Source organism: Giraffa tippelskirchi, chromosome 1 (assembly GCF_054371585.1).
Source record: "Giraffa tippelskirchi isolate mGirTip1 chromosome 1, T2T-mGirTip1v1.2.pri, whole genome shotgun sequence".
NCBI lineage: Eukaryota > Metazoa > Chordata > Mammalia > Artiodactyla > Giraffidae > Giraffa > Giraffa tippelskirchi.
In genome coordinates, this window is record NC_137275.1 from 195,833,508 (window position 1) to 195,977,686 (window position 144,179).

A 144,179-nucleotide genomic window follows, 5' to 3' on the forward strand; every position below is an offset into this window, starting at 1 on the left:
GGATCTTCCTGACCTAGGAATTGAAGCAGGGTTTCCTGCATTGCAGGTGGATTCTTTACCTGCTGAGCTACCAGTGAAGCCCATTACATACAAAACATGGGTGAATCTTACAAGCATAATACTGAAAGAAGCCAGATACAAGAAAATCCATACCATATGTTCACATTTGCATAAAATAGTATAAAAAGAAGCAAATCTAACCCACAGTAAATATTAGTTGACTTTGGAGGGAAGGAGTGGTATAATGATAAGGAGAGGGCAAGAGAGGGGTTGCTGACAGTGTTCTACAACCTAGGTAGTGTTTCCATGGGTGTGTTCAGTTTGTTGTAATTCATCAAGGTTTGGATTTTCCGTGTGATAGTATACTTCAGAAAAAACGTTTGTTGAAAGACAAAACAAACATTGATAAGCCTGCATTGCTATTTAAAAAGAGAGAAAGAGACGGGGAATTCTCTGGTGGTCAGTGATTGGGACTTGGCACCTTAACTGCCAAGGATGCAGGTTCAATTCCTTGTTGGGGAACTAAGATCCCACAAGCCATGCAGTGTGGCCAAAAAAGAAAAAGAGAGAGAAACATTTCTTTGGTCAACTTAGGAGGTAACTAGAACATCATCTCTTTAATCTGAATATCAGCAATTAAAGGGGAAATCTTAAGCAATGAATCACCTCTCTTGCGTAATTTTTCGGTGTAACTAAATAGCCCTAATTGATGGGGGGAAAGTTTTTCTTACAAATTATTCTCAATTAATAAATTAAGAATAAATGATAGAATTAGAAAATCACCAATGAGTAAACTGTAATGAAATAATCTAGTCAAAGATTTTTGTATTAGTTATCTCTTGTTGTGTAACAGATTACCCCCAAAATGTAGCAACTTAATACAACTATTTTTTATGTCACAGTTTCCATGGGTCTGGAATCTGAGAGAGAATTCAAGATAATGTGCACAGTTTTTTGAAACAATGTTGAAGTGACATACCGTCACCTCTGCTGGGTTCTGTTACTAGAAACAGTCATAAGTCCAGCCTACACTCAAGGAGAGAGTGTAAATTTACACAAGGATGTAAATACCAAGGAGGTTTAGCTCACTGGAAGCCTCATAGAGGATGCCTACCGTCATCATCAGCGGATGGAAACCACTGGATGAAAGGCTTCAGCATCAGAGGCACCACCACTTGAATTCACTCCTCAATCTATTTTAAAGGGGACAGCTAGCTATTGTTTGCCTTCTGTTGTGAAGCAATCTGAAGTACACAGCATCATCTCATGAAGTATCCTTTCCAACAAGAGTTGAGTCTAAATCTAATCAATCCTTTAGCAAACATTCAATTTACAAGTAATATGGATGACAGAAGAAAAAGTAAATTACATCGTGAAGATAAAAATCTAGATTGAGCAACCTTCTATAGGAGAATTGATCTATTTATTCAGTAAGTCAATTGCATGGGGAAAAAAATGAAATTCTCTAGAACCTCAAGAGAAGTAAAAACCGGTCTTCCTTTGTGGTTCAGCTGGTAAAAGAAGTAAAAACCAAACGCAATATTTAACCTTGCTTGGATACTGATTGAAACAAGTCAACTAGAAAGTATTAATTCTGACACAATAAGGGGACTTTGAACATAGACAGGATCAAGGAATTTTTGTTCATTTTTTTGGAATGATAATGGCATTGTGACTGTGAAAGAAAATGTCTACATTTTTTCTAAGTTGCAAGCCAAAACATATAAGGATGATAGACATGAGGCCTAAGGTTTGCTTCAAAATAGTTCAGTAGACACAGCAAACACAACAACAAAAGGAATAGATGAGACAAGTGTGATAAAATCTTGATGAATACTGAATCTCAATAATGGGTGTATACAGGTTCATTATGTAATTTTATTTATTTTTCAGTTCAGTTCAGTCCCTCAGTCATGTCCGACTCTTTGCGACCCCATGAATTGCAGCACGCCAGGCCTCTCTGTCCATCATCAACTCCCGGAGTCTACCCAAACCCATGTCCAAAACACTTTCATAATAAATATGGGAAGAAAAGATGTAACGACTAGATGGTTTAATAGCTGAGCTCTAGTTAGATTTTTAAGAATAGATTTGTAATATTATTTAGGTATCTATGACCTCAAAAAAAGGATGAAAATTCCCTAATTCATATTGTAAAAGTAGCATAACTTAAAAAAATATCTTTGTAACTGTTAGGGGAAGCGCACTGAGCGAAACCACCCACCCAGGCCAGGCACCATAGTAACCATTTGCATGAGGTGTTTTACAACAGGAGGTTCTGGTAAGGAACACGGAACTAATGAGCCTTCACCAACTGGAAGAGTTCGGGAAAGGTCAAAAGGAGACACCACATGTCCGACCACCTCCCAGAATCCTTCTCTCTGGCATCCATCTTGGCTGAACAAGGCGTGCATCACCAGAAAGGACTCTGAGTCAGAATGATTGGCCAAAGACAACCGGAAACTAATCCCATTACCATAAAACCCGAGACTGCAAGCCATGTGACAGAGCTGTTTTCCTGGGTTCCCTTACCCTGCTGCTCTCCATTCAGGTGCCCTTTCCCAATAAAATCTCTTGCTTTGTCAGCACGTGTGTCTCCTCAGACAATCCATTTCCAAGCGTTAGACAAGAGCCCAGTTTTGGGCCCTGGAAGGGGTCCCCCTTCCTACAAGAGAACTGTCACATGCATGAAGAAAAGTTTACAGTTTTAAGTGTACAGCTTGAGGAATTTTTGCACACTGAACTTAGTCACAAAGAAAAAAACAAAATATTATGAGTAGCCCAGAAACTAGACGGTACTCCTGATGAAGATCCCCTCTGTTCTGAACCAAAATATGATTTTAAAAAATAGTGCAAAAAAGCGCACTGCTATATATAAAGTAGGTTAACTAATAAGAACCTACTGTATAGTACAGGGAACTCTACTCAGTACTCTGTAATGGTCTATACAAGAAAAGAATCTTAAAAAAAAGTGAATATATGTATATATATAAACTGATTCACATTGCTGTACACCTGAAACTAACACAACATTGTAAATCAACTAAACTCCAACAAATCTTTTAAAAAATAGTGTAAAAATGAAAACTATAGAATAATTTTGGCTTCCCTGATGGCTCAGCAGTAAAGAATCTGCCTGCCAATGCAGGAGGTATAGGTTCAACCCATGGGTCAGGAAGACCCCTGAAGAAGGAAATGGCCATCCAATCCAATATTCTTGCCTGGGAAATCCCATGGATGGAGGAGCCTGGTGGGCTACAGTTCATGGGGTCACAAAAAAGAGTTGCACTTAGCGACTAAACACCAATACAGACAAATTTCACCTACATACAGGCAAATTTTCTAAGTAATATAATAGGAAATAGAATCCAAAAGTGTATTTTAATATCCATACACTCATATAAAAATATTATTAAAAATTTACTTGCTTACGATTATTTCTTATACTCCCTGAGTTCTTGCTAAAGTACATATTCTACTAGTAGTTTTTCAGTAAGAGATTGTGGATAGTAAGTGATTTTAGCTCTCATATGTTTTAAAATGTATTTATTTTTATCCCTACTATTTAAAAAGAGTTTAGCTGGTTAGATAATTCCAGATTTACTGTTTTTTCCTCAGGATTCTGAGTATATGACACCATCACCTTCTGACATCTTCTATTAATGAAATTTCCACTATTGATTTGTCATTTCTTTGTACGTTATCCATCTTCTCTCTTTTGCAGATAATATTTTCCTTTCTTGCTTAATGCTCTAATTTTGCTAGTGTTTCTAGTATAGATTTATTTTTATTTTCTTGCTAATCACTCAGTGAGATTTTTCAATTCAAGATTTCACATGCTTCTTCATTTCTGGAAAATTATGTTATTTATTTTCAAGCATCATTTCTTTTCCAGTCTCCCTATATTCTTCTGCAACTTACATTGGATATATTTCTGAACTTCTAATTCTACACTCTTACTTTTAACTTCTTTCATAGTCTTCTTTATCTTACTGTGCTATGAAGCTTCTCTCTAGTTCTATCTTCCAAGTTATTAATCCTCTCTCTTCAAATTATCTAGTATGCCACTGAGATAATTTATTGAGGGTTATCATTATTATTATTTTATTTTCAAAGACAATATTTTTCCCCAAGATTTCCAATTTGTTCATTTTCAAATTTTGTTCTTGCTTCATAAATTTTAGGTCCTTCCTCATGTTTTTGAGCAGTTAGCATGTTATTTTTAAGTTCTCAGAATGATCTCTATAACTTCAGTTGTCAATTCTTCCATTTGTTGAATTTACTATTACTATTTGTTGAATTTACTATTTTTATGATAATGGACTTCTTCATATGCTTAAAATATTTTTAAGAGCTATTCTTGCTTGGGAGTTCATCTTCATATGCACCCATCTTTTCATAAGATTTAAATTACCTCAGCCCTGGTCCAGATGGGTTTCACCAGTCCAAACCAGGCTTTATATTAGCAGACCAATTTAGATCTTTTACTCCATAATAAGGGTTTAATACTGAACCTTACATGCATATTTTATAGACTTAGTTCCTATTTTCCATGGGGTTGCTGCTTCTTTGCTTTTCATGTATAAATTCACTGCTCTCAAAAGGAAGGTCTGTATCCAAAATATTTTAATGAACTACATATTTCATTTAAGAAGGTGATAACTTTTTTGGGTAATCTACTTGAGGATAAATGACCAGAGACTTATGAACTAGAGGCGGGGAAAGAGGATGCGACATCTGCTGGCTCCCCACAAATCTCTTCTCGCTGTCGTACTTAATGTCTAAAAACGCATCCGAAATGCAGCGCTTCCACTTCACAAATCCCTTGTAAAATTTCCATTCCAGATCCCTTAGATCCATGAATTGTTTTGCTGAAAAGAATCATATTTTCAAAGAATCACACCATGGCCTTATTTAACCCTCGGTTACTTAGAGATGCTTCATGAACAGAATGAACCTTTGAGGAATTCAAGTCCCCTTCTCCCTTGTGTTTCTGAACTTTCTGAAGAAATCTGTTTCTGAAGTTTTGTAAACTAAGGGGGAACCTGTATTGTTCATCTCATCTAAAGCCATCCTCCACATGGGAAATAGGGTGGGCCTGGCTAACAGGGCTGGAGTGGACCCTGCAAGGCCATTGCAGGTTGAGGTGTCTCCTCTGGTGTGAATCGAGAGACCACGGAGCACAGAAGCCTACAGGGCATAGAAAAGGATCCTAATGTGTGGTTAGGATGAGTGGAAAGACTGATCACAGTACACTTGTTAGTGTCATTTCTCCCAAGACACTAGTGTAAGCCCTGAGTATAAAAGGGCAGTGGTTTAGCTAGAATCTGGTTGTTTTCCCTTCACTTTCAGGACCTGCTAGCTTAGGGCATCATTAGTAGTTTCAACCCCTTCATGGAGGCAATGAACCATGGAAAACTCAAGCCAACATATACTACATAGTCCCCTCCTCAGCAGCCATTGCCCTTTCCCTTCCCTTCAATTCTCTTCATGGCTAGTAAGGATGTGTTCATGGCTAAAACCAAAAAGAACAATAAAAAAGCAAGATCTTAGGTGCGGCTTGGGTGTAAAACCTGAGGCCAAAGAGCAAATAGGAGTGTAAGGAATATCAGGAGAACAGGAGAAAATGGGTCAAGTAAACAAGCAGGCGGGCTGGTCTGTTTCTTGTGGGTGACTCTAGCATCTTCCCTGTGTGGTGATATTTGAGCAGGTCACCTATGGCCGAGATACTGCCCCTGCCCCAGTCAGGTCCCCATCCCTGGGAAGGGTTTGAGTTTCCCCAGGTCTGCGAGATAGGAAGTCTGTATAAATATTTTACACATGACTGAAGTAGGAGACAGGGGCCAGGGACCGTTCTTTGATTCAGATGTGGCCATGGTGTTCAGCAGCCTGTCCTAGGGCCCAGTTGCCAAGGTTGAGGGAATTTGACAAGATCTCAGTAGGCCTGGAATAGCAGGAAGGGCAGGAATATTTGGTGAGGTCATTCAGTTCAGTTCAGTTGCTCAGTCATGTCCGACTCTTTGCGACCCCATGAACCGCAGCACTCCAGGCCTCCCTGTCCATCACCAACTCCCTGAGTCCACCCAAACCCATGTCCATTGAGTCAGTGATGCCATCCAGCCATCTCATCCTCTGTCGTCCCCTTCTTCTCCTGCCCTCCATCTTTCCCAGCGTCAAGGTCTTTTCAAATGAGTCAGCTCTTCGCATCAGGTGGCCAAAGTATTGGAGTTTCACTTCAATATCAGTCCTTCCAATGAACACCCAGGACTGATCTCCTTTAGGATGGACTAGTTGAATCTCCTTGCAGTCCAAGGGGCTCTCAAGAGGTGAGGTCATAGAATGCATGATATTGATTAGTGAAGAGCTTTATGTTGCGATCTGTGGTGGACACTACAGGTTGGTTCACTCTATACCGAGTATAATCCTTTTCAGCCTTCCTCTCCTCAGAAAGCAGGAAGCTAGGATCTCTATTGACCAGCATTCCTTGCAGCAATGGGTGGCTATTGGACACAGTTCTGGCCAAGAATATGTGGGGAGAGGTCACCTGAGAAGGGGTGTTCTGAGGAAGCATTGCTTTCCTATTAAATGAGGACAGAAGTAGCCAGTGTGGCTCTTTCTCTTAGTCCCCTTCCTCCCTGAATTGTATCCATAGCACCTGGAGGTACATACAACTTTGGCCATGAAGACAAAAACCACACACAAAAAGATGGGGAGCACGGGTTCTTGACAACACCAAAAAGCATTGCTCTTGCTGTTGTCTGCCTCCAGATGGAAAAATTAAAAAAAAAAAAAAACTCATTTGATTTTTTCTGTCATTTTTCGTAAAATCCATGTCTAACCTACATAGTCCTATAGGATTTATCCAGAGTAAGAGAAGCTCATGTGATAGGAGAAGAATAAAATGGCAGCACCCACACCCTTTTCCTCCCTCAGTTCTTGGAGCTAGTAAGGATGTGTTCTATAATATTCTTTGGTGTATCAGGAGTCTTAAAGTTCTCTTGGACTGAGAAAGATTTAGGGACTGGCTGACTGATACAATAATAGCAATACCAAGCAATATAGAACAGTAAAAGATGAATTGTTACAATTAAACCTAAGTAATTACTGGATATTCCTCATATGTATGCCTACTTGGCTTCATGCATATTCCTTGAATAGACAGGCCATGTCTCAGAGATTCTGCCTCCAAGATCTCAGGAAATGAGTTCATGGAGGCAGAAGAGAGATTTTAACACAGAGTCTGAAAGGGCATATGAGAGAACTCCAGAGGAAAGGACAATTTGGCCCTATGGGTGGCAAAGCTGTAAATGTTTCAGACCTATCAAACATTCAACACCTTCAGCACTTCTTTAGTAGGCATTTTGCAAATTCTTCTTATTGATTCTCAATACTTTCTATGCTTTTTAGTCTCTGGGCATACTTCACTTATGTACTTTTGTGGACTATCTAAGCCATTCCTACAATTTTCCTAATTTCCACTCTGCCTGGGCTCCATAGCATACTAAGTGTGACTCTGCAAAGGAATTTGAGACCTGAATTAGGCTCTGTCAAGACATCAATGCAGGGAATTACAGCAAAGATTCTTCCAGCATCTTGGACCAAACACGATCAGAGTAATCAATACAATTCTTTAAATGTGTTCCTTCAGACACTACTTTTAATATAACAATGAAGGTGCCAAAATATTTCCTGGTCTTGAGTCAAGAACTTACTTCAGAGGGTCTCAACTATTTTATCATTGATTTAACATATTTTTACAGCTACAGAGAATAACAAGATATTACTTTCCTTGCTAACATGATGAATATGGAAATCTTAAGAAGAAGACACCCTATCCTTGCTAAAACTAACCATTGTATGTTTTATAATATTTTAAACTTTCTCTATATGGTCTTTGGCTTTATATGCTGCTGCTAAGTCGCTTCAGTCGTATCCAACTCTGTGCGACCCCATAGACGGCAGCCCACCAGGCTCCCCCGTCCCCGGGATTCTCCAGGCAAGAACACTGGAGTGGGTTGCCATTTCCTTCTCCAGTGCATGAACAGGAAAAGTGAAAGTGAAGTTGCTCAGTCATGTCCGACTCTTAGCGACCCCATGGACTGTAGCCTACCAGGCTCCTCCATCCATGGGATTTTCCAGGCAAGAGTACTGGAGTGGGGTGCCATTGCCTTCTCCAGGCTTTATATGAGTGCATCCCTATTCAAAGCTCAGATACGGCTCACTTAGAGTTCATTCACTCCTAGCTCCCTCACACTCTCCATTAAAAAAAAAAAGAGGAAAGGAATGAAGGAAGAAAAAAAGAAAGGAAGAAAGAAAAAAGAAAGAATAAAAAAATCAGATATGAAGTTTCTTTCTGTTCTTTTGGTCCTGTTGATAGCCCCGATAGAGATGCAATAATAAGGAAAGGATAAACATTTGTGAAACAATATTTTTAAAAAGCTCCAATTGCAGTTGAGGTAAGATACTTAAGAAACAAAAACCATTGCTCCATAAATACTTGACTTATTCATCAACCTAGAAACGATAGTGAGTCCAAGTTTAATTGGCTCACTTTATAAATGTTTAAATGCTGTGCCTCAGTAGCACACCCTTTCAGGGGTGAATCTGAGATGTGGCCCTCAAAGTTTGGTTCCCCGTTCTCTATTTCCCCCATCACTATGGGCAGCGGGTGCATCAGCCCTAAACCTCAGAACTGCACGACTCCCTTGGGTCAAGGACTCTAGGAACCAAGGTACAATTTGCAGTCAGAGTCCACTCATTTTCTTCCACATGGCCTCATCTGTTTAGATTACCTGGATCGACGAGGAAGTATTTAGCGGTTTTATCTTCAAAGATAAACTTCTCTGGTGAGACACAGGGAATGCCCAGCCTACAGAGTATTTTGGTGCTCTGAGTCTTCTTCCGTATGGAGACCATTGACATGGATTTGGAGTGATCGATGAGAATCTCGTAAGGAAAAGTGTGCACGGGAGGAGGGATCCCGTAGTCAGAGATTCTCTGCTGGGATTTGGAGAGTTTCTCCACGGGGGAGAGGGACCTGGTAAGCAAGCTGCGGTGCAGGAGCTCAGCCATAGACTCCGGCTGCTCTTCTCTTCTCACCACCTTGCACGTGAAAACAGGTAGGGAATCATCTGCTCTCCCGTCAGTCCCCCCGGTGCCTTTCAGGAAATGCTTTTGACAGAGCATTCTCTGCGCTTCACCAGGTGGAATACAGTGCATTTTCAGGAGATTCAATTTCTTGTTCTCCTTACTAAAATTCTCAACTAATGCATATAATTCTGGCAGCTGTAGAAAAAAAAAAGTGAGGAATCGGGAGATTGATCAAAATGTCATTGTCTGGTAGACTCAAAAATCATAGAACAAATAGGACAACAATCCTACAAACAGAAACGTCTATCTTTGAAAGATAACTTTGCCTAAGTAACTAGACAAAATCAATAGTGGGTCGAATTTGTTGAATTCAGAAGGTTGACAGAGGATCAAATCTTAGATTGAGTCCCAAAAGGGTACTATTTTGACACATTGTTAAATCCTGTGAACAAAAACGAGCCCATTAGACTTGGATTCTAATGTCTTTAAGATCTTCCCAACTTTAAAATTCTATGAGTGACCAGGGAGAGAGACTGCTATGGGGGTTGGTGACCTCTGTTTCGAGTAAGGCTATATTTCTTTCGCTTTCCTGGTGGCTCAACAGTAAAGAATCCGCCTGCAATGAAGAAGACGGGGTTTGATGCCTGGGTTGGGGGAAATGGCAACCCACTCCAGTTTTCTTGCCTGAGAAATCGGTGGACAGAGGAGCTTGGCAGGCTACATTCCATGGGTTTGCAAAAGAGTCAGACACGACTGAGCAACTCAACAACAACATATTTCTTTGAAGGAAGAAAAGGAGCCGAGCTAATCTAAATATAGAAACCTCACCCTGCTGTCCAAAGGGCTCGAATGTCCAGGAATGCCATGCAAAGGAAGCTGTAATTGTCCTTATTCACTGGAATATTTTACCAAAGCATATGGGTTTGTGGAGTGTTTGACAATGGTTGTTGGCAGAAAAGACAGTAAGTGTTCTCTCAGAGTACCCTTCTCTATCTAAAATCCTGTATTGAAAAAAATAAAATCATGTTCCTAGAGTATCCTGCCTACTAATCCTGTTATTCCTAACAGGCTTCTGAGGCCTTTGATTAGAAGGCCAGCAAGGCTGAAGTGAGAGCCTGCTTTTGCGCAGCCGAGTTTCCCCTCTGTCCTGCTCAACTCTCTTGCAAGAGCAGCAGATGGGAAGGAGGCTAAAGTTGGCACAGGGCTCTTTCACAGGCATTGCCATCACCATGATGACGCCTGAGCACCCCTGCACGCAAGTGTCGCATTTTGCTGTGACAATAAAGGGTAAGAGATTTTTGTGTTCTCGATGGCCCCCCAGCCAATGCTGGGTAAACAGTAGTTGGGATTTGAACAATTCTTGAATGTCAAGTGTCCTGTACCCTTAAGTACCTACCGAGCATGTCAGAGATTCATCTTCCTCACTATCTTTTCTCGGATCCGTGTCTCTATTGAAGAACATTGTGCCTTGCCTTGAGTCTCTGATTCTTAAAAGATCAAAATAAGGGAAGACCAAAAGAAAGATGAAAAATCAGATAAACTGCAAAGAGAGAAACGTAACACTTTAAGTCTTCAGAAGTTTGTAAGACACCTCTAAATTTTATACTATTTAAATATTTCTTTTGTTGTCTCCTTACTTTCCTTATTCAGTCAAATTAATGATGTTTCAACCAAATCTTTTTTATGAAACACCTCAAATTTTTATGTGACATGTATTCTTAGGCATTTAATACTAGTTCAAAGAATTCTATATGGACTGTTCGATTTTCTTAGGTCTATATTTTTTGATCAACTTCAGTTCCTCTGAATATTAACTCACCTACCTCCTTATTTTTTATTCAGGAAAAAAAGGCTAACAACAATGAAAACAACAATAATTAATGTTTTGAAATAATTTGCTTTGGGCAACATATAAAGGAGGCACTTTACAGATGGGATTTTGTTTAACCCCTTTGTGAGAGACTAAAAATGGCCACAGAACATTTACAATTAACTCATGGATAAGAGGTGCCTAAGTATGCTCGGGGCTTCCCTAGTGGCTCAGAGAGTAAAGAATCTGCCTGCAATGTGGGAGACCTGGGTTCAATCCCTGAATTGGGAAGATCCCCTGGAGGAGGGCATGGCAACCCATTCCAGTATTCTTGCCTGGAATTTCCCCATGAACAAGGAGCCTGGAGGGCTATAGTCCATGGTGTCACAAAGAGTCCGACACAATTGAGTGACTAAGCACAGCAAAAGTCTGCTGGACTTTTGGCTCTGGGCTGGTCTTATGCTTGGCTCTGACTGGCAACACAAGTCAAGGCACTGAAGAACTTTTCAGTTTCACTGCACACTCTGGGAAGCCTGAGCCACCCTGTAAGGAGATACAGCTACCCTTCTGGAGAAACCATGTCAAGACCAGAGAGACCAGAGTCAAGACCCAGCACCAGCCCCTGGACATGTAAATGGGGCCATCTTGGATCATGATGGCCCCAGATGACCTCAGCTGCACCAGCAACTCTAGATGAATTCAGATGGACAAGAACCGCCAGCTGAGTCAGCCAACTCCAGAGTCATGGCACGTAATGAATTACAGTTGTTTCTAGATGCTGCGTTTTGAGTGAATTCTTACATAGCAATAAATACTAGATAAACTCCATGGTAGTTAAATTCTTGGTTTGAATTATTCCAGTGAACCTTGGTTGGTAGGTAGGGTATGTGAGAAAACATCTTCCTGGGCACACTTGTATGCTGACTGGTGGCTATGGTAACCGGGAGGAGTGTCAGAGACAAACCCAGAATGTTCGTTTGGTGTTTGGAGATGAAGCAAAAACAGTTAGGTGGGACTTCCTTCCCAAGCAAAGTGGGAAAATTCAGGATAAAGGTTCTTGAATATACATATATTTGAATATATATTCATTTGGGGATATTTATTATTTGAAGATATCTCTATTTATCTAAGATATAGATATACATCATAATTATTATTGTCATCATTATTGGCACTACTAAGTCCACTATATCAATATTTATAACTATATCTATACCTAAAGATAGATAGAGAGATATAAAACAAACAAAACACCAGGGAATTCCCTGGCAGTCCAGTGGTCAGGATTCCTTACCTTCACTGCTGATGCCCCAGGTTCAATCCCTGGTCAGGGAACTAAGATCCTGCAAGCTACAGCATGGCCAGATAGAATGCCTCCCCGCCCCCAAACAAAAACCAAAGCCAATGTAACACAACACACCCACCCACTTTCCTACATTTGGGCAGAGGCTTTACATACTCGTCAATCCCCAACCTGCTGAAATAAGACTTTCCTTTTGATAGGGAAAGCAAAGAAAACTATTTCTGGAAAGAAAACTATTTCTCAAACTTGCTTCACCTGAAACCTCTGCAGTTTTGTGGTCAGCCATGACTTGCCTTTCAGGACAGTCGTCCACCATGGGAGGGCTGCCTTCTCCCACTACCAACAGACAAAACATTCTCTCTCTTTTTAAAAATTTTATTTTTAATCAGAAGATAGTTACTTTACAATATTATGATGGCTTCTGCCATGTATCAACATGAATCAGCCATAGGTATACATGTGTCCCCCTCCCTCTGACACCTCCCTCCCAGCTTGTTCTTCATCCCATCCCTCTGGCTTATGGCAGAGTACCAGCTTTGGGTTCCCTGTATCACACAGCAAATTCCCGCTGGCTATCTATTTTACATATGGTAATGTATATGTTTTAATACTACTCTCTCAAGTCCTTCCCACCTCAGCCTCCCCCACTGTGGCTGTAAGTCTGTTCTTTACATCTGTGTCTCTTTTGCTGCCCTGCAAATAGGATCATCAGTACCATCATTCTAGACTCTCCATATATACGTGTTAGTATTTGACATTTGTCTTTCTCTTTCTGACTTACTTCACTCTGTATGATAGACTCTATGTTCATCTACCTCATTAGAACTGACTCAAATGCATTCTTTTTTTTTATAGCTGAGTAATATTTCAGTGTATATGAACCACAATTTCTTTATCCAGTCATCTGTAGATGGACATCTAGGTTACTTCCATGTCCTTGTTGCTGTTCAGTTGCTCAGTTTTGTCCAATTCTTTGTGACCCCATGGACTGCAGCACAACAGGCTTCCCTGTCCTTTACCATCTCCCGGAGTTTATTCAAACTCATGTCCATTGAGTTGGTGATGCCATCCAACCATCTCATCCTCTGTCGTCCCCTTCTCCTCCTGCCTTCAATCTTTCCCAGCATGGGGGTCTTTTCCAATGAGTTGGGTTGTCGCATCAGGTGGCCAAACTATTGGTGCTTCAGCTTCAGCATCAGTACTTCCAATGAATATTCAGGGTTGATTTCCTTTAGGATTGACTGGTTTGACCTCCTTGCTGTCCCAGGGACTCTGAAGAGTCTTCTTCAACACCACAGTTCAAACGCATCAGTTCTTTGGCACTCAGCCTTTTTTATGGCCCAACTCTCACATCCGTACATAACTACTGGAAAAACCAAAGCTTTAACTATATGGACCTTTGCCGGCAAAGTAACGTCTTTGTTTTTTAATACACTAAGTTCATCATAGCTTTTCTTTTTCTTTTCTTTTATTTCATGGCTGCATTCACCATCCACAGTGATTTTGGAGCTCCCCAAAATAAAGTCTGTGACTGTTTCCATTGTTTCTCCATCTATTTGCCATGAAGTGATGGGACCATGATCTTAGTTTTTTGAATGTTGAGTTTCAAGCCAGCTTTTTCACTCTCCTCATTTACCTTCATCAAGAGGCTCTTTAGTTCTTCGCTTTCTGCCATTAGGGTGGTGTCATCTACATATCTGAGGCTATTGATATTTCTCCCGGCAATCTTGATTCCAGCCTGAAACTCATCCAGCCCAGCATTTAGCATGCTGTACTCTGCATGTAAGTTAAATAAGCAGGGTGACAATATACAGCCTTGATGTACTCCTTTCCCGATTTTGAACCATTTTGTTGTTTCATGTATGGTTCTAACTATTGCTTCTTGACCTGCATACAAATTTCTCAGGAGACAGGTAAGGTAGTCTGGTATTCCCATCTCTTTAAGGATTTTCCACAGTTTGTTGTGATCCACACAGTCAGAGGCTCTAGTGTAGTCAATGAAGAAGTAGATGTTTTTCTGGAACTCTCTTGCTTTCTCTATGATCTATTGGCAATTTATCTCTGGCTTCTCTGCCTTTTCTAAATCTGATTTGTACATCTGGAAGGTCTTGGTTCACATATTGTTGAAGCCTAGCTTGGAGAATTTTGAGCATTACTTTGCTAGCATGTGAAATGATTGGAATTGTGCAGAAGTTTGAACATCCTTTGGCATTGCCCTTCTTTGGGATTGGAATGAAAACTGACCTTTTCCAGTCCTGTGGCCACTGCTGAGTTTTCCAAATTTGCTGGCATATTGAGTGCAGCACTTTCACAGCATCATCTTGTAGGGTTTGAAATAGCTCAGCTAGAATTCCATCACCTCCACTAGCTTTGTTCATAGTGATGCTTCCTAAGGCCCACTTGACTTCACATTCCAGGATGTCTGGCTCTAGGTGGGTGATCACACCATCGTGGTTATCTGGGTCATTAAGATCCTTTCTGTATAGTTCTTCTGTGTATTCTTGCCACTCTTCTTAATATCTTCTGCTTCTGCTAGGTCCATACCATTTCTGTCCTTTATTGTACCCATCTTTGCATGAAATATTCCCTTGGTATCTCTAATTTTGTTGAAAAGGTGTCTAGTCTTTCCCATTCTATTGTTTTCCTCTATCTCCTTGCATTGATCACTGAGGAAATCTTTCTTTCTTTTTTTTTTTTTTAATATTTATTATTTGGCTGCTTGTGGGAGGGGCACACAGAATCTTTGATCTTTGTTGTGGCATGTGGGAACTTTCAGTTGTGGCATATGGGATCTAGTTCCCTGACCAGGGATCGAACCCCAGCCCCTGCACTGGGAGTGCAGGGTCTTAGCCACTGGACCACCAGGGAAGTCCCAAGGAAATCTTTCTTATCTCTCCTTGCTTTTCTCTGGAACTCTGCATTCAGATGGGTATGTCTTTTCTTTTCTCCTTTGCTTTTTGCTTCTCTTCTTTTCTCAGTTACTTGTAAGGCCTCTTCAGACAACCATTTTGCTATTTTTTATTTCTTTTTCTTGGATGGTTTTGAACACCACCTCTTGTACAATGTTACAAACCTCCATCCATAGTTCTTCAGGCACTCTATCAGAACTAATCCCTTGAATCTATTTGTCACTTCCACTGTATAATCATTATGGATTTGATTTAGGTCATACTTGAATGGCCTAGTGGTTTTCCCTATGTTCTTCGATTTAAGTCCTAATTTCGCAATAAGGAGTTCATGATCTGAGCTAGTCAGCTTTCATTCTTATTTTTTCTGACTGTATAGATCTTCTCCATCTTCAACTACAAAGAATATAATCAATCTGATTTTGGTATTGACCATCTGGTGATGTCCATCTGCAGAGTTGTCTCTTGTGTTGTTGGAAGAGGGTGTTTGCTATGACCAGCGTGATGTTCTAGCTATTGTAAATAGCTAGCCATGTCCTAGCTATTTTAAATAGTTCTGCAATGAACACTGGGGTACACGTGTCTTTCTCAATTATGATTTCCTCAGGGTATATGCCCAGTAGTGGAATTTCTGGATCATATGGTAGTTTTATTCCTAGGTTTTTGAGAAATCTCCATAATGGTCCCCATAGTGGCTGTATCAATTTTCATTCCCACCAACAGTGCAAGAGAATTCCCTTTTATTCATACCCTCTCCCCCATTTATTGTTTGTAGACTTTTTGATGATGGCCATTCTGATGGATGTGAGATGATACTTCATTGTGATTTTTTAAATTAATTAATTTTTTATTGAATGATAATTGCTTTACAGAATTTTGCTGTTTTCTGTCAAACCTTAACATGAATCAGCCATAGGTATACATAAATCCCCTCCCCTCATTGTGATTTTGATTTCCATTTCTCTAATGATGAGCAATGCTGAGCATCTTTTCCTGTGTTTATTAGCCAACTGTATGTCTTCGTTGGAGAAATGTCTGTTTAGGTCTTCTGCCCACTTTTTGATTGGGTTGTTTGTTTTTCTGGTATTGAGCTGCATGAGCTGTTTGTGTATTTTGTAGATTAATCCTTTGTCTATTGTTTCATTTGCTATTATTTTCTCCCATTCTGAGGGTTGTCTTTTCACCTTGCTTATAATTTCCTTCATTGTGCAAGTTTTTAAGTTTAATTAGGTTTCATTTGTTTATTTTTGTTTTTATTTCTATTACTCTAGGAGGTGGGTCATAGAGGATCTTGCTGTGATTTATGTCAAAGAGTGTTCTGCCTATGTTTTCCTCTAAGAGTTTTATAGTTTCTGGTCTTACACTTAGGAATTTAATCCATTTTGAGTTTTTTTGTGTATGTTGCTAAGAAGTGTTCTAATATAATTCCTTTACACACAGTTGCCCAATTTTCCCAGCACCACTTACTGAAGACTGTCTTTTCTCCATTGTATATTTTTGCCTCCTTTGTCAAAGATAAGGTGCCCATAGGTCCATGGATTTATCTCCAGGCTTCTTGGATTGGAAGAATCAATATTGTGAAAATGACTATACTACCCAAAGCAATCTATAGGTTCAGTACAATTCCTATTAAACTATGAATGGTATTTTTCATGGAATTAGAACAAATAGTTTGACAATTTGTATGGAAACACAAAAGATCCTAAATAGCTAAAGCAATCTTAAGAAGAATGGAGCAGGAGGAATTAATCATCCTGACTTCAGGATATACTACAAAGCTACAGTCACCAAGACAGTATGATATGGGCACAAAAACAGAAACATAGACCAATGGAACAAGAAATTCTCTTACTGAACCTACTGTTGAGGATCTTGCCCTCTCATTGTAGGGTCAGGACTCAGAACACTACAACAGAATATTAGCCAATGATACTTTTATCTAGTTTAATGCTGACTTCACTAACATACTCAGACTATGAGCCAAGTCTGCGTATACTTGGGTTAGTCCTGTAATGCAACCCCCGGACAGAATTCCTAGAAAAGCCATGAAAATATAGCCAATGCCCTGTTACAGATTCATGCGACTGGAGGCAGCCCTTGTAAGGGTTCTCTAGCACTTCTATTTACCATCTGTTATACCCAGAAATTCCTACAGTTGATTCTGATTTTACCAAGATCAAGGGCATCTCACAGGAATTCCTCTGCATCTGCCATCATACCCAACTTCTCTCTGCTCATCCAATGGTAACTTTATCCATTCCACATTGGTGTATTTTATCCTCCTCATAACTCTTGAGCTCTTTCCTCTTCCTCCCATCCCTTCAAAGGGGAAACAACTTCTCTTTCTCATTCTTGTTTCTCTACTGTTCTCTTATGTTCAATTGCATGATCCCCAATGGCTCCTTTCTTTTTTTTTACAGACATATAAAATCTCTTCCATTTGGGAAAAAATACAATTTCTCTTGACTCTGATCCTACCTCCAACCTTCAAATTTTCTCTCTCCTTTACCTCTCTGTACTTGCTATTTATAATATTCTCATTATCTAATCTTCAGAATTTAGCTTCCACCTTGACTATTGAAACCAAAGTGAATTCTTGAAGGCAATAGTGACTTCTTCATCATCAGTGTTAATGTTGTTTTTAAAGTCTTCATTTCATCCATCTCAACTCTTAACTACCCCTTCGCTTTGAAATTGATTTTTAAAACTTTCCTGGTGGTCCAGTGGCTAAGACTCTATGCTCCCAATTCAGGGAACCCGGGTTTAATCCCTGATCAGAGAAGTAGATCTCACATGCCACAACTAAATATCCTGCATGTTGCAACTAAGAGCAGTCACAGCCAAATAAATAAATGAAAATCTTCCTTATTCTCCCCAAACTCCTTTTAATGATCTCAGTGTAAAATTTCTAATATGAAATCTGATTGATTTCAGATTTGGACTATTGTAGTCATCTTCTGGTTTCCTTGCCCTTATTCTTTATTTTTACTTTTTTATAACCTATCCTAAATCCCATCTTCCTCCATAAACTGTTTTTTAAAACTATTTGCATGCCATCTCTTTATAATGACCATGTTAATGTGTGTCTTTAACAAGATTACTTTACCATATTCACACAACTAAACATTCTTTTTTGTGCAGGGATCCTGACTGTGCTGTTGTGCCACCTGGTGGCGTTTATTGGAAGTTTGCCTCTAATACTTAACAACTTTTTCTTTCAATCTCTCTCCTTCCTTCTTTCCTTCCTTCCTTCCCTCCTCTCTTGACTGATTTTTTTGGCTTTAATTTACGGTATGCCTTAATTCAGCAAATACTTTACAGTGTGTCAGGTACTGGACTAGGTCTTAGGAAAGGCAAATGAAGGATTGTGTGTCCAAAAATAAGGAAAGATTTCTAAGACATTTACAAATATTTATTAAATCACCTGTTACGCCCCAGGCACTGTTTAAGCCCTTGGTATACATTGGCAAACAAATAAACAAAAAGTTTCTTCTTTTGTGAGGTTTACATATAGGGGAGACACACAGAAAATCGCATATATAATAAATGAATTAATAAATGGGAAAGCCATAAGTGCTATAAAGGAAACAAAATAGATCAGGGTCAAGGGGATTGGGAGTGCCAAGGGGCTGGGTGTAACTTTAACAGGGTCGTCAAGGGAGATAATTGAGGTATCATTTGAGCAAAGACTTGTAGGGGGTGTGAACCCTTAGGGTAACTGTGGGGAGAACCTTCCAGACAGAGCAGCCAGGGCAGAGGCCATATGCTTCTGCCTGGAGAAAGAGCAGGTTGCAAGACAAACAGGAGAGTGAGGAAGTGAGGGGAAGAAGGCAGAGAGGAGGGAGAGGAGGACTCTGTCTTCATGATCTTGGAAGTTGGCTTTCCTCAGAGGGAAGTCAGAAGCCGTTGCAGGTTCTGTGACAGCTTCTGACTTATATTTTTAAAAGAACACTCTGGCAGCCATGCAGAGAGACAAACTGTTAAAATGTTTTATTCATATAATGCTATTTGTCCAATGTGATTCCACACATTTAAAAAAGCTGTATGTGTGTTTTATGTAGGAGAGAAAATGTATTTGTATACTAAGTGAATATATCAATACACGCATAGATGTCAGTTCATAGCAAATCATCTGGAAGGACATACAAAATTTCAACAGAAGGGAGTGAGTAGGAAGGGGATGAAAGGCGAGCTTTTGCTCTTATTATCATCATGCATTTTGCTTGGATTTCTTTTTTTAATCGTAAGCGCGTGTCTCTCTTGTAACATCAAAACAATACCATTAGAAATGTGGCTGACTTCCTGGTTGAGGAGAAAGTGGTATATAATGGGAAAGATCACCCCATGTCTGTCTTCTTGTATATAGTTACTTATGTACTCAGTCATGTGACAAGGCCATTGTGAGGATACTGAAGCAATATCTGAAACAATTCCTACTCTAAGAATATTTTTTGAGGGACTTCCCTGGTGGTCCAGTGGCCAAGAATTGCCTTGCAGTGCAGAGGACATGGGTTCGATCCTTGGTCAGGGAACTAAGATCCCATATGCTACAGGACAACTAAGTCTGCCTGTGGCAACTACTGAGCCTGCACAATGAAGATCTTGCTGACACAGCTAAGATCTGACACAACTATGACCTTACACAACTAAGACCAGAGGCAAATAAGACTTTATGCAATTAAGGTGCAACATGGCCCAGTGGCTGTCAAGACTAGCCTCTTGGCCTGTGTTTGCAGGAAATTGGACATGGCCATTGACATTGCCATCTATTCTCCTAGGTACATGTATTATGAGTAGTACTGGTGAGTTTTGTTGCTTATGAATTATTTTCTAACTGCACCTCTCCAATAGAGTAGCCGCTAGCTCTGGGTGGCTCAAAGTGAAAAGTGAAGTCGTTCAGTCGTGTCTGACTCTTTGCGACCCCATGGATTGTAGCCCACCAGGCTCCTCCATCCATGGAATTTTCTAGGCAAGAGTACTGGAGTGGGTTGCCATTTCCTTTTCCAGGGGATCTTTCTGAATTGAACCCGGGTCTCCCGCATTGTGGGGGCAGATGCTTTACCATCTGAGCCACCAGGGAATCCCTATTGAGTGTTTAAAATGTAACTAGTCCAAACTGAGATGTTCTCTTGTATGAACAAAAGAACAAAAAAATCTCACTCATGAGTTGTATGTTGGTAACATGCTGAAAGTACACGACTTTAGATGTATTGGGTTAAGTAAAATATGCTAAAATTAATTTTGGTTGTATCTTTTTAAAAAATTTTCCCTGGCCACACCACACAGCATGTAGGCTATTAGTTCCCCAACCAGGAATTGAACCCATGCACCCTGCATTGGAAGTCTGAAGCCTTAACCACTGGATCATCAGGGATTTCCAATTTTGGCTGCTTCTTTTACTTTTTCTAATGTGCTACTAGAAAATTTAAACTCACAAAAGTGACTGTCATTCTTATTCTATTAGCACTGATCTAAAACATGATGCTGATTTGGCAATGAGCACAGGCAGGTGCTGTTAGGGAAACTAAAATGGAGGTAGTCTTGTTCAGGCTTCAGAAGTAGGAGAGCTGGCCTCTGACTGACTTTGACCTTGCCAGGACCCTGCCTGGACTATATGCCTGACTGCAAGCACACCAACTGTTACCAGCAAGTCAAGTGACATTTAAGATAAGAAAGGGAGTGGGTCTTGGAATTTCTTAAGCTACTGGGTACCTGGCCAGTTCCCTAGGGTTTAAGGAATCTTATGATTCACAAGGTGAAACAAACAGCATTGTAAATTTAAAGAAAAACCAGAGTGGCATTTTTTGCACACAAACTGATGCTATCAATTTGCAGTCTGGGATTATAAATGGGAGCCCCCAAAGCTGCAATTTGAATTCTTACCCATGGGGTTAACACACTGCCTGGCACCCTTTCCCAGTTGCGACTCCAGATTGCTGTCCTTCGGGACTTTCCAGCGCTGTGAAATGTGAACACCTGGGTGTCTATTTCAGTCAACAGCCCACTCCCTGAAATGGCTTTTCACTGAGTTTTCAGTGACAAAGAGAACAAAGAATTGCTGTAGCCTTATTCTTGGTGTATACATACAACATATATATCAACAGTTCACAGTTGCAACTGGAAATGCTTTGTCACATGGTATGGTGTTAATATTTGTATAATATTGAGAAATGCTTCACACTGAAAGAAGCAATGATTACTGAGAACAAAATGAATTTCTGTGAAATCATGACAATCTTACCTCTCCAGTTCATGAGGTGTGGTGCTATTTCACTGCTTTTTCCTCTGAAGCCCCCAAAGGCCCTGTGGTCTCCAGAGAGATCTCTGTGTTCCCTGCTGTGGGAACACTTCAAGCAAGGGAGCCTCCCTGGAAGCAGGCAAGAGCCCACAGGGGCCTGAGGATTCTGTAGACGTATGGGCTCCTACCTGATCTCTCACCAAAATGCCTAACGGACCTTCCTGTGTGCATTCCTTGGATTCCTCGGGCCTGGAGTCTGTCTGCCTGTCTGTCCCTAGAAACGACTTTCCTGGCGTAGTGACTGGCCCAGGGTCAGTGCTCAATAGTTATAGGTCTTCTGCTCAGGTTGTCTGGAGACTTGATTGATGAGGTAATCAACACATTTGCTTGATGAGGGAACACATTTTGCTCCTGTGGGTTATGTAACACAATGAGAATAGGGAGTGTGGAGCAATCAGATTCAGCACCTCTGAGAAGGATATGAATCTGTGGCAGCAGCCCAGAGCAGAGCATGGGGTGAGGACGGTGACCTCATGGAAGGCGTCTTGCAGCCCCGGCTGGTGCTGATGCTCAGAGACAGCGCTTCAGTCTTGAGAAGATATGGACGCTTTCTGATGGGTAGATTTTATGACTGTAAAATGACCTTATTATTGAAATTCTTGGGCTCCCCTCATAGCTCAGTCAGTTAAGAATCTGTCTGCAATGCAGGAGACCCGGGTTCGATTCCTGGGTCGGGAGGATTCCCTGGAGAAAGAAATGGCAACGCACTCTGGTATTCTTGCCTGGAGAATCCACAGACAGAGGAGCCTGGCAGGCTACAGTCCAAGGGGTTGCAAGGGTCGGACACAACTTAGCAACTAAACCACCACCACTGAAATTCTTGTAGGCAAAAGCAACATTATAGTAGAGAATGAAACTCAATTCCCCCATTGGAATAACAATTAATTAATTTTAAAAAATTAAATGAAAGATTATTTAAATTCTATAATGCTTTACAATTTTCAAAAGTTTCACATAAATGATTTCATGTAATTCCATAATAACCCTTTTAATTTCCTTCTTGCCCCTACCTTTCCTGTCCCCTCTTGCCTCTCCTCACTGGTAACTACTAGTTCATTTTCTGAACCTCTGAGTCCGTTTCTTGTTTTATTCACTGTTTGGTTTTTTTTGCCACTTGGCAGGCAATATCTTCATTTCCAGACCAGGGATTGAACCTGTGCCTGCTGCAGTGAATCTTAACCACTCGATCACCAGGGAATTCTCTGACTGGTTTGTTGTATTTTTTTAGTGAAATAGTTGCTTTTTAAAAACTTGAATTTTTCTTAGGCATACAATTATATTGCTAATTTAATACAAAGCTTCTTTTTTTCTTGAAGATTTTTTATGTGGATCATTTTAAAGTCTTTATTGAATTTTTACAATATTACTTCTTTTTACTGTTTTGATTTCTGGCGGTGAGACGTGGGATCTTAGCTTCCCAACCAGGGATCGAACCCATACTCCCTGCATTGAAAAGCGAAATCTCAACCACTGGACTGCCATGGAAGCCCCAAGGCTTCTTTACCTTTTCTATAATCAATAAGCCTGGTGTTTTATGAGCAGTTTTAGTTTACAATTGACTGGAAAGTACAGAGTATCCACACATGCCTCTCTCCATCATACACAGTTTCTCCTATCATTGACACCTTGTGTTATTGGGATGCATTCATTAAAATTGATGAACCAATAGTATACATTATATTACTTAAGTCCATAATTTCCATCAGGGTTCATTCTGTGCTGACTGTATCCTACGGGTGTTGACAAGTGTATGAAGACATGTACCCACTATTGTGTATCATACGGAACAGTTTCTCTGCCCTAAAAACCCCGTGCTCCAACTTTTTAACCTTCTAAAAGGGTTAGCCTTCCTGAAAGAGAATCGTGATGTAGACTTGCTCTTGCTGAAATTAAAGCTGTCAGTGGCTTCCCTGTGACCCACAAAGTTCAAGCTTGGAGCCCTTGGACTTCTCACCATCCAGCCTCACTTGCATCCGCCACTGCTCCTCTTTCAGGGGCTTCTACTCCTGCCACTGCTCTTTGACATTCCTCACACACGCCCCTCACCTCCCCACTCCCTGCCTGTTTATGTCGCTCTTCTCTCCACACGAAGGCCTGGGGCTTTCCCCCAGAGCTGCCTTCTCTCAAAGCCCATCGCAGGAGCCCTCCTGTGATATACTCTGTTCCCTTATGAGAGTCATCTCCCACTCTCAGAGCCTCCCTGACACTGTCCCTCTGTCTCCTCAATGGCATTTACAGGTTGACCTCACATTATTGCACTTGCCGGGTACTGCATTTTTTACAAATTGAAGGTTTGTGGCGACCTTGCGTTGTCAGATGATGGTTAGTATTAATATTCTAGCAATGTTATTTTTTAATCAAGTATGTACATTTGTTTACATATAATGCTACTGCACACTTAATAGACTATTGTATATTGTAAGCATAACTTTCATAAGCACTGGGAAACCAAAAAATTCTTGTGTCTCTCTTTATTGCGATGTTCAATTTTTGCTGGAATCTGGAACCCAATCCACCACATCTCTGAGGTCTGCCTGTATCATTTTCCATCTCATTTAGTTGTACTTGTCTTATTTTCCTCAATGCAGCATAGTGGGTAAGAGAATGTGCTCTGGATCGAGGCCTTTCTTGCTGGCCTCTGACCTCAGTATTGGGTGTACACATACATAACGTGGGGACAGTTTGCATGGTGTGAACCATCTGGAGTTATGTGAGGATAAAATAAGTTAATCCATGTGGTGCTGACAAGACAGCCTGGCCCCCAGGAAGAGCTCTCTGGTCATTAGCTGTTTGCTACTCCTCCGGTCTTCCTCCCACCACCCTCCTCCTGGAGGGCAAGCTCCCGGGGAGTCCAGGGCCTGTCACATTCATCTCTGTGTCCTCCACACATCAAGACAATAAAGCCTGAGAGCGAGGGCTCAATAGATGCTTAACAGTTACATAGCTGGAGCCCTGCAGTCCCACACCAAAAGCAAGTGTAAAAAACAAACTGACAAGACAGATCTCTGATCCTTAGAGCAATCTCCAGATGAACCGGCCCCGCCGTGCCCGAGCCCATTAGAGAGAACATGGCCATGAACATCTTTGCTGTGATGCTCGCAGTTGAGTTTGTTGTGGCCCTGAATCTCAGGGGATGGGGCAGGAGTCAGCTTCAGTGCTTCAGGAAAGGGCGATGGAGGATGTTAGTGTTTTCAGTAACGGGAAAGAATCAGTACCTGGTGTAGGGAAACCTCTGCCTGCTTCTGGTCCCCTTGGTGGAGGTGGCAGCACTTGAGCAAAGGCTAGAATCCCAAAGGCAGGAACCAGACTCCCAAAGATGGAAATGCAAAGAAGAGGGACACCGTTCTACTCAGCAACCTAAAGGAGGAGGGACCGCTTCCTTGGTGTATCTTGTAATTCCAACTGGGCCCACCCATCTTTGCACCTACAAACGGTTCTATTCTGCTTCCTCTGATACCAAAAAAAGCCAGACAGCAATAGTGGAACTTCTTGCCCTGCCTCTTCTCCAGGGAACTGGCAAAAAGACTAAATGGGATTTGGGGCCAGTCTGGAAAGACTGCCCTGGGGTCAGCACCCTTACCTGTGTGCTATCACAATAGCACGGTACACTTGCGGTGCTCCGACACCTGAAACATTAAAGCAGCACATACGAAGGAAGGCAGGATGCAGGGTGGCGAGCAGCAGGAGTAGGAGAGAGTGGGTTCGATCAGAGGCAGAACAATGCCATCCAAGGGAATGGCTGCAGAGAGCTGCCTGTGCTGACTGTTCCGAGCTCTGAGGACGGTCCCAGGGAACTGGGCCTGCTCAGGACCTTCACTGGTTGGATGAACAGTGGCCTTGAGGACTGACAGGCCTGCTAGGACAGGGGAGGAGGTGACATCTGGCAGCTTCAGATGGGAGCCCACATGACTGATTCATTTATTCCCATCATTCAGTTTGGGCCCAAGAGACAGCTTGTCCCTGTGAGCTGGTTCTGGAAAAGGGGAGAGAAAATTCCCTGCCATTTTTTTTTTTATCTCTTCCTTGTTCAGATTTTCATCTCTACTGAGGCTGTAATGCTCAAGTCTGCATTTGGGGAGAGGGAGGAGAAGGGATGCCAAGCATGGTGAGGGCAGAGCAGTCCAAGGGCATGGGTGGGGAAGGCAGGGTGTGCAGAGATGGACAGAGGGCTCCAAGGGAGGAGGGAGACTGTGTGGGCTCAGGCCTCACCCCTGGGGCCAGCTTCCCACGACCTCCTGGAGGCCTGAAAGTCCTGACCCGACTCGTAGCCATGGACACAGCTGCCATCTGTCCCCAGTCCTGCTCTTTTCCGCCCCTCTCTCCACCTCCCACTTCACCCACCCCCTCCTTGCCAAGCCCAGACTGGCTTCATTTTCCTTCCTCTGTGTTCTCACTTACCACTTGCTTTACAGTTCTCTCATTAGGTGGCCAACTCTATCATGAATCTGTGTGCCTGGGGCCAGGAGCTGGGCCTCATTCACCCTGTAGCCCCATGCCCAGCCCTGCACCTGGCACATGCCAGAGCTGAGGAAGTGCTGAGTAGATGAGTGTGGCTGCCCATTGTGACATATGGACAGCCTCAAGGTCACAGAATCAGCTGTGTGACACTGTCAGGGGATTACCTTCTTGCCTGAGGATAATGGGTGGAGGATGGAAGGTTTGTTTTTTTTCAGTGAGCTTTAAATAACTGAATTGTGAATAGAATTTCTAGTCAGTCAACTTTTTCCTTCTGTAGACACAGGCAAAGTGCAAAGGAGGTGTCAAAGCAGTTAAATAATAGGAGACAGACCCTTGCTCCCTGCATCTACCTAGAAGGTTGGGTTGGTCACACTAACTTAAGATGTGAGCCAAGATGCTGTGCAGCATCTGCTCTCACCCTGACATGGCTCCTTGCTCAGGAGATGGTTCCAGTCATCACTGAAAACTCCCCAAAGACCATTTCCGTAGAGAGGAACCTAATGGAGTATTCAGTGTTTTCTAGACACACAGAATCAGTAGAATAAGGACTTCCCTTGTGGTCCATTGGTTAAGCATCTGCCTCGCAATGCAGGGGACTCAGGTTCAATTCCTGGTCCGGGAACTAATATCCCACATGTCTCAGAGTAACTAAGCCTATGTGCCACAACTAAAGAGAAGACTGCGCACTGCAACAAAATGTTTGTGTGCTACAATGAAAGACCCCGTGTGCTGCAACTAAGACCTGACACAGCCTAAAAAGAAAAAAAGAACCAGTAGGATACACACACATGCACGGTTGGCTCTTATTATACTTGCGCTTTGCATCCACAGATTCAACCAACAGTGGATCAAAAATATTAGAAAAAAATTTCAGAAAGTTTCAAAACGCAAAACTTGAATATGATCTGTGAGGACATCTATTTACATAGTCTCTACATTGTATTTACAACTATTCACATAACATTTATACTGTGTTAGGTATTACAAGTAATCTCCGGATGATTTAAAATATATGGGAGGGTGCAATTAGGTTTTCTATACGGAACTTGAACATCTGAGGATTTTTGTATATGTGGAGGGTCCTGGAATTAACTCCCCGCAGATACAGACAGAGGTGTATAGAAAAGATGATTTATTATGTAGAATTGGCTCACACAGTCATGGAGGCCAAGAATCTTTGATCTGCAAGTTAGAGATTCAGAAAACCCAATGGTGTGATTCAGTCTGAGGCCAAGGGCCTGAGAACTAGAGGAGCTGATCATGTAAATCCCCATCCCAAAACAGGAGATGAAGTGAGATATCCCAGCTTAACAGTGAGGCAGGAAAAACGGTGGACAAAATGTTCCTTCTGGTGTCTTTTATTTCATTCGGGCCCTCACTAAATTGGGCGATGCCCACCCACATTGTGGAGGCAGACCTACTGATCCTGAAACACCCTCCCAGACACGCCCAGAAACGATGTTTAATCTCGGCAACTCCTGACCAGTCAATATGACACAAAGAACTGGCCATCACCATTGGGTAATTAAGTAGTCTGGCTAATCAGGAGTCATCGGCTTTTAAAAATTGTGGTGAAATAAATATAACATAAAATTTACTATTTTAACCATTTTTTAAGTCTAGTGGCATTAAGTACATTCATATTGTGCAGCCATCACGACTATCCGCCTCCAGAACTTTTTCATCTTCCCAAACTGAAACGGACCCCATTAAACAGTAATTCCCTGTTCTTCTCTCCTCTAGCTTCTACTTTCTGCTCCTACGAGTTTGATTCCTCTAGGTACCTCATATAAGTAAACCATACAATATTTGTCCTTTTGTGACAGGTTTATTTCGCTTAGCATGGGGTCTTCAAGTTTCATCCATGTTGTAGCATGAGTCAGAATTTCCTTACTTTTTAAGGCTGAATAATATTCCATTGTTACTGAATTTGGGTTTGGCTGATTCTAGGCACCAGTTAGGGCGAATCAGGCTTCAGGCTCACTTTGTTCTGTGGGGATGCAGCGGTAGCGTTGGTGGTGGTGTTAATGGTGACCATGAGTAACAGCAGACAAGGTGCAGTGAGACAGGCGTGGTCTCTGCAGTGACTCCAGTGGATTTTACGTGCCTAAGCTTACTGACTTTTTCTAATACAGACTTGATATGGCGTTGGCTGTCTTCCTCTAAGAGGAAAAATATCTGAATTTTTGTAGTATTTTTAAGATACAGAGAAGTTTGCTATATTGAGAGTAAAACACAACTCCCTGAAATAATCTAGGTTTTATCTCCTATAAATTGGCCTAATGCCAAGTATTTGCTGTTGTTCAGTTGCCAAGTCAAGTCTGCGACCCCATGGGCTGCAGCACACCAGGCTACCCTGTCCCTCACCATCTCCTGGAGTTTGCCCAAGTTCATGTCCATTGAGTCGATGAGTGGTCCTCCACTCTTCCCCAGCAGCATACTGGACAGCTTCCCAGCTAGGGGGCTCATTTCTCGGTGTCATATCTTTTTGCCTTTTTATACATTTCATGGGTTCTCACGGCTAGTATATTGGAGTGGCTTGCCATTCCTTCCTCCAGTGGATCACGTTTTGTCAGAATTCTCCCCTGTGACCTGTCTTGGGTAGCCCCACATGGCATGGCTCATAGCTTCTTTGAGTTATACAAGCCCCTTCACCATGAAAAGGCACTGATCCATGAAGGGGAGTGCCAAGTTGCTTTGTTTTAAATAATTGCTTGGACCTGGGGTATCTCCTCTCGGCCGCTCGCTGCTCCAGTGCCGCGCAGCCACCCCTCGCCGCCCTCACGGTAATCCAAGTCCATGCCCCCACCAGTGCTGAAGAAGCTGAAGTTGAACAGTTCTATGAAGACCTACAAGACCTTTTAGAACTAACACCCAAAAAAGATGTCCCTTTCATTATAGGGGACTGGAATACAAAAGTGGGAAGTCAGGAAACACCTGGGGTAACAGGCAAATTTGGCCTTGGAGTACAGAATGAAGCAGGGAAAAGGCTAATAGAGTTTTGCCAAGAGAATGCACTGGTCATAGCAAACACCCTCTTCCAACAACACAAGAGAAGACTCTACACATGGACATCACCAGATGGTCAACACCGAAATCAGATTGATTATATTCTTTGCAGCCAAAGATGGAGAAGCTCTATACAGTCAGCAAAAACAAGACCAGGAACTGATTATGGCTCAGATCATGAACTCCCTATTGCCAAATTCAGACTTAAATTGAAGAAAGTAGGGAAAAGCAACAGACCATTCAGGTATGACCTAAATCAAATCCCTTACGATTATACAGTGGAAGTGACAAATAGATTCAAGGGATTAGATCTGATAGACAGAGTGTCTGATGAACTATGGACAAAGGTTTGTGACATTGCACAGGAGGCAGTGATCAAGACCATCCCCAAGAAAAAGAAATGCAAAAATGCAAAATGGCTGTCTGAGGAGGCCTTACAAATAGCTGTGAAAAGAACAGTAGTGAAAAGCAAAGGAGAAAAGGAAAGATATACTATTTGAATGCAGGGTTCCAAAGAATAGCAAGGAGAGATAAGAAAGCCTTCTTGAGCGAACAATGCAAAGAAACAGAGGAAAACAATAGAATGGGAAACACTGGTTATCCTTTCAACAAAATTAGAGATATCAAGGGAACATTTCATGCAAAGATGGGCACAATAAAGGACAGAAATGGTATGGCCTTAGCAGAAGCAGAAGATATTAAGAAGAGGTGGCAAGAATACACAGAAGAACTACACAAAAAAAGATCTTCATGACCCAGAAAATCACGATGGTGTGATCATTTACCTAGAGCCAGACATCCTGGAATGTGAAGTCAAGTGGGCCTTAGGAAGCATCACTATGAACAAAACTAGTGGAGGTGATGGAATTCCAATTGAGCTATTTCAAATCCTAAAAGATGATGCTCTAAAAGTGCTGCACTCAATATGCCAGCAAATTTGGAAAACTCTGAAGTGGCCACAGGACTGGAAAAGGTCAGTGTTCATTCCAATCCCTAAGAAAGGCAATGCCAAAGAATGCTCAAACTGCTGCACAATTGCACTCATCTCACACACTAACAAAGTAATGTTCAAAATTCTTTAAGCCAGGCTTCACGAATATGTGAACCGTGAACTTTTAGATGTTCAAGCTGGATTTAGAAAAGGCAGAGGAACCAGAGATCAAATTGCCAACATCTGTTGGATCATCCAAAAAGCAAGAGAGTTCCAGAAAGACATCTACTTCTGCGTTATTGACTATGCCAAAGCCTTTGACTGTGTGGATCACAATAAACTGTGGAAAATTCTGAAAGAGATGGGAATACTAGACCATCTCACCTGCCTCCTGAGAAATCCGTATGTAGGTCAAGAAGCAACAATTAGAACTGGACACGGAACAACAGACTGGTTCCAAATTGCACAAGGATTACGTCAAGGCTGTCTATTGTCACCTTGCTTGTTTAACTTATATGCAGAGTACATCATGAGAAATGCTGGACTGGATGAAGCACAAGTTGGAATCAAGATTGCCGGGAGAAACATCAATAACCTCAGATTATGTAGATGATACCATCCTTATGGCAGAAAGTGAAGAACTAAAGAGCCTCTTGATGAAAGTGAAATAGGAGAGTGAAAAAGTTGGCTTAAAGTTCAACATTCAGAAAACTAAGATCATGGCATCTGGTCCCATCACTTCATGGCAATTAGATGGGGTAACAGTGGAAACAGTGACAAACTTTGTTTGGGATCCAAAATCACTGCAGATGGTGATTGCAGCCATGAAATTAAAAGACACTTACTCCTTAGAAGAAAAGCTATGATCAACCTAGACAGCATATTAAAAAACAGAGACATTACTTTGCCAACAAATATCTGTCTAGTCAAGGCTAGGTTTTTCCGGTAGTCATGTATGGATGTGAGTTGGACTATAAAAAAGCTGAGCACTGAAGAATTGATGAACTGTGGTATTGGAGAAGACTCTTGAGTGTCTCTTGGACAACAAGGAGATCAAGCCAGTCCATCCTAAAGGAGATCAGTCCTGAATATTCATTGGAAAGACTGATGCTGAACCTGAAACTCCAATACTTTGGCCACCTGATGCAAAGAACTGACTCATTGGAAAAGACCCCGATGCTGGGAAGGATTGAAGGCAGAGGAGAAGGGGATGAGAGATGGTTGGATGGCATCACTGACTCAATGGACATGAGTTTGAGTAAGCTCCAGGAGCTGGTGATGGACAGGGAGGCCTGGTGTGCTGTGGTCCATGGGGTCACAAAGAGTTGGACATGACTGAGTGACTGAACTGAACTGATAGCCCCCTAATTGGGGTTTACATTTCCATAAACTCTTTCTTTGACTGATAATCCATGGGCTTACCTTGTGGCTCCGTTGGCAAAGAATCTGCCTGCCAAAAATATACAATGGAAAAAAGACAATTTCTTTAACAAGTGGTGCTGAGAAAACTGGTCAACCACTTGTAAAAGAATGAAACCAGAACACTTTCTAACACTATACACAAAAATAAACTCAAAATGGATTAAAGATCTAAATTAAGACCAGAAACTATAAACTCCTATAGGAAAACATAGGCAAAACACTCTATCTAACATAAATCACAGCAAGATCCTCTATGACCCACCTCCCAGAGTAAAGGAAATAAAAGCAAAAATAAACAAATGGGACTTAATTAAACTTAAAAGCTTTTGCACAATGAAGGAAACTATAAGCAAGGTGAAAAGACAGCCTTCAGAATGGGAGAAAATAATAGCAAATGAAGCAACTGACAAAGAATTAATCTCAAAAATATACAAGCAGCTCATACAGCTCAATACCAGAAAAATAAAGGACCCAATCAAAAAATGGGCCAAAGAACTGAACAGACATTTCTCCAAAGAAGACATACAGATGGCTAACAAACACATGAAAAGATGCTCAGCATCACTCATTTTCAGAGAAATGCAAATCAAAACCACAGTGAGGTACCATCTCACGCCAGTCAGAATGGCTGCTATCAAAAAGTCTACAAACAATAAATGCTGGAGAGGGTGTGGAGAAAAGGCAACCCTCTTACACTGTTGGTGGGAATGCAATCTAGTACAGCTAATATAGAGAACAGTGTGGAGATTCCTTAAAAAACTGGAAATAGAACTGCCATATGATCCAGCAATCCCACTGCTGGGGATACACACCAAGAAAACCAGAATTGAAAGAGACATGTGTACCCCAATGTTCATCGCAGCACTGTTTGTAATAGCCAGGACATGGAAGCAACCTAGACATCCATCAGCAGACAAATGGATAAGGAAGCTGTGGTACATATACACAATGGAATATCACTCAGCCATTAAAAAGAATGCATTTGAATCAGTTCTAATGAGGTGGATGAAACTGGAGCCCATTATACAGAGTGAAGTAAGCCAGAAAGCAAAACACCAATACAGTATATTAATGAATATATATGGAATTTAGAAAGACAGTAATGACGACCCTACATGTGACGGTAGAGACACAGATAAAAAGAACAGAATTTTGGACTTTGTGGGAGAAGGCGAGGGTAGGATGATTTGAGAGAATAGCATTGAAACGTATATTACCATATGTGAAATAGATGGTTTGATGCATGTTCAATGTATCCATTGAAGAGTCCAAGTTCGATGCATGAAACAGGGCACTCAAAGTCGGTACACTGGGACAACCCAGAGGGATGGGATGGGAAAGGAGGTGGGAGGGGGGGTCTGGGATGGGGGACACATGTACACCCATGGCTGATTCATGTCAATGTATGGCAAAAACCACCACAATATTGTAAAGTAATTAGCCCCCAACTAAAATAAATAAATTTATTAAAAAAATAAAAAAAACTAAAATAAATAAATAAATGAAAAAAAAAAGAATCCACCTGCAATGCAGAAGACCTGGGTCTGACCCCTGGGTTGGGAAGATCCCCTGGAGAAGGGAAAGGCCTGTATTCTCCAGTAATACTCCAGTATTCTGGCCTGGAGAATTCCATGGACTGTATAGTACGTGGGGTCGCAAAGAGTTGGACATGACTGAGTCAGTTTCACTTTTTCACTTTTCCATGGGTGAGAGGGGCTAGGACTGTAATGCACTGAGCATGCACTCTAAGCTGATGCTGCTTGCCTGCAGTTAGCTCAGCAACTCACCCCAATTCTGAGCTTGTTCTAGAGAAGGGATACAGGCTGAGAGAAGTTAGTTAACCTGTGCTAGGTCTCAAGACTACAAAATGACAGAACCCATGATTTAATCCAGGTGTTATCTCACTCCTGACCTATGTGCACACCAGCCTCCCACAAACAGCACAAACTAAGCAGTATAGCATTTGTGTTTATTACACCCTGAAACCATCTCTCTGGACGGAGGCGTGTCTGTCTGAGGCACAAATGTGATGCTGGTAGTTAAAGATGGTAGTTAAAGAGCTTTGCAGGCAGTGAGTGTCCTTACAGCTGTTAGATGGCAGGGGAATTACCAGGCGCTTAACAACACAGGTTTCTGCATTTCTTGATCTCAGCCTCCAAAACAAGAAAGGCTGGTTTTTCAAGATATGTCTTGCTGAGTGAAATCTAGGAAGCTCTGGAAACCTAAGGGACATCTGATCTTGCAGGGATTTTTCTAACCCTATTCTACCCTTTCCTCTTTGAGGGAAAAAAAAGCCATTCTTGTGGGTCCAGAGACAGAAGGCAGGACTCACCCCATCATCTTTTGAATGAAATTCCTCAAGGGGTATTTTAGTCCCAGTGGCCTGAGCCCCACCGTTAACATCCTGTTATGGAAGACTGACTGGGCTTCTAAACCTGATCTTCTAACCAAGATCAACCATTGGCTCTGCCTCCCCGTGAAGCTCCCTCCATAGCGGCTGACGGCCTACGTGTCACACAGGGTGCTACCTAGTGACCACACAGGACACCCAGGGGCTGAAGCAGAGCTGGGATGAACAGGACGCAGAACAGACAGGACATGATATGGCTGTAGGAGTTATTCTGCCAAAGATAATAACCATGAGCTTGGGGCTAAGTGAATATCAAAGAAAATGACAGTGCTCCTATCTTCAAGAAACTTTCACTATAGTGCAAGCAACAAACCAAAACCCAGACACCAGCACAAACATTGCTAATGTGATTGGCCAAAAGTCACAAAATGATAGCTGTTGGGGTTGGTGTGTTAGTAGAATCCCTCCCACTTCACCTAAAGCCTTCCTCACGCCGGCCCCACCCTCAGATCCCATTTGGGGTTTTGCAGTAGCTTCCTCCTGTCTGCCCTCCTCATACAGCCTTCTCCAGCTCCACAGGGCAGCGAGGGCAACACTTCACAATGTAGTCGTTTTCATGACCCCCTTGGGAAAGCCTTAGCAGCTCCCAACACCCAGAGAACCTGGAGTCAGTCCCAGGTCCTGGGCCCACCTGCCCGTCTCCTGCACCTTGTGCCTCATAATCTCAGTGCTTCATTTCCTAACATGCTTTTAACCCTCTTTACTTTTTGTTCATTCCCTCCCCTTTCCCCTCTAAGACTCAGCTCAGGTGTCATAACCTCTTAGATACCTTTTTAGAAGTGTACCCACAACCTCGGTTCTTATCACGTGTGAAAAAGTGGAAGTGTTAGTTGCTCAGTCATGTCTCTTTGCAACCCCATGGACTCCAGCCTGCCAGGCTCCTCTGTCCATGGATTTCTACAGGCAAGAATACTGCAGTGGGTAGCTATTCCCTTCTCTAGGGATCCTCCTGACCTCGAACCCGGGTCACCTGCGTTGCAGACAGATTCTTCACTGTCTGAGCCATCCTTAGATACCTTTTTAGAAGTGCATCTGCAATCGGAGTTATCATGTGAGGTGTGACTTAACTGTGGGGGTCACGGGGTTGGAGTCAGATGCTGTGGCTTGTCCTGACTCGACTACCTACCATGTGACCTTAGGTCAACTATCAATATTTTATCCATGCTACACTTCAGTTTCTCATTTATGAAAAAGATAGTCATCAGACTTACTTTACTGGGCTGTTGTGAAGAGTATGCTAATCAGAACGGTTCCTGGCATGAAGCAAGTATGGAATAAATACTATCAGCCTTTACCTACTATTTTATTTACCCTATTCATTGGTGTCTGTCTCATTTGTCAATGCTGAGATCTTTGGGGTCAGAGCCTGTCTCTGGTTATCTGTGAAGTTTCGGGGATGGGAGAGACCAGGTGCTTACAAACATGCCTGAAGGTAACTGCTAAGCAGCTTTGTGTACGAGATGAACATAAAGTTCAAACGACAGAGCTGGAAAAAGCATCCCATATCAGGAGTAATACCACGTGAGAAAGTAAAGAACAAATCTGCATGGGAGATCGTAGGCAGCAGTTTGGATGAAGCGAATGACCCTTATAATGAAAAGGGGAGAAAGACAATGCAGGAGAGAGGATGAGGATGAGGACTCTGGAGCCCAGAGCAATCTGAAATGGTCTGTCAACAGGCTGCACAGGGAACCCAGCTACTGAAAGAGTGGATGCAACAGAACTGGGTAGGAAAAATCCTGGCGGCAGGGAGACTGGTTAGAAAAATGCAGGATTACTTACTAGTAGCAACAATGGCCCTACTCCCAAATCCTGCTGTCTTAAAAGAAAAGGCAACTTTATGATCACAAAGAGGCTACTTTTCTTTTTTTTTTATTGGCAATTCAATCTCTACATATATACAGTATTGCATAAATTATAAGTGGGTTGACAATTATAGTAACAATACAAATTCATAGGCATTTACATAAAGCTGCTGCTCTAGGTTTTGGTGCATTTTGTGCCAGGTACCTTAGTAAATATGACAAACATAAAGGAACTCGGCTACTTCAATTCCTAAGAACAGGCTTTCAAAAGCAGCAAATATGTCATCTCATAGAACACTTAATAAGTCAAATCCAGGAAAATCGATAACTAAAGGACAAAAGGAACACTGTTTGAGAAAGGGTGGCGATAAAAATGTTAGGCTAAAATATTAGGCTTAAACTTTCAGCAACTGGACTTAGGATCCAGAAAGTGTACACATGCTGGGAATTACAAGAAAAGATCCCTGTGTTCTGCTTTACAGTCACTACCACATTCCCAAAGAACAATTCTGGGTTGCTACGGTGTCCTCTTCCCTGCTAGTACGAACTACTGTTCCAAGTCCTAGTGAAACAAGATGGTAATTCACATAAGTGGGTTTTAAAATAAGACTCTTCTCACCCCAAATAAAACAAAGCTAAATATGCTCTCCAAATTACAAGGAAATCTAATCAAAATGCTGACCAGATAAAGAAGCCAGATCACCCATTTACCTCCACTGACTGCCTCAGAGCACAGAGCTGGCGTGGCACCTCCAAGAGAGATGTGGGTGGTCCCTGCTCTGCCCCAATCCAGCCTGCAGTGTGAGGGGGCAAAAGCCCATCAGCATCCCTGGGGTTTTATTCCCCAGGTAAAGAATTGAACGAGTGGGTTAGATGGCTTTTAAGAGAATTTTCTGCTTTTTTTTTTTGGCCTTGCCATGCAGCATTTTGGGATCTTATTTCCCTGATTAGGGATAAAACCCATGCCCCCTGCAGTGGAAGCATCGAATCTTAACCACTGGATCACCAGGGAAGTCCCTTAAAGAGACTTCAAGAGAAAGGATCTAAGTCAGCTTGAGATCTCACCTCTGGGCAGACACTTAAGAGTGGCAAAAGAAATGGACTTAAAAACAGGTGGATGAAGTATTTACCTTCTGATTTCATCACTGGGAACTGTTTGGCACCACAGTTCAAGGAAAGCTTTGTCCAGTATTTCAATCTAGTGGCTGAGGATGCTACAGGGTGATAAGCAAATGAGGCATCTGACACTAAAATTCTGGATTAAAAATGTAGGAACACTATGCCAAGCCTGGGTAGAAAACCAGTGCACCATCACACGACACCAGCAGTCTAGTCTTCTTGCCTCTGAATTTCAAGTCATCAATCTTGTTGGGAAGTGAAAGATCTACCAAAGCACAGCTGTTAAGAATACATTTTCTGAAATCTTCCCAGGAAGGCCACTTCCATGGAACCAGTTCTAACAGAAAGGATGCAGGAAGGAGAATTTAACTCTTTCTTTACAGACCAGAAAGATGACCCAAAGAGAGCAATGGATTCTCATTTTCTGTCCCGTATAAAGAAGAAAAGTATCAATTCTTCTGGAATCTAACACACTGGCTTCATTTTCAAATGCATCACTTTATTTTCCTTGGAAGGCAGCCATACATTACACACCTTAAGCATGTGACAGTCACATGGTTTCTTCAATATGCCCTAGAAGCTTCCACTGCTCTCCTGGGGCCTATAGCCAGAGCAGTCCTGAGGAGTCAAATGTTAAAGCTTTCTCCACAGCCACATGTTCCTTTGATGTTTGGGTTATTGAACACAAACTCACTGGATAATTTGTCTTCAACATAGTCCATTTCTGTTCCTAACAGTGTTAGCTGTGCTTTCTTCTCGATGAACACTCTGACGCCTGAGGGAGAAGAAAGCGTGAGTCACAGAACATGAGTCATGCCCACCCTGGAACCTGCTGATCCAAAGCACAACTGAATTTTAAACAGTGACCACTAACAGAAGTCAAACAAGACGCTTTTGAATCTGTCTCATTTCCTTTAAGGAATGCAGTGCTCAGTTTTCTGTCTGTCCCCTTTCCTACACAATAATTTATGTCAAAAACAACTGTATTAGGCTAGACAGCTGTACACAAGCAAATTCCATGACAGTTCTATGTAGAACTGAAATTTGTCACATGATGAAAATCTGTAGATTCTCAGTAAGAGTTCTGTAAAGATGCAGTCAATAAAATTAATGAAAATCCTGAAATGATACTCGTGCACACAAAAAACTGCCAACCCTTGAGAAACACAAAGGACTATGATACAATGGACTGATTTAATAAGACTAAATCAGAGTGATTAGACAAGTAGTTCTGTTTTTCTACTTATGGACTGGAAAACTGATAATAACATAACTTCCTAGTTACTATGTAGGTGGGGGTGTGTATCCTCATAAATACAAATGGATTAAGAAAGCTTTCTTCCTTACAAGAAACTGAGTCAGATAATAGATTACAGGATTAAGATACTTTTATGCATTGATTTTAAAAATAATATTTACTTATTTGACATAGATGCTTCACACCAAAGTGGTTGGTTCATTCAAGTGGCTGAAGTTTTATCATCTTAAAATCTTCAGGCACACAATGATAACCTTTCATAACTGAAACATGTAAGTTTATCCAATAATCTATCAACTGGTTACTAAGAGCACAGCTCTGGGGTAAACTGGATTGGGTTCATATGTTCACAAAGCCATTTCCTAGCTGTGTGACCTTATGCAAACATATTTAACCTCTTCTTAGTGCCTCAGTTTCTTCATCTGCTGAACGGGGGCAATACAGAACTATTCTCATTTAGTTGTTGTGTATAAAACAGTTAACATATGAAAGCTTGTCAAACCATGTCTCCCTCATAGTGAGCATTAGACACCATTTTACTATTAACATCATTACTCTTCAGGCTTCAGAAGGCTAAACATTTTAGGTGGAACAAAGTGCCCAGAAATTTAAAACTCACCATCTTGAATAACTTCTTCATCAGAGTCTCCTTTTGTCTTTGTATATTCTAAAGTGTAGGAAAGGCCATTACAACCCCTGGTTCGGACACCAACTTTCACACCAACCTGAAAAGGCATTGTAAAAGTAAACTTGGTTTTGAAGTAGCACAGATTAAACAATTATGTTAATAAAAGCCCTGACATTCATTTCTTCAAAAGCGAAAGATAAATATTAGATTTCTGCTATAAAATGTCCCTTTAGGAAGAATAAGCAGAATGAGAAACTAGCATTTAAAAATCTCAACTATCTACACATATCACTACAATGCTGGCAGGGATCTGAAAAAGAATAAAAGCCAATTATATACAAAGAAAAAATACAAAGGGAAAACTGGCCCCCAAAACTACAGTCATCACTACCATAAAAATGAGCTATGTGTTTCTTCCTGTTTTCTTTCAGTCTACGTCATATAAAATCTAAACTTTTTTTTTTTGTTACACCACACAGCTTGCAGGATCTTACTTCCTTGACCAGGGATTGAACCTGCCCCCTTGGCAGTGAAAGCCCAGGGTCCTAATCAGTGGACTTCCAGGGAATTCCCTAAGCATAGCTTTTATTAGGATTAGAAACAAAAAAGTTTATTCTCTGTTTTTTTCCACTTAAAACATTTCCCCATGTAATTAACTTGTATAATTATCATTTGCAATTAACGCCTTTATAATATTCCACTATACCTAAACCCAAGTTTACTACTTAATGATTACGATTAGCCATTTAGTCTGGGAATAACCATTTTTAATGGAAGAATTTTAATTCCAAAAAGGAATAATCACCTTTGCTTTTTTAAAGGAAAAAAATATCCAATGGCAGAGATGACTATCTAAGAAAACTGGACTTTCTCAAAAATGTTTTTGCTTCACCTCATCATGTGAGCTGCTCCCAGAGTTTCCCTGTAGTTTTCACCAAGGTTCATAGGCCATCACCTGGCAATCTCATTTTGCCTCTACATAACATGGGGCCGCAATTCTGTAAACATTCTCGACTACCAGAAAGCAAAAGATTGCAGTCAACACAGACACAAGAAATTTAAAAAGTGATCAAAGAGCACTTTTAGAATACTAATGTCTGCCTCTATGTAATTTTCTAACATTTTCCCAATTTCTATTCTGGAGTCCCATCCTCTTTTTCATGTGCGTATATAGCATTATTATCATTTCAGTAAGCTGATCTTGTTTCCCTGGAAAGCAGTAACATGTGCTTGCTCCAGTAAAGTAACTATAACGTGGGAAGACATGTGGTGAAGAGCGTGAGTTAGATGCTAAGCCCTCTGGGGCTTCTGATGAACCAAAGCATTCAGAGCACTCTCTTCTGTCTTCAAACAAGGAGAAAGTAGTCTTATTCACACCTTCAGAGTGACAGCTTTGAGAATCTGCGAGGAAATTTCACATACTCAACATGATAAATAATAAACTGCCTGACTGAAATTCTGGAGCACATGTCATAAATATTTAACTTAGCCTTTATCTTTACAATAGGAAGACTCAAAGTAGCAGGAAGTTCAACTGTCAGGAATAGATTCAGGGACTTTAGGTAACTGGAGTTTGGAAAAGGAACTGCTTACGCCACAAACAACACCTGATGAAGTGTCTGCTCAACCCTTTTCATGTCATGAACAAACCTTCCTCAACACAACAAAGCAAAATTGTGTCAACTGGTCAGTTTATGCTCTGGTCTTTAGTCTACCCAAATTGAGTTGGAACACTGATACACTTTAGATTTAATAATTCTTAGGACGAACATGCTAGAACTCCCATTACACTGTAACACTGATTGTGCAAAAGAACCCAGAACTACTCTGTTGTCTACTCACCAAATATTAATCGTCTTGGAAGTCATTTACATATCCCTTAGATAATTAATGATGCACTAAGATGATATGCATACCCCTTGTTGAACAATTCTACATCTAAGAATATAGTCTACATAGATGAACTAAGCTATGCCTACAGGTCTAGAGCAACGGGCACACTACAGACGGTAAATATTTGCTAAATAATATTTGTGGCAGCATCTAAAGAGAACAATCCAAAAGACCTTTAATATGAGAGTCTGGCTAAATAAACTTGTTCAGTGGAATATACTAGTATATGCAGCCATGAAAAAGAATGAGGACCTTTACATAAGGAGAGGGAAGGATCTTCAAGCTATATTATCAGGAGCAAAGCAAAGTGTTACCACAGCCTGCATGGTATGTTTTCACCTAGGTAGGAAAAGAGACACATGTGCAAATGTAACAAGCAAAGCCTAGGCTGGTGGTTCCCCTCAGGTTATTACTCTGGCAGAGGCCAGAGATGCTGCTAAACATCTTGCAATTCACTCTCAACAAAGAACTACCCAGTCCAAAACATCATCCGGTGCTGAGGCTGAGAAACCCTGGTCGAGGTATAAATAAAATACAGATGTCTCTGCAAGGACAAGAGGAGGCTGCCTGTTAGAAGGGAGAGTGAACAAAGAATGTGGGGTGCGAGAGTGACTTTCTTTTCATAAAGACTTATGTTATTTGCATTTAACAATTATGAGCATATTTTACTTTTTAATTAACCCCTAATTAATGAAACAATTATACCCCTAGTTACAATAACAATAAACCCCTAATTAATGAAAGTATAGTTTATCACAAGATAAACTTATTGTGAATACACAACTTCAATTTGTTAGTAAATACTTGTCTGATTGGTTTTACTTACATGTTCAGGCTTATCTTTAAGAAGTTGTTTTATCTTGTTTACTGCTGAAGGTGTCTAAAAAAGAAAACGTTATCAAGTTGTTAGTTACAAATTTTATGTTCCTCAAAGCCTTGTATTTCCTAGGTTTTAAGAACTCAGGACTAATCTTTAACAAATTTATGTGATGAATTTATGTTCCATTCTTGCCAAAGTACCTTTTGGATTTTATACAGGCATATGAACTCTACTCAAAGGCATTTTAAAATTTTTAATAAATACCTACTAGCAACATCCTCTTCATCCCTCCTTCCTCTATTCCAGTCAAGGAGGGCTCCCTGTCATAATCTCTATGGTACTATCTACTTACATCACAAACTTTTCTGGTCGGCATCTACTCTGTATTCCTACTTTATGCTCAGCAACAGGCACACTGCCTGACACACGAAGGCACTCAACACTCAATGAATGACATCAAGTACCGCACTGGGAGAGACAAGTTTCAGGCATTTTCCCTGTTGATCGTTATTAACGCTGTTGCTCATTCTGCTTACCCTAAACCTATTCAGAGCCACCAAACACATATCTAGAGGAAAAAGTAAGACAGAGCAGTGACACATCAAATAACATCGAGTGTGCCTCTCACGCCAGCCCCACCAAATGTTTACAGAGATTCTTAAAACAGCATCTCAGGTATCTATATGACCAGAACTAAGCTAGTCAATGATACAAAGGAGGACACACAAAAGAGTTTTCGGGGGAAATGCTGCCTAACTGAGCTTAGTTGTTCTCAAAATAAGAAAATGTCTTCATGTACTACATGTATAGATAAACTTCCTTGAGGAAAAAGCCTTTCCAGGGAGAAAGCCTGTCCCAGGGCATTCTTGGCCTACTTCTTAGCTGTGTCTTAGTCCATTACTTGACTTAAACAGGGATAAAAGTCCCTCTTCCTCAGGATTCTTGTGAAGAGTAAATGAGCAAATTAATGAAGAGCATCTAGCAACAGTGCCAGGAACAAAGAGCTCAACATAAGCCAGCTGTTAACTACAACGATGCGAGCACGTCATCACGAAGAGACATGTCCTTCCTACTTTTTGTTTTACTAGCTCCTCTAGCTGGCAATGCTGTGCCCGTTCTCTCATTTCCTATACAGGCATTTTCCTGGTTTATGAAACTGAGTGGGCATTATGACCATCACGTGGCCAGAACTCAAGCCTGTGCTGGGGGAGCGGACTCAACGGATGGCCCGGGTGTGCTCTTTCACTCCGTCTTGTGGGGCTTGACCAGATAAAGACGCCGAAGCAGAGTCTGGACCCAAGAAAACTCATGCAACAAAAGGTTGAGACAAGCATTAAAAAAGCAATCCCCCCTCCCCCTGCCCCAAAATAGAAGATAAATCAATGCACTGTACTTGATAAACAGTTTGTGAAACTTTGATTTCAGTTATTAATATATGCTGTGTACATATTTCTTACTGTGTGTCATTGAAAAAAAAAAGTTAAATAAATGACAGTGGGTTAAGGTTTAAAAAGGCCGTTTCCCACGGTTCTATCAGAACAGGAGCCAAGAGAGCAACAACTTGGAGTGGGATGGGGGTGGGGGAAAGAAGGAAATGCTGAAGAATTAGGGAACTTTTTTTTTTTGAGATTATAGTATGTCAGCTTCAAATAGTTACAGAAATATTAGTGAAAAAAATTTTAAGTGCTTATTTACCCTTCTAAATGACTGCCAGTAAAAACTAGCTTTCCAAAATTTCCCAGTCAAATTTCCCATGTGAGAGAAATTAACCTAATTACTGTCAAACTACAATCAACAGATTTTCAGTAAATTAAAAAAAAGAAAAATGGCACAGCCACGGGAAAATATTCGCCACAAGTCCAACCTGATGTGGAATCTTGGTTTATAGCTGGTGGCTTGGAGGTGTGCCGCTGTGTGATACAAGATTAGGGCATGCATGCTACGCTACACAGCCTGCTGTTTTTCATCCCAACCAGAGACTGGACCTGGGCCAATCGTTGGCAGTGAAAGCACCAAACCCTGACCATTGGATGACCAGGGAACTCCTGAGCCCTAGGCCTAACTTTCTAACTTGTCTAATTTGGCTTTAAAAAAGTAACATGTTTCCTTTTTTCCTCAACTCTTGGTAGAAAACACTTAAGCAGCAAACAAAAACAATTCAGAGAGAGTGGTTCACTTATCACAAAGTGGTTGATGTTCATTCAACATCTCATATTGAAAGGAGCTTGAGGGAAAAATAACCTGTGTGTCGGGGAACCTTCGGTACAGAAACCAAAACGTGTCTTAATTGTCTAGTGTCAGGCAGAAACCAAACGTACCCCATTGGCAGGAGTGTTACTAATGAGGATGGATAACCTTGCTGAGTACTCATTTCAGGGGAAAGAATCTTCCAAGTGATAGATTTTCAGAACAAGTCAGAATGACTAAACCGGAAACATTTGGGACCTAAGATCCTTCTGGGAAATAATATAAAAGCTTCAAAACAGCATGCTGCATGCCTAATGGCTCTCCAATTTCAACATACTCCCCCAAACAACTAAGAAACCCACATCTGTCCAAGAAATTTATGTATAATTAATGAGTCTAATTCACCTGAGATTTGGTCAGTGAATTAAAATTTAAGCAGCCCCTGAAACTCAATGAAATATAATGATGTCTTTCATACATGTATCACAGAACAAAACATTCTTTCAAGTAAGAGTATCTTTGAGGGAGATATTTTGGCCTTAAAAAAATAAAAGAGTTCCAGTCTGTTTTTGTTGCCGAAATTACGGGAAAAAGCACTGTAGGTGAAAAAACTTTTTAGCTACTTCATAGCAACATACTTTTACTTTATCCAATGCCATAGGGTTTCTATTCCTTGTAGCAGAAACTTTCCATCCTCAATACCGTATTTCCTTAGTCATTCCCCAGGCAATTTTCATTTTTTGCTGTTTAAGGAAACAAGATTAAAACCCAAAGTTAACTCCACGATTATGTATACTAAATATGAGCCAACAACTACAACCTATTTTAGTTTCATAATAAATCTGACATTTTACGGAAATAAAAGATGGCAGGTAAGGAGTAGCCAGTAAACATATTACGGTATACTCTGTTTAATTCATTCTCTAACAGCTATGGCATTATGGTGCTGTTTTCCTTTTGGTTTTTACTATTCCTGTGTCTGCAGGTAATCACTGTATCTATTCACAATTTGTAGCCTACTTTTGAAAGTTTAACATGCTTCTTATTTGACACATAATATAATAACATACATATATTCACTGTTTGCTGAGTACTTTCCAGATGCTTAATGGTTTATATGCATCATCGCTTTTATTCTTTCGATTCCGTGATTTAGGTGTTAAAGATTAAACATTCAAAAAGTTGCACAAGACTACCAAGTCAAAGAATGAAGAATCATGACTCCCAAACTTTTAAAAAAAAATCATGATTTACAAATCTCACCAACAGGATTTACTCTAATGTAACTCCAGTACTCTTGCCTGGAAAATCCCAGGGACGGCGGAGCCTAGTGGGCTGCTGTCTATGGGGTTGCACAGAGTCGGGCACGACTGAAGCAACTTGGCAACTGACCTTTCATTGTTAGATATTCAGGCTACTTCCAATTGTTTCCTGTGTAATGCCCCTTAAACTATCTCCATATACAAATCCCACAGCTTGGTCACTGTTCCAAGCTGGGCTAGTCCTTCAGTGAATGAACAGTTCCTTGAGCCCCAGTGTATTTAACATTATATTGTTTCCATACCCTTCTCAACCAGGTGCAGCTAAACATTAAGCCTTAAGACACTCACTGTATATAATGAATTAACTTTAACGGTGCATCAAGAATGATGCTGGCTATGTACCATTAATCTTTACAGCTTTGGCTGAGCTTTCGGCCAGCTGTGGGTGTATCAGTTCAGTTCAGTCGCTCAGTTGTGTCCAACTCTTTGCGACCCCATGAACTGCAGCACACTGGGTATATCTCTAACAGTAATTAGGGCTGCAATGACTCTAATTTGTATAACAATGGAAATAAAGGGCTCTGCCAGCAGTGGGGGTTTCCCAGGTGGCACTAGTGGTGAAGAACCTGCCTGCCAACGGAGGATCCCTGCATTGGGAAGATCCCCTGGAGGAGGGCATGACAACCCGCTCTAGTATTCTTGCCTGGAGAATCCCAAGGACAGAGGAGCCTGGTGGGCTACAGTTCATAGGGTCGCAAAGAGTCAGTCACAACTAAAGTGACTGAGCATGCACACATGCCAACAGTGGAATGTTAACTCTTCAAATTCTTTGGTTAGCCAGAGTAAAATGACTCTGGCTCCTGTATGTTCAATTCCATTCATCAATTCCTGGGTCTGCCGGGAAGCAGGGGAAGGGGACGTCATCCTCCCTGGATGTTCTCTGCAGGTGCCAAGGGTACTACTGCCTTTGATGTGGTGGGTTGAAATCTTAAGGTATTCTATCAAGGACCTACCCTGGGCTGCATAAAAGTGCCCAGGACTTTAAGTCTTTCTTTCCAGCAAACGGCCGACTTCTCCTGGATTAACATCAGTTACTGCTGATAATTTGGTGCTGAAAACACGGAATCATACTTCTTGCTGACAGGTATAGCACTTCTCCAAGGTTGCAATACATCTAATTCTTGATATCAAAACTTACATATTTAGCTAACATTTCTCTCTTCTTACCACTCTTCACTCATTAGTCCTTTGGTGATTTCACAGCTTTTGCACTTAAATGAACACGGCGGTGATAACTGTTTGCAAAAACACTTGAAAATTAGGCAGACATCAATACATGTGTTAAGGCCCGTGTGTTAAGACTAGGCGACACATGCCAGGATTAAAAAGACTGCAACCCTGCTACCACAGACTTCTGGTGGAAAGCAACAGGAGTGTGCTTTGGCACCAGCTAAGATCACAGGGAAAGGGACCGAAGTCTGCTAGAGAGTTAAGTCGGATAAATTCACACAACGGACCTCTGCATGCTAACTGAAAATGTTGATATAAGGCAATACAGAATCCTTGTGAACCGAGCACTGATATGATAAAGCAGTGCTGATGACAGAATTGGCCTGGTAAGCTAGAATAAGTAGTCGGGTATAAAGGAGCAAGCATGGATTGAGAGCTCAGGTCTGAGAAAGTGAGCTAGGTTATCATTCCCCGTCATTTCTAGAGGTGCCAAAGGCCTGGCCCACGACTGTGTCCCAGGAGGGTGGGAAATGTAGGTCTTAGACTTAATGATGTATCCTTCAGAAATGAAAATGGGCTTGGTGGCACAGAAAAAAGGAATGCAGAATACAGGATCACCTCTTTATGGACCTAAAACAGTGACCCATTATGAAAACAAATTCTCCCACCTGATAGTGACTTTATTCTCTTTTGCTAAATCCTAATTTTCCGGCAGCAAGCCTTCTTATGGCATTAGATTGAACGAAATCCATGATTCATTCTCACCTTTTTTCCCAATCTTCAGGAAGTGCTTGCACAAAAGTTTCTCAACCAAGAGTAGTGTGTGTGTGAGAGAAGACTGCTGATTATAAGTTTTCTTATGAAATTAATCTTTTAAAACTGCAAATAGTGACTGCTTAATGGGCAGGGGGTTTTCCTTTGGAGCCAGGTGTGTGTAGGAACTATGGTTCCATAATACTGTGAATGTATTAAACGTCACCGAATCGAACGCTTAAGAATGGTTAATTTTCTGTGAATTTTCCCTTAATTAAAAATAAAACAAAACTGGGCAGTACGTCGAGGAACCAGCATGCAGTTAATTCTGTTAGGAAGCTACAGCACGTACTCTGGTCCCGTTTGAGTGTGTTTGACCTTTCACCCAGAGTACGTTGTAAACTCACTCAGGGTAGAAATGTATCCTTCTTTGTTCTTTGTTAGAGTCACCACCGCCTAGGACTGCTGGAGGCACAGAGTATCTCAAAGCCTCTTCCACCTCAGACATCAGGAAGCAACCCTTTGTGCACTGCAGCCTTGATCTCCGCAAGGGGGGTGGGCTTTGTTGTCTGCGCTCTCACCGGCGCTCACTCACACCACTGAGATCCTCCGGCTGGGCTCGGCTCCTCCATAAGGGGCTCAAGCTGGTTCATTCACCCGTTACGCCGGGAACCTGGCATATCAACCTCTAAACCACCCGCGATCCCCAGCACTGCAGCCCCTGCAAGACCCTGCGCGGCCCCAGGGTTGCGGAAAGCCGCGCTGGACCGCCGGGGTCCACGCTCACACCGCCCCTGCCCCCTCCGCACGCGGCGGCGCGCGGCCTGCTGGGAAATGTAGTTCCCGGGCCTACGTTCCCGGAGCCGCGCCCGCCCGCGCTTGTTTATCTCCGCAGCAGGGGCAAGTAGGCGGTGAGGGCGATACGGCGGCTACGGACCGAGTCTAAGGCGCAGCCGTCGGGCCGTGCAGTGCCCTGCCACCCTGCCCCCCCACCTTGCGGGGGGCAGAGGTGAACCAATGTCACCGGCCCAGCCACGCGCCACAGCCACTCACCAGGGTGAGGGCGGCCCGGGTGGGCTGCAGCTTCCTCTTGCTCACAGCCCGGACAGTGGCCCGGACTAACGAAGCCGACATTCTCGCCGTTCTGGCGCCCCGGTGCCTAGGGCTGGAGCTTGGCCATCTCAACTTCTCTCCATGGACACCACGGGCGCTCTGACGCTTCAAGCTCTGGCGCACGGAGCCCTAGGCTCCGCCCCTCGAGGGCCCGCCCTCGCGATAGCCATTGGGCGGGCCGTGTGAGTGACGGGTGGGGGCGGGGCGCGGCGCTACGACCTTGGTCACGTGACGCGGGGCGCAGGGGTCAAGAGAAAGGTCGTCGCTTTGCCGGCTGTCTCGGCTCGCTGTCTCTAGCAGCACCGGGGCACGTGGAATGAGCTCCGCCTTGTGGACACTGCAGGCGCGCGGTTCCTCGCCCTGCCCTCTGGGCAAGGTGCGGCGCCGCCGATTAAGAGCTCAGAGGAGTCCACAGGCCGGGGAGCCGCGGCTTTCAAGGACAGAATGGATCCGATGCCCGGGCAGCTCCACACGTTTCCATCTTCCTTTTTGGTTCAGCGAGGCAGTTTTTAGGAGTGTAGGATTACCGCAGATCAATAAACAACTTTCTCCCTTCTGCCTTCCCCAAGCTGCTCGGGAGGTTTAAAGATGGTACTAATGCAAAGTTCGCTTTAAGTTGGAATCCAATCTTACTGTAAGATGTGATTGGGCAGCTCGGGGGATACTCACTTTTATAGCGAGTACCAGTCGATAACTTTATTGAATACCTGTTCCTTGTCAGATTTTGTGGCTCCCTTTTAACCCACAAATATTTCCCGAGACCCAGGCACTACACCCGGGCATTATTAACAGGAAGCCCGGTAAACGGAAGGAGAGAGATCGTGGTAGGAAGTGCAGCAGCGGTTGCAGATGGGAGGAAAACACCAGGAAAGGTGGCATTTCTCGTGGAAGAGCTATAGGTAAAGGGGAAAAGGGGTTCTGTGGAGTGGTGCTGGGGAGGATGGATTCTTGAGCAGTGTTTCGATGTGGAAAGAACTAGTCAGTGAAGTTTTTTAATTTAAAAATGCCGAGCCAGGGCTGGAGTGACGAGTTTGGGATAGGAGAGGGCTCCCGCTTGTCCCTCGCTGTGCGCACCACCGCGAGTGGAATGTGAAGTGTTTATCAGAGCCCAGTTATATTTCATCCTTCAGATCCTACATTCATGAAGTGATTGTCTCTCTGCTATTGAGATACAATCGCACTGACAGTATGGTTATTTTTCCAAGCCCTGCTATACACAGAAAAAACTGCGATTACGCGATGGTAGTGCGGAATTTTCGCGTCATCTTTGACTAGGTGGGTGATCTAGGTCAAAGCAAGTTCCTATTCATTCCCTTTCTCCTACAGATATGGTGAAAATCAAACGAAAAGTTCTTGGAAGAGTACAGGGCATACAGCAGCACTCCAGAAACTGTACTAATACTGGAAAATGACATAAATTGTGAAAATACTTTATATGGTACAATACCATCATACATTTGTCCAAACCCACAGAATGCGCTATGCCAAGAATGAATCATAGTGTAAACAATGGACTCTGGGTGATAATGATGTGCCCTTGTGGGTTCGCGGATTGTAACAAATGTCCCACTCTGGTATGGCATGTGGACAGTGGTGGAGGTTGGGGCAGTGCACCACACTTAAGGGAACTCTGCTTTCTGCTCAGTTTTACCGTGAACCTAAATCTGCTCTAAAAAGTAAAGTTGGTTAATAAAAAAGTTAAAAAAAAATCCTTGCCATGCTCTTCTCCAGGGGATCTTCCTAACCCAGGTATCAAAGCCCCATCTCTTATGTCTTCTCCTGTGTTTGCAAGCTGTTCTTTACCACTAGTGCCACCTGAGAAGCTTTTAGGTTGGTGCAAAAGTGTTTGCGGTTTTGTATTATTGAAATCTGCCATTTGATATTGGGATACATTCTTAAATAAATGTGGTTATGTTATATACCATTTTAATGTGCATTTCTCGCTTTATGTTTTTTTGATAATGACTTACTACTTGCTGATTTTAGATTATGGAAATGATGTTAGGCAAAAACCAAATTTGAGCGACTTTCTTATTCGAGTTCAAAATGGGTCGTAAAGCAGCAAAGACAACTTGCAACATCAACACCACCTTTGGCTCTGGAACTGCGAACGAACATACAGGGCAGTGGTGGGTCAAGAAGTTTTGCAAAGGAGACCAGTGCTTTGAAGATGAGGAATGCAGTGGCCAGCAATCAGAAGCTGACAACGACCAATTGAGAGCATTATCGAAGCTGATCCTCTTACAATTACATGAGAAGTTGCCCAATCTTTCTATGGTCGTTTTGCATTGAAACAAATTGGAAAGGTGAAAAAGCTCGATAAGTGGGTGCCACAGGAGCTGACTGCATATTAAAAAAATCGTCTTTTTGAAGTGTCATCTTCTCTTATCCTATGCAACAGTACCGAACCATTTCTGGATCAGATTGTAACGTGCGATGAAAAGTGGATTTTATACAACCAGTGGTGACTAGCTCAGTGGTTGGACCTAGAAGCTCCAAGGCAAACTTGCACCAAAAAAAGGGTCATGGTCAGTTTGGTGGTCTGCTGGTGGTCTAATCCACTACAGCTTTCTGAATTCTGGTGAAACCATTACATCTGAGAAGTATACTCAGCAAATTGATGAGAGGCACTGAAAACTGCTGCGTCTGCAGCCACCTGCAGCCAGCATTGGTCAACAGAAAGGGCCCAGTTCTTCCCCATGACAATGCATGTCACACAACCAATACTTCAAAAGTGGAACAAACTGGGCTATGAAGTTTTGCCTCATCCACCATATTCACCTGACCTTTCACCAACCACTTCTTCAAGCATCTTGACAACTTTTTGCAGAGAAAACACACAACCCGCAGGATGCAGAAAATGCTTTGCAAGCGTTCATCGAATCCCGAAGGATGGATTTTTATGCTACAGGAGTAAACAAACTTATTTCTTGTTGGCAAAACTGTTTTGATTGTAATTGTTCCTATTCTGATTAATAAAGATGTTTGAGCCTAGTTATAATAATTTAAAATTCAAGGTCCAAAATCACAATTACTTTTTCACCAACCTAATATTTAATACACACTACTCAGTCTTTAGATACTATCACCAACTCAATGGACATGAATGTGAGCAAACTATGGGAAGTAGTGAAGGACAGGGGAGCCTGGTGGCTGCAGTTCATGGGGTCACAAAATGAGACATGACTTAGTGACTGGACTAAACAACAACTCAGTTTTTAACTTGTTGGCTGTTTTGCATGTACATGCTCAATCACATAATCTACTTGTCAGTGGATGAGGTATACCTCATGTTATCTGAAACTGGTGCAGATCCCTGAAGGAAACTGATGTTAGAAGAGTGTCTTCATGACTATGTAAAAACTGTGTGCTTATCTCAGAGCAGCAGCTGTTCTGTGGGGTTGAAATGAGGCATGTGTGGGAACTGTTGGAAGTGGTTGCAAGGTGAAACCATGTCTAGATTTCCACTAATAGGTTAAAAACTTAAAATGGGGAAATGTTCAACACTGCACTTCAGGATTTAATTTTAGGGTTCTATACATTAAAGTGTCCTCTGGATAAGACTGCACTGGATCCTCACTACTGTGGAAGGGCAGGTATGATTTCCATTTTGCAGGCAAGGAAAATGAACTGCTTAGAGGTCAGGGGGATTTGCTATACTCTCAGCTGGAAAAATGGCAGAGCCAGAACCTAATTAAGCTGAGAATTCCAGTCAGTGCAAAGCGTGCTCAATTCTTGACTGCTGCTATCCAAATAAGCTGACTTTTGAAGAAAAAATAAGTACTGAGCACATCTCTGCAGTTTTAGAGAGGTTTGTTAAATTGTTAGCTTTTCAACAATTTTCTGTCTGTAACATGAACCCTACTGACTTACCTACACGGGATTTTTTCCACTAGGGTATCTCAGAACACCTTAACAGTACCTCTGACTGTGCATACTACTGCTACTGTACACACTCAGCAAGAGATTAAAAAGTGTAGACTGGGGGTATGAAAATGGATTTCAATATTTTTGTTTTTGAGAGGAAGAGGCAGGGAGAACCCTGGTAGTGGGGCATTTTTGGAGCTTGTAAGAGACAGGCCAGCTGCATTTGCAAGATAGCCACGCCCTGGAAACTGGACTCAGCATGGAACAGATGTACCTATCCCGTAGCTGGGGTGCTGAGAAGGGGATGGGACCAGCACCCAAGTAAAGGGAACGAAGAACCAAGGGCAACACATTATCCAGGTCTGCTGGCAAGCACTCGTCACTGTCCCACTGATTCAGTGTCAGGAATTGAAAAATTGAACCCGAAGCTATCAAATTCATTGGACAGAATCTACTCTAGGAATCAGAATAAAATGTAGGGAACTTTTTAACATTCTTAAAAGGATACATGAAAATACGGCGCCCTGAAAAGGAAGATAAGAAAAAACTAAAATACAGGAACAGGAAGGTGATGGGTGGTAGGTTAGGTAAGTTCAAGAAAATTAAAAGCACAGTAACACAAAATTGATGTGAGAAATGGCAGAATGACACTAAAAGTCAAGCCAGTCATGTGGAGATCAAGCTTGACAAGTTTTCCCAACATAAAGGAAAGAGATGATAGGGAGAGGCACTTGAGAAAAAAATTATTTTTGAGAAATAAAATTATGAAAAAGATATATTCTAAAACAAACAAAACTTAGGTGGGGAGAGACACTGGATTCACTTTTGTTTCAGACAAAAGTTAATGTCAAACCCTTGTTTGATACAAAAGGTCTAAGGAGAAATAAACACAGAAGCATACAAACAGAAAAATAAAACCTATAAGGAAACAAAAATAAGGTTGGCTGTAGTCTTCTTTGACTATGCCAGAAGACAACAGAATGGTATCAATTTTTTTCAAAGAAAGTGACAAGAATTTTATGTCCAGTCGACTTTGCAGAGCCACGCAGCCAAAAAATAAATATGTGTGTGCGTGCAGGCTCAGTGGCTTCAATCGTGTCAGACTCTGTGACCCTATGGATTGTAGCCCACCAGGCTCCTCTTTCCATGGGATTCTCCAGGCAAGATTACCGGAGTGGGTTGCCATGACCTCCTCTAGGGGATCTTCCTGACCCAGGGATGCGATTCTCTACCCACTGAATCCTCTGGGAAGCACCACCCCCCAATAAATAAAATTAATTTTGATATGATTCTTCTTTAGCTGGAAAATGTCTTCAAGGAAGTTGTTTAAAAGAAAAGCATACAGGTGTGCTCCTTTCGAGCCCTCTTCTATCTGGGAACGCTTGCCCAGCAAGCACCCCCAGCAGCCCTTCCTATGCATTCATGCCCTTGAGTCTGTGTGACTCATCTGCACACTCCGGGACCTGGCAGGCGTTGGCTGTCAGTGAACACCAGACAGCACGAGCACATGGAGATGGAGCGTGGAGCAAAGCGGAGCACAGCTGTACCGCCCTGAATCCTTCACCTAGTTTCCTCATGAAATTTAGGACTCTCACTGGAAAGTAAGGTGGATAAAATTACAGGTTGAAATCTTGATTTTATTTCAAAATGATAATCCGAGGCATGGTTCTGACCACTTCTGAAGGGCTTGTGAATTAGAGAAACAGTTCCATGAAGGCTCCAGTCAGATCAAAATGATACCAATCAAACTTGTGATTGGCAGAGAGAGCCTCTTTAATCATCAGGGATTTTAAAATTCATCCACCCTGATTTCAGAGTATCGTAAAAAGTAAAAATTACTTTTATTTTGTCATTTTTTCTTTGCAAATGTTTTTAGCAGCAAACAGGACTCTTGTTTTCCTTACTTCATTTTTATGACCATAGTAGTTATATGTCAACTTAAAATTAGAGAGGGAAAGAAACCAAAAGCCCTTCAGTGGCACTGCTCATCCGTAGGAGGCTCACATAATAGGTACTCATGTTCACGTTATCAATTCTACAAATATCAATAAAATCAGGTTTGTAAATCGTAAATACAGCAGTAGCAGTTCACACGTTTGACACGCTTTCACACAAGGATTCAGTTGACAACAATAAATATAATTTCCCCTCTTCAAAACAAACAAAAAGGATTTATAAAGGAAAAAAAGGATTAATTTACTTGGAGTTTATCAGCCCACTATTTTTAGTGTGCTTTGAAATAATTAAAAAGCTTGAAATTGTATTCAATGAATACTGGCCCATAGTTACATTTTTTTTTAAAAAAACCTGTCTTAAATACATACATCATGGCTTTCTATTGAAATCCTTAAATCTATAGGGATCTGTAGTAGGTAAGACTATATTAAACATTTTTTTCCTCATTAACAATTTCATTAAGTTAAAAAAAATCTGACATTTCCCTTAAATGTTAAGTTGAAGCCTGATCTATGCTGCTGTGTCCTGTGAAATGAACCTAATTTTCAAAGTGAATAGGAACGCCTGATTGGCCATTTAGAATGCGGCATTTTCCTTCCCTCATGATTCCTGCTGGGTCCTCTTCACTGAGGCTTTTCCCTGAGTCATATATTTACTGGAAAGGCTACCTAGAGGAGGGGAAAAAACAAAACCCAACATAAATGAAACAGGCCTCACTTTATCATAAACGCTATACAATTACTTCTTATGGTTAATTATTTACAGAAACTTCATACTCGTCACTTATTTTGAATCAAGTCATCTGGCTAGATATAAAAAGGTATACGTAGAACTCTATCTATTAAACAAAAGCCTCATCATATTCTTTCTAAATGCAGATAAGCTGCTAGAGTGACATCATGTTATGACATGCATGCTCACTACATACTGGTACAGAGGCCAGGAGAACTTTTTAAAGCTCTGCTTTGCATCTGCAACCAGAATAAACTCCAAAGAATTCTTTGGTCAGAAATAAATATCTCATGTCATTACTCTGCAGACATGAAGCTGCAAATGGTGACATGGTAGCCATAACTTATTGATTTAAAAGAAAAAAAGGAAATTTATTGTATTTACAGCTGAAGAACAGAAATGAGGACTGCTAATTACATGCACACCACAGAACAGTTAATAAATTTTGTTCTGGAGTGAAAACAAATAGTTCAATGAAACAAGAAAATTGACAAATTCTTAAGTGATTAACTTATAAGAAAGTAGTATCTAACAAAGGATATACACATTGATTATACACATTTCAAACCAATGGTGGAAAGTATGGATTATTCAATAACTGGTTTTGTGTCAAACAAGTAATTTTGGAAGGAAAGGGTTAGATAAGTTTTCTTCCTCACATCATACCTTTCCTCCTCACCTAATTTCAAATGAATTATAGAATTAAATATGAGAGAGTCAAAGTATAAGAAGTAGCGAATATTTTGGAGTGTGGAAAGAGTTTCCTAAGTATACCACATTATGCTTTACTTATTAAAAGGGCTTTCTATTCACAGCACTAAAGAAATTACAAATCCATAGAAAAAAGACAAACACTGGTGAAAGAAAAAGCAACATATGAAAGAAAAAAAAGCATGTAAGTAGATAAAAATTAATATCAGTGGGTAATCAAAGAAATGCAAAGTAAAACAAGGTCTCAATTCCTAACCAGCAACTGCTGAAGGAAGATCAGAAGGACAGGGAGCTGTGCAGGAATTTTGCTAAAGGAATATTCATATAAGCCACAGAAACCTTATAAAATATGCAAATAACTCAAGAACTTGTGATATGCCATATTAGGTATGCAGAGAAGGATAATTAATAACATGAAAAATGAAGGTTATAAATCCTCATGAATAGTATTTTCATTAAAACTAAAAATAAAAAAACACATTTGAAAAACACCACTAATCAGATATGTATCACCTCATTTTGCTTATCTGTAAAATGAAGGCAATAATACCTATCACCTTGGAGTTGCTGTGAAGATTAAATAAATTAATATAGGTAAAACAACTGAACAGTACCTGGCACATAGAAAGTGCTCAATCAATGCTAACTATTATCATTACATTGATGTAAAAAGATGGGAAGATTTTATCTGCAAAACCAAAATAATAGTTAATGCTCTAAATTGGGACAAGTATAAATGGCTTTTACTTCAATTTGCCTAAACTATACTTTCTAAAATGTCCAAAGTCAACTTATTAAGTATGCAAACAAACTTATGGCCCCTCAAAAGCAAACTTTCCAAACCAAGATATCCTGAGAGTCAACTCAGTGAAAAATCAGTGATATGGCAGGAAGAATCAAAGCACTCTATGGAGTATAAATACCATATTCATACCACAGAGTGTCTATTGGTCAAAAATACCCGTCTTTGACATTCTAAACTGCATGAATTACTGAGGAAAGGCTTTTCACTTAAGGGACAAAAATTTATATCAGTACCTCATACTCTACATACAACCAGATAGAATAAAGATCTAAGTAAGAAAAATAAAGTCTTAAAGCTATTAGAAAAAATATATAGATGGATATCTTTACAACTTCAGGTGAGGGAATAATTTCTGACAGACAACCCTAAAATCATGAATCACATGTACATTAAAACTAATCAGGGAAAACCAATCATCTAATTATCTCAGAATTAAAAACTGAAGTGGGGATAGTTACAAAGTGAAAGACAAGATATACTGGAAGGAAACATTTAGAATGTATGTAATAATAAATACATGGTATTCACGGTCAGTAAGCATATAAAAAGGTGCTTAGCATCACCAGAGTCCAAAAAAATATCCATTAGAACACCACAGTATTTTTTCACTCATCATATTGTATGAATAAACACTGTTGATGTAAGTGGCAACTGTTTCAGCCAATTAGGGGGTGTCTGACAGTATCTAACTAAGTTGAAAAGGCACATATGAAAATGTTCTATGACAAAACAAATTGATTTCTAGGTAACTCAAATCCTATAGAATCTCTCAAACATGCTCAAGAAGACTCAGACAAGAGTGTTCACTACGACACTGCTTATAACAGCAAAACACCAGACATAATCTAAATGCTCAGGTACTAGGTGATGTTTACATAAAATATTCTGTATTCATATGATGCAATACTGTAAAGAGACTAAATCCATATACAACATATGTAAATTTCAAAATCATTTTGTTAGATATAAAAAGCAAGTTGTAAAACATTCATATTATACAGTGTAAGTCGTTTAAATTTAAAAATTTACCAAGGATACGAATGTTAAAGGATATATATGTTAAAGGATACATATGTAAGAGTTTAAAAAAGAATGAGTACCTGAATTCTTATTAATAATAAATGATTGAAAAGAAAATATGAAAAAATAAAACCAATTCTCTAGTAGATGAGTAGTTGTTATATTATTTAGATCTTTAAAAATTTTTTTTCCCAAATGTTAAGAAACTGTTCTAAGAATAGTACTTATAGTTTTGTTACTTATCACTTAAACATGTAATCCCCTGTATACATATAAAAATCTCAACATACCTGAAGAAGCTTCATGTAAAAAAATTCACACATAAAAAGATAAAACTATGGGACTTCCCTGGTAGTTCAGTGGTTGAGACTTCTGTGCAGGGTTTGATCCCCTGATTGGGAACTAAGAACTTGCATGCCGCACGGTTCGGTCAAGAAAAACAGATAAAACTACTATAAATAAAATATGAATTTTTATGTAATCTGGGGGAAGAACATGAAATTCTTAAAAATGTGTAAGCATGACCTGAAACTACCCTAAAGTTGGCTAGATCAAACTACTAAAACAAACAAATGTATGCATGGCAAAACATATCATAAATGAGGTTGAAAGAATAATAAACTGGTGATGGTGAAGGATACTTACTTACTATACCATATTTGACAAAGCATGAATAAATTTCTAAGTAGAAAGAACTAAAGACAAAAATGAATACTCAAAAATACCAAGATCTAACATGAAGAAGTACAAATGAAAATGTGGAAAACTGTTAGCATTCAATGGTAATAACAGAACTTCAAGCAGACTGGCAAAAAAGACTATTCTAAATGAAGCGAGGGTATGGAAAAATTGTGACTGACTCTCTGAAACTGTCTACAATCACAATGTGGCATCACTGTCAAAATATGGTTACTTTTATTCATTTATTTTTTTAAAATATGGTTACATTTAAACCTATTATTCTCCTAAGTGGGAATTTATCCTGAGGAAATAACTAGACAAATATGCAAACTGACATTGCAGTGTTTTATATAGACAGTGGTCTTCAACCTTGGGCACATGGTATTAAGCTATTCCTGAATAGCTTAACAGGACAAGTGGGTAGAGTTTTAAGAGAGTTGACCACAGTGCTTCAATTTTTATCTGAGTTCTTTCTGAGAATGTCTTTGTGGCCCAGGCTTTGGGGTGGTTCTCAGGAATCATACCACTTTCTTTTTACCTTTTCACAAGACAGAAAGAGAGAGAGACGCGTGTGTTCTAAGCATTCACCTCTCAGTGTGGCACACTAACCTAGGGTGAAGTGGGAGGCAGCGAAGCACACAAAATGCTGGGATCTGCAGCAAAATGTGAATATATCTAATAAAAGCCCAAATTTTTAGCTTTCATAAAATTACACTGATAGCTGATGACCATCAGAATAATTTCTGATGATACGATTTATGTGATTTTTTGATGATTCGATTAAAAAGGAATGAAAACAACTGAGTGGCACTGTTGTATATCTTCCCTTCCCAGACTCCAAAACTTATTTCTATTCCTTTTAATTTGCTATTATAAAGACTAATGACGTTTTGCAATGTTTGTGAAGTATAAAACAAAAAGATTAGGAATAGAAATGATTCACTGTTTCATTCATGCAGTAAGTAGTACTTCTTCGAAGATAAATGAGTGCATGGGATAAAAATCTCATCTAATTAAATGACAGTCATTTTCAGTAAGTAAACATAGAAAGCAATTTTTAATCAAAATTTGTAACATTGGTTTTGGTCAATTATATTCTTCTAATAACTATAAAAACAATTTAGAAGACATTTTTACACTTTGAGATTTAACAAAAAGCTAAAACATTCAATTTATATGAACACTTTTGTGGCCAGTCAATAAAATGCTTCAAATATATATGATAAAAATATATCATCTTAAGATAAAATTCCATGGAAGTGAAACAAAAGAATTCAAGGAGCAAAAAAAAGATGTAAAATTTCTGCAATAATATTTGTATTTCATTTGACACATTTAAAAAGACTGATCTAAAAGTGTTTTTAAAATGCCAATATTTTCAAAAAAACCTCCAGAAATTACAAGTTTTGCAACTATGACGAAAAACTGAGATGTCAACTTAAACACATACAAGGAGATATATGGGTGGTTCAACATTTTGGGAGCAAGTATGCAAGCAAAAAAGTTTTGAAGACACTGATATAACAAATATTTGAAAAGAACTAGTTGCATTAATAAAGAATGGTTAAATACATAATGTATGTTCATATACTAGAATATCAAGAAGGGTATGAAAAACAATGATCTATATATTCACTGATAAAAAGATCTTCCCATATGGTTTTCAAAAAGTACTTCTATTATTTTAAATTTACTATCATAAAGACCACTGTGCTCTTGGTTTTAATAAGTAAGCTTTAACATTCTGGTCAAGGAAAAAAGTATACATTATCATAAGGGAGAAAAGATATTCACCAATCTCTTATAGCATCTCCAATATTTAAGATTTCAAAACCTTGGATTAAAATGGAATAAACAAAGACACAGAGGTAGTTTCTTTTGAAAAGCAATTTTCTTTCCAAAAAACAGTAAAGGATTAAGAAACAGAAAAATGTCAGTTTCTTGAGATTCTCATACTGAACAGTTTATGACTGTGGTTCTTCAATCTCCACATACTCTTTTGTTAAAAATTTCCATTATATATTTGTCCTAGAAGTTAGACAGTCAGAGCATAGTTGGAGACTTTCTGTTAACTACAGCAATAAGAGTAGTAATCATTTATCGAGTGATGTGTACCAGATATGGTGTTTAGGGCTTTACATATATGAAACTAATCCTTACAGTTGCCCTGTGAGATATTAGCCCCAATTTATGGACAAGGAAACTGAGGCAGATAGGTTCACTGACTTGACAGAGGTAATGGAGCTAGTCAATGATTGGGCTCAGTGTCAAACTAGAGTAAGTCTGACTTTAAAGCTCATGTTCTTGATCATTCTCCCACTCTTCTTTACTCTGTCAAAATGAGTCCACCTCTAATCAATAAAACTTACTGAACATCTAAGGCACTGTTAGCTGTGTGTATGTGAGGAAGGGAGGAAACAAGAGCAAGGAAACTCATGGGATTTTCTATCTACTGCTGTCTCATTTGAGAGTCAGGAACTATATGTAGCTTAGTGGAATGGAGGAAGGTATCAGGAGAGGAAAGAGAAGTTGTTTGATTATCGGCTGCTTTAACCTCAGCAGCACGAGACAGATGGTGCTATTGCCAATGTTACAGATGGTGCTATTGCCAATGTTATCAATGGGACCCCTGGAGCTCAGAGGAGCTCACCTCTTCTAAGGTCAGTTCAGCTATTGCGGAAGAGCAGGGGCTGTACACACTAGCAGGTTCTCCTTAGGAAACCACCCGCGCATCACCGATAAATAAAGTCTGTGAAAAGGAAGAGCTTTCTGGAGACTTAATCCTACTTAATGTTGAGACATTTCACATAACAACATACATAACTTGTATAAATTTTTCACGGATTAACTTGACAGTATTAACAGTTGTCATTAACTTGAAGAGTTTATTAGAAAAGATAAGTTTTAACCACCTATAAATTTTTTTTTCTGGTAGAAAGCAAATCTTATTTATTGCAATAACTTTTTTTTTCTGTAGTAAGCTTATGTTTTATGGTTACTCAAAAGATTTATAAACATGTAAATCTTTCACTCAGAAGATAATTTATTGAAATCCTAACCTACTGTCAATTGGTATTGCCATTTCTAGGTATATGTCTAACATCTGTACTTTTCCCCCACTTAAGAAATTATATTAAAATTTTACTTTCAAGATGTGTAAAATCTTTAGCAGAAGCAATGCTGACAGATGTCCTGCAGAACACCAAATGCCATCGGCGCCCACCAACCTCTGCTCTCACAGCATGCAGGTACTGTTCTAAGTGCTTTTACATAGATTTTGCAACAGTCCTACAAGATAAGTATTATTATTATCCCCTTTAACAGATGAGGAAACTGAAGCAATGGAGGATAAGATCACAAAGCCAGAAATCACACCGTGCAATCTAACGGCAAAGCTGATATTCATAAACATCTTATCTTGGACAAAACAAATCTCAACTAAGCAAGGACCAATATTTTCTTAAGTAAAGTGTTCTGGAAATGCCCATTCAAGGCTGAAGCTTGTAAAAACAGCAAGTCTTTTGGCTTCTCTACATATGGTAACTATGTGACCTTCAAACTCTCAGAGGATCTATGGGAAACAACCCCACAAACTGCAGTGGAGTCTGTCTCCCATACACTTGGATTTGCTGAAGTAGCTTCCAGAGCAGCTTGCCAATCTCCTCATCCATGTTTCATGGCTACTCCCACTGTCAGTCAAGTCCTCTCAGAACAGACCCCATTCTCCTTTCACTCCATTTCATTTTGAGGGTTTTCTCAGTAGAACTTTTCTTATCTTTAAGTCCATGCATTCCACTGAGAACAATTACAAAACCTTCCCAGGAAAGAGCTGCTCTTGCCTGTTCTTACAGAATCTCCTACGTCTTTACCTTTCATGGATACCATGTTCCCCTTTTGGGTAAGGGTGGCAATTCTTTGACGATTTCTGTTTCTCTTTGGGACGTTCTACCTCAGTCTGATTGTAGAGAAACTTGATGCCATTTCGAACGTTTTTCCCAATCATTAAAAAAACACAATTGTAAAATATTCACATATTATAAAAATAAATGCCTATTTCTAAGTAGATCATTTTATATACTTGAGATAATTCATCTTGGTACTAATAGAAACAGAAGTACTTAAATAATTTAATAATTCATTTTCCTTGTTAACATTCAAAGTAGAGACACCCAATCGCCCTTCGCTTGGAGCTTCCTTAGCTTTCCCAGGGTGAGAGCACTGCGCCCTGGCTTCTTGCAGCCTGGGCTGGTGACAGCAGGGAAGAGCTCTATCTGCTGCGGGGCTGGGGAGGCCGCTAAGGCTCTGGGAGGGCTCTCCCTCTCAGAAACTGACACCTGATGGGAGAGACGGCTTAGCCTCTGCATTCTCTGTAACTAACACAGGCACCTCTCCAATCTACAAGCAAACACTGTTTGCACCTTTGCAATAACATACAACACGTAAAAGCTGACCACAAAATAGGTGGCTTGTTTTACATTATATATAAAACTGTCAGGTTTTATCAATGAAGCTTTAAAATTTCAAAAACTTAACTTTTCTCATCAACTCTACAATCAAGTTAAAAAGAGGACACATGCTCTCTTTTTTAAACAATTTCCCTTCTGTAGTCCTACTTTATTGAAAATTAGAAAGGGGAAGAGAAAGAGATATTAAACAAAACTAGTTAAGTGTCTAAAGGCCAGCTGTTTGCATCATGTTTTATAGTTTCATCCCCTTAAGAAAAAAAAAAGCTGAAAAAGTGATTCATTATATGTTAAAGTTACTTTGACTTTTCTTTCACCCCTCAAATTTCTCCCTTCCATTTCAGGATTAAAACTACTCTTGAAACACCAAGGAAGGCCTTCATAGCATCCTATTTTCCCTTCCCTTTTAGCATCTTTCCTTGTGCCTGGGGGGACTGGGCAGGAATAGGGGCCCTGGCACTATGCAGCCATAGCTGAGGTCAGGTACCCTACAATTCATCCAGCACTTCTCAACACAACTCCCTACAATCAGGTTTTTCTGCCCCCTATTTCAAAGAAATGGCTCTTTTCAAAGTCACAGTGAGGGACTTCTGTGTTGCCAAATAAAATGCTGCATTCTCAGTCCTCGTTGAACAGACCTATCAGAAGCAATTTGCACAAAACCAACTGCCCCCTCTTTGAGGCACTTTCTCCATTAAAACTCCATTAAAAGATCAAACTCACTGCTTCTCCATCCCTACTCTTAAACATTTTTTTCTGGGGGTGTGTGTCTGTCTCCTTGGTTTATTTTGCCTAAGCCTCTACATGCTTTTCTCTTTTCTATCTCCATGTATTTCCTAAGTGATTACAGTCAGATCCAGGGCTTAACTACTGTCAAGTACATACTGATCATCCTCAAATTTGTTTCTGCAGACTGGACTTCTGCTCTAAATGCCAGGCTCCTTCCTATATCTACTTGGCTATTCAACACCTCTACCACAATATCTGGCAGGTCTCTCAAAACTTACACATTTAAAGCTGAACTCTATTTCTCCCCATAATCTGTTCTTCCTGATGGTTCCCCAGCACAGGAAATTCAAACTTCACTCCTCTAGCTGCTCAGAACAAAAAATCACAGTGTCACCTCTGAGCCTCAAAATCTCATGATTTTCTGTCATGTCTTATCATCCAATTCCATCAACAATCATGTTGGCGCTACCTTTAAAGTCTCCAGAACATGAGCAGGCCTCACTTCCTCCATCCCTTCCACCCATGTCCAAGCTGTCCTCATCTCCCCCCTGAACTACAGAAGGAACCTCCTTGTTGGTTTTTCACCCTTGCCTCCTCAGCAGCCATAGTGAACCTTTTAAGACAATTCAGATGATACCATTTCTTTGTCTCCAACAGCTGCCCATCTCACGTAGAGAAAAAACCCATCCCTACCACTGCTGAAGGAGCTGTGTGACCCACAGTCGTGTACCCTGACCTCACCTCCAGTTACCCTCCTCTCCCTCATCCAGCTTAGTGTCACCAGTCGGGACAAAACTGTTTTCAGCTCTGTTGTAAGAGTCTAAATCCAAGTTCTTCTTGACTTGCTTCTTCCTTTCACTTTCTTTGCTGAAATGTTACTTTATCACAGGCTGCCTCCTTCCCAACATTCTCTTTTCCTTCTTTATATTTCTTAACATCTGTCGCCGCATGAAATATGTCTGTCTCTTTTCTGACAAGAAGGCAGAGTAAATGAGAGAAGGGGCTTTTATCTTCAGTATTTAGGCTCACAGACCGCACTTGGAGGGGGCTGGTGGGCGGGAGGTGTGGCTTAATATTTGTTGAAGGAACCAGTAAATGACAGAGTTGAGACAGAGTGTTCAGGCCTGCAATTATTTTCTTTCTTTGGTGGCAAATAATCTCCATGAGGAGAATACACTGCTGACAAGACAGTGGCAATTTCAAAGCAGAAACAAAAAGTGTAGAAGAGGAACAAATAATTAAGAGACTATGGTTCCTATTCAAGGATGGTGTAAGAATTACCTAGACCATTAAAAAAAAAAAATACAGGCCTAAGCCTAACCCTCGAAGAATCTGATTTAGGAAATGAAGGTGGGGGCAGGGCAAGTGTATTTTTAAAAGCTCCCCAAGTTATTCTGATGTCCAATCCCTGTTAAAACCACTTATTCAAAGGAAGTGCCTCAAAAGGCATGTGGTACACTATGCAGTAAATAAAATAACAAACATTTGTTTTTTTAAAAAACCCACATACCTGACTGGGGACTCAAAAATATAGATGTTTTTTGTTTCTTTTGGTCTTCATGTAAAAGCACTGCCTAAAAAACGAAATAGACTGGTTTACAAAGTCGAAAGGAACAGCATCCGAAACAGTCTGAAAACTGTAACCAAATCCAAGGAGAGCTGAAATTAGGCATGTGGGTGGCAGAACTTTGCAAGTTAATCGACAAGCAAGACACATCTGCAGGACCCCGAAAGGCACGCCCGGCAGCCGGTGCACAGCAAGCTCACCGCACACGGCACTTCGGGCAGAGCAGAGGAGCCACCTGAATTGCCCAGCCCCTCCCGAGCACCTGGCCCAGAGCTGCTCGCACTCACTGAGTGTGGGAGAGGCAGAGACAGGAGGGTTTCCTGCTTGGGTCAGAGCTAGGTTTACCTGAACAAATGTGCCAGCTGGTCTCAAAGGGTTAGGTGAAGGGGATCCGAATACACAATCTGATTTAGACAGACCTGAGAAAGAAATGAGCACTTTTTGTTCCTACTTTAAATTGAAAGCAGTGGCCCTGTTTCAAACTTTCACAGAAAGATTTTCTGTTGAGATGACAGAAGCTCTACTCAAAATATTATGTGGACAAAATTCTAATATATTAGAAGAAATGAGATGGAAGAACATAATCTTTAGACAGAAGCTGATTATTTTTAATTGTTACTGGGGAAAATTCACCATACTTTAGCCCCACTCCTCTTTTAATTCTTTTTACTGTGTGTGTGTTTGTGTGTTAGTCACTCAGTCGTGTCTGACTCTTTGCGACACTATGGACTGTAGCCTGCCAGGCTGTTCCGGAATTCTTCTGGCAAGAATACTGGAGTGGGTAGCCATTCCCTTCTCCAGGGGATCTTCTTGACCCAGGAATTGAACCCAGGTCTCCTGCATTGTAGGCAGATTCTTTACTGCCTGAGACACCAGGGAAGCCCCTCCTCTTTTTTACATTATGACTACTTGATTTAATATGAAAACATGGCAGTCTGAAGGAACCAAGATTCTAGTGTTTTCTGTATGTTTGATAATACCTCATCCCTGTCCCAGGACATCCCCTGTCCCTCTTGATTGGCTGCTACCCTCTAGATGGCCAGGATCATTGCTCTATGTTTTAAAAATTTTGGTAGGATCTTAGTTCCCTGACCAGGGATTGAACCCAGGCCCAGGGCAGTAAAAGTGCCAAGTTCAGACCACTTGACGGCCAGGGAATTCCCTACTTTTACTATTTTGAGAGCTTCACTTATTTTACTTACTCCACTTACTACTGGCAACTTAAAACTTGGTACTAGCTAGAAAGAAGAGATCTATCCAAGGTGGGGGAGTGCAGGGGCATCCCTGCAACACTTTGTTGTACCAAAGAGGAAGGCAATGCCCATGTACTTCCTGCTCTGAGTAAAAGCAGACAGTGAGCTGTTTTGATGAGACTGTATTACATCTTATCTATATATACTGTTGACAGTTTCCTCATCTGTAACTGAGGATATCAAAATAATACCACAGTTAATGGGGCTCTGGTGAAAATTAGATGAGTTTACCCATGTAAAGTACTTAAATAGTGCCTGACCCCCCGAAAGTGCACAATGAATGTTAGCTATTGCTTTTATTTTAATCTCTTTAAAATATTTTACCCTTATAATTATAAAACATCATTTTATTCTGCTATATGTCCCTTGCGAGGGCAATAAAAGTTTGAATTCCTTAGAAGTAGGACAAGCTGAAGCTGTATAAACATTTCATAAACATTTATATTCTATTTTAAAGTAAATAATAAAACAATTTAAGAACTTACTTTTCATATAAAGCTCATTTAAAAAAATAAGGATGGCTGATCTAAAACTTTCCTATCTTAAAAAAAGAGATACTATATTGCTGATATGGTATAATAAAGTGGAAGAGAGGTATCAGTGTTCCAGGAACGACAAGGACTAGAGTGAGTATTTTAAGGAAACTTTCAGCGCTGACATTTTTTATGGTGTCCATAAACACTTAACAGTTGAGGACATGAACAGGGTCACTACTTTAATCAAAAACATTATTTCTCAGGGTTTCATTTTTATGCTAAATAAATTTCATCCACTTTCACAGGTTTGTTCTGAGAAAACAAAGTGAGAGTGTATAAACTGCCTTGTAAACTGTAACTTACCCTCCCCCTTCCAAGGTACCCTTACTGTTAACAGTCTGTTAAAAATATGCCCCAAACGGATGCTTCACCCATTTCATAGAAAAAGCAAATTAAGATCCAACAACTCACAGGGGCAAGATCTATGGATGATATTCAACTATGGACTGAAAATACATTTTTCCTTATTGTAAGAGTAACCACGCTCACTGAAGAAAATGATGAAATGCAAAGGTAATTCTCTGCAGGCAGAGGCACTGTTAGCTGTGTCACCCTTCTTCCACTCCCCTTTTTAGGGCTGTAAGCACATGTGTTTAAACAACAATGTAAGTGGCTCCTGAACACGAAGTATGGTGTCCTGAGATCACTTCAGCTATGCCTACCCGTGGCTCTTCCATTTCAAAAGTGCACATACCAAGTTGGGAAAGCTCAAGTAAGTGGTAGCTTGTTTTCTGGTCAATTAGGTCAGCAGTCCCTAACCTTTCTGGTACCAGGGACCAGTTTCATGGAAGACAATTCTTCCATGGACTGGGGGCCGGGGGCGGGGGGGGGGCAGAGCGGTGGTAGCTCAGGAGGAACCACCCCCTGAACGCAAGCCATGGGGAGTGATGGACAGCAGCACGTGAAGCTTCACCTGCTCACCCACCGCTCACTTCCCACTGTGCAGCCCGGTCCTAACAGGTCACAGACCAGTACTGGCCTGGGGGGTGCTGGGGACCCCTGTCTTAAGTTACATTTTTTAAGTAATGGGGATTACTAGGTCTTCAATTCATTGATAATCTTATCTGAATAAGTCAACCAAACTTATCAGAGTCAACCAGACTGGTAAGCCTCTTAAAAAACCAGGAATAAGTGTTTAAAAACACACAGAGGATTAGAAGTAAAGGTGGGGGAGGTGGGTTTACCTTCTGAAAAACAAAATCTTATCCAGTAAATAGATCTGTACATATAACTAAAATAGTTAAGAACTCTAAAAAAGAGATTTCCCTTGAGATGTGAGTGCAAACATCAAGGCATGATGGGCATCCATACCTGAAGAGCCTTTAAACTGAGGGCATTCCTTTTTAATGTGCCCTTCTCTTCCACAAATAAAACAACGTTTTTCTCTTAAGTCTTTGTCCTCCTGTCTCTTCCACTTTTCCACTGGTGGCCTGAGGATTTTCTCTCTCCCTGGCTCGGCAGCTGCCCTCACTGGCTTGGCTTTCTGCGGTGTGCACTGCATGGGTTTATCTTCTTTTGTTGATACCTCTCTCTCTGTGTACTTGTTTTGAATTTCTTTATCTTCTTTGCTTCTTTTGTCTTTGTTCTCGGGGTATCTTTGGTTTAGGGTATCTTCCTGATCTCGCCGTCGCCTCACTCTATAGAAGATATAATACTAGTAGGAAAAGTCTGAACAGAAACCTAACGAAGTGTTAAGACCCCTCCAGGTTTAGGAGACAACTAGATACAGAAGCCATCAGAGGGAAAAATAAGAATTTAAGTCCATCTTCTCTATTAACATATTTTTCACTGGGGGATTTCTGCAGAAACTATCACCTGTGGCATTAATACATCTCTGGTCAATAATGTGTTAAGAAGCACCCTCAGAGCTTAAGGGTGTAGTTGTTCATTTTCACAATTACTCTAATGCTGTGAAACCAGTTTTTGCAATTAGCAGAACTCCTTAATTTAATACCTACTCTGATACTGATGTAATGAAACTCAAATTATCTTTGGAATGATTTCTTAAAACTTTTTGGCCCACTAGCATTCTTTACTAGCACTGGAAACTTGAGACATAAAACTTTAGGTTCACAATGGAACAACGGTTACAAGGAGCTTTATACTCTTAAACTGTCAAAATTATTTCTTCCTTGCCCTACATGATCAGTGGCTATTATATGAATAATAAAGTACTAAATAAAAGCCTCGAATTCCAGATGGTGATTTAAGTACCATGTTTTTAAATGAGAATATTATCGTACACTTAAGAATACCACCACCACCAAACAAGAATATGTCATAAGCAAGCAACCAAAAACATCTCCCTCTGCCCTCCTGAAAACATTATCGGAAGAAAGCATGATGACCAATATAGTAGGTCACCACAACAATTATTAAGAATTAAAATGCATACAAGTGGAGGGTCCTATAGTGCAGTACAGTATTACTGAGTCTAAATTCCCACACAGTACAACCCAGTTATTGTACATCAGAAGTATAACTGAAATCCTAAAAAAACACCCATTTTACTTTTCAATGAGTGAAATGATTCTGGACTTCTCACTGCTGTAAAATGGAAGAATTTCAGTTTCCTCTTCTGCTCTTCCATCCTTGTTGGAGAGCATAATAACCAAATGATCAAGGGATGATTAGGGACGTGCCCAAAATTAGGAAAAGGGACGAGGCCTGGAAGACTGTCTCCTGTCCACTCAAGTTAATCCTAGCCATCTGACTTAAAGCCAGGTTTTAAACCACTTCATTTTCCTTGTAAAAAATCTCAAAGTTATCTGAGAACTTCTAGGTTTAATATAAGTTTATTTCCTGGTACAAGAGAACTTCATTTGAAAACTGGTACAGTAAGAAAATAAAAACAAAACCACCCTTTTGAATGTTCACTTACTTTCTCCTCATAGGACAGTCCTTCATGAAGTGTCCAATTTTCCCACAAATGCGGCAACATCTATCATTTGGGGCCAGCTCTCCTTCAGTTAGCACATCTGGATCAAAAAAGTACTCCTAGCAGAATATAAATACATAAAAACCTAAACTACTAATATCAGATCCAAACACAAAAACTAACCAGTATCAATCAGGGATCTTATACCTCAATATTGACAAATCATTATTTTTAATATTATTATTATACTGTTTAAATCCAAAAATCTAAAATCACTAAGAGGTGTAATTCAGGATAGGTTTACCTGAATTCATTTTGGTTCATTCCTTTTCACCATGCAGAACATTTTAACCCTACCTTTTTCCCCAGCACAACTCTAAAGAGCATTACATATGCCTGTGAGTCAGCTTCCCAGGACTTGGGGAAAACTGAGGCCAGGTACAAAAACTTCATTTTCTCATAAAAAGAAAAGGCTAAAACCTAAAAAGAAAGAAGCTATGTGTTGTTGCTTTGCTTTGGCTTCTGAAGGAAATTATCAGAGGAAAGGAAAGACAATGGCCTGGATTCTAGCCTCCTTACCACAGAAATGAAGCTGGGTACCAGCAGAGGTGGCATCACCTAGGGGTTTGCACGACACGCAGTCTTGGGCCCCAGCCCAGACCCCCTGAATTAGAATCTGCATTTGAACAAAATCCCCAGGTGATCTGTTAGAACAAGTTTCAGAAACAGGATATAGAAGACTGCCACAGCAATATCTAGCAAAAACTAGATGCAGAGATGTAATCAAATGCTGAACATGCTTACATACCTGATAACTTAAGGGTTCATTTAAAAAGTCTTTATTAGGAAAATTAATGCAGGAGAAAAACCCCTTTATTTTTAACACGGAACACTCTAGTTCCTAGCCCCTTCCCCTTTTCTCTCACTGAAATGAATTTTTATAGTGTAATTTTATTTTGCTTTTGTTGAGTGTGGTTCCATAAAAACCTGAGTATCAGGTTATATGAGGACAGATTTTTAGCACATGGAGCACTGTCTCTCTCCCTAGCTTCATTAAGGTATTTATTACTCTTTGCAAGCAGACTGGAAAATTTAGATTTTCCTAAACCTAGGAAAATTCACCCAAACTTCACTTCTGGCTATCTCTCCCTGTGCTGCTGAGAAATGGCTTCAAAATAGCTATGTTTATGAAAAGGCTTTAATACTTTTGAGTATTTAGGTTATTACTGAAGTAATGTATATAATGTACATAAATTAGATGCTTAAAAGGCTTTTGGAACTAGTTTTTTGGTATTTCCAACAGACACTTACCATTTTTGAGGGGTAGTCCTTTGGAAATCCTTTGACTGGAATCCCAAATACTCTTCTCCCATTAATAAACGCTTTCATTATAAAATTTGTCACTTAGAAGAAAAGAGTAAAGTCTCAATTAAATGGATTAAGAGGAAAAGAGAAGGCATTATTATTTATAAACAAAGCAAAACTTACTTTTCCTTGATAATCCGGCTCCAAGATTATGATTCAAATCAAATGGATCTAAGTAAAGAAAATTAATGAAAACAAAAAAGATAATTAAATAGGAAATACCACTATTTATACATTAAGTGAAGCCTATATAACAAAAAGAAGTGTTACATACTTAAAAGTATTAAAATGAGTACCTTTTTAATGAGCTTCAAGTCTATAATACAGCTAAGTACTACATATTTCTAAATATATGGAAAGTTTTTCCCTAAAAGTATCCATCAAAAATGAGGATATTGCTTTATATCTGAATTCTTGAAGAGTCCTTCATATTATGAGAAAGTGCTTCATTTTGGACAACAAAATACTATTTGGAAAAGACATATTAGTCTGATATCACCAAATCATACTAGTTTTAGAGTTATATAGAGGCCACAAATATATTTAAAACATTTTACCACTGAATGTTCCTGCTAATTAACAGCCTTACAAAAAATCATTTTGGAAAATAAATTTATTGGGACTTCCCTGTTGGTCCAGTGGTTAAGAATCTGCCTTCCAATGTGGAGGACTAAAATTAGACCACTGGTTGCGGAAGTAAGATTCCACATGTTGCAGGGCAACTAAGCCTGTGTGCCACAACTACTGAAGCCCTAGAGCCCATGATCCACAACAAGAGAAGCCACCACAATGAGAAGCCCTTGCACTCTCTGCAACTGGAAAGTGCCCTGCAGTCTCCGGAACTAGACAAAGCCTGTGCACAGCAACAAGACCCATGCAGGCAAAAATAACTAACTAAATAAATAAATCTTAAAAACAAAACAAAACAAACAAAACAAAACCAAAAACAAGCAAAGGGAAAACAAAACAAAACCTTTTTTGAGGATCATCTCATTACTTAAGAAAATGGAGGATGGAGGATGTATACAGTATATATAAGAGGAGTCAAGAAGTAAAAAGAGGCATCCTTCTGGTTGTCTTGTTATGCTTCTAATGTACAGTAACTGGGGTATACCACTTGGGATTTAGACCCACTATGAGTTTATTGGAGAAAAGCACCCTTCACTCAATTTAACCCTATACTAATAATTGCTATAAGAAGGTTACCTTTCTAGTAGGTTGGGTCATGCTTTTCCTCTGGTGACTTTTATGTGTGTGCTATGTGGAAGTATTTTTGGTGTTTGCTTGGTGTAGCAGAGATACTACAATATTAGCTTCTGTACAAACACTATAAACTACCACCACTGAAATTTCTCGATTCTAGAACAACTAGTCAGAAGTCTTCCTTCTAAGACAGCCTATTACTAATGGCTCATTTATAAATAATGTAAAGTTAAAAGCAAAAGGTAATGAGGCTTCAAAAATTAAAAAAAAAAATTAATAATTGGCAGACCATAAGAATCCACTGTGATAATGGAAAGGTTTAAGATAAAGTTCTGTTTTTAGCCATGGGATACTAAAAAGTTATAACCATATCCATAATCCATGGTCACTGGAATTTAATTTTGTAAGTGGTCATCGTATTTTAATAATGTCAATCAGCAGAAGTAATGACAATAGCACAACCTAAAGTAACACATTATTTAGGTGATTATAGTTAAAAAAATTATAGAAGACTAAAATCAACAAAATATTTCTTAAGCATTTTCAATTCCATTTTTAAGCATTTGAACTCCATTTTGTCTTTAAAATTTGATTTTAAAATTAAAATCCCACAAATTGGATCACTTACAGGTGGAATCTAAAAAATAAAACAAACAAATGAATATAACAAAACAGAAACAGAGTCACAGATATAGAGAACAAACTAGTGGTTGCCAGTAGGGAAAGGGAAGTGCGGAGGGATGAGCTATGGGATTAAGACACACAAACTACTATGTATAAAGTAAATAAGCAACAAGAATATACTGTACAGCACAAGGGATACAGTCAATATTTTATAATAACTTTAAATGGAGTATAATCTATAAAAACACTGAAACACTATTTTGTACACAGGAAACTAATATAACATAGTAAATCAACTATACAAATCAATACTGCGCAACCACTGAAAATAATTTGGTGTAAAGACAGAATAGAGGATCAAAGTAAAACCATTCAGTGTAAAAAGCAAGTCTCAGAATAATGACCAGAAATATCTAAAAGAAAAAAGTGTATGCATATATAAATTTATCTGGGTACATACAAATATATATAAAGTTAATACAAAAAATCTACAAAGATAAAAACAAAAATCCCCCAAATTGTAAATAAACAATCAAATACAAACACAAATGGCCCATGAATCCTAGCATTCAGAATGGAGGAACTAAATTACAAATTTTTGAAGCTGGCTTATTTCTACAGCAACCTTATTCTCCAGAACTTGTCAAACAAAGATAAAGGACTTATTATGGTGAACAAAGATTTTTGGATTTGTTAAGAAACCCCATAAGAGGGTATCAGTCATTTAAAAAGAAAAAAAGAATGAAACAGATAAGTCTGCCTGACTTGGACAGTGACGGGGCAACTGCGCATCCTGATCAGTGGCTCATGGCGGCTTGGGAAGAGCTCTGCAAGGACCAAGAATACCCTCAACAGTTCAATCTCTATATTCTATTCAGTTTTAAGTTCGATTTTATTAGTACCTTCAATAACAATGTATTTTGACGTCCACTGTTTCTTAAAAGTTGTAAGCAGACTTTTTCTCCTGATGCTAATTACATGTTCTTTAAAATCAAATTCCTCTGTGTAGAAACGAAGAAGTCCCAACCATAGCTGCCCAACAGATTCTGTATTTTTTCCATATTCTGGCCAATACTTGGGCTAGAAATAGAAGGAACAAGAGATATCATGCTCTATAGTAAAGTGTTAATATCAATAGTCATTTGTATCTTAGGGAATAAATCTGGATTTATTTTAATTAACTAGAGTTTAAATGTATAAAAACACTTATAAAACTTTTCTATTTTAAAGTATCATTTACATGAGTTTATTAATCTCTACCCTATGACCCAGAAACAGAAAGTGCTTTGGGTTTTAAATGTCATACCTCAGAATGCATGTTTGTGGAAGAATCTAGAAATAGATTTTAGAGCCTTGGTGACACCTAGTTATTATACCTCTGTAACTCAAGAGTTTTTCTAAATTCTGTAGGAAATCACAGAGCAAATTATTTGTTCATTTGGAATAAAGCTACTTAACCATTTTGAATTATTAGGCAGTAAAGAAATCTTGGATACAGTCCCTAGAAACTCACCTGGCTTAAAAAATATTTTCAACTTCAAAGGAATCATCTGTATATGCTAGTTTTTTTTTTACTATCACAATATAAATAAATACAACAAGTGATAATATAATTGTTGACCATCTACACTACAGCATAGTATAGCTAACTTTCAGTCAAGGATGTAAAAAATCTTTACTATTAAAATACGTACCAGTTCATCTATTTGATCAAAAAAATAAATATTCCAGCCATCAACAAATATTTCAGGTTTCTTTTCACCTTTGTATATCTGAAATTAATTTTTAAACTATTAGTATGGATTACAAACTTAGCGCATTGATACAAAAACTTGTAGGAAAATAGTAAAAATTTTAACTACAGAACCACAGAATTTTAGAGAAGGAAGAGGGCTCAAAAATCATCCAGCTCTACAGATGACAAATACAATTTCCTTTACTAATACCTCTTGAAGGACAGGAATAACTGGTGGATTCCTCTGCTGGAGAAAATATAGCACCATGAGCGTATATGCGTATGACGATAAGCTGCCTCTAGAAGCATCGCCAATATCGCACATCTGGGGGTAAGGAAAAGGAGGAACAAAGGAAAGATCACCAATGTCTTTTGCGACACTTGCAGCTATTCTATTGTCACTAAAAGTAAGGTGCTTCTAGAGGGCACTAATATAAAAATCACACTTTCAAATGCTAAGATATGTCAACAAAACAAAATAAGACCAACCAAAAAAAAAAAAAGATCAAGTAAAACAAACCCCAACAAAGCTGTGGAACTATCAGCCACAAGCAATATTAGGTTATCATGTAAAATTAAGGTAACATTTTAGTTTGTTCAGTAGGGATTCTCAAATAGTTGGCTCGGTTCTTTAAAAATATAGGCCTATGTTTTCTTTTTTTTCTTAATTGAAGTATAGTTGGTTTACAATATTACATTAGTTTCAGATGTATAACACAGTAATGCAATATTTTTATAGATTATACTCCATTTAAAGTTATTACAAAACAGGGAACTGTCTGGTGGTCCAGTGTTTAGGACTTTGTGCTCTCATTGTGGAGGGCCCAGGTTCTATCCTTGGTCAGTAAGCTAAAATCCCAGAAGCTCTGAGGTGTGGCCAAAAAAAAAAAACCAGTTATTACAAAACAATGGCTACATTCCCTGTGCTGTACAACATATCCTTGTTGCTAATTTACTTTATATATAGTAGTTTGTGTCTCTTAATCCCATAATATCCCTGTCTCCCCCACTGGTAACCACTAGCTTGTTTTCTACATGACTGAGTCTGTTTCTTACGTTTTCAACAAGGTTTAAAGATGTGAAGAAATTTTCTGAGGAAATCTCAGGAGGAAGCATACTTACCTTTGTAAATACTTTCATAGTATAGCACAAATATTTCACTCTGGGATCAATGGCTGAATAAGCAGATAAGAGTCTTGTGTTATGAAGGGCCTGTTAAAAGGGAAATTATACTACCTTAAAAAAAAGTTTTAAGGTGAAATATTCTGAATAGGTTTACAGTGTAATTAATTTTTAAGATGAAGACATTTAGACTGAAACTAATATTTTTCCCCTACAGAGAAGCTTTACTAACTTACTAGATAAGAATTACAAGTGACATCTGATCTCAAGCCACCTTAGTCTAAACATTCCTAGAAAATATGGGCTATAAAAAAATCAGTTCCCTTTAACTCAACATAAGATCTGCATCCCTGCCTATTATTCATATGAAATGTCCTTAGGGGCCAGAGAGGTTCCACAGAGCCTCGAAAACAAATCAGGTCTGAGACCAAAGACACACACACATACACCAAAATTAAACAAAGTTCAAGCCAAAAAAAAAAAAAAAACACTTGCCACTCTGACCTCATTTTTAATGAATACTAATATTAACTCAATTCTGTGTTATATCCCCAGTCTCAGAACACTGCCAGACACTTGGTAAGCACTAATAACTACTAAAAGAATGAATAGGATGACATGAATGGTTTAATTTTACTTAAAGACTGAGTAATGAGATACATCTTCCCCTTAATCTCCATAAAGAAAAAGTCTAGGGAAAATCTTACCAATGTGTTATACAAACTGATGTCCACTTCCAGACCGCTTCTCAAATGGAAGAACTTTACAATTGGCACCTTTGCTGTTGTAATAGGCAAGATGTTTCTCAGTCCTAGGTTGGAAAACAAGATAGTGTCATTAAATCCAGTAGCAGAGGGTATACGTTGCTCTTATGTTAATGTTCCAACATAGAATGAAGTAAACCTGGCTTTGGCTTGTCTCACTGAGTCACTAAGACTAGTCAAAGAATTCTGTTATTAACAAACAACTGGGAAGATTCTTCTGGCAAAGTTCACATTTGTTAAATACATGAATATTTGAAGTACAAGAATCAACAAGGCAGCCACTGCCCTTCAGGAACACACTGCATCTTGTGTATGTGTATAGAGCTGTCAGTCTGATCAACTCCAAAACAGAGGAAACTACTACAGAATCTGGACTATGTGGGCCCTACCTATTCTCTCTGTATGACTACACACATCATATGAAGAAAAGCCCTACATCATATGAGTAATCATCTGAATGCCCAAAACAAAAGTTACTCATCATGGAGCTAGAAGCTGTATCAGTATAAGAAAAGAACCAGTGTGAATAGGAGAGACAGATATTGCCTCAGCCAGGTTTTGAAAAACTACAGGCAAAAAGAGAAGGCTAAGGGAATTTACCAGGTAAGGAAAACTGCACAGGGAAAGGATAGCTGCCTGAAACAGAATGACAAGCTCAGGGAACTTCCATGGAATTGTGCAAGCTACAGAGTGGACTTGAGGGAAAGAAATAATGAGTAATAGGAGAAGTGATAAAAACTGAGAAGAGCCCAAATATGGAACAACTATATCCTTGGAGGCAAAGAGATGCCAATGAACTGGCAAAATCTGGGAAGAATCACTGATCACATGTATTTAGACAAGGTCCCTGGCAATGGATGCATTGGAGACACCTGGAAGAGAGACAGGATGACCATTATAAAAATTGACCTGGGCCTGAACTATAATGGTGGCATGGGAATGCAGAGAAGCAGCAAGACATGTTTGAGAGCACCTCTAACTGGAAGGGTTGGGGAAGAAGAAGTAGGGGAAAGGAAGGCTATAACAGAAAGAACATTCCCTGAACACCCAGATTCCTTTACAAACATTATCTCCTGAGACCATTCACCCTTACCCAAAAGATGACACAGACTCAGAGAAATGAACATGCTTAGGAACATGCAGTTGGTGAATTGTGGAGTGGGAATTCAAATCTAGGTATGTCTGATTCTATTGAACCTAGTCTAGGACAGGCTAATTATCACTTCATTCATTTTGGTGATTCCAAGGATGTCAATGTCAACAACCAAGAAAGAGGATGTAGAAGGAAGAGCAGCTAGTGGCAGTTGCAGCAGAAGGGAAGTGGAAGAGAGAAAGATGTGTTTATTCTGGGTGCTGAGGTCCGAGTTCCTTTTGAGAGAGTTAAATGGTGACATCTAGAAGGACAGATGCCTAGTGATCTAGAATTCAGAAAAAAAAGTATGCAGATGAAAGGAATTTCAGCAGAAAAGGTTTGCATGGGAGACAGAAGTCTAACTTATACTGATGGGGAGGAGGGGCAAGGAAGCTATTTACTTAACACTCAGCAAGTCTACTGTAATGTATAATTTTTCTTAATCTTAAATCCTATTATTGTTGTTCTTGCTTTACAGATGAGAAACTGAGTGCTTACAATGAAGGTGAGTGACTTTTTGGAATCACAGCCAGCAAGCAGGGACCCAAGATTTAAAACTAGGGAGTCTGATTTTAGAAGCCACCATTAATTACTTTGCTATGGTGGTTTTAAATTAAGTATCCTTTTTTCCCCATCTCCTTCCTAGATGGAGAAATTCTAGAATTTGACACTGTTAATTAACCATTATGACATTTATAAACCTGTCCTCTAGGATTTATTCACAGTACATCATCCTGGTTCCTATTTTATCATTGCAATATCTCCTTTTTCAGTGTCCTTCCTTAATTTCTACACTTATAAATTAAAGCTTGCTCCTCAACCTCTCTTGTAATCCCACAGGATTGTTTTATTCTTGGCCTCTCTTTCTTCTTTCAAGGTTTTCAATACAATACTGTTTCATTTTGTTCTTCAATCTTAACTGGTAACTCTACATTTCTAACTGCTTGTTGGACTGTTAACTCTTAGAGATTATAGCTTCATGACAAACTATCACTCCACACTGGTGTTCTCTGCAAACATTCCCATTTCTTAGTTCAGATATCAGCCTGAACCCACATTTCCTACTTGCAGGTTCTGAATCTAAGAAATCTCCCTTTGGAATCTCTCATATTCTTTTCCTTTTAGGATCACTGGCATCTGGTTAAGATCCTTCTGCCCTGTCACTTAGACTGTATCTTCCCTAAGAGCATAACAGCTGCCTAAAAAGTTCTGCTTCTATTGGGTTTCTTCTCTTGAACACAGTTCACATTTTCCAACTAGTTCCCACTTGAAACTCCTCTCAAAATGTATCAATCTTCTCATTGTCCTACAAAATCAATTACAGTGATTCTCATAGTCACATCCATGCATCTTTGGAATGACTTCTCATCTTATCCTTTTCAAATCATGTTCATCAATATCATGAGATCAGAACAAGCCCATCTCTTAAATGAACCTCCCCTACTCAACTCTTTCCCCAAATCTCCCTCTCCTCAGAAGTTATTTGATACTTACTGTAGGCTCTACAAGTCATTTTAATAAATGAATACCACCACACATTGTTCCATACCCTGTGAGAGTATCTTACTTTTGAGATCTGAAAGTTTCAAAGGAAAGACCTGTAGACTTATTTTTCTAGCCTACCTACGTGCCCAACACAGTTCTGAGCACGTAACAAGCACCCAATAAAATATGTGGGAAAACTGCTTTCTTAATCATCGCTTTCTAGCTATTATTCAATTTTTGCTCCATGCAATCTGTATTACATTATAACTTGTATATAAAAGTCATTTTTAGTCTAAAAATGACCTATTTTTAACATGGTTCATTCTTAGAAAGTATAGGTTTTTTAGGAGAAAGGGAAGTGATGTCTGCAGCTTAATCTCAAATGGTCCAGAAAAAAATTACGAGGAAGCAAGAGATAAGATGATAAATCAAATGTGGTAAAACACTAACAACTGATGGATCTGAACGAAGGGCAGACAGAATTTTTTATACAGTTTTTGCTGATTTCGTTTACATTTGAAATTATTTCAAAATCAAAAGTCAAAACCTACCTCACTATGAAATACCTAATAGTCATGGCAACGAAGCAATCTAGTTTCTTTGTATAATCTTCAAAAACAAAAATAAAAAAGCATATAGTTTTGAGAGGTAAAATTTCCAAAATGCTTATTTCAATGACCATAAAAATTATATCAAAGCACATTAAAAAAAATATTGATGCTCTAGGTTACTTTTCATTAGGAATAAAACAAAATTAAAATTTTCCCCCCTGTTATTTAAAATCACATGGTATCCTCTTTAAACTCCTGGAAATCAAAAATGCAAATAAAAGCGGTACTCAAGGTGCATACTTAGGTGCGCATGCCCATGCTGTGGATTTAAGTCTACTCTTGACTAAGATATAAGAAAGCGTTTTATGGATGGTCCATAGATTTTAAGTTTCACAAAGGCAAGGACCGCATCTTGCACACTTTCATTTTTAACTTTTAGCACAGACGTTTGATATACCACATTTTAAAAGACTCTCACTGTTTACAGCATCCACAGCTACCTCTGACAAAGAGAGGCAGAAGAATATGCTAATGGCATTTCAGCTCTGTGCACAATTACAGAACCTGTACATTTTGCAGCTGTAAATACTTGTCCAGGGTCATGCACAACTTGCTGAACAGCTGCAAGTACAGTCCATCACCCCAGTCCATAGCGCTTTCCACTATACTTCACATCACGGCCAGCAACCTCTACCTACACTTTGATTTACACTATGTTGATAAGGCAAAATGTTTCCCAAAGTTTCTTGTATGTATGGTATACATTTTCTCATGAAATAAAACCAAGGCAACAATATGCATACAAATTATAACCAATTCCTCAGTTTTTCATACTTAACCACACAGATTTTTTTCAAAGACACCAATGCTATAAATGTTATATGAGCCACTACACTTGTAAATTTTAAGTGTGCAAAACACCAATAAAAAAGATGAGAATATTTTTTAGATAAAGCTTATAGAGGTACCTGAATGTTTTTTGAGGACTCTTGCCAATTCTTCAATAGTTCTTACACAGTCCAACCCCTGCAACAAAAATGGCACAGACTCAATCAAAAACAGAAGACAGGTTCCTAACCCTGTTTTGGTTTCATTTCCTGCAGAAATAACAAAATTAAATTCAAATTGGTCTACATTCATTTTTCTTTTTTAGGTGAGCATTAATTCCTAACTCATAGGAATATCCTAAGGATATGGAAACCCTCATGCACCCTAGTTACTAACTGCTTTTAGAGGAGCAAGAAAGGCTGAAATCAGTGTCCCCAGAAAAGTCTCTGAACCACCGAGAAACTCCAATTTTTTTCCTCTATGTGACAGAATAAATGAGAGAGCTTCTGTGGCCTGTCTTATTCATTCTGGGTAGACCTTCATTATAGCTTAATTAAGAGCTGATGAACTGCTGTGGGGAGTGATTAAGCTCAAATTATTTCTCCATGGGACTAGTCAAACATATAAAGCATAAAAAGAAAGTTATACAGCAAATATGAGTAACATTAAATATTTCAAAACATTTGGGCTGACCTTTTTAACATTAAGTCCTTTTGTTGGTTAGTTGGTTATATACTTCCCAGAATTTGGAATTTAATTTAGAAATGCCCTCACAACTATCTTATTATTAATCATGTAAAAATTCAATCTCAATGATGTATAATCGGGTCATTCATATATTGGACCCAACTGTCATTATCCACCTTATTCACCAAAGTCACGCCAGATAACTTGTGGCTATTTTCTCAAAACTGATGCATCCTCAAGGGACAAAACCCTGAAACTCAGAGAAGGCATAAGAAGATCCAGAGCAACAGCAGCACCACTCATTTGGATGTGCAGCATTTGGACTACTGTTGTAAATAAAAATGGGGATGGATTTAGTACTTCTTAAGCTTTACACCTTTTCACAGTATTTTATATTTGACAAATGCCATCAAGGTTGGCAAATATTTTCTGCCTTGTGGGCCATATGGCCTATTGCAAGGACTCAACCCTGGAGTTAGAGTGAAAGCAGATGTAGACCATACATAAATGAAAGGGTGTAGCTGAAAGCCAATAAAACTGACATAAAAAACAAAACAAAACTAAAACAGGCAGTAGGCCGTAGTTTACTGACTCCTGACATACATGATCCAAGCTGACGTGCACAACAATCTTCTGAGGCAAGGGAAACCTCATTTCTGTATTAGAGATAAGCAACCAAAGATGGACAAGTCTGTCTTGAATCCAGTTTAGCACTCTTTCATCACTGTACCATGGGCTTCCCTGGTGGCTCAGCTGGTAAAGAATCCGCCTGCAACGCGGGAGACCTGGGTTCGATCCCTGGGCTGGGAAGATCCCCTGGAGATGGGAAAGGCTACACACTCCAGTATTCTGGCCTGGAGAATTTTCCATGGGGCCGCAAAGAGTCAGACATGACTGAGTGACTTTCACTTTTATCACTGTATCACACTGGCTGCCTGCTAAAAAACTTCACAGAAAACCTTATATGGGTGTATTTATGCACCTGAGTCAGCCTAGTGGCTATGCCAAAGGGACACTGGAAAGGCTAGTTTGGCTTTCTAGAATTCCCAGATGTCGCTTTCAGATGCAGTCTGTATTACAGGTGGGAAGCACAAGCCTTTCTACTCCTCACATTCACCTCTAAACTTCTAATGTATTTATTTGGCCAGACAGATTGTGCCAAATGGCATACTCCATATGATATACCCTGATAAATTTGGAAAATACCATGCTGAATTGTAAATCAAGATTGTCAAAACACATGCCACAGCAAATGCAAGTTTTATGTGGTCACTGTACCTCAGCAGTTTCAAGTCCGTTAATTGTCATGCAGACATCAAGGTCACTCTGTTTGAACCCAAATCCATTTTTGGAGGAGCCAAACAAGCTCAATTTAGTTCCTGTTAGAGATATATGAAAAGTAACAACTAACCTGAGTACATTTAATTTTCTGACCAAAGCAACTCTCTTATGAATCAAAAATACTCAAGTTATTACGTGTTCTATAATAATCTCATAATAATTATTTTTTTATTAACTAGTCTTTTATTATAAACTACGTTCTCTCAAAATTTACTATAAATAAATACAGAAGACACGAAAGATTATCAAATGTCACTTTATTCTTAGATGTAAGGACATTTCAAGGAAAATGTGGATCACCTCAGCACATTCAATAATGTAAGCTTACTACTTTCTAAATTCACTTTTTAGAGGTCTGAACTTTGACTCTCAACTAATAAATGAAGTTCACGTGTATCTGCTAAGTGAAATACAGCTACACTGCAACTGTCTTCTCTGTTGGCAAACTAAGATTGGACAGACCTGAAACCATCCTAGGAGTATCACAAAACAAAGAAGCCCTGTCCCCACCGTAACTGCAAGTCTGCTTTCTTATGCTCAAAATTAATGTTCTTGTAACACATGCACTCATTCTGAAGCAAAGCAACACTATCTTTCTTTGCTTAAAGCTAAACAATTATTTACCTGGAAACTCTTGCCTTATGAAATTTTCCAGGTTTTGCCGAATATGTTCACGTGCCTGATCTTCTAGAACAGTTGGAGAAAAATCCTCTGTTTAAAATAAAAAGATACATTCAGAAACAAAGATTGTTCCGATTCTCTGAAAAATATTTTTCAATAAAGCCTAACTAGCTAAAAAAACAAAAACCAACCAAACCCTAAATTTTGTGTCTTCTCAGTAGACAGTATTAAGCAATGTACAATAAAGATGTCTTTTTCAAAGAGTCTATCACCAAGAACTGTTCCTGAGATGGAAACTAGTCTGCACATTCTGTTCCTGAGTTTCACAGAGGCCCAGAGCCCGATAAAGGCATAGGGTGAACACAACAGTTTTTGAGTATGTATTTATACATACATATAAAACACATTTTATATGTGTGTGTGTATATATATATATTCACATTTTTCCCCCTAAGGAGAACTAATAGTTTTCTTTCATCACTTACACTCTCCAAAAAGATTTAAAGAACAAATCTCTGATTAAGAACAAGTGACTTATGGCACAGACAGACATCTTAACATGCAGCAATGTGATGCGTCATAATCTTCCACTCTCAGCAGCTGCATGCTTCTCCATCAAATGATTTTCCTTGTAGAACTTAAACCTCTGCACACCAACACTTCCCCAAACTGATGTTCCTTAAAGGTTATTAATTAGCATTAATTAAAAAGTATTCTAAGCTCAAATTTTGGAAATGTTAGACAAAAGAGTTATTAAATAAGCTTTTTACCTAAACATTTCCAGGAGCCTTTATTATACTAATATGCCCTGAAAATCTCTAAGGGAGGGGGCAGGATATACAGTTATTCCCCCTTGACCTTTGGAATACTTCTTGTTACTAAATACTATTAATGGCAGGTACCTAGAAAAGCATTTCAAGGAACACCAGTCGGGAAATGATAGTACTCCAATGGTAAGACTTAAAAGATTCTCCTTCCCTATCTTTCTTTAACAAGTATTTATTGCATGTCCCAAATGGAACACGATACACAGAGTACTATGGATACAACAGACAATGCAAAAGACTTAGCCTGGATAATGAAGCTAATGGGTTAGTGAATCAGATTAACTCTTGAGAAAACATCAATTTAATATTTTGACAAATGAAAAGAAATGTTAATAACTTACTGTAACACTGAATGCAAACTTGATCTAAGATATTTGAAAATTTGGGTGTTAATGGTGGCAAAGGTTCCAGCTGGATTCTTTTGAAGTCTTCAGGACAGTCCTTCTTTAGATGACCCTCTCGTTTGCATAAACTGCAAACTACTGTAGGAGACTGCAGAAAGAAGGCAAAGCAAAACAAGACTTAAATAAAGGGGCCTTGAATCTTTTTTCCAAAGTACACATTCTCCACCTCACATTCCAAAGGAATGAAAATATAGTCGCATGGCCACTCCAAACACACTCAGGAGAGAAAGCCAGTTATTTTGACTACCAACAGCATTTCTTTTCTCCTCTGCAAATTCCCAAGAGATTAATGAGGGCAGTGGACCTAGTAGCTGCACTGGAGTGAACCACTACTGAGACAGGGGAGAGCCCTGTTTTAGTACATGAAAATCCAAAGTACATGCATTAAAACTCTTTCAAATCTCCTAGTTCCATGTCTAGGAGTGGCACTGATTACCTTGCCTTTGGTGAAGGTGAGTTTACTAAATTCATAGAAGAAATCAGACTGGTCCACAGTTGAATTTTTCTCACATACACTTTCTTCTTTAAGGCTGATTTTATTAAGTTCCATTAGTACATTTCCATCTACATGGTGTTTTCCACATTCTTTCAAGTCTTCATACTTAGAAGATCCATCTAATTCCACATCCTCTTCAGACAGGGCATCCTCATCCCCTGATCCAGTGAAGGTGTTGTCTAACTCATCTCCATTAGCAATGTCATCGTCATCTTCCCTTCGGGAAATGGAGAGCCTGGGTTCTTCTTCCTCCTCCTCGTCCTCCTCTTCCTCGTCAGAGTGAAGGATTCCTGATATCTGGCTCTGTCTTGAAGGGGTAAAGTGGCATACAGCATCTCCGAGTTCACTGGTACCTTCTATGCTTTCTTGATCAACATCAGCCTTGGCATATGAAGTAGGAAATTCATCATTCTCTTTAGCTATAGGATCTCTGAAGCCTTCTAGATCCAAAGTGGCATCTATCGCCTTAGTTCCTGGGCTGCCACAGGTGACAAGCGCTCCACACTTGCTACTACTTAAAGCTTGATCATCAGCAGTCAAAGGATGCTTGCCTTCCTTTCCACTTTTTTCTTTCTTATTTTTACTTCCTGTTTCTTGACGATGTACTTCAATGTCCTTAGAGTCACCAGAACTGACTTTTGCCTTAATACAGTCAGAGTTTTCCAGGTGGACACTGATGTGTGAGTTTCCCATTTTCTCTGCTGATGAGCTTTCAAAGCTTTCAGCAGTTTCTTTAAGAGTAAGTGGCTGTGCCTTGCAGGTGTTTGCAGTTGAACTGGCAGCACCAGAACCTTGAGCCAAAACTGAGTTTTTGAGTTTATCACCCTTCGCTTGTACCTCTGGATCGCGTTTTGCTACTTCTTTAGAATGTTCAGAAGTACAGCTGACAGCACTCAGAGGCTTTGGAAGGCTGGATTTCACAACTTTGTGTGGAAGAGCAAAATATTTATACGTTGTCCTTAAACAATGAAGTATATATTCAAACACAGGTTGATTATTTAGGGTCCTTGCCACATTTCTTTTTACAGAGTAGGGATCTGTAATGAAAAAAAAAAATCCACTACTTCACACATTTCTATTTTTCATTTGAAAAACCAGCCTGCTACATAGATAAAGACAACAAATACGTAACAGTACAACTTATCATTTATCTTATGTGCTTTTTTTAAAAACTGGGGATGGGGAGTAAGAAGATATAGTTTTAAAAACAAAAAGAAATGCTTTCTTAAACATCTGCTCTATGAAGAGAACCCATTCTATTCAGAACCATTACCCCTTCCCTACTCTGTCCTGTGACTGTGGAGGTAAAAAAAAAAAAAAAAAAGTAATCAGTGTGGCTCTCATGCCCTCGGGAAGCGGGGTCTTCCCTCCGGGCTCTGCTGAGTGCTCTGCCTCCCCACTCAGCCAGGCCCTGCGGTTTGTAGAGCTTACCTCCACTCTTCTGCCCTGGGAAGCCCCATCACTGAACTGGCTGGACTGAATTCAGGGGCGAGAGGGAGGCACCAGGAGGAGACACCACTTCTCTCAATCTTTTCTCCTCCCCTAGAACTCCAGCAGGTTAGGCAATTGGCCAGAAGAGCTGAGCCAGAGAAACTGCAGGGGAGGGTTTAAAAATGTGAGATCCCCATGACTGCACACAGAATTTATGCAAAATGCAAAAAACCCTCTTATGCAATATAAGGCTTGAAAAAAATCAAGCAAAAATAAGAGAATTCCATTTAGGAGGTTCTTTAAATTATCTGAAGGAGGAGAATTAAGATTTCTAGAGGGGTTTCCATCTCCTGACTTTGTAAAGCTGATAGGAGCTCGTCCATTTAGAGGAGTCTACAGGGCACACCAATATGTCTTTCATATAATGGTTTCAGCTAAATAAGACTTAACTCATTTAAGAGCTAAGTGTTTTTAAAGAGGAAAGGTGTTTTTATGAATAAGTTCTAAATATTACTGCAGGTATTCCCAAAATAAACTCTCTCTCCACAGAGAGAAATTTAATGAAGAATGCTGTTTATCATGAGAAAAGGTATTTTCCTCAACCTCTGTAAAAATAAACAACATCAATAACAATTCACGAAAGGACTGAATCTAAAGATCCAGAAATGAGAACAGCGAAGAGGAAAGGGGGATTTACATGTCACTTGGAAAAGACTTTTTAAGCATTTAAAGTTATTAAGCAACTTACAAAGAAAATGACACAGACAGTTATTCCTTTTAGTTGCATAAGTAATTAAAATTTTTTATCACAGTACTTAAAAAACTCAGGATGAACAATTTGGTCCCTTGGAAAGATCTACTGTAACGCATGCAAGAGTCTCGCTATCTACTTCACCTTTGGGGTCAGGCCTACCTTACATGTAGAAGCTGAAAAAAGACTGAAATAAAAAGCATGCCGTTAGACTGATACCGTAAAAAAAAGCGGGGTGGGGTTGGGAATTAAAGATAAATATTTTGAGATACCTTCAATGGCAATGCGCTTTTTGGGCCAATCCTTTGATTCACGAGATATCGACTCTTTGACACGGATACTTATCACTAAATCAGCCAAATTAAATTCTAAAGCATAGAATCGAAGCAATTCCACCCAGAGCTGCCCAACTGGTACTGAAGGCTGCTGTTTTGAATCAAATATTAATGATACCTATTAACAGCAAAGAGAAAATATACACGTTATTTCAGATGTCAGTACAATCTGAAAAATTAGAGATCTTCAAGCATCAAATTAAATAAATCTGAAAAACCTTAGCAAAGATATAAATCAGCAGTCTATCTTGATAAATCACATTCTAGGTTCTATTTTGATTGTGAGAAAACTGCATTCCTTCACTGAATTCTGGGATTAAAGTTATGTTAAAACCTAGTCAGTATCATAGGAATAGACAGGCAGCACATAACCAGGCAGCACTTCTAATTTTGAAGTCTTAAGGGCAGGTGGAGAGAACTGTGCTTCACTGCTACTACTCTTAGCATTGAGTTCTCCCTGTTCCTGCCGCCGGAGGGCGCCTTTACACCGTTAGACACAGAAATGGGCTGCAGTTATTTGCATAGAGTAAAAGGAAAAATGCTCCTCTCACTTGCTCTGAGAAGCTACATTAAGCTCATTGGTTCTTCCAGCAGCAACTGATTTTAAAGTCAAATAAATAACCCTTGATATCAGAAATTAATACAAGTTTCCACTCACAGACTCATGATAAGATGTGACACACTGTGATGTAATACAGTGCAAAGTTCAAAGGACTTAGAAAAGAACACGAGGGTCCAAATACTGACTTTGTCACTTCACAGATTTTGACTGCTTCGTGACTTAGCTTCTTCATTCTTGGGCTGGCAGTATAGCTCAGAAGCGAAGAGAACTGGCTTTTGAATGGGACATGCTAAGCTTTCAAATCCAGCTCTTCCATTTACTAGCTGTGTCTGATCCTGGTGAAGATACATAAGCTGTCTAAGCCTCAGTTTCCTCATCTGAACAATGGGGATCATAGTACCCACCTCATAGGGCTGTTGGGAGGACTGAGTGAGAGAGAGTCTGTTAAGAGCTTAGCACAGTGCCTGGCACACATGTTCAAAAAATGGTCGCTATCATTATCTGCAGAGTAGGGATGATACCACCTATAACACAGGATAGTTATGAGGATTAAATCAGAAACAAGGGAAAGCATCTGGCAGACTGGTTGCTGTCTGTATTTTTTCATTTAGGTATAGTCTTTTTAAATACAAGAAATCCATATATCATTGAAACCATGTCACAACTGTAAGATGCTCTTACGAGGTAATTTAGTTCAACTCCCATATGCTACAAGAGAAGGAACTGAAACCCAAAGAGTTTATGTGGCTTGCGTGGCAGAAGAACAATGTCTCCTGATCCCAGGCCAGTGCTCTTTCACCACACTATGCAATGTCAACACTGTCCAGACCTCACTTAATTTTAGAAGCGGCAGCATGATTAATCTCTCCAATTAGCATTGAAATGCAAAGATAAATGTATTTATGTGGTCCTTCAGCAGTAGCCTTTCCTTCTAGGGTATACAAATTTGCTTCCAATTGCACTTTATTACATCAAGCTTCAAAATAAGTGGTGTGGTCACAGATTTATTCAGTAAATCTCAACACAAAGGTTCTGTGAAATAAGATAAAGTCATCAGGTGGATTTACAAACCAAACCTGATTAAAAATGTAGTTGTTTTGGTCCCACAAACAACAGTTGAGGACACAAAGAAAACCCCAGAAATGGAAAGTTCCACTAGATCTCATCTCTATCCATATATTCAACATCTCACTGAAATGACCTCACAATATCATAATATGGAACTTAAGAGACCTCTGACAAACCTAGACTAGTGGTACTTACATTGTTATTTTTTTTAAAACGTAGAGAACACTGTGTTTTTCAAATAAAGTAAGACTAGTAGCTAGCATTTACTGAGTGCTTACCATATGCTTGGCACTGAGTTAAGCATTCTATAAATCGATGACCCTATGAGAATGTACCAAAATCATCCCCATTTACAGGTGAGGAAACTGGGGCATAGAAAGAGTCACCTGCCCAAAGACACACAGCTAGAAGTGGGTGAGCTGGGATACAAATTCAAATATTCTGGCTCCATAGTCTGTGCTCTTAGCCACCACTGGAACCCCAAACAGACAAATGACACAAGTGGCGTGTTCTGGTGGCAGCTCAGGTAGGGTGCCACCACCATTCTCTTCCCCTCAACAAAACCAGGAATATGTGACTCACCAATATCTCCCAATTTTAGGCCACAGTAAACAAGGACTACAGGAGTAACATGACCTGTTTGTGAAGAGCTGGGATTAGAATCCCAGTCTCAGAGGTATTTTGTTGTGGATATTATTGTCATTTTACCCCAAAAGGATATGAGAAAGCTCATGGAGTCAAGGACTGTTTACCAATTTGGGTCAGAATCCTACTGTTACATTGCTTAGATTTTTGTTTGAAATTCTAATGGCAGCTTGTTCCTTGTGCATAAATTCTCCTTCTCACTACTAATGGTATGAATAAGGACAAGTATACTACCATAGGCTTATTCACTGTTACTTTAGCAATTTGAGGTTAGTTAACTTTTCTTATATTTAAACCTCATAATACCACCTAAGACCTAAGCTCTTGGAGGATAGATAGGAACTTATTTTTGAATTCTCAGCCTCTTTCACAGCACCTTACACAGAGAAGAAACCATGTAACTGTGGATTCAATGATTTGAATTTTACCTTTTCTTATTCCTTGTCTATTCAAAGAACTGAACAGACTAGAAATTAAACAGTTATGAAATAGTTAAAGATAGTTGAGGAAAGGAGAGGAAAACTCATAAACTCCACAATTAACAACTGAATTAAAAATAAATGATAAGACCAGACATGAGAGAGAACAGACCTGTCCCCTTTTAATGGCCATTTCCTTTGGTGCCTCCTCTTTTGTTGAGTCCACATCCCCTGCAACATTATAAGTGTATTCCCAGACCACAGAGTCTTTCTCAATTTCTTTAAGGTTGAAGTTTCCTAATTTGTTTAGTGAGAATCCTTCAATCTAGGAAAAATTAGACACACATTATAAGGCAGAAACAATTTTAAAACAATCAGAGCATATTAATCCTGGAAGAAATGAAAAGTAACATAGTTCATTGAAAATATGAAAGGCATCTTTTATCAAAAGATTATCTTTGAGATATCTGTAAATTTAAAGAGGAAAAAATCAAGGTTTTGATTTGCAAAAGAAATGGTGATTTTTGGAAATAGTGAAGTGAAAGTCTCTCAGTTGCGTCCAACTCTTTGCGACCCCATGGACTATACAGTCCATGGAATTCTCCAGGCCAGAACACTGGAGTGGGTAGCATTTCCCTTCTCCAGGGGATCTTCTCAACCCAGGTCTCCGGCATTGCAGGTGGATTCTTTACCAGCTGAGCCACAAGGGAAGCCCTTTTGGAAATAATTTTTTAGTAAATAGTCTAACTGTCTAACAGACCATGGCTTAGGCCTAAGGCATGGTTCTGGTGTAAAACCACCTAGGCCCAAACCTCACTCTCCTAGGCACTAGCTGTGAGACCTGCAGTAAGGTCCTTGTTTTCTTTAGGTCTCAGGTTCTTGTAAAAAGGGGTAACACTAGCATCTCCTTAATGGGATAGTTATGGAAAAAATAATGGACATAAAGCATTCAGATACAGGGCATAGCATATAGCAAGCACTCAATAAACCTGAAGTGTTTCTTTGGACATGGTTAAGATGCTAAAGAAAAGCATAGGCTCAAAAGGTCTAAGAAATGTGGATCAAACGTGAACAGATTTCTTTACTGTAGGTATAGTGGGATTTTTCACAGCCTTTAATCATGCTAATGTACATATTGAATTGTGGGCTAGGGTATGACTGTGGTAGTCTGATTCTCCAATGTATTTTCACATTAAATGGACAACTTCTGTGGTTTACCTGACAGAGCAATCTTAAACCGTAAGACATCATGTCGCTCCCCTTGCTCATAAAAGTTTCCTTCTAATTCAGGATGAAATGTGATCTTTTCTAGGGCCTTCCCAGGTGGCTCAGTAGTTTAAAAAAAAGAGTTCATTTGAAATGCAGATGTGGGTTCAATCCCTGGGCTGGGAAGATCCCTGGGGGAGGAGATGGAAACCCACTCCAGCATTCTGCCTAGGAAATCCCACAGACAGTGGAGCCTATAATCCTTAGTAATTGTTCTGCAACCCTTAGTAATTGTTCTGCAATTCTTAGATACTCTGTTCCATTTCTTATTCATTCTTTTCTTCCTCCTTGCTTTTCAGTTTAAGAAGTTTCTACTGAGTAAAGCTTACTGGTTTTTTTCCTTTAGAGCCCTAAGCACATTTAAGCACAATTAAGTCACACTGTTAAAATTCCTGGTGAGATAATTCCAACGCTTGCTCCGTTTCTTCAAACTATGACTTTGCCTTTTAGTATGCCTTATAATTTTTTTTTGTTGAAAGCTGGGTAAAACCCTGTGGTGTGAAGTTTTTTCCTTTATCTGGCTGGAGTTAGGCAATGTACTGTTTGTTGTAGCTGCAGATGTCAAGGGGCTATAACTTCCATTGGTATCCTTGTTTTTGTCTCCTCTACTGTTTTTTGGGTTTCCCAAGAGACTTCTTACATGAAATCTTTCTACGGTAACCCCATTATTACACAGGAGGCCGAATGATGCTGTAGTAAGCTGTGGAGAGAGGGGAGACATTCTATAGTCCTGTGAGGTCTCAGTCTTTTAGTAAGACTGTGATCCTGGGCTGTAACCTTCGAGTTTCTCAGTCCTGCCAATCTGAGGTGAGACAGGGAACAGAACGTTGGAGCTGGCTATTTTTCCTTGCCCCAGTTCAGTCAGGCCCTGATAAAACTCAAGATGGTTCAGTTCAGTTCAGTTGCTCAGTCGTTTTCGACTCTGTGACCCCATGGACCACAGCACGCCAGGTCTCCCTGTCCATCACCAACTCCCGGAGTTTACCCAAACTCATGTCCATTGAGTCGGTGATGTCATCCAACCATTTCATCCTCTGTCATCCCCTTCTCCTCCTGCCCTCAATCTTTCCCAGCATCAGGGTCTTTTCAAATGAGTCAGCTCTTCACATGAGGTGGCCAAAGTATTGGAGTTTCAGTTTCAACATCAGTCCTTCCAATGAACACTCAGGACTGATCCCCTTTAGGATGGACTGGTTGGATCTCCTTGCAGTCCAAGGGACTCTCAAGAGTCTTCTCCAACACCACAGTTCAAAAGCATCAATTCTTCGGCACTCAGCTTTCTTTATAGTCCAACTTGGCCCTGGTAAAATTGTTTCCCTTGACGGCAGGCTTTTACTTAAGACAGCAGAGTGTTCTAGGCAATTTCAAATTGACAACCTTTTTCCTGGATAGAGGATTTTTCCTGGATCTTAACCCTGAGAACCTGGTGGGCATTTCTGGAGATAAAACTCATGAAATGGGCACCCTATGAATGGGCCCTCTGCTGTTTTTCACTTTCATGCTTATCCAAACTAAACTTCCAGAATCACAGTTTTCTCAGCCTGGTAGTGGTTCCAGTGGCAGGATTCTGTTCCTGGGTTTCTGCTCCGACAAGTTATATATCTGCCTGTCTCTCCAATTTGGTGGCCAGTGGTTTTCTCCATGACCCCACTTCTCTGAAGGATCTAATAAGAGTTGTTGATTTTCAGCATGCTCAGCTTTTTTCTTTTTGTGAGGACGGAGCGATGACTTTCAAGAACCTTATATGGTGCACTGGATTGGTCAACAATCAGTCAGAGATATGCTGGGTTGCCAGAAAGAATTAAGGGTTCCACTTCTCTGTATTTTCCCTCTTTGTTTTTTTCCCCCTTATTATTTGGTGGCCCTAGTTCCTCTGCCCAGAAAGAGGAGTGGCTTTTCTACTAGTAAAGCCTTTATGGTAAAGCCACTGAAAAACAGGAACTCACTCTGCGTTGGTCACTTGCTTAATTCTTGGCTTCTCTCTAAAGTCTGCCTGAGTTTGTTCAGTCTCCAGAGCCTTCAGGTTGTTATTTTATGTGTTTTGTTGAGAATTTACAGCTGTTATTTCCAGAAGGATCACTTGTTTAGGAGTTCAAGCCTCCATACCATAAGTGGAACTTGACTTTCTATTGAAGGGGAAAAGGACTACATCTGTTCTCCTATCTTGTTCTAGGAGCTCCACATTCATGATCTCATTTCAAAATTTCTCAGATGAGTCGTTCCCCAAGGCTCAGAGATTAAACAACTTGCTCAAGGTTACAAGGATTTTAGTGGCAAATCCTGGGTGACTCTCAGCACTGCCAAACTTTTAACACTTGACACTACTCTTCTTTCTACTGTATTATCTGGCATTCTTAAAGTGAAAATAATTGTTTCCTAAGGGTTAAGTTTATATAATCTAAAATAAGAATGATTCAAAAAAATATTTACTAGGAGACTAGTAAAATATTGTTGTAGGGGATAAAAGAGGCTAAGAAGACAGGGTTACATCTATTCATCATTCACAACTCACATATCAGTATCAAATAATGATAAAACGGAAATTTTAATTGAGAGTAAAAGATCAGAGAGACAGTCTCCAACATGAAAGAGATCTGAGTAGGTTGGGAGAGAATGGCCAAAAGATTTTTGAAAACACAGAAATATGGTAGTCTAAACTTCCTGACAAAGAATCTTAATGTTATTCACCCATGCATTACTTTCAGGGCTTAGTACAATAACTAATATACAGAGTGATTTAAAGATTTTGAAGAAGTTAACAGTTTAGATACTTTCATACACATAATTTTGAGGTTTTCAATAGATTTTCTACAGAAACCATGATATAAAATATCTGGCATAACAAGGCACTGCATTTCTTTTCTGTCACTTGCTGTTTATTTTTGATTAATACTCGAGCAGGAACCAGCACACCAATACCTGACTAGTTTAAAAAGGTGAAAACTAAGATCACTTTAGGTCAGGCAGTAGTCTGCCTTATTTGATATATACAGTTCAATCCAGTGTTTGACCACTATATACTTGTTTTTGTCATTAAATTTTCAATAAATAAATGGCATAATCAAAACCAAATTCTGTCACCTTAGAGAACTTCTAGTATCACTGCCGAGGAAATAATACACTTCTCTATAGACAAGGGTATTCATGCTTCTCTTAAGCAAATCCTGAGGAGACTCCCATCACCAGAAGAGAAGCGCTTTTTTTCCTGCATCTTCACATCAGTGACAGATGCCCACTTCAGAGATGATGAAGACACAAGAAAAGGCAGATTTCACTAAGACAGCAGTGATATGGCAACACGGCCAACCTCTTCTCAGGCATTTTTTTGGCCCAGGAGTCCAACTGGTTTGGTTGTATCTTAAACTCTTATCTCTCTAGGATAAAAGTGAAAAGAAAACTTCAAAGACTTTTTCAAAGACTTTTACATCAGACTTAGGTCTGATGAAAAGGGTTATTTGTCAACTAAGGGTTGACTTTGTTCTCTCACTGTTTTTTCACCAGGAGAACAGACTAGCAAGGATACTCTGAATTTTTTCATTTCAGTACCACAAGCACAAAGAGAACTCCTTTAGGCAACTGGGTCGCAGCACAGCAGACTGCAATTCCTAAAGCCAGGACAGCGTTTCTGCTTCAGCTTTTGTTCTCAGGGCCTGCCTGATAAAGGTCCTTGCTTAATTCTCAACACATTTAGTATAAAGAAAAAAATTCCTTAAAATCTTATTTAATATACATATATATATATCCATAATTAAGAACTACGGCTCTGGAACATCTCCTCCTCAAGTGATGAGAATCCTGCATATGGTAAGAAGGCAAGTAGTTAAAATACTGGATGTATCACAGTAAGCTTTTACCAAGTGAGGCTTTTTATAAAATAAGGATACACATAAGACTTTTATCAAGGAATTTTACCTAGGGATTAAAAGTGAGGATTTCAAGAGAATGAAAATAACCTCATTTTGACTTTGAGATGGCTCCTTCTTAAATCTTACTATTTGAATAAATCAGCTCAACTTTAATTTATCCAGAAAGAAAGAGTGGCCACCTTAAGGAAGTCTTATTCATCTTAAAGATTACAGCAAAATATCATCTAAGAGGTGATGTCTAAGTTCTGCATCTTGTGGTATGAGTAGCAATCCCAGTACTTATATTTTCTTTTGTTTCACAGGGAACAGGATAGAAAGAGAACAAAAAGACCAGTAAAAGAAAGTGATAGTGAACTGAATGCTGCCTATGGTCTGCCTGGAGGTGATACATAAATTCAAGTATCAAATTATAAAAACTGTACCCAAAGAAAGTGTGTAGCAAATGATAATGTAGGTTCACATTCTCTTGTCTGTAAACCTCAAGATCGTGTGCTCCATAAATTATAAGTTTCTTCAGTTTAGAAAAGTAACAGTCTCCCTAGCAGAGTACATGGCAGCATCTTGTAGCCAAATATATTAATATTTCAGCAGTGAGAGGTATGGATTTTCACAATAATAGGATAAATGAATTCATGTCAGTTCTGGTTAGGTTTTTAGACTTTGAAATTATGCACAAGGGATTGTGGCCCCATAATAAAATCAATATCGGATATATAAGCAAAAAATGTTTTATACCCATGATCCTAGATAAACAGGCAGAAGGGGTTCTTTCCTCTGTTGAAGAAAGAAAATGGCCATCAGAGCAAACACATAAGGTGGCAAACCTCCTTCTTCAGGGCGATCTATACTGCAAAGCTACAAATGAGAGAAAAGAGGATAAGCATTCTTTTGTACCAGTTTGTCACTTAATGCAATTTGGTCTAAAATCTGTTAATTCATTTCCATTAATCACGTGATTTACTCTTCAAAAGGAAACTCCACAATAACAAAATACCCAACTTCCTTATACTTGTGTTGTAAACACATATTGTGGTTTTCAGTGACAGTTTCCACTTCAAATTTTTCGTTTTGTTAACTAAACTCACTTGTGAAAGGCTCTAAAAATCTATTTATTTTTTGATATCCATGGTAAATCCATTCACTTGGTTCAAAAACTTGTTAATGAAGTCAAAATAATGATTCAATCCCAAACGTAAGCCAACTGGCTTTGCTCAGTTTAATGGCCCCCTCACGCTTAGCTGCTACCTTGAAAATGCATGCTTTGGTCAGAAACGTAATTAGAGGAAAGAAAGCAGGCAAACCAATTAGCGCTAGCACAAATAACAACTTAGTCATGAAGTAGGAGGCTGCTTTCAAAGCACAGCATATTGTGATTACCAATTCACTCAATTAAGAGTGGGGCATCCTGTGTCCCTGTTGCATCTTCGACTCAAGCAACAGGAATTACATATTGTCACTGCCATGTCCTAATCCATAAAGCTTCTGGCTTTTTTCTATACAGAATCTCAAGTTTATAATCGTGATGCTGCTGCTGCTGTGTCGCTTCAGTCATGTCCGACTCTGTGCGACCCCATAGACGACAGCCCACCAGGCTCCCCCGTTCCCGGGATTCTCCAGGCAAGAACACTGGAGTGGGTTGCCATTTCCTTCTCCAATGCATGAAAGTGAAAAGTGAAAGTGAAGTCGCTCAGTCGTGTCCGACTCTCAGCGACCCCATGGACTGCAGCCCACCAGGCTCCTCCGTCCACAGGATTTTCCAGGCAAGAGGACTGGAGTGGGTTGCCACTGCCTTCTCCATTATAATTCTGATGGGACCTTACATTTTGGAGAAATGTTAGATGTTCTCGTGTTCATCTGAACATTTCATTAGGACACCATGTTTAAAAAACTGTAGAAACGTAAAGCAAGATCAGAAAGTGGCTTTCATTTTTGGGGAGTCTTTGAGTATATTATTGGGGCTTCCCTGGTGGCTCAGTGGTAAAGAATCCACCTGCCAATACAGGAGATGCAAGTTCGATCCCTGGGTTGGGAAGATACTTTGGAGGGGGAAACAGCAACCCACTCTAGTATTCTTGTCAAAATTCCATGGACTGAGGAGCCTGGAGGGTTGCAGTCCATGGGGTCGCAAAGAGTCAACATGACTGACTAAGCATGGGTTTAAATTGGATGGTATGAGAGGCTTTATCTCATCTTTCCTGTATCTGAGACTCACTTCAGGAAACTAGTTAAAATGTAAACTCGTAGGCTATAACTCAGATTTGACCTACAAATCTAATTTTTAATAAGTATCATAAATCATTGATCTTTTGAACAATATGCTGTAGTCAAACTGAAACAGTGAGCTTTTCTTTCTATGTACATTAAAATTTCTAATACTCAGATGCCATCTCTCTTGATGTCTATAAATATGCATCCAAACATTTAAGATTAAATGAATCATGTAAAAATCAAAGTGTACTGCTTATGCATACATAGAATGTATTCATTCATTTAAAGAACTCAAACCTACCTTTGCCCAGTACCTAAATGCAATCACCAGAGGAACCAGCTTTGATTCTAGTTTTCCAAGGGCAGTTAAATGATTTGTTGTCAGACAAGCATTTTCATTTCCTGCACTCACTTTACAAAGAAGACCACTGGTGGGGGTAGAGGGTGACAATGGGAAGGAAAAAGAGAAAGATAAAAGTGTTATACAGGTACCAGGTTTCTTTTACACTACCACCAACTAATTTACACTTATAATAAATACCTTAAAAATGAAAATAAAAAATAAAAATAATAAAAAAAATGAAAATAAAAAAACTCATTAAACTTTTATGGGTCATTTAAATAACTGGCTTAAAAAAAATAGGGCAGCTATTTTCTGGGTAAACTTTATTTTTTAAGAACTAAAACTGTCACGTTTCCTTATATTAAAACAGTTTTTAGGGGAAACTGCAAAGAAGAAGTGTAAAATGTTTCAAATGGGAGTATGAATTCATCTTAGTAGGAGCAAAAGTGTTTTCCCTAGCTGGAGGAATCTGCTTGATGGTGAATCATTACAGCCTACAAACCACCCATCTACAGTGGGAATGGGAGTGTCTCCAGATGGAGAGAGAGAGCTGGGTGAAGTCATACCAACTGTTTTCAGTACTGTTTAAAATGCTGCTAAAAAGAATGGCAAATAAAGGTGATCAGAGCAAGTAACTATTTGACAGATTTTTTTTTACTGAAATGGGTTAAAATGCTTCCTTTCTATATTTTTTCCTTTTAAGTAATTTTCTTCTTTTTAAAATAAAACACCTTTTCCTCTCGGGTTAAACACCAACAGTAGAGGGAGAAAGCTAATAGTAAGCTTACGAAATTAACCACACAGGCGCTTGTAATTCTAGAAACTGGACATTAAGATGTAGTAAAGTACAAGTGCTTTTGGCAAGCTGATACTTAATAAACAGCTTAAAAAAACAGAGACCTTTGCTTTTCTCTGCACACCACCACTGGCACCCGAGCATGGAAATCTGCATCAACATCAATAAAAGAGTCTAGAAAAAGAAAAGAATATTACACAGATTAGTTAATTAAGCCTTTGTTTAAAAGCACAATTAGACAAAGTACAAGTACCAGCTGTGTATCATCTGTTGCGTCTTTCAAAAGACCATTATGAAATAAAGCTCTTAAGAGATGATTATGAAATAAAAATGACTTGAAAAGGAAAAAGTATTATATTCAAGAATCAAGTAATCACATTAATTTAAAACCTTTATTTTATAAAATTAATGTCTGATTAGAAATGGCTACATTATTGAAATAGAACATTTAAATGTTAGAGGTCAGTAACATAATTATAAATATGGATAGGACAATAAAAAACAAAATTGCTACAAAAGCTACTGAAACATGTAGGGCCAAAATACACACTACTGAAGTAAGAAGAAAAGTTTAAACATTTCATTCAGTCAAAACAAAAAGGATGGGAAATACTAATTCAGGGATGAGACAATTTAACCAGGCCTATGGAAAGCACACAAGCTGTCAAGTTGCAGTTGGACATTACTTTGGACATATGATAACATATCTGGGAACAATTATTTGTTGATTCATTATTCTGGGTTGGTTCACACTATTTATTATTCATAAAGTATTAATTTGAGCCATGGAATACAGATGAACATCCTTTAGTTTTAACCTCAAGAGTAAATTTTACATATTTTGACTCTTATCAGTCTTAGGCTAGGGCTTGTATAATCTTTACAAATTGTGACATTATCACCAAGCAAAAAGCTTTACTTACAAAATAGTTATTCTGCACGGTAGAACAACCAACAAGACTCCAATTAACCTGCTAATAATTCATGGGCATTTGCTTTAGTTTTTGCTTGGCTATTACTCATATAAGTAAATCAAAAAACATGACTTCCTATTTTCAAAGCTTGAGAAATAAGATATATTCAAATTATAGACAAAAGAAAAAATTAACAAAATGTGGAAAGAATTTGGCCTTACCATTGTTCTTTAAACATTCTTGGACAAGTAAGAGAACATCTGGCTGAGACATCTAGGAAATAAATCAATGAATACATCAAATAATTCGTAAGTACTTTGGCTTCACTGAGATAATACACAGTCATCTGAAGTTATCCAAATGCCTTTCCAAACTAGAAAGCACCTTACTACCTGAGTAAAGGAACTAATCATTGTGCTATGTGCACACAGTCAGACACAGAGAAATGAGCACAGAAAGATGACGACTGTGGGCAAAAAGAGACTGACTACTCAGTTAACTCCTGATTCACTAATCAATGAGTTAATTAGCCTCTCAGCAAATCTCCAAGTTGTCGCTAGAAGCTGTCAAAATGTTAATACTATACTATTATTCTGTGAGACTATTTCAACAGATTGCTCACTGGTGTCCACTTCTGTCTTGCCTTTCTCTAATCCTTGCTACACAGGGAACCAAAACCACTTAAAACCATGCATTAGATCCAGTCCTGACCCTACTTAAAACTCTCAGTCTGGCTACTTAATGCCCTTAGGTCAAAATGAAATTCCAGCTTCCTGTATTTTGGGATCCAGGCTACATCTCTATCCTCATCTTATGCTCCTCTTTCTCTAGGTCCCTTCACAGCCCTAACAATTTTCCCTTTAGCTCCGTCAACAGGCCACGCTCAATGCCTGCAAATGATGTGCCCTCAAGCCAAAACACTCCTTCACTCTCTCCATCCCTTTTCATCTTTTCGAGTTCAGCTTAAATGTTATCCATTCAAAGGGGCTTTAGGACTGCTTGTTTTCTGTCACAGAACCTTGTTTTTCTGAATTGCTCTTATTATAATTAATTATCTATACATAATTACTTATCTCCTTCACTAGGTATGAATTTCATGAAGAAGCAATCATATCTTTTTTGTCCTCTGGAATCTAGTATAGTGCTTTGGCATATCACACAGACTCGAAGAATGAATGACATGAAATCAAAATAACTGCCATGCTGGTAAATTATTTAATTATAAGTTAAGGCTAAAAAAAAGTAAAATCTTGATCAACTGATCAGGTAGCTATAGCAATTGGGGATGGCAAGGAATGAGAGAGTGTGAAATAGAACACCTAGGGGAGGAGGTCAGAAATCTTTATTTCTATTTTTAAGCAGTAACCCAAGTAAATGGGCATAAACCATTTGCAAACTGGCCTGCAGGAACCACCAGTAAGTAAATGAATAACCTACTAAAGTGCCTTCCAGTTTTAAAGTTCTGACTCATCAACATCTTTCTGAACCATGTTTAAACCAGAAACCTAGGCTAGGTGCAGTTCTTCAAAAGTGTAATTATTTTTACAAGGTGGGTGTATGTTAAGAGGAAACTCAGGAACAAATAGAGCTTGCAGGCCTTAAATGTTTATATGTATGTATGTGTGTACATATACATATATACACACATACCCGTTTGAAATCTGAAATCCTTTGCTGCCACTGCAAAGCTGAATTGTCAAGATAATTTAATCTTTTCAAGTTAATAGAGCTAAGTAATGCCATCAGATTCACATGGTTAAAAAAACCAGTGTTTGAAGAAAGCATGAAAGATATGTAGAATAAGAAGAAATACTCTTTAAAACTGAAGGCATGCAGAAGAACATTAAAAAAAATCTTTCGGGAAAAAATTATACTTTTAAAAACAAAGTAGTTTTAGGGAAAAAAAAACCAAACATTACACTTAAACTGTCCTCAAACATCTAAAATATATCCACATGTAGCTCATATTTAGAGAAAAAGAAAAATAGAACTTCCATACTACTCTGTGAAAATTCTAACATTTATTTTGTACTTACAATGGCTGGAAATTGAATGTCAATGTTTATATCCGAATTTTTGAAACCCAATCTGCTACAGGATGACCCATATAATCTCAGAGAACAATCTAAAAAAAAATTTTTTAAATAAATATAAGTCATTTATAAAGTAAAATTTCTCAAAGCTAATGCAAGACACTGCTATTTCAGAAATGGAACCATCAATTAAAACTACACACAAAAGAAAAACAGTATTCAAGTCTGGCACAATGAAAGGACACAAATGGGTGACTCTTTGCTCTTGCTTTCACTGTATTTTATTTAAAAGGGAAGACTGCATTAAATGCAGTTTAATAGTCACTCTTTTCATACCAGTTGTAAAATACATTAATACTTCCTTTATTACTTCACATTTTACATAGAAAATACTAGCTGAAATGATTTTTAAAATATGGAAGTCGAAGAGATGTCTAACTTTGTTATATGTTTATAAACCTCGGAGTACACTGAAGAGTTAATGCAAATACTTCATTTACCTTTTTGAAAGCACACATACGTGTAATTTACTATAAAGATCATGGATCAGTAAAACAATAATCATAAAAATTAGCATTACATTACTTTCAATATGAATACTCATTATATTATGAACAAACAGTTTAATTTAACATGATACAATCCTTTCAGGAAAACTTTAGAAAGTGATTATAATATCACTGATTTATTTTATGGCATTTCCCCTCCAATGTTTTACTACTGTTGGGCCAAAAAATGATCAGGGAACTTTGTATCTTTTTTTTTCCAGGTTAAGTCAAGTAATTTCTTTGGGTTTTAACAACTTTTCCAAGACAAAGTACACTCAATTTTACAACGGAAATCTATGACAAAAATCAAAATTACAAATGACATCTCAGGAACTTGTCTACAACATCAAAGATGAGATACCTAATATACGGAACAGATTCTTGTTCTTTATTTTTCTGAACACAAATATATGAATATGAACCATATACTATATGAATATTTCAGTAAAATGAATAGTTTGATGGGTAGCACAATGATAAATTCAAATAGTGATTTCAACCCTGGCTGTGGATTAGAATCACTTGTGGAGCTTTCTATAAAAAAATAGTTTTTCATGGCTCCGTAGACATAACTTGGAAACATCAATTCAACAGTGCACAAAATTTATTATAAATTAGTTTTCAAAGCTCATTTTAGATGGTGCAATTCTTTTAAGCATGGTTAAACAGAACCTTTTCTGGACAGAGATAACTTGAAAATGACTCCAGGACATTTTATTTTAACTCAAAATATTCTGTCAATGTACATAAGGTAGAAAGGTGTGGTGATCATTTTGTAAAGTATAAAAAATATTGTTATCACTATGCTGTACACTTGAAACTGATATACTGTAAGTCAATTATACTTCAACTAAAAAAGGAACTGAACTTAGAGATGAAAAATAAATAGAAAGGTAAACAAAACATACACACAAGAGCCCCACGGTGCTCTAATAACATGGGACATGTAAACAGACACAATGAAACTCACAATGAAGACAGGTTAATAACAACATATGTAAAAGTCTTTGCTACCTTAGGGTAAGCCAGGAAAAACAAAAACATAAAGAGCTTCAGTACAAAAAGATAAAAACCAAAAAATTTGAGAGCTTCAGAACATGGCAAATTGATTTCTATTAGGCAAAAATTACTAATGGTAAGAAAAATGAATGGGGTATTTTAGGTAGCTAAAAAGAAAAACAAATCTAGAAAATACCTGGTAACTTGTGTTGGAACACATTTTCCATGATACGTTTAATTTCTAGTCTCTGTTCCAAGTTCTCATTGTGTAAGCCAAACTCCTGTACCACTTTGTCAATGGCAATACCAATTGCATTTATCTGGGAGGGTGTAGGCGGGGGTAACGTGGTGAGCAACTCTTCCTCTTGCTTCTCCTTTTAAGATCAATGTTGAGATTAAAAATGACTCACACCATTTTTACCTGCTACCAGTCACTGAGACAACACCCTATACAGTACTCTCGAATATTTTTCTCAGCCCTCCTTCTCACTTTAGCTGTGTTAGTCTTCATCTTATCAAACACGCACACACTTCTTTATGCACATAAAATGATAATAGAGGGAAGGGAGAAATAAGGAAAAAGTATAAGGAAAGAACATTAGAAATAGCAACGGCAAATTATTTACTTTGTTATTACTGGCATAAGGACACATATCTAGGTCCTAGCATTGGCTTCATTCGTCCTGATACTATCCTAAGGAAATTCACAAGACTACCCAGCAAAACATATCTGACCAGTGTAAAAGTATTCTGGTCAATATAAATTCAGTAATATAAATAACCAAGTTATTAGTATCACAGTCTTAAGGAAAGTCATAAAGATGACAAGTAATAATTGACAAACATATATGTTTAGGCTACATTACACTTACCTTAATGTTTTTCTTGTGCCTCTTCTCTTTGATATGCTTATGAGCAAATGCAATGGATTCAATTAAAACATCACAAAGTTTGCAGGTGTACTTTGCTGTAGGGTAGTTTCTTGGTCGCTACAATTTGAAGAGATTTACAGGGACATGTATATATTTGTATATAAATACATATTTATAGAGACATGTAGAGAGAAAGATGTACAGAGACAAAATACAGGTAAACAAAAGCTGGCCAGAAGATGATTTCCTGTACACTTATTAAACTGTTAATAGATTACTGTCACTATCATTACGCTAATAATTGTTTTTTAAAAGAAATTGTAAAAAAAAAAAAGAAACTTTATTAAATCAAACTGAATATCACTTTTGATCTATCGTCCTTAAATATCAAAGTAGGATACATAATTCATTAAAGCACATGTTCTAATTACTAACATAATTTAAACCAAAACAAGGATTTTAACTAACAAATAAAGCCATTACCCTTTTCAGCCTGTCGATGCAGTCTCTTTTCAGCCGCTCCTCAGCCTGCTGTAAGCCCAGCAGCTCCTTCGTTGAAAGCACAGACTCATCGATCACAGGGCCTTCCAAGTCTCCATCCTGTTCATTTTCGTCATTTCTAGTTCTCCGTGGCTTCCGAGGTCTGGACCTCGGCTTCTTGTTTTCTTAAGTTAAGGGGAAAATATTATTGGCAATACTGAATAACACCACTCCCAAATCAAAAGCAGAACTTACATATTTATTCATGAAATCATGTGATAGCTGAATGACACCTGAACACAGAGCAAAAGGGAAGGTACACCTCTCCCATGGATAAAATGCTTAAATGCTCATTAAGCACCTCAACATGTGGATACACTAATCCACAGAAGCCATCTTTTTGGAAAACAAAAGACTTCTACTTCAACCATAAAATCTGATTCTATCATTTCTTCCTGGTATACTGCTGAGCTTACTCAAGCAACAGTTAAAAATTATCACTTGAAAGCAAGTACATTAGTAATTCTAATTTAATTAATATATCATAATATAATGTATAATGTACATATATTTAATAAATTCTAATATACCTGTAAGGATACTTGGTATTCTAAAGAAAACTGTCCACATTTGCTTTCATTTTTTGTAAGTGAACAACCCCAATGGAGTAAAGATGGACAGTTTATCTCCGAAGAACTCAGAAATCAACTTCATTCTTATCTGGAGTGAAAATTCATCACTAAATTGTAAATCGGGCATTCACAGAATTGGGCCCTCCCCCACGTTAACCTCAAGAAATTGAAGCCAAAATTTTATTTACTGAAGACAACTATTAACCATTTTATCTTTACTTTCATTTTAGCTTCTTTGATGAGCCTGCACAGAGCACATTTCAAATGAAAAAACAAAAACAAATTAGCAATTGAAATAAAAGCTTTCTGCAAGTACAGACTAATTCATTTGCTTATAAACTCAGCTGTTAGTTCTACAGTCCTTATAACTAATAAATGAATCTGTTCCTTTTTTAAGACTTAGAACTTTTCAACTTCAGTAAAACTGAAGACGTTTGTGCAATTCATCTACAAAAAAAACTGTTCTAAATAGCTTCGGTAATTTCTATCAAGTTCTGAAAATGGAGTTGCTAGTATCATATAAAAGTAAAATGAAATTCATTTCCTCAATTAAAATTAAGTGGACTGAATAGTTTTTAAATGGCTTACCAAAAATTATTCTCTGAAAATATAAACCAACTGAAATGCTCTGCATGAAGCAGCTGCCATGACAGGTTTTCAGTGGAACTCATTACTTGTAGAGCAGGTATGATGAATCAGTTGATTGAAAAGAAATTATGTCAGGAAAGGGAGGTATAGGACCTTTAATTTTAAAAAAAAGCTATCACCAACAGCTCTGAAGGAAAAGCAGCACTGAATGTACTCAAACTACCCTGAGACGAATATAATGAAATTCTGCAAACAGCTTCGATACTATGATAAAGCAGCAATTAAAAAAATAAAGAAGTATTAGGACAAATAGTTTTTTTTAAAAATAGGAATCAAAATGGACCAAACAAAATAGTAAACGACAAACAGTTAAAATCAGTCTATTGCTTTTTAACACTCCCTCTATTCCTGACTAAATTAGCACAATCTTTTAAGTGTAGTACTCCTGGTCTGCATCAAGCTTTGAGATACGCAATTCTTTTAACTCAGAGGTGTGTCTATTCTAATTTGTTTATCATTACAAACTCTGAATAACTGCATCTAACTTCAGTACTCCGGGCAGGAGTTTCTTAGGCAAAACTCTCTTTAAAGATTTACACTGACACATGCAACACAATCAGAAAAATTCACTGTTGGTTCACCAAAACAAAAATTGATATGAAACCAAATTCCTTTTTTCACTTCTCTCTCTTGATTACAAAGGCTTCTCGCTATATTTACTATATAATTTTTCTAGAAAGAGTGACTTTAATTTCTTTACAAAAGTACAGTTAACTTCTTATTTTACAAAGAGAAGTGGAGGGCTGCAGAAATTTTGCCTGATGATGACAACTGCAGCTACCAATATTGAGTATTTTTTCATGCAACAGATGCAACATAAGCACTTTAGGTGGCTTCAGATTAATCCCTAAAGTGATCCTATCATGGATGCTAATATTATCCCCAGGATACAGATGCAGAAAATGCTGGTCCAAGAAAGTAAGTACCTTGTCCAGGCACACATGACTAAAGCAAATAAAGGGATTTGAAACAGAGATTAGAGCATGGATGGAATTCTGAAATTCATCTAACAATATAAGAAAAATCCTTTCTTGTAGGAAAGCTATTCACATCTAAAATAGACTAGAACTCTCTTTTACTTTGTAAAATAAACAAATAAATTAAATTAACCAGAACTGACAAGGCTATACAAAATCCTAAACTGAATTTCATTGGCCTGCATGGTAAAAACAGTCAAATAAAATCTCATTGGAGGGAACTGAGGAAGACAAAGCTGTGTATTGCCAAAAAAAATTTTCATAATTACTTAGAGGAAGACTACCTGGCTCCTCCCAGGCTCTAGGTAGTAATATGAATTCTTTATATACAGTATAAGTTTCTCATATTTTATTTGAATATGGTCCATTATTCCATTTACAAAAGACACATGTATTTGAATGGATGTTTCCAGCTAAGATCATTAATGGCACTGTCCCAACTATATTAAGTTGGCTATCTAGGATATTTGAGGAATGAAGTAGGTAGGGGCAGTAAAGCGAACTGAAAAATAGAAACTTAGTATCAAAAAAACAAAGCAACGTTACGATAATTTTCATTACATCTTTTCATATCATTTAATAAGAACCTTCGTTATTAAGGTATAGGTTTAACAAAATTTCAGTTCCTTTAATGAGAGACTTTTAAGGATACTCTGAGTATAGTGCAAAGTTTATACTTTGAACTTCTTGCTACAGTAGGCAATATTATGCCAAAGCTTAATATTTTCTCTGTGAAGATTTTTAAAGGAATAAAAACTGAACAGTCCTTCATTTCCAAAATGAAAGCAAATGCCTGTAATTTCATATAGAGAAAACATCGGTGTTTTGGATTGACTTCAACAAAAAGATAGTAAAAATGCAGGTCCCGTTCAGTATCACTTAAGGTTTCCTTTTAAGACTAGACAGGAATACAGGAAAAACAGGTTTTCAGTCTCTTGTAATATCTATCTGGTGGCAAACTTTTGACCTGTAATCCTTTCTTTTTATAATGCTGCTCAAAATCAACCTTTTCTTTAAGACCAACAATTGGTAACTAAATTAAAATGTCCATGTCCCACTTGGACACAGTAATAAAGAACTACTTAAATATACACAAACTTCGAAAGCCCAGAAATTATGAATATGTGTTCATTTCTCTCTGTCAGATTCCAGGTCAGTGAGGCCGAGTCATGGCCAGAGCAGCACAGTACATGATTTCAGTTCCACTTCCTCATCTACCACTTTGCGTAAACAAGTGGGGACAAACGTAACCTCTCCGGAGACACAGCTACCTGCTCTGTAAAACTGTGATTCTACCTTTGATACATCATGACAGCACTAAATTCCTTCAAGTTCTTTTCAGCTTAACGATTTACAAGGCTGTTTGATTCTTCTGTTTCTCTGCTACATGGACAAATCTATTTGTTTTTTAGAAGAAGGAATAAATAACAACTTTGGGGCAATTATCAGGCACATAGTATGCTTAGAATTGGGTTTTGGTTTTACTGAAACTAAAAGGCAAACTTAACTGAATTTCCAACATTTTAACCAATGTTTTTCAACCTGTTTGCCATGTTCACTTTTGAGAAAAAAAAATCTTGCACTCTCTTCCTCTAGACATTGATACTTCACACAAAAGACGTGTATCCCTCTGTACCAGGAGATACATGCAGTCTATACTATGTTTTTATATAGAATAAGTTTTTTTTTAAGCTTTACAATCTGTCATTTATATTATGGATACATACATAATTCAAGTACAAAATTACAATATATAATTTAGAAAACACATACATACCACTCAGAAATTATGATATATCCCTAGGGGGATATGATCCCTCTCTTCTGTAAAAAGCACCAATGGGAAATATACTTTTACTAAGGTAAAATGAGCCTTGTGGCAAAGTAAACTTTTAAAGGGGTCAATATATGCAGTGTGTTGAAGCTTCCCAAATAACATGATTATCCTTAAAATAATCACATTAAATAAGCTAAAACTATGAAAAATTGAAACTGCATTGCTGAAAATAATAAAGCTCCTCTGAATGAAAAATAAAACATTGCTGACTTCAGGGTTGTAACTTGACAAGTTGGAAACATTACCAGGGCTTCCCGCTTCCATTTCTGACATGGTGTCCAGGTTTGTCAGCTCTTTATGAAATAGTCGTCTTACAGTTCTGCAGCCTCTTCCATCTTGCCACCTATATCCATCTTCACTTTCCTGAAAAGACTCTCTTCTTGGTCGGTTTATAACAGGGATTCTAGGTCCAGGTTTATATTCTCTCCAACTGTCTGAATTACTGGCAAGTTCATCAGACAGCCATCTCTTACTCTGATCTTTGTGGTTGTCATTGATCCAAGTGGGTTGACTGTAAATTGGGTTCTTAAATGCATAAGGATTGCTAGAAACAGCATACGGTCCTTTTCTGGGGGTATTCCCATAGTTCCCTGGTGTTACTTTTTTTTTGGGAAGGCCTTTTTCCATTTTACTGCTATGGCCTTTAGCATAATCATCCATTATTAAATAATCTTGTTGGGGGTGACCCCTTCTGAAATCCTCATCATCTGTAGTCCCTCGCTCTTTAGGACGTCTCACAAAATAAGGTTTTGTGGCATCTCCCATGGTCTTTGACTTCAGTTTTCTTCCTCTTCACCTGAAAGAAGGTGTTTTGGAGAAACATCAAACTATCAATATAACAAGGCATCATATCAAATTCACAAAATATCACACATTTATTGTACAGATGTATAAAAACCTGCAAGAAACCCTTTTCCTAATTTCCATCACATTCCAATAATCAGTGCATTATGTTAGAAGTGGGAGGCTTAGTTTTACAATATCTTCATAGAAATTAGTACTATTTAATATGATGATGAAAACCGTAAATTTGTCTTAAAAACTGTAATATTAAAAAATGTCACTCATACCAAGCTGGTTGGCGTTTACCTATATAACGAAAGCTCTTTTCTCCCCTCCCGCCCCCCAAAACCAAATATCTCACCCCGAGCCTATACTTCAGAGAACTCCCCAGTCTTTTTAAAAACATGCTGGCAATTACTTTTAAGTGTTAATAGAGAGTAATCGAAACTTTGTGGAGGCAGTACATCTCTCGACTTCACTTTTCAGTCCCTTCTCGGTACCCTGGGGCCTCGGCTTGGCTCGCCACTATACAGAACGACAGGCTCCGATCGCTTGGGCTACGGAGAGGCTGGGCTTCCGACCAAGGCTCCGCTCCGGTCAGAGGGGCTGGCTTTACGACCAAGGGACAACTCCAGCTAACCCCAGCCCTCATTTTCCCACCCCAAACAACTTTGGTTTTGTCATGAAACAGCAATTCTCCCCCCTCGATCCCCAAGTGACCGCCCCACACCCGATCTGCCTCAGTTTCCATCCTTTGAGTCGGAGAGCGAGAAACAAGAGGCGTCTCCGCACTCCTGGCCACGAAGCCACCGCGGGGATCAGGAAGCAGGAAGTGACCTGCCTCCTCGATGGGGTTCCGGGGTCCCCCCCAGCTGGACAGGGGGCTGCCTCCACCCCGATCCCTTTTTCTCCAGTCCCCGCAGGGTTTGACACAAAGTGAAGGTGCGGACTCAAGCCCGAGAGCTCAGTCCTCGCCGGCCTGGGGGATCCCTGGTCCTCGCAACTGAGGCGAGGAGGCCGGCAGAGGATGGAGTCAACGTACCTCTCGGGTCAGGCCCGCCCTCAACTCTGGAGACAGAAGAACCCACCGGAGAGCCACCCGGGACGCGAGTCTGAAAGGGACACAGGGGAAAAGGCGCCCAGGAACACTCACCACCTCCGCCGCGGTCCCCCGCCTCTTCCTGTCCCGGCCAGGCTCCCTCTCCGTGTTTTCCTTCAGCCCCACTTCCGGCGCTCAGCGCTGTCTCATTGTGCGCGATTGGGAGCCGGCGGTGCCCCCGCCCGAGAGCTCCGTCGCACACGCCGGAAACGCCCGCCTCACCCGGAGGGACGCCCACCGCCCCGCCCCTCCCGCTTCCGCCGTCGTAGTCGCTGCTGCGTTCGCGCGTTTTAAGGGTGTCGGGCGTACGGTCGGTTTCGGGGCTTCGGCTATCGGCTCTTGTACGCTTGGAGGTGTACTTACCTCGCTTCTTCTCTCTCCTGGATCTCGAAAGCACCGGGAAAACGTGCGGCGGAAGCCTCTGGTTCTCCACGGGGGGACGCGGAGCTCGCGGTCTGGGCGCAGCAATACGCCCGGGTCGGCTCGAAGGCTCAGCTTTACCCCTGGATGCTTGGGGTTGCCTGTGGGCAAGTTCAGCCTGGGTCTGAGGCCCCGTAGCGCTTGCTGTTTTTCTGATAATTCGAATGATTGGCCGTCTCTGTGAGGTCTTAGTTACCGACTCTCTAGAAACGCTCACGTTTAAGCGTCCACTGTTCACCCAGGTCCCTGTGTGGCTCAGGGAAATGCTGTACCGCCCCCTCCCCCCGGCCCCTTAGATTGTGTACGGGTTAGTTTCTCTTAAAAACAAAATCTTGTTTTGAAGAAACTATATAATCGCCCAGAATGACCAAGGAGGGCATTCATACGCGAATTTTTGAACGGAGAATTTTCTAATGGAATTAGCAAACAACTTGTATTCCTTTTTGCGCTCTCTTTTCTGTTGAGTTTACCTTCCTTGCTATTTGCCGTGTTATAAATACTTTGAAAGCCTCAAGCAACTAATTAGGGAGTGTCTAGAGAATGCTACAGTTTTGATTTATCTGCTTTTTAAGAGCATTTAAATTTAAATCCATGAGATTCTGTGGGGATTACGGTCTTAATCCCCACACGTTATTACTGGCTGTTGCCAGGCTCTGTTCTGAGTGCTTTACAAATAATTACTCATTTAATCCTCACGACAGCTCCACTGGGAAGATATCATTATCCCCATTTTAAAGGTGGGGAAATAGTGTTCGTGGTGAAGTAAACAGAACCACTGGAATCCAAACACTAAAAACGCTGTCTGTTCTTAACCACTGTCTACACTAAAGGTGATTTAAAACAGGTAGGTGCAACTTTTGTATAATGCTTTTTCTACATGCTTTGGTTCTGAAAATACCTGACAAGCCAAGGATCTGACAGGCAGACAGTGACCTTTTATAAAGAGACAGAAGGGAGTGTGATGAAACATGATTGCATTTATTACATGAGCCATCATGTAATAATTCTGTATGGAAGAACTGGTTTAGGAAAAGTTGGTGTTGACTGTTTAGAGTTCTGGACTAGTCCAGTAATTCTGTATGGAAGAACTGGTTTAGGAAAAGTTGGTGTTGACTGTTTAGAGTTCTGGAGGAGTGGTAGAGGACACATCTTTTTAAGAGTCTTAAGTACTTTTAATTTGCATTTTTAAGTTTGGTTTGATTACTTTTGGGATGTCATTTAATTTAGGTCATACCTGAATGGTCATTATAGGGGACTAGAATGCAAAAGTAGGAAGTCAAAAAACACCTGGAGTAACAGGCAAATTTGACTTTGGAGTACAGAACAAAGCAGGGCAAAGGCTAATAGAGTTTTGCCAAGAGAATGCACTGGTCATAGCAAACACCCTCTTCCAACAACACAAGAGAAGACTCTACACATGGACATCACCAGATGGTCAACACCAAAATCAGATTGATTATATTCTTTGCAGCCAAAGATGGAGAAGCTCTATACTGTCAGCAAAAACAAGACTGGGAGCTGACTGTGGCGCAGATCATGAACTCCTTATTGCCAAATTCAGACTTAAAGAAAGTAGAGAAAAGCACTAGACCATTCAGGTATGACCTAAATCAAATCCCTTATGATTATACAGTGGAAGTGAGAAATAGATTTAAGGGACTAGATCTGATAAGACAGAGTGCCTGATGAACTATGGACGGAGGTTCGTGACATTGTACAGGAGACAGGAATCAAGACCATCCCCATGGAAAAGAAATGCAAAAAAGCAAAATGGCTGCCTGAGAAGGCCTTACAAATAGCTGTGAAAAGAAGAGAAGCGAAAAGCAAAGGAGAAAAGGAAAGATACACTCATCTGAATGCAGAGTTCCAGAGAAGAGCAAGGAAAGATAAGAAAGCCTTCCTCAGCGATCAATGCCAAGAAATAGAGGAAAACAACAGAATGGGAAAGACTCGAGATCTCTTCAAGAAAATTAAAGATGCCAAGGGAATGTTTCATGCAAAGATGGGTTCGATAAAGGACAGAAATGGTAGGGACCTAACAGAAGCAGAAGATATTAAGAAGAAGTGGCAAGAATACACAGAACTGTACAAAAAAGATCTTCACAACCCAGATGATCATGATGGTGTGATCACTCACCTAGAGCCAGACATCCTGGAATGTGAAGTCAAGTGGGCCTTAGAAAGCATCACTACGAACAAAGCTAGTGGAAGTGATGGTATTCCAATTGAGCTATTTCAAATCCTAAAAGATGTTGCTGTGAAAGTGCTGCACTCAATATGCCAGCAAATCTGGAAAACTCAGAAGTGGCCACAGGACTGGAAAAGGTCAGTTTTCATTCCAATCCCAAAGAAAGGTAATGCCAAAGAATGCTCAAACTACCGCACAACTGCACTCATCTCACACACTAGTAATGTAATCCTCAAAATTCTCCAAGCCAGGCTTCAGCAATACATGAACCGTGAACCGTGAACTTCCAGATGTTCAAAGTAGTTTTAGAAAAGGCAGAGGAACCAGAGATCAAATTGCCAACGTCTGCTGGATCATCGAAAAAGCAAGAGAGTTCCAGAAAAACATCTATTTCTGATTTATTGACTATGCCAAAACCTTTGACTGTGTGGATCACAATAAACTGGAAAATTCTGAAAGAGATGAGAATACCAGATGACCTGACCTGCCTCTTGAGAAACCTGTATGCAGATCAGGAAGCAACAATTAGAACTGGACATGGAACGACAGACTGGTTCCAAATAGGAAAAGGAGTACGTCAAGGCTATATATTGTCACCCTGCTTATTTAACTTATATGCAGAGTACATCATGAGAAACTCTGGGCTGGAAGAAGCACAAGCTGGGATCAAGATTGCTGGGAGAAATACCAATAACCTCAGATATGCAGATGACACCACCCTTATGGCAGAAAGTGAAGAACTAAAAAGCCTCTTGATGAAAGAGAGAGGAGAGTGAAAAAGTTGGCTTAAAGCTCAACGTTCAGAAAACTAAGATCATGGCATCTGGTCCCACCACTTCATGGGAAATAGATGGGGAAACAGTGTCAGACATTATTTTGGGGGGCTCCAAAATCACTGTGGCAATGTTGGTGATACAAAGATGGGAGAGGAAGAAAGGAAACTGCTCCTGACTGATTGTAACCACTGGGCTGAGCAATCAGTACTGTGTGTCTGATTTCTCACAGTTCTATACTTCCTGAATTATGCCAGGAAACAGGTTCAAAAGGTAAAGTCATAGGCGTATAGTAACATGGCTTAAATGTTTGCAATGTGACCAAAACCTTTTTAGACTTCAGCACTTAACATTTTTTTTTTTTTTTTTACCTCTACCATGCACCAAGCTTCTCTCCCCTGACTGAACCCTGATACCCGCAGGAGCCAGTGTTTCTGAATTCTCCTTCCTTGAGACCACTCTCTGAAACTGCAGTTCAGTCGTCTTGGGCCATGGCTACAGCTCTGCCTCTACTTTGATTTTTGGCAAATTATCTTCCCTTGTGGTCTTCAGGTTCCTTGACTGTAAGCATGAGACAAGAAACATGATGCCAAACATCCAGTCAGTATTCTTGACTGATTGAACAGTTCTCATTAGTAACTAATTTTGGGGTGTGCATTTTAGTATATATGTATTAATAATGACTTGTCTTTATTGATTATTTTAAATCTAAGAAGATTGCATTTATGTATTTTGAGGTTTATTTTTAGATTATCTTCTATTTATGATATTAAATATTTCTCTATAGTTGTGATATAAAATCTTTTTTTCAAATATATGAGTTTAAAAAATACTTTGGCCACCTGATGCGAAGAGTTGACTCATTGGAAAAGACTCTGATGCTGGGAAGGATTGGGGGCAGGAGAAGAAGGGGACAACAGAGGATGAGATGGTTGGATGGCATCACCGACTCGATGGACATGGGTTTGGGTAAACTCCTGGAGTTGGTGATGGACAGGGAGGCCTGGCGTGCTGTGATTCATGGGGTCGCAAAGAGTCGGACACGACTGAGCAACTGAACTGAACTGAACTATCCATTTAAAGAAAACTAGTAATAATTATTGAGGGATGTCAAAAATCATGAAGACGATATACATATGATTGAACTTTGGGAAGCACTGGACCCAGTGATGTAGAGAGAAAATGCCCAGAATTAAACACCGAGGCTGTCCAACATTTAGACATTAAGAAAAATAAGAGAAGCTGATAAGACCAAAGAAGGAAGAGAATCAGTGATAAGAGGGCTTTTAAGAGAGTGTAATGAGCTGCTCTGGCCTGATGGATGCCAAATGTACCAAAACTGCTGCATCCCCTTAGGAGGGGAGGATCCCTAACAAGCCTAGGTCAAGACATTTAATAACATTGTGTGCTGTGTTGTGTTGTGCTTAGTTGCTCAGTCATTTCTGACTCTTTGCGACCCCATGGACTGTCCAGGCTCCTCTGTCCATGAGTATTCTCCAGGCAATAATACTGGAGTGGATTGCCATGCTCTCCTCCAGGGAATCTTCTCAACCCAGGGATTGAACCCAGTTCTTCTGCATTGCAAGTGGATCTGAGCCACCAGGGAAGCCCAATATTGGGTGGGGTTAACAAAAATTTCCTGAAGCAGTCCCTGCCAAGTAACATCTATTGCTTTGCAACTATCCTGTCTTGGGCCAAACAGGTAGAAACTGAGAAGGGAGAAAAATGAAGGGGATGAGAAAAGTAGTATTTAGAAGTCAAAGTTGGTGGAAGTGTGGGAAAGTTTTGCAATGCAGTGAGAAAAATGAAGCCTAAATTAGGATTGTACCAACAATATGTAAGGATAAAGTATAGCTTGAAGAGTGGTCTTCATTAAAGGAAATGGAGTAGAGTTTGATTAAATAAAAAATAGTAAACAAAAAATATTAATGGCTCTAATCTTGAACTGTCCTAGTATTATTTAACTGTTGTACTTTATCCCCTAGGCATGAACAGTCCAAAGTGCTTTTCAGGGTGGGGCTGCCATATAAAACAATTGGGACATACTTCTATTAAAACAATTGCTTGTTTAGCTGAAATTCAGACTTTACTGGGTGTCCTGTATTAATTAGTTAATTTTTTTGTTGCTAACTTTGACCGTCTCCAATAATTTTGGGAGGCTTTCTGCTAGAGCTTAAACTCTAGGCAAAGATCCGCCAAACTGGAGTTACTTGCTGGTTGTCACATTTTCTTTCTTTCCTGCTATTCCTCTTTTCTTCCCTTTGTACATATGTATATTCTTTAGCTGAACCATCTGAGAGTTAGTTGCAGATATCTGGATGCCTTGGCCCCCAGACTCAGCATGTATCTTTTAAAATTGAGGATATTTTCCTGTGTAACCACAATGCAGTTATCACACTCAGTATTATTGATGTAATACTACTTTTAAAATATGCAGTCCATATTTCAATTTCTGCAGTTGTCCCAGTAATGTCTTTTAGCATTGTTTTATTTTTTTTTTTGTACTCAAGATTTGAGAAAGGATCATACATTGTATTGGATTTATTTTCATGTCTTTTTAGTATTCTTTATTGTAGTACAGGTTGACAGTATTTTTTTTCTTCTTCTTTTAGTATTTCATTCATAATATTGATATTTTTGAAGAGTCCAGTCCCATTATTTTGCAAATGTCTTAAGTGTTTCCCTGTGGTTAGACTTAACGTTAAACATTTTTGGCAGGAGTGCTACATAGATGATATATCACACATCTTGAGTGTCACAACATCTGAGGGATGTATCACACATCTGAGCATGTCACAACAGAGGACATAGGACGTGAATATGTCCTTTTAATGATGATAAGTTGGATTATTTGGTTAAGGTGTTATCTACTGTTTTTCTCCATTATAAAGACTCCTTTTCCCTTTCGTTAATAAGTGATTGTGATGGAATACTTTGGGCTATGTGAAGATCCTGTTTCACTGTATTTCACCCAATGGTTTTAGTATCCATCATATATTACTGTGGTGGTTATAAAATAGTGCTTTTCTGTTTCTATCATCTCTTTTATGTTTATTGGCATTCTTCTCTAAAGGAGGGCTTTCCCTTCTAATTGCTTTAAAATAAAAAAAAAAACAAAACTGTGGACTCATGGATTCTATTTTATTTAGTGTGTTATAATCCATTCCTGTCATTATTCACCTTGATGCTCATATTGTCCCAAATTGGGCAAATGGCAGCCCCTTAAATGGGCTCTTATATCTCTGACATATCTTGCTCAGTTTTGGGTAATTCCTTAATTTCTGGCACAAGAAAATGCTCCATGCTCACCTTGAAATTAGAAATTTTCCAAAGGGCTTGGAGAATGGCGTTTAGTTTGAAATTAGGAATTTTCCAAAGGGCTTAGAGAATGGTGTTTAGAAAACACGCCCTTGGCCCCTTGTGTGCTCATTGCTCTGGAGTGAAATTGCTTTTAGGTCCTCTCGATGGACAGTACTAGAAACACTTAAAAATCATAAGTTCATAAAGATGCTGTAATTGATACCCAATCCGATAGAATAGAATTCTACCTCCATTTCATGTTTGTATCTTGGTTCTCCCACAGTGAACTCCCTGCTTCCTCAGAACATCACTATGTTTACTCATTTGCTCATTTCTACAATATACACAAAACAGTTTCAGAACTGCTTCATCAACATTATCTAAAACAAGCTTACCAAGTAAAGGTCAAGATTTTTTTGTCCTTAGAATATATCCCACTGAAAGTGTATAGTCAAGAATAATTTGTTATTATGTTCAGATGTTTTTTGGATTCTTTTTTCTTTGTAATTATCTTATTAACTTGGTTATAATAAGCTTATTCATTTGTTTCACTTCAGGTCCTCCTACCCACCCATTCTTGTTTATTTAATTTATTTTTTTAATGTATAAAATGTTAACATGGTTCAAAATTTGAAACTACATAAAAACTGTATTCAGACAGGTCCTGTCCCCTTTCCATCTCTTCCATTTCGTTTCCCAGTCCCCATAGGTAATCACTCTTTGTTTCCTGTTAATCTTTTCTGTGTTTATTTTTTGTAAAAAGTAGTGATACATGTACCCTAACATTCATTGTAGCACTATTTACAATAGCCAAACATGGAAGCAACCTGAATGTCCATTGACAAATGAATGGATCAAGAATATGTAGCACGCACGTGTGCGTGCACACACACACACACACACACAGAGGAATATTACTCAGCCATTGAAAGAAGGAGATAATGCCATTTATAGTAACATGGATGAGCCTAGAGATTACCATACAAATTAATCAGAAATAGGCTTACAGACATAGAACACAAATTTATGGCTACCAAAGAGGAGAGGGGGAAGTGATAAATTAGGATTTTGGAATTAACATATACAATTGTTTTGTTCTATTTGCTAAATCATGTCTACCCCGCCAGGCTCCTCTGTCCATGGGATTTTCCAGGTAAGAATACTGGAATGGGTTGCCATTTCCTTAGGATATCTTCCCAACCCAGGGATGGAACCTGCGTCCTGAATTGGTAGATGAGTTCTTTACCACTGAGCCACCTTGGAAGGCCAACTGCATAAAAAATAACCAACAGGGTCCTACTATATATTTGAACAGAACTTTGAACAGAACTATCTGCTACAATCAAATGAAACAAAATTTTCAGTCTCTGTGGTTTTATGTACAAAAGAATAAGTTTTATAAGGAGCTTGAGGGCAATGACCTTCAAGATGAAGCTTCGTTTTGTAACAGTATTGCAAAACAGTTTGATATGTGAGGTTAAAAATAAAACGTTTTCTGATTTGAATAAGTTGTGTATTTGCTTTGCAATTTGGTTAAAGGTTAATAATCTACTTGGTGTTACAAAAGGCTCTCACTTTAATTCTGTGAGATACATTGGGCAAGAGTTATTATCCTATTATATAGATGAGGAAATTGAAACTGGGTGAGTTTTGGGGACTAATCCAAAGCCATGTGACTAATGGTCAGAACTAAAATCTCAGGTTGATTTCTAATTCAGCATTCTTTCAGTAACTGACGACTAAATACTGAATTACGAATTTACACACTTGGAGTTTATGTTTTGATGGTGATTCAGAATTGGGAGTTTTTCCTTGTATGTTTATGGAAAATTCATTTAAAAATACAAATGATTTAAATGAAATTACTGGGTTAAATGTTGACTTTTAGATGTTTACTTTTCTGATTTGGGGTGTGCTGTTACACATTGATTGGTAGTAGGAATGATGAGAAAACTGGAAATAAAGTATAAACGTGTTTCATTTGCCATTTTCAGACTTTCCTGGGGATTCCTGTTGATTTCCCTTTGACTGCCCTTAAGATAAAGACTGATACCGTCACATGATCCACAGGCCCCAAAGAACCTGGCTGGTCCTTCCCTGCCTTCCAGTGCCATACTGCCCATTTCCCTGGGTTGTCTTTGCCCTAGCCACACTTTGCCTTCTTTCAGTCTTCACACCTGCTACCCCAGGGCCTGTATACATACTCGTCTTCCCAGGCTGCTTTCCTCTCCTTTCTTCACCCAGTTAATGTCTCATCATTCAGTGCTCACATCACTAAGATCACTTGTTCAGGGAAGCTTCTTGGACTTCTCTGGCTGGGCCAGTCTCTCTGTTATCTTCTCTCAGTGTCATGTGCTCCTTCTTTATAGGTCCCCTCATAATCATAATGTTACCAAAGTTTTTGCAATTACTTGATCAATGTCCATCTCTCCCAGTTGTGCACAAACACCAGGAGAGCAAGAACTCTGGTTTTTCCTCCATGGTGTTCCACAGCCTAGTGAGGTGCCCAGTGCATAATAAAGAGTTCATCAGTGATGGTGTGCATGGTTGCATGCATGCATGAACCTGGGCACTTCCCTTGGTTGATGCACCACTTTCATACCTTCCTGTCTTCCCTGGTGGCTCAGATGGTAAAGCATCTGCTTGCAATGCAGGAGACCAGAGTTCGATCCCTGGATTGGGAAGATCCCCTGAAGAAGGAAATGGCAACCCACTCCAGTACTCTTGCCTGGAAAATCCCATGGATGGAGGAGCCTGGTAGGCTACATTCCATGGGGTCGCAAAGAGTCCGACACAACTGAACGACTTCACTTTCACTTTTCACTTTCATCTTCTCTAGGTCTTTTTGACTTTTGTATATCTGCTCATGACATTTTGAGTCTTTAGTAGATACATGTTTGTGTAATCATGTTGCCTCTCTAGCTCCTGATTCTGCAGGTGTATTCTCTTGTAACTTCTCAACTCAGACATAAACCCCACACATACCATAACCCACTCATAAGCTTTCATGGATTTAGCGGTTTGGGTGAGAATTTGAGGAGCTGTCGTTTCTATTGCTACCCACCCTTGCATCATTTCACTGACTCCTTATTCTCTCTCTATACCAGTTTTCTCTTCCCTCCTGACTCTTCCTCTTCCACTCCAGCAGTGTAACAGGCATCTCACCCCATGCAGGATCACTTAGCAGAAGCCATGATACCAATCAACATCTGTGACCCCCCAGACCCTTTTCCAACAAAGGTAGACCTTGTGCAAGATGAAGTCTAGTACCAGCTATTAAAAGTAAGTAATAACAAAGAAATACAATGTTGCTATGCTATATTAGAATATCATTTCTAGTCAAAGTTTGAAGACTGTCCAGTTCTCTAGCCCATGGCATTTGGGGAGAGATTGGTGGAAGGGAGGATGAGAGGAAGTGAGGGTAGTGAATAACTCTCACACTTCCTAAGACATGTTCTTTCTTGTTCAGTTGCTAAGTCATTTCTGACTCTTTACGACCCCATGTACTGGAACACTCCAGGCTCCTCTGTATTCCACCAACTCCCAGATTTTGCTGAAATTCATGTCCGTTGAGCCAGTGATGGTATCTAACAATCTTATACTCTGCCATTTCCTTCTCCTTTTGCCTTCAATCTTTCCCAGCATCAGGGTCTTTTTCCAGTGAGTTGACTCTTGGCATCAGGTGGCCAAAATATTGAGCTTCAGCTTCAGCAATAGTCCTTCCAATGAATATTCAGGGTTAGTTTATTTTAGGGTTGACTGGTTTGATCTCCTTGCAGTCCAAGGGACTCTCAAGAGTCTTCTCCAGCATCACAATTTGAAGCATCAATTCTTTGGAACTCAGCCTTCTTTATGGACCAACTCACATCTGTACATGACTATGGAAAAAACATAGCTTTGACTCTGTGAAACTTTGTTGGCAAAGTGATGTCTCTGCTTCTTAATATGATGTCTAGGTTTGTCATAGCTTTCCTTCCAGGGAGCAAGCATCTTTTAGTTGCATGGCTGCAGTCACTGTCTGCAGTGGTTTTGGAGTCCAAGAAAGTAAAATCTACCTCTGTTTCCACTTTTTCTGCTTCTCTTTGCCGTGAAGTGATAGGTTTTTTAATGTTAAGTTTCAAGCCAGCTTTTTCTCTCTTATCTGTCACCCTCATCAAGAGGCTCTTTAGTTCCTCTTCTATTTCTGTCATTAGAGTGGTATCATCTACATATCTGAGGTTATTGATATTTCTCCCAGCAATCTTGATTCAGCTTGTGACTCATCCAGCCTGGCATTTCTCATGATGTACTCTGCATATAAGTTAAATAAGCAGGGTGACAATATACAGCCTTGTCATACTCCTTTATCAGTTTTGAACCAATCCATTGTTCTATGTCTAGTTCTAATTGTTCCTTCCTGACCAGCATACACGTTTCTCAGGAGACAGGTAACATGGTCTGGTATTCCCATCTGTTTAAGAATTTTCCACAGTTTGTTGTGATCCACACAGTCAAAGCCTTGAGGGTAGTCAATGAAGCAGAAGTAGTTGTTTTTCTGGAATTCCCTTTCTTTTGGCATGATGCAATGCATGTTAGCAATATGGTGTCTGGTTCTTGTGCCTCTTCAAAACCCAGCTTGTACATCTGGAAATTCTTGGTTCAGGTACTGCTGAGGCAGTAATGTGCCATCTTCCTCTTGCAATCATTTGAGCCTGCTGGAATATTCAAAGTGGGTGTTTCTGCCATCCTCAGTTCTTCTTTCAAGTTTTGCTGCATTTCTTCATCCAAAGCTATCTTAATAAGCATGTCTTGTGTTAGTGTCACTTTAGGGTCTGAGGTTTTGGTGCCTATCCTGGAGAGCTTTAGTTTTATTCTGTTCCAGGTGCTTGTAAGAGTGAGCCTTTATCTAGATAAATCAACAACAAACTGCCATCTCACTCCACTTTCAACCATTATGGAGCCCTTTTTGTGTGCCAGGAGCCGAACTGTGGTGGTTACCTGTATTATCTCCTTATATCCTTATAGCTGCCCTTCAAGACAGGCCCGACCATTATCCACATTATATAGGGGTGGAAACTGGGACTCAGAGGGGATAGTAAGCGTGTCCTAAGACACACAACTATGAATAGCAGAGCCAGGTTCAGTTCAGTTCAGTTCAGTTCAGTCGCTCAGTCATGTCCGACTCTTTGTGACCCCATGAATTGCAGCACGCCAGGCCTCTCTGTCCATCACCAACTCCCGGAGTCTACCCAAACCCATGTCCATCGAGTCGGTTATGCCATCCAACCATCTCATCCTCTGTCGTCCCCTTCTCCTCCCACCCCCAATCCTACCCAGCATTAGGGTCTTTTCCAATGAGTCAACCCTTCGCATGAGGTGCCCAAAGTATTGGAGTTTCAGCTTCAACATCAGACCTTCCAATGAACACCCAGGATTGATCTCTTTTAGGATGGATTGATTGGATCTCCTTGCAGTCCAAGGGACTCTCAAGGGTCTTCTCCAACACCACAGTTCAAAAGCATCAATTCTTCGGCACTCAGCTTTCTTCACCGTCCAACTCTCACATCCATACATGACCACTGGAAAAACCATAGCCTTGACTAGACGGACTTTTGTTGGCAAAGTAATGTCTCTGCTTTTCAATATGCTATCTAGGTTGGCCATAACCTTCCTTCCAAGGAGTAAGCATCTTTTAATTTCATGGCTGCAATCACCATCAGCAGTGATTCTGGAGCCCAGAAAAATAAAGTCTGACACTGTTTCCACTGTTTCCCCATCTATTTCCCATGAAGTGATGGGACCAGATGCCAGGTTATGAACCTCCAACTCACCCCAAAGCCTGTGAGCCTAAATGTCAAGCTATTTACCATGGCTGGGGGAGGAGGGGATGAGGAATGAAAACTAGTATTTTGTTAGGTCAACAGATATGTTCACACTCTCTGTATAAACAGTGAAATTTCCCCTTAGGAGTCACATCAGAAGAGGCAATAAGTCCTAAAAGCACACTGGTGAACTTGACTGTCTTAACTGGTGTTAGCTTTTTTTCTGTGCATCAGTGTCTTTTCTTTTGCCATCATCTTTTTTTGTTTGTTAATCAAAGTGTCTCAACCGAGCTCTCATTTGGAAAAACCGTCTATAGTTTTCTAGAGAAAAATCTCCTTCCCTTTTCACTTTTTCCTAAGATCTCTTCCCACAAAAGGCAATATCCTTGAACTTGTATCATTCCTGGCATTAGTGAACCAGGGTCAGAAACCTGTGTAGGTTTTTAAGGTAATTGACTTCTTTCTCCCCGCCCCCCCATACATGTGTGTGCGCGCACGCACGCGTACAAACACACAGACACACATACACACTGCCTTTGAATGCTGCTGCTGCTGCTGCTGCTGCTTAGTCGCGTCAGTCGTGTCCGACTCTGTGCGACCCCACAGACGGCAGCCCACCAGGCTCCCCCGTCCCTGGGATTCTCCAGGCAAGAATACTGGAGTGGGTTGCCATTTCCTCCTCCAGTGCATGACAGTGAAAAGTGAAAGTGAAGTCGCTCAGTCGTGTCCGACTCTCCGCGACCCCATGGGCTGCAGCCTACCAGGCTCCTCCGTCCATGTGGTTTCCCAGGCAAGAGTACTGGAGTGGGGTGCCATTGCCTTCTCCGCTGCCTTTGAATAGTCAGTATTAAAACTATAGACTTAAAAACTCTTGGGTTCAGGTAGTCTATTAAAATGACTTCAAAATATGTTGAGTTTGTGTAAGAGTGGAGTGGGGGTCAGTTGCAGTGTCAAGATCGAGCACACTGTGAACCGGCTCTGGAGCCCACTTACAGGCCACACAGATTTATTCAACAGGATGGCTAATGACAGACTCCCTTCTTGAAAAATGGAGTGACTCAGAATACAGATGTTTTGCCTACCCTTGCATCTGAAGTTAGGAGCTGGCTGTGGCAATTCCCAGGGAGTCTTTGAATCATCTGTTCTTGTATTTTCTTATGCCATTGCTCTTTTTAGAACAATCTAGTTCATGTCAGCTGAAAAAAAAGTTACTTGCAAAGAGAGAATGACTTTTTATGTGGGGATGGGGACACGGAGTTCTCTTTCTTCCTCTCCATGTGGGAACATGGTGAAGAGAATGAGTTAATAATTCTCAGAGAAATAGATGAACCCAGATACCTGGAGAACTTTATGAAGTCATTGTATTGTAACTTTTAACTTTAGTCCTGGGGTGTATAAAGTGATGAAGACATGATTATTTCACTTTAATAGATAAATACTAACACAAAGGAGGGAGAAGGCAATGGCACCCCACTCCAGTACTCTTGCCTGGGAAACCCCATGGACAGAGGAGCCTGGTGGGCTGCCGTCTATGGGGTCGCACAGAGTTGGACACGACTGACGCGGCTTAGCAGTAGCAGCAGCAGCAACACAAAGGAGATGAACCAGAGAAACCCAAATTTGCGCATAGACTTGTGAAGCAAAAATAAACTGGGTACCTATTGTGAAATCATTTTTGGTGCAGTATGCCCCAGGGCTGTGTCACTCCTGGTATTTTTTTCCATCTACAAAAGAGTGTCCCAGTCCAAGCAGATCCTGGATTTAGATAAACAGATGGTTTCTTTTTAGATAAATCAGATGAGGTCCTGGATTGCGCTTACACAGGAGAAAAGCTTATTCTTCAATTTGTCAAGTATTTATCTTTACTAAAGCATTCTGTAAGGCACTAAATCCTGGTTTCCACTCCCATCTTTTATTACCCATTCATTTCCTGGGATTCTGGGAGGAGTGGTGGAAAAGATGGTGGTGGTTTAGTCGCTAAACCTTGTCCGACTCTTGCGACCCCATGGACTTCTCTGGGGAAGTCCTGCCAGGCTTCTCTGTTCATAAGATTCTCCAGGCAAGAATACTGGAGCAGGTTGCTATTTCCTTCTCCAGGGGATCTTCCCAACCCAGGAATTGAACCTGAGTCTCCTGTGTTGCAGGCAGATTCTTTACCATCTGAGCTATAAGGGAAGCCCCAGTGGAAGAAGAGGCAACAGTATTAGTATCACAGAATTTTAGATCAAAATGTGCTTCAGAGGAAATACTCCTCAAATGTCCCTCAAACGTATGTTCATGAACTGATGATAATTAGGAGGTTTTCAGCATTTGAACAAAATGAAAAGCAAATAAAGTATATTTTGTGTAACGCAACGTGTATTCAATTTAAAAGGAGATTAAAAAAAAGAATATCTGTCCTACTTTTCTAATTTGAGAGGAATGAAACCTTCATCTTCTACCTTTTCTTTGCTGCCCCTTTTTTCTGTGAACAAAACCAGAATACGTCACCCCAAAATATGTCTCTTTGACAGGAAAAATTTTAAGCTGAAAGCAATTAATAAGCACCAAAAGTAGGAAAAGCTCTGCCTTTTGTGCCTAAAGTCAGGGTATAAATTCTCCTTTTACTGGAGATGGGCTCTTACCAGCCTAGAGACACCAGAGAAATGTAGGAACAAACCTTACTCCACTAGTGTCCTCCCGTATGGTTACCTCCCCACAGCTTGCCACTTTTGAAGCCTAAAACTACTTTCTTTTGTCCCATCATTTCTCTAAAGACTTATTGTTCTTGGTTGGAGTTGCTGTATAATCTGGAGTTCTAAGCCATTGCTTTGAGTTACTCTTCTTTTAGGTTTCTCCTGACTGATGTGAGCTGCATGCTTTATTTTTCTCTTGTTAATTTGTTGTTGTTGTTAAGAGCCCAGCTGAAAACCCAAGATGGGTAGAGGTAAAGTTTTACTTCTCTTGCACTGTCAGAGGAGAAGAGGCTCAAGAAACTGAGACCCAGGGGGGTCAGACCCAAAGTATCACTTTGGTCCTGGGCTGGGCAAGGGCTCAGTAACACTGTAAATCCAGTCCAGAGGGCAGTCTCCTCCTCCCTCCTTTGCAACCAGATTCAAGCAGATCCTCTCCACAAGGCTAATCTGACTCATACACAGCCACAAGCAGAGGAGGTGGAGCAGAGACAGAATTATTACTAGAGTGGGCAAGGCTTCCCAGGGGGCTCAGTGGTAAAGAATCTGCTGCAATGTGGGAGGTGTGGGTTCAATCCCTGGGTTGGGAAGTTCCCCTGGAGAAGGAAATGGCAACCCACTCCAGTGTTCTTGCCTGGAAAACCCCATGGACAGAAGAGCCTGATGGGCTACAGCCCATGGAGTCACAAAAGAGTTGGACATGACTTAGCAGCTAAAGAACAACAACATAGTGGGCTGGGCTTAGCCTGCTTCACCACAGAAAGAGACATAGGTGCAGTGCACTCTTACCCAGAACTTGCCCACCAGTGAGCCATGCCCGGTAAATGTCAGCTCATCTGTCATATTAGGTGCTTCTCTTCCTTTTGGATGGCATGAGTGTGGAGTGGAAACTCTCTTTCCAGCATTGGCCTAGATGTGGAAATGTTGGAGGAAGATCCTCCATGAGCCAAAATGGAGAGGTCAAGAGGGCGGGGCTGGCTATAGAATTTACTGAAAGAGCCTCAGTGCTTTGGCAGTTTCATTGTGTCTGGCATTACTGCATAGCTGAGAGTTGGAGAGAATCATAGAAGAGAATCATAGAATGGAGTTTGTAGTTCCACAATCAGATTAAGAGATTTTTCATAATTAAAAATTTAAAAATTGTAAAATATATATGAAATTTACAGACTTAACCATTTTTAAGTGCACAGTTCAGTGATATTAAAATAGTCACATTGCTGGGTAACCATAACCATCAACTATCTCTAGAGCTTTTTCATGTTCTCAAATTGAAACTCTACCAATGAAACAATAACTCCCTCCTCCCTCCAGCTCCTGACAACCACTGTTCTACTTTCTGCCTCTATTAATTTGCTTATTCTAAGTACCACATGTAAGAGGAATCATATATATTCCTTCTCAGTTCAGTTCAGTTCAGTTCAGTCGCTCAGTCACGTCCGACTCTTTGTGACCTCATGTCCATCACCAACTGCTGGAGTCAACCCAAACCCATGTCCATTGAGTCGGTGATGCCATCCAACCATCTCATCCTCTGTCGTCCCCTTCTCCTCCTGCCTTCAGTCTTTACTAGCATCAGGGTCTTTTCAAATGAGTCAGCTCTTTGCATCAGGTGGCCAAATGCCCTATATACAAAATATAAATACCTTGTATATCCTCTTGTGAGTAGCTTCTTTCACTTAGCATAATGTCTTCAACGCTGGTTTCTGCTGTAGCAGGTGTTGACATTTCCTTCCTTTTTAAGCCTAGCTAATAATTCCATTGTAACTATTTAACTGACTGTTCTCTGTGGAAACTTGAGCCAGACCCTCAACCTGGCAGCTGGTGCCTTTTGAACCAATAGTTCTAGGAATGGCTTCAAAATTCCAGAGTCCTAGCATCTTCCGAGCATAGAGCTAGGGACTGGGAGTTGTAGGATACATTTTTTTTTTTTTTTTTTGAGAGTATACTGTATGGTTTCATTTCTGTGAAAATTAAGAATAGAGAAAATAATATACAGTGGTAGAATTTAGAATAGTGGCTACTCTGGGGGGATATATTGAATGGGAAGGGGCAGAAAGAGCTTTCTAGATTGGCAAAAATGTTCTATGTCTTCCTCTGAATTGTGGTTACACAGATATATTCTTGTACAAAAGCATAAATGACAATACATGTTGGACTAAATATGGAAGCACCCATGGAGTCTGCAGCTCCTACCCTCCGGTCCTTGTCATCCAGGTGCAGATCTCAGTCTTGTGATCTGGCTCCTGTTTGGATGGATGGTGTTGCATGGATCTGTGGCTCAGAGAGCAATGGAAGAAGACCCTGCATACTGACATGGTCTCTGAATCACAGCAGCCACATTTCCATTGTCTACCATCAACACCTGCTGTCCTGAAACACTCTTCAGGGCCAGGGACACCACCCATGACAGTTCATACCCAACACACTCGTATATTACGATATCATATATCACACATCATATATCACAATGCTTAGGTCATGAGCAAAGGTGCCTCATGTGACCTAAAAGATCCCAACATAAGATACATTCTTTACCTCAACTGAGAAGCACAGAGAGATCAAGGAGATGCAGGGGTGCCACCATTTCTTTGGTTTCTCTCTCAGGATCCATCCCTTGGGAAGCTAGCATGTGGATGGTACCTCTAACCTCTGACCTGATCCTAAAAGTGCCTTTTGTGCTATTGGGATCCAGGACCTTCTGTCTGTAACACTCATGAAAGAGACAGTTCTGCTGTCAGGATTATGTTCTTGAGAAGAAGATTCCTACCATCGAGCAATTCAACCTCTCTGGATATGTAATCATTAATGTAGGCTTATGTTAATATTTGGGTGTTTTTGTGTCACAGGTTTTCTGTTATTTAGAGTGTTTTAGACTTTTGTCTGATGTTCATTGCAGGACGTCTGGTGAGTGATGTTGAGCGTTAAATGGAATATCATGTGGAATGGAAAACAGAAAAGGCAATGGATTTTGGCTTACAGTGTATGTGGCCTTAAAGGTACCTTAACATTCTGTTCTGAACTGTTTTGGGGTCTTCTTGGGCAGTAGCTGAGCTGCCAACTTCACAGCTCCCAGGACAGGTGTGGAGAGCAAGGCCCAGCTTCTCTGGGCAGAGAAGGCACTTATCTGATAGGCTTCGCTGTGTCTGATTTGGCATCAGGTGTGGTTGCTAAGTCCAGCTTCTCCAGGGATGCCGGCCGGTGTCCCCTTATTCAGCTTTGTGAGGCTCCCTGTTACTGTGTGGGACATTGGCACTTAACCAACCCCCTAATAAAATTACTTTGGGGTCCTCATTTGGATCTCTGTCAGTTCTTCACTGGTTGTAGTGAGGGTGAGTGGAAGGGTGATAGATCATTGTAGTTGTTGACATCTTTAATCTATTCTGAACATAAAGGGTTGGCAAATCCATGTAAATCCTTAAAATTAAAATTTTTTTTTTCAAACTGACCAATGGACCCTTTGTCTGGAATCCACTATCTTAAAAACCACACAGAACTACATGATTGCTTTACAAATGAGGAATCAGAAGCCTAAAGAGTTTACTTAACTTGCCCATGGTCATAGACAGTGGCCAAACTATGCTGGCAGCTTCGTCCAAACTGTTTACAAGTCCCATTTGAGGTATAGAACCCCACTGTTTTCACCCACTAGGATTGATAACACCATGATAGTTGCTCCAGGGCCCACAGTGGTCTGGTGGAAGGTGGGAGAGACCCCTGGCCCTGGACTGTCATGACTATCATGTCCATGACATGGGAGGCCAAGATGGAAAGGGAGAAATAGGGTAAATCCAGTTTCCCCTCCTTTAAAGCCAAAAAACAGTACAGTTGAAAATTATGATGTGCGATCTGAAAGTAGTGTTAGCATCTGGCTGGCAAGACTTTCTTGTGTGAGCACTTGTCGAGTCAGCATCGTTTTACAAGCATGCCTCAAGGGCCACATTTCCAGATCAGCCTTTGTATATCTATCTAGTGAATATCCACCCATGAGATACTTGAAAACATTGTTTCATTGATTTTTGAGCTGTGAATTCAGCTGCTCCTAATTTTTCCAACTGAGCTTCCCAGTGGCTCAGTGGTAAAATAATTCACCTGTTATGCAGAAGAGGTGGGTTTGATCCCTGGGTCAGGAAGATCCCCTGGAGGAGGAAATGGCAACCCACCCCAGTATTCTTGCCTGGGAAATCTCATGGACAAGAGGAGCCTGGTGGGCTACAGTTCATGGGGTTGTAAAAGAGTCATACACAACTTAGCAACTAAAAACAATGTTCCAAAGATAATTTCTAGGAAGCACTTATCTCCTCAGAAGGGAAATGTCCTAGTCCATTTGGACTGCTATAGTGAAATACTGTGTGGCTTATGAAAAATAGTTTATGTCTCACAGTTCTGGAGTTGAAAGTCCAAGATCAAAGTGCCAGTGTGGTTGGGCAGACTTTTCCCTGTGTCCTCACGTGGTGAAATGGCTGAGGGAGCTCTGTGGGGTCTCTCATATGGGCACTAATCCCATTCTTGAGGACTCCACCCTCATCAGCTAAGCACCTCCTGTAGGCCCCACCTCCTAATACTATCCATCACATTGGGCGTTAAGTTTCATTATATAAATGGCAGGGGAGGGGGCAAAAATATTCAGTCTATAGCAGGATGTGTTAAAAACTAGGTGGTAACCTGTGATGGAAAATGTGGTCTACCCAGGAGAACAGGTATCACTGTCATAAAGAAAAACGAATGTTAAAAATACATCTTGTCCTTTTCTAGAGTGCTCCCCATGTCTTCATTTATTCAATAATGTTTATTAAATCATGTCATAATGTAGCATCCATTGCTCTACACACTTGGGATACGTCAAAGAACGAAACAGGAAGAAAAAAAGGCCAAGATCTCTGCCCTCCTGAAACTTACATTTTAGTGCAGGAGGACAGCGTGTGTAACAAATAACACCATTGTCCTGTGGGAAGAGGGGTGGGGAGGGAAAGGATGGAGCAGGGTGGGGAGGAGCAGGAGCCAGTGTGCGCTGGGGTGGGATATGGGGCCTCAACGAGGCCTGAGCTCTCCAAACTGTCCAATGTGTGCAGGCCTGGCCCTGTGGTCCTTCCCAAGGCTGATCAGTGAACGATCACCTGATCTTGGCCCCCCTCGCCCTCTCCATTTCTTTCCTTTCCTCTTTATACCTTGGCTCTTCGGCATTTGCCCCTGTGCTTTCCCTCTCCCATTTTCTTTCCTGTGTCTATACCCCATCTTTAGTGTTATTATTATTTTTTCCTGTCATCTGTGTCCCTGTCCCATTCTTCTCTTTCCTTTGAATTTTTCCTTGCCCTCTTTTCTCCACCCTCCCTCCAACTTGTCACACTGGAAAGAAGGAAAATACCATCTGAAAGGCACAAGTACACAATTGGAGTGAAAGGGCCAAACAGGCCACATGACGTTGGAAAAACGAAGCCTTATCACCTAACTTGTTTCACCATAATGTGCTGCTGCTGCTGCTAAGTCGCTTCAGTCGTGTCTGACTCTGTGCGACCCCATAGATGGCAGCCCACCAGGCTCCTCCATCCCTGGGATTCTCCAGGCAGAATACTGGAGTGGGTTGCCATTTCCTTCTCCAATGCATGAAAGTGAAAAGTGAGAGTGAAGTCGCTCAGTTGTGTCGGACTCGTCGAGACCCCATGGACTGTAGCCTACCAGGCTCCTCCGTCCATGGGATTTTCCTGGCAAGTGTACTGGAGTGGGGTGCCATTTCCTTCTCCGCACCATAATGTGAAATATAGTCCAATTTTTGAAGTATGACTTTTTTTCTTAAAAATGTCACATGATGCAAAGCAACAAGACCATGGTGGATTTAGTTCCCAAGAGTTTATTCTGCAATAAAACAGGCTTTGAATCCAGACAAACAAATAGTACACATTCAATTTCTCTTTTTACAGAGCCCAGAATTCTTTTTTCTCCACGCTAGGTGGCAGTAGAGTCAAAGAGAAACATTCAAAGCAGTTTAGGTGAATTTTTCCACAAGGCTGGGATGAAGATGGGGACCAAGACAAATAGTATAAAGAGAAAGTTAAATTACTACAGAGGTGTGATATGACACTCCGACATGTCGCATGCTCATTTTGGAAAAATATATTTGGGGCCATGTCTCTTTACAGAGTCAGTAAAGCATTAGAGACCTGTTAAATCTAACTCCTAATTCATCATGTAACTTTTGGTTGGCAAGGTGAAGATTTTGAGTTTGCCTTTAAAAACAGTTTCTGGGTTTGTTAATATATATGGGTATTTTTGAGTCTTCTTCCTGCTAGATCAGTTAGGTCTCAGAGGACATTTAATGTGAACATTGGAAACCCTGAGGAAATGAGTTCTTCAGTGGTTTGCAAATATTTTAGTAAGAAATTTAAGAATAATGTACTGAAGATTCTCAAAATAACAATAAAAATAATAATTATACAGAGTGGAGATAATGCAAATTTGTTGAACTGTTAGTAGTTGGTGAACTCAGGTGGAAGGTATATGATATTCGTCATTATATTGCTCTTGTAACTTTTCCAGAGCTTTAAAATTTTTCAAAGTAAAGAATCGAAAATAGAAAAAAGAAACCCCAAGTGAAGGTGGAATGTTCAATAATTGGGAGATAGTTAAAACATCTTAAAACATTTGTTCAATAGAATATACATCTGTTATATGATAATATGTGAAAATGCTTATGACTAAATGGTGAATGAAAATGGCAGGCTATAAAACTTTATATGGAGTAGGATCTCATTATAGTTGGAAGAAACACATATTCCAGGAACTAAAAATAAAAGCTACTTTACCACGATGTTAATCTCTAGGTGCTTATACTGTGGAAGAGATTTATTTTCATTGTGTTTTTATGTATTTGCATTTCCCCAACTTTTTATTATGGAATTCTTTAAACATTCAGAAAATTTGAAAGATGAATACAGTGAACACCAATGTATTCTCTGCTTGGTTTCAACAATTGTTAGCTCTCTCATGTTTGCCCTAACTATATCTATCTGTATGTATCTACATGTCACAGTTGACAAACTAAGGTCAAGGCCAGTTCTGGCTCATCACCTGTTTTTGTACAATCCTGAATTAATGAAGGTTTTTTACATTTTTAAGCAGCAACGTTTTAACTAGTTACACAGTTGCCTCCAAAACACCCTTGATTTTGTCTTTTGATCTACAAAGCCTAAAACTGTTATTATCTGGTCCTTTACAGAAAAATTTTGCCAGCCCTGGATCTACAAACACATGTACACACACACACACACACATACACTCACACGCACACACAGAAGCAGAGTTTTGCTGAATCATTTGAAAAGCAAGTTGCAGACATTATAACATTTCTCCCTCAGTTACTTTATTAATGCATCTCCTAAGAACAAAATAGTACTTACTTAAACATAATATTGTTATTGTACCAAGAAATGAACAATTATTTTATAATACCATAAAATACCCATCCATATGCAAATTTGTGTAATTGCATTTGCAAACTTCACAAAATAAAAATGTATAACTTTGTAACACTAAAAAATTTCTTTAAAAAATCAGATGTTGTTAGAGTCAACATGAATTTTTAGCATTAATTTATACAAGGGATTTAGGCAATTTTATATAAAGGATTTAGGAAAATTGCTCTATGCAGCTATTCCCCTGGGCATTTCAGGTCAAAATGTAATGTGTTTGCAGGTCAAACAGCTCATATTCTGCAAAGCATTCAGTGTTGGTGGTCATGTTATTGTTTCTACAGTTGTAGGCAGGAAAAGCTATGATGCTGTGAGATTTTTTTTCTTTGCATTTAAAAACATAATCTCTAATATCTCTAATAATTTTTGAAGCTGGGTGATTGGTGCATGGAAATTTGCTATCCTATTCCCTTTTCCATTTTTGTGTATGTGTAAAAGTTTCCATGATAAAAAATGTATGTGTGTATACATCACTATAACAATAGGCTTGACTTGTGACCTACATCTGCAAATTTGCTTTGAAAATATGTCAGAATGCTAAAACTTAGATGTGAAAATTGTGTGTGTGTGTGTGTGTGTGTGTTTGAATGAACCTTTTATTTTAGAATAGGAAACATGGTAGTTATGGCAAACAAAATATAGAAAAATTGGCTTAAAAATTTGAATGGATTTTGAGAAAAGGCTACTTTGGGAGCCTTTTTTTGGTAAACATTTCATTTTTTGTGGGAAGTGAATCATGTGTTGGAATCACCTGATTTAGCTGTGGTATAACTAAGTCTGGAGGTTTTAGGGGACACTCTGTTTTTAAACTTCCCCACCACCAATCATGATTATGGTTACATGAGATTCGTGTCTTAAAAAAAGAGATCTGTGTCCCAAAGCTCTGGAATTATTTAAACCATGTACTTTGGAAGCTCATCTTTGTTCTGTTTGAGCCATAATGTTATGTCTGCTTTTACCACAATCATATGGATAAGGAACTGTCAGGTCAGGCCATCTCCCATCATGCAACAGTGTAGAATCTGCTTTACAAAGTCAATGGAAAACACTCTTCTTGCTTCATGAAGAAGTCAGAGATAAATATTCCAGTGCATTTTTTAAAACAATGGAGATAATCACGTGTTTTTTCATAAGAAAAAAGTATTCATAAAAATTTGGGAGAGAATTATAGTGGGCCCTTGAAAATACTTGTGGTTAAAAGTGTGATGCTATTATATTTTTGCAAATGTGAAACGTTCAGATTTCTAGTGTGCTCTGCTGCTGCTGCTGCGTGGCTTCAGTCGTGTCCGACTCCGAGCGACCCCATAGACGGCAGCCCACCAGGCTGCCCCGTCCCTGGGATTCTCCAGGCAAGAATACTGGAGTGGGTTGCCATTTCCTTCTCCAATGCACAAAAGTGAAAAGTGAAAGTGAAGTCGCTCAGTCATGTCCGACTCTTAGCGACACGATGGACTGTAGCCTACCAGGCGTCCGACTCTTAGCGACACGATGGACTGTAGCCTACCAGGCTCCTCTGTCCATGGGATTTTCCAGGCAAGAGTACTGGAGTGGGGTGCCATTGCCTTCTCCTTCTAGTGTGCTCAGTGAGATACAAAGAGAAAAGTTGTTAATTGTGGAGTGTTAAATTCAGGGCAGCCAGATATACTTCAATTTGCATAATAAATATTCACTCTTTTGGAAAGAAATTGTCACAGAATATTTTCTTCCCATTGAGTAGGAAATGTACTCCTTCCCCTTTGTATGTTTTCCTTATTATATGATAATCCACTTTCTGGCACTTCTTTATCATATCAATAATAAAATCCATGTATGTTGGGCTTTGTGTGGGTTCATGAAGCAACTTTTCATCTGTTAATGTCATTTCTCCAACAAATGGCTTCTTTTATTCATGTTTTCATCTTTTATTTTTATTACAGTATTGTTATTTTTTACAGTCACTAGGAACACTGAATTAGCAATACCGAAGCATTACTCTTAGGGAAAATACAGGGTCCTAACAATCTCTGGTTGTAATATTTACACAACTAGGTAAATTGGTCAATACATAAACTTGTTTTATGTATATTTTTGTTTAAGGAGATTTTGTTTAATGTATATTGTTGATTTATTAAAATTGAATTCACATTAATAGCACTAAAACTCATGCCTGGAGGAAGCTTATCTGACACATATTCTTTCTCTGTAAGGTACATCACAGCCTTCTTGCACTTTGGAATACTGGACAGCACTTCTGCACTATGCTTGGGGGTCATTTTAAACAGTGAAAGCATCAACAAAAAGCAAAAAGTTGTGAAAAACATGGCACTACATAGACCAAGGAAAGGACACAGTTTTTATTATGAAGGCTGAAATAAGAAGGCAGAGCCCTCTTAAACTGTTGTGAGGAAAGCATATATTGTAATACTATGCTTGGCAAGTAGTAGGTTCTCAGTTAAGTACGTAGGATTGGTGCAGGGGTGGGTAGCTTCACGGAGAAAGTGACTTTGGAGCTGAGCCTTGATGTGTGAGAAAGGTGTCCATGGGGCACTGCTGGTGGGAGAAGGGGCACAACACATTGAGCTTCTAAGCCCTTTGTGGTTTTGCACCTTATATGCCCCCTTGTAGTCAAGCATGGTGCTGGGAATATAGTAGTTACTCAGTTAATTAATGTTGACAGGTTGGAAGGGCCCCTTTTGATCTTTTTGGTATCTGTTGCTTTGCTAAGCCACCTGTTTTCATAACAACATATATCTTTGGCATGTTATACACCAATCTTTGGAGATTTAGTCTGTAGTAATTGAATAACAGAAGGTACATACTTCAACTAAGAGTTGTGTACTTCCAAACTGATTTTGAGTAAGAATGTGGCTGGAAAATGAAAGACAGGGAGAAAGAAGAGAAGAAAATATGTGTGTGTGGGAGAGAAAGAGATAAGTGACATGTATCAGTGTGGGTGAATGTTAGCAGTGTAATATTAAGTGAAATAGTAATTTCCCAAAGAATATATGCTAACATATCATCTGGAGAAACAGGGCAGCTAATGTCACCAGTGAGGGGCCTCTGAATGTGATTTACTGAGAAAAACATAGCACATAGCATCGCTTCTGTGATATTCCTGCCAAAATATAAATCCTGAATGCAATAGAAAGGAAACATCAGGAGAACCCAAATTAAGTGATGTTAATAAAATACCAGACAAATATTAAATGTCATGAAGAGCAAAGAATGGTGAAGGAAATGTTTGAGATTAAAGAGGACTAGAGACACACAACTGAATGCTGTTTGAATCTGGATCAGATTTTTGTGCTTAAAAAAATTGCTGTAAACACTATTATTGGGACAGTTGAAAAAACTTAAAAATGGACTGTTGCTCAAATATAAGCATAGAATCAGTGTTACATGTTCTCATTTGTGGTTATGTAAGAGATTTTCCTTGTTCTTAGGAAATACACACTAGTCTGTTAGGGGGTGAAGAGGCAAGATATATGCAACTTATTTTCAGATGAGTTGGAGAATAATAACTCTATAAACAAATATATAAATCAAATATAAATAAAGCATATCAGGACTATATGGGGAGTTCTTTGTGTTATCCTTGAAATGTTTTTGTAATTTTTAACTTATTTCAAAATAAGAAGTAAAAATCTATAAAATAAAGCTAAAACAAAGAAAAAAGTAGATATGGCACTATACCTTTCATAGACTTAAGATACTAGAGTAAGATGTTCTAAAAAAGAACTACATGTAGAAACAATAAAACTGTATTAAAGGAGGGGATGATGGTCAGGATTTGGTATGGTGGCCATTCTAGGCTGGGGAACCAGGGGTAGGATAGAAGGCTACCAAATGTTGTCCTGTAGAATATTGTGAGATCCCCCCTTTTTGTTTCACCAGTTGTTAGATTCACTGGTGCTTGTTACATTATTAAAAACAAGAAATTAGAAAAAGCATGAACCAAATAAAAGAGGGCCATGCATAGAATGTGCTGAGATTGTCATGAAACATATAACATGAGTAATCTATTTGTTTTCATCTGAGGTCAATTTAGAAAAAAAAAAAAACCACAGAAAAATGGTAAGTGAGAGAGACGGCAGAGGGAAAGAGAGAGAAATGGAAAAATCAAGGAGTCAGAAAAGAATGGGACATCAGGTCTTTTGAGGGAAAAGAAAAAAAATAAAACAAGTTTGAAGAAATAAACTGAAGAAATGAGTGAGAAAAGACTGAGCTTATTTCTGAGACAAGAATGGGTTGGAAGAAATCGAAAGAATGAGAACTGGGAATGCTGAGGCAGAAGAAAAACCTAAATGGCATTTCTGAACCACAAGAGGGACACTGTGTCTCCACAGAGGAGTGTCAGCCAAAGGGCCAGATTCCAGGAAAGGGTGATGTGGTTAAACAACACACTAAGGTTTGGTCTGACAGAAGGCTGACACTCAGCCAGCTGGGCTTTTCCAAAAACTTGGAGAGTTGTGGTCAGTTCTGGCTTCTTCAATACTCCAAGCTATTAATTAGGAGAAACCGCTAGGTTAACCTGTGGCCATAACCACCTATGATGAGGGCTTATGCTTAGATATTTGCTGTAGGTAATTGAAGGTAATCCTCTGGGAGCTGCCATCTTGTGTCAACCTCTGGTGTCCAGTGGAAGTAGTGCATGCTGGAAGCACACAAGGGAAACTGGGAATTGTGCGAAGTGTGGATGCATTTATCAAGGAAATTTGTCACTCCTAATCATTGTCCTGCGCCCTCTGAAAGCTCAGTGATGACAAGCCAACAAATGACTCTCCTTGTCAGCATTGACATGACCAGAACACTTTGGTAATACACAAGCTATCTCCAGGTTTAGTCCTTCCTCTGTTTTGCTCTATGATCTTTGGAAAGAAAACCAACCAAAGAAAATGCCTCTGTTGGAGTGGGAAAGGGGTGATTCATTCTGCCCTTGTGAAGGGAAAAACAAGGACTTTAGCTCCTGCTTACCTAGCCTTGGGGCTTTCCTGATGGCTCAGACAGTAGAGAATCTGCCTGCAATGCAGATGTCCCAGGTTTGATCCTTTAGATCCCCTGGAGAAGGAAATGGCAACCCACAAGAATACTTCAGTATTCTTGCCTGAAGAATCTCGTGGACAGAGGAACCTGGCAGGCTACAATCCATGGAGTCGCAAAGAGTGACTGTTCTTCACCTTGGATCTGTTTTTGTGCTGAGCTAATCACAGCCCCCTGAACAAACAGTGATTTCCTCTTATCACTCCCTCCATTCACTTGAAATGTCCTATTTCCCTATTTCTCTCAACCTGGGGAATGAATAATTTTCTTTGAAGTTAGATAAATGCTCTGTTTGAGTTCTTTCATAAAACTTTCCTATATCCTGTGCCCCTGACCACTCCACTTACACACAGGGTCTCTCACCCCTTGGGGACCCCTCCTATGTTCTTTGGATGTCTTTCAGAGTTAGAGTGCTTCACTGCATTGATTTATTTACATAGCTTCTACTTCTGTCCTTTGAGGACAGAGCATTAAATTCAGTACCGAATGAATGTTGAGCAGCTCTATGATGAATAAGAAGGCCATGTTCGGGCTTTACACACCTTGCCTCATTTAAGCCTCACACAGCCATAGAAGGTGGTTACTGTTATCATTAATCCTATCCTTAGAGAAAACAAGTCTCAAAGAGGATAAGCTTTTCATCTAAGACTGTAGCATTATTAATAAGTTGGATTTCAACATAGATAGTCTGACTTCAGAGTCCTCCCTTGATAGTTCAGTTCAGTTGCTCAGTCGTGTCCGACTCTTTGCAACCCCATGGACTGCAACACACCAGACCTCCCTGTCCATCACCAACTCCCAGAGTTTACTCAAACTCATGTCCATTGAGTCGGTGATGCCATCCAACCATTTCATCCTCTGTCATTCCCTTCTCCTCCCACCTTCAATCTTTCCCTGCATCAGGGTCTTTTCAAATGAGTCAGCTCTTTGCATCAGGTGGCCAAAGTATTGGAGTTTCAGCTTCAACATCAGTCCTCCCAGTGAATATTCAGGACTGATTTCCTTTAGGATGGACTGGTTTGATCTCCTTGCAGTCCGAGGGACTCTCAAGACTCTTCTCCAAACCACAGTTCAAAAGCGTCATTCTTTGGTGCTCGGCTTTCTTTACAGTCCAGCCCTCACATCCATACATGACTGCTGGAAAAACATAGCCTTGACTAGATGGACCTTTGTCGGCAAAGTAATGTCTCTGCTTTTTAATATGCTGTCTAGGTTGGTCATAACTTTTCTCCCAAGGAGTCTTTTAATTTCATGGCTACGGTCACCATCTGCAGCGATTTTGGAGCCCTCAAAATAAAGTCAGCCACTGTTTCCCCATCTGTTTGCCATGAAGTGATGGGACCGGAAGCCATGATCTTAGTTTTCTGAATGTTGAGCTTTAGGCCAACTTTTTCACTCTCCTCTTTCACTTTCATCAAGAAGCTCCTTAGTTCTTCTTCACTTTCTGCCATAAGGGTGGTGTCATCTGCATATCTGAGGTTATTGTTATTTCTCCCGCCAACCTTGATTCTAGCTTATGTTTCATCCAGCCCAGCGTTTCTCATGATATACTCTGCATATAAGTTAAATAAGCAGGATGACAATATACAGCCTTGACGTACTCCTTTCCCTGTTTGGAACCAGTCTCTTGTTTCATGTCCAGTTCTAACTGTTGCTTCCTGACCTGCATACAGATTTCTCAAGAGTCAGGTCAGGTGGTTTGGTATTCCCATCTCTTACAGACTTTTCCACAGTTTGTGGTGATCCACACAGTCAAAGGCTTTGGCATAGTCAATAAAGCAGAAATAGATGTTTTTCTGGAACTCTTTTGCTTTTTCGATGATCCAGCAGATGTTGGCAATTTGATCTCTGCCTTTTCTAAAACCAGCTTGAACATCTGGAAGTTCACAGTTCACATATTGCTGAAGCCTGGCTTGGAGAATTTTGAGCATTACTTTACTAGTGTGTGAGATGAGTGCAATTGTGTGGTAGTTTGAACATTCTTTGGCATTGCCTTTCTTTGGGATTGGCACATCCCATGATATTACAGCCTCCTGAACAATCGTGAGTTACAGGTGGATCAAGATGCTGAGCATTTCTACCTACTCTAAGTATTTCCAGGCTCACTGTAATCATTGGTTGTTGTTTAGTCACTAAGTTGCATCTGACTGTTTTGTGACCTCATAGATGTAGCCCATCAGGCTGCTTTGTCCATGGGATTTCCCAGGTAAGAATACTGGAGTGGGTTGCCATTTCCTTCTCCAGGGAATCTTCCCAACTCAGGGACTGAACCCACGTCTTCTGTATAGCAGGTGGAGTCTTTACCACTGAGCAACTTGGAAAGCCCCCAGTGTAATCATTATGTCTAATGATTATGGTGAATATTCATGAAATCTAAAACATGAACTTTGCCTCAAGTATCTTGAACCACTTGAGAAACTCCAACTAATATATGGAGCATTTCGTGAACAATGCGAAATAATAGACACTCATAAGTGTATGTATTTTTGGCACTTGTATATACAAGGCATCTTGTGTAAATTCCAAGGGCTAGAAAGAAGAATTAAGTAACTGTGATATCCCAATTTTCTAGGATGGACTGGATTTTTTAAAATGACAGCTCTATTGAAATACACAATATACTCATATAACATAAAATTCACATACACCATAAAAATCACTCTTTGAAAGTCTGCAATTCAGTGGTTTTAAGCACATTTACAGAGTTCTGCAATCATTACCACTAGATAATTTTAGAACATTTTTATCACCCCAGAAGGAAATCCTACACCTATCAGTGGCCATTTTCCCTTCCCCCTGATAATTCAATGAGCCCTTGACAGCCACTAATCTACTTTCTATCTCTATAGATTTGCCTATTTGATAAATGGATTTCATGTTTATGAAATCTATTCTATTTGCAGAAATGGCCAAGCTGATGATCTTAAGAGTCATGGAAAATCAAGAGACCCAGAACAGCCAAAATATCTTTAAAAAGTACAGTATGTGACATTTCATGCCTGGTTTCTTTCACTTAGCATAATGTTTTCATCTATATGTCACAATTTTTGTTATTGTTGTTTAGTCATTGAGTCATGTCTGACTCTTTGTAACCCCCTGGACAGTATAGCCTGCCAGTTTCCTCTGTCCAGTATTCCAGGCAAGAATACTGGGATGGGTTGCCATTTCCTGACCCAGGGATCAAACCCATATCTCCTGAATGGGCAGGTCGATTCTGTATCACTGAGCCACCAGGGAAGCCCATATATGTCAATACTACATTCCTTTAATGACCGAAAAATATTCCATTGTATGAATACACACATTTTGTTGATTCAGTTATCTGTTGAAGGACAATTGGATTGCTTCTACTTTTTGGTTATTATGAATAGTGCTGCTATGTACATTTGTGTACAAATTTTCATATGGAAATATATTTTTGTTTCTCTTAAGTTTATGCCTAGGAGTGGAATTGCTGGGTCATATGGCAACTCTATGTTTTATTTTTGAGGAATTGCCAAATTCTTTTTCAAAGTGGCTACACCGTGTTACATTCCCTTCAGCAATGTATGACAGTTCAAATTTCTTCATATTCTTGCCAACACTTGTTATTATCTATGTTTCTGATTACAGTCATCCTAGTGTATGTGAAGTGATATTTGTTTGTGGTTTCAGTTTGCATTTCCCTGATGCCTAATGATGTTGGCATTTTCTCATGTTGGCCACTTGTATGTCTTCTTTGGGAATATGTTTATTCAAGTCCTTTGCTTGTTTTTAATTGGGCTGTTTGTCATTTTATTGTTGAGTTGTAAGAGTTCATTTATTCTACATATTAACCTTTAGGTAAGACATATTCTCTCATTCTGGAGGTTGTCTTTTTACTTTCTTGATAATGTCCTTGATGCACAAATGCTTATAACTTTGATGAAGTACAGCTAATCTCCTTTTTTTTTTTTTTGCTTGTTTATGCTTTGGTGTCATATCTGAGAATGCATTGTCAAATCTGAGGTCATGAAGAGCTCCTCTCTTATAAGATTTTCTTCTAAAAGTTTTATGATTTCAGCTCTTCAGGACATTGATCCACTTGTAGTTGATGTTTGTGTATTGTGTATGGTAGGGGTCCAACTTTATTCTTTTGCCCATGAATATCTAGCTGTCCAAGATCATTTGTTGAAGGGGCTATTCCTTCCTGAATGAATAGCCTTGGCATTTTTGTTGAAAATCAGTTGGCTACAGATATATGGGTTTATTTCTGGTATTTAAACCAGACAGTACATGTATTGGTTTATTTATCCAACTGATCTATATGTTTAGCTTTGTGCCAAATACCACACTGTTTTGACTATCGTATCTTTGCTTCCTGCAGTAAAAGCACAGAATCCTAACCACTGGACCACCAGGGAATTCTTTGTAGTAAGTTTTGAAATTGGGCAACATGTGTTCTTTAATTTTATTCTTTTCCAATGTTACTTTGGCTGCTCTGGGTCCCTTGCATTTCCATTTGAGTCTTAGGACTATCAGTCTATCAATTTCTGCAAAACAAGATAGCTAGATTATGAAAGGGATTGTGTTGAACCTGTAGATCAGTTTGGGGAGTATTGTCACCTTATAATAGTAAGTCTGATTCATGACTGCAGGATGTACTTCAATTAATTTAGGTGTTTTTAAAGTTTTTAAGTGATGTTCTGTAGTTTTTAGTGTACAATTCTTGCACTTCTTTTATTAAGTTCATTCTAGAGTATTTTTATTATTATTATTATTAATTTAAAATTTTTTAAAAATAAATTTATTTAATATTTAAATTTTTTATTGAGTGATAATTGCTTTACAGAATTTTGTTGTTTTCTATCAAACCTCAACATGAATCAGCCGTAGGTATACATATATCCCCTCCCTTTGGAACCTCCCTCTGGAACCTCCCTCCCACCCCCCTCCCCATCCCACCATTCTAGGTTGATACAGAGCCCCTGTTTGAGTTTCCTGAGCCATACAGCAAATTCCCATTGGCTATCTATTTTACATATGGTAATGTAATTTTCCATGTTACCCTTTCTATACATCTCACCCTCTCCTCCCCTCTCCCCATGTCCATAAATCTATCTTCTGTGTCTGTTTCTCCATTGCTGCCCTGTAAATCAATTCTTCAGTACCATTTTTCTAGATTCCATATATGTATGTTAGAATACAATATTTATCTTTCTCTTTCTGACTCACTTCACTGTGTATAACGTAATAGGTTCTAGGTTCATCCACCTCATCAGAACTGATTCAAATGCATTCCTTTTTATGGCTGACTAATATTCCATTGTGTATATGTACCACAACTTCTTTATCCATTCATCTGTGGATGGACATCTAGGTTGCTTTCATGTTCTAGCTATTGTAAATAGTGCTGCAATGAATAATGGGATACGTGTGTTTTTTCAATTTTGGTTTCCTCAGATTATATGCCTAGGAGTGGAATTTCTGGGTCATGTGGTGGGTTTTTTTTTCCTAGTTTTTTAAGGAATCTCCATACTGTCTTCCATAGTGGCTGTATCAGTTTACATTCCCACCAACAGTGCAAGAGTGTTCCCTTTTCTTCACATCCTCTCCAGCATTTATCGCTTGTAGAATTTTCGATGATGGCCATTTTGACTGGTATGAGGTGATATCTCATTGTAGTTTTGATTTGTATTTCTCTAATAATGAGTGATGTTGAGCATCTTTCATGTGTTTGTTAGCCATCTGTATGTCTTCTTTGGAGAAATGTCTGTTTAGGTCTTTCTCCCACTTTTTGATTGGGTTGTTTGTTTTTCTGGGATTGAGTTCCATGTGCTGCTTGTATATTTTAGAAATTAATCCTTTGTCAGTTGTTTCATTTGGTATTATTTTCTCCCATTCTGAGGGTTGTCTTCTCACCTTGCTTATAGTTTCCTTTGCTGTGCAAAAGCTTTTAAGTTTAATCAGGTCCCACTTGTGTACTTCTGTTTTATTTAGGAGGTGGGCCATAGGGGACCTTGCTTTGATTTATGTCATCAAGTGTTCTGCCTGTAGTTTCCTCTAAGAGTTTTATAGTTTCTGGTCTTATATTTAGACGTTTAATCCATTTTGAGTTTATCTTTGTGTATGGTGTTAGGAAGCATTCTAATTTCATTCTTTTACATGTAGCTGTCCAGTTTTCCCAGCACCATTTATTGAAGAGACTGTCTTTGCCCCGTTGTATATTATTGCTTCATTTGTAAAAAGTAAGATACCCATATGTGCATGGGTTTATTTCTGGACTTTCTATTTTGTTCCACTGGTCTATATTTCTGTTTTTGTGCGAGTACCATACTGTCTTGATGACTTGTAGTGTAATCTGAAGTCAGGAAGGTTGATTCCTCCAGCTCCATTCTTCTTTCTCAAGACGGCTTTGGCTATTCAGGGTCTTTGTGTTTCCATATGAGTTGTGAAATTTTTTGTTTTAAATTTCAATGAAAAATATCATTGGTAATTTGATAGGGATTGCATTGAATCTGTAGATTGCATTTGGTAGTATAGTCATTTTCATAATATTGATTCTTCCTATCCTGGAACATGGAATATCTCTCCATCTATTTATGTCATCTTGTTTTCTTTCTTCAGAGTCTTATAATTTTCTGTGTACAGTTCTTTTGTCTACGTAAGTAAGTTTATTTCTAGATATTTAGTTCTTTTTGTTGCAATGGTGAATGGGATTGATTCCTTAATTTCTCCTTCTGATTTTTCATTATTAGTATATAGAAATGCAAGTGATTTCCCTGTGTTGATTTTGTATCCTGCAACTTTGCTAGATTCACTGGTTAGCTCTAGTAATTTTCTGATACTCTCTTTAGGGTTTTCTATGTACAGTAGCATGTCATCTGCAAACAGTGAGAGCTTTACTTCTTCTTTTTCAGATTGGATTCCTTTTATTTCTTTTTCTTCTCTGATTTATGTATGCTAAGACTTCCAGAACTATGTT

The 144,179-nt window shown here is 39.5% G+C and overlaps 3 protein-coding genes and 2 long non-coding RNA genes across 21 annotated transcripts; 2 read left to right on the top strand and 3 right to left on the bottom strand.

Annotated features, from left to right (window-relative positions):
- Positions 1 to 4,604: 4,604 nt before the first annotated feature.
- On the bottom strand, positions 4,605 to 25,917 carry C1H9orf153 (chromosome 1 C9orf153 homolog). Of its 11 annotated transcripts, none has more exons than XM_081522107.1 (6): positions 25,806 to 25,917; positions 24,988 to 25,033; positions 24,623 to 24,764; positions 10,487 to 10,577; positions 8,793 to 9,285; positions 4,605 to 4,871 (listed from the first exon to the last, which is right to left on the bottom strand). In XM_081522107.1, exons 4-6 carry the CDS (start codon positions 10,550 to 10,552, stop codon positions 4,648 to 4,650), a joined length of 783 nt encoding a protein of 260 aa, XP_081378233.1. In that variant the 5' UTR covers positions 10,553 to 10,577; positions 24,623 to 24,764; positions 24,988 to 25,033; positions 25,806 to 25,917; the 3' UTR covers positions 4,605 to 4,647. The 11 variants fall into 11 exon arrangements, with proteins under 11 accessions (XP_081378233.1, XP_081378211.1, XP_081378222.1 ...); XM_081522085.1 differs by having other exon boundaries at positions 10,487 to 10,630; XM_081522096.1 differs by having other exon boundaries at positions 24,988 to 25,380.
- A 9,576-nt stretch (positions 25,918 to 35,493) lies between these two features.
- Positions 35,494 to 50,374, bottom strand: ISCA1 (iron-sulfur cluster assembly 1). Its single transcript, XM_081522204.1, is given in 5 exon segments — positions 35,494 to 37,336; positions 38,439 to 38,544; positions 41,167 to 41,220; positions 47,646 to 47,839; positions 50,347 to 50,374. Coding segments are annotated over 5 exon segments (531 nt in total). The 3' UTR covers positions 35,494 to 37,187.
- Positions 47,771 to 50,699, top strand: LOC145518255 (uncharacterized). The gene is made up of 2 exons (XR_014062782.1): positions 47,771 to 48,604; positions 49,032 to 50,699. It is a non-coding gene; the product is annotated as an uncharacterized LOC145518255 (long non-coding RNA).
- Positions 50,700 to 53,188: 2,489 nt separating this feature from the next.
- On the bottom strand, positions 53,189 to 109,689 carry TUT7 (terminal uridylyl transferase 7). Of its 7 annotated transcripts, none has more exons than XM_081522163.1 (29): positions 109,655 to 109,689; positions 107,964 to 108,514; positions 103,628 to 103,809; positions 103,145 to 103,261; positions 102,469 to 102,646; positions 100,729 to 100,817; positions 98,914 to 98,965; positions 97,883 to 97,952; positions 96,941 to 97,067; positions 95,167 to 95,286; positions 89,472 to 89,624; positions 86,543 to 86,723; positions 84,029 to 85,125; positions 83,530 to 83,680; positions 82,365 to 82,451; positions 81,678 to 81,778; positions 79,853 to 79,910; positions 75,660 to 75,763; positions 74,953 to 75,042; positions 74,042 to 74,155; positions 73,790 to 73,867; positions 72,998 to 73,175; positions 70,392 to 70,439; positions 70,215 to 70,306; positions 68,907 to 69,022; positions 67,337 to 67,662; positions 64,582 to 64,640; positions 64,180 to 64,243; positions 53,189 to 54,196 (listed from the first exon to the last, which is right to left on the bottom strand). In XM_081522163.1, the coding sequence occupies exons 2-29, from the start codon at positions 108,481 to 108,483 to the stop codon at positions 54,129 to 54,131; spliced, it is 4,620 nt and encodes a 1,539-aa protein (XP_081378289.1). In that variant the 5' UTR covers positions 108,484 to 108,514; positions 109,655 to 109,689; the 3' UTR covers positions 53,189 to 54,128. The 7 variants fall into 7 exon arrangements, with proteins under 7 accessions (XP_081378289.1, XP_081378299.1, XP_081378266.1 ...); XM_081522173.1 differs by having other exon boundaries at positions 53,189 to 54,192; positions 64,176 to 64,243; XM_081522140.1 differs by having other exon boundaries at positions 64,582 to 64,655.
- Positions 109,690 to 109,865: 176 nt separating this feature from the next.
- LOC145518251 (uncharacterized) lies at positions 109,866 to 116,100 on the top strand. Its single transcript, XR_014062780.1, has 2 exons — positions 109,866 to 110,864; positions 113,370 to 116,100. It is a non-coding gene; the product is annotated as an uncharacterized LOC145518251 (long non-coding RNA).
- Positions 116,101 to 144,179: the final 28,079 nt, after the last annotated feature.

What these genes read in the sequence shown, in the direction of transcription:
- TUT7 (XM_081522140.1), bottom strand. Translation starts at nt 108,483, where the DNA reads ATGGGAGATGCCACAAAACCTTATTTTGTGAGACGTCCTAAAGAGCGA. An exon ending in AGCCGGATTATCAAGGAAAA is followed by an intron (nt 70,307 to 70,391) that starts GTAAGTTTTGCT and finishes TTTTCTTCTAAG; the next exon opens with TGACAAATTTTATAATGAAA. An exon ending in TCAGTTTAAAGGCTCTTCAG is followed by an intron (nt 64,656 to 67,336) that starts GTATGGATGCCC and finishes TTTCTTTCTCAG; the next exon opens with GTCTGTCTAAATCAGATTGT.
- C1H9orf153 (XM_081522063.1), bottom strand. Translation starts at nt 25,055, where the DNA reads ATGTGCTGCTTTAATGTTTCAGGTGTCGGAGCACCGCAAGTGTACCGT. An exon ending in GCTATTGTGATAGCACACAG is followed by an intron (nt 10,578 to 24,987) that starts GTAAGGGTGCTG and finishes TGATCTTTTAAG; the next exon opens with AATCAGAGACTCAAGGCAAG. An exon ending in ATGAATCTCTGACATGCTCG is followed by an intron (nt 9,286 to 10,486) that starts GTAGGTACTTAA and finishes TTTTTTCTACAG; the next exon opens with CTGCCAGAATTATATGCATT.